The following is a 144,179-nucleotide window of genomic DNA, read 5'->3' as shown; positions in this document are numbered from 1 at the left end:
TGTGGTTCTGCTCTGAGTGAGCCTGAGTTTCTAAGCAGAAAGCAGCAACTGCAGGCTTGCCTCATGCCCAGTAGTTGGGAGGTTGATCCACCTCTGTGAGTACCACGTTCTGTGTTCCTGACTGCTAACATAAAACAGGCTTTGACTCACAGCAGGATGACAGCAGAGCTGCCACGGCAACAGGGCTAAATAAAGCCTCTGATCGAACAGCTTCCTCCTTTGTAGTTTTAATATAGCAGAGCTAGTGGAGGCGTTTCCCCCAGAAATCAGCAATCATACTGGCTCCATGCTGGCTTCCAAAGAGACACCCCATTAGAAGAAGTGGTCGAAAAGGATAAATGATTTGTATGGAATGGGAAGAAACCAAGGATAAGATTTAAAATATTACAAGATGGAAAAAAGTTGAGGTGGTTTGGCGGTTCCAAATATTAAATTGTACCACCAAATTAAGTCCACCAACATCAGCACTGACATCACCAATAGATGCCTATTATCATATTTTACAAGAAATAAAACTGATTATGTAAATTATAATTTATGATGGATAAGCAAGGAAAAATAAAAACATGACAGGAAAGTCAAGCTCAAGGGAAAAACATCTCATGGCTGATATATTATCAAGTGAATAATATCAAGTTGGATAGTACAACTATCCAAAGAAGGAGTGATTCTGCACACGTTGGATAATGCACTTCCAATCCTCTTTAGAGATCATTTGGAATGGATTTTTTTGTGTGCGGAGCAAAAAATCCACCTCAAACGATTGATAAAGTGCATTATCCAACGTGTGCGGAATCAGCCAAGGTGGCCAACTAAGAGAGAAAACAGTGTTTGAACAACTAATCAGTGAGATTCAAAACATTTATTCAGGAAAGTATATAAAATCCTATTGCAATATGCTACAGAATCAGAACAGGTCAAAAATTGTATGAAAAAATGGATGCAAAATTTTGAAGAAAACATTTCAATGAGAAGATTTATGAACTCAAGAAATTAAATTTACAAACTGTCAAAAGTTAAGAGAGAACTGGTACAAAATATTTTTTACATGGTATATTGCTCCTAAGGACATTGGAAAAACTAACAAGGATTACAGTGGAAGGTGTTGGAAACGTCAATGTACGGATGCAACATTCTGTTGTATGTGGTGGACATGTAAGAAGGTAAGAAGATATAGAATACATGATGAGATGCAAAAGGTATTAAAGTTTTGTTTTGTGTTGAATCCCAAAAATATGTTATTAAATATTCTTCCAAGTAATATAACAAAAGAGCACAGTGGTCTTTTTAAATATATGGCGGCAAGAGTAGTATATACAACAAAATGGAAGACAATTTTGTCCAAATAACACTGAATGGATGAATAAATTGTATGAATACACGTCAATGGATAAATTAACTTCTTATATGCATAATAGACCAATCCAAGAACTTCAGAAAAAATGGAAAGGTTTTTTTGGTTATATATCTGGATGTAAGAAAAACTAAGAATAACTATCACATAATGTTGATTATAAAATACTTAATACAAAATGTTTGATGTAAAGTAATGTGGGAGGGAAAGGAGATGTATGTAGTTAAAGTACTTTGTTATATAGTCTGTCTTGGTTACTTTATGTATTGTTTACTGTTTATTGCTATTTTTTCTTTTATTTCTATTTTTCTCTTTTAATAAAATATGTAAAATAAAACAAAAACAAAGAGACATCCCATTAGAAACAACCTGATTTTAAGCAGGAATGACTGTCCTGTAGTCTTCTTGCACACACATACACACACACACACACACCAAAAAATTAATGGGGAATTTTAAAAAAGGATCCCAATTATGGTTTTCTTATTTTACTGTAAATGAAAAAAAAGTTTGAAAAAAAAAGGATCCCAATTGTAGATGTTTTCCTCTTTAAACTTTAAGCGGAGTCGCAAGTTGTCATGGAGGAATTCAGTATTTCACATCCCATAGAAAGAATTCCCACTAAAAATAAACGCTAATATTCATTTGGCATAAGTATGTCTGGCCCTGGATGGGGTTTGGGAAGGATGTAGATTCTGAGCAAGAGATTGTTCAGCTGTGCAGTCAGAGAAGGAGTGACAGAGATTTGGGTTGATCTTCTGACTGGTTAAAAGGGATTTGGTCAATCAGCTAATCAAATGCTGGTCAAGAAATTTCAAAGCCTCAAATTTTATTAAAACAACAACAGAAAAATACATGTTAATTCCTAAAGCAAATCAGTGAACTGTTGTTATGAAACAATAAAATTACCTTCTAATAATTAACCCTTTAACTAAAAAAAAGTGTTAGCCATGTTAGATAAGGTTACAGTTCACTGTATTGTTTTCTTTGGCTTTTATCTTGGAGCCACCAATGTTGGCATACTACAGTTTCAGTGTTTTTTTAGTGAAATTAAAACAGTGACACCGTAAGAAGTAGAAAAAGTAACCTGTCTTCTGCTCGGTGGCATTCTTAGCTTCAGAGGATATATGACTGCTGTCAAAAAATAACTTTTTCATTGACAATATTGAAACATTATCTGTTCAAATGTTGAAGGTGTCTTGTGCTGTGCCTGGCTTTTGATCCATGTAGCTCAGTACTGTCTTTTGTAACTGGCAGTGGCAGAGTTCTACACAGTTCTCTTTGTCAGCCCCATTATTTTTTGACTGACGAATTGATCATCTTGTCCACCCTAATATGAATTGTGTTAATATTAAGTGACTTCTGGCCTCTGGGGCTTAGTTCTCACTGGGGTAGTAAACCGGTTTCTAATCTGCAATACTTCAGATTGTATATTGGGGGGGGGGGCTCATGTGAACAACTGCTCTCCCATACAAAATAACTATGCATTGAAAACCAGCTAGGCTAAAACTCTTCTCCTGGTTACTTTTCTGTGTGCAGCGATTTTTTTTTTAAATTTGCAAAAGTTTTGCATGCTGAGAGCTTCCACCTGCAAATACAACAGCCTCGTGGCAGGTTTGTCGTATCAATAAGAATAAGACCTGAGTTTCCCTTTGTGTCCTATATGTGACTTAGAATGTAACTTTTGGGGGGCAGAGGCCTGACTACATGGCTGCAAACCTAATTAAACAACACATTCTGGATTGGTATCAGAGTTTCTTCTGCTTCACAGATCTGGCCCATCTTCTCTTTCAACAAGTTTCTCTTTCAACAAGTTTCTTGCACATTGCCTTTGGTCTCCCATCCTAACAAGAGCTGTTGTGTCTTTGTTCCAGGTTCTGCCTGCTGCTGACCCTTCCTCTTGGTAAAGATGCCATCCCGAACAAATCTTGCTGCTTCAGTCCCTAGCAGCAAAGTGAAATATTCCAAGCTCGCCAGTACCGATGAAGGCTACATTGATCTGCAGGTAGAGGGGGAAGTTGGGGTATGCCTTTTAAAATATGCCTCTTAAGTTTTTATTCTGCTTTTAGTCCCCCTGTTATCCTATCTGGCATGGTTCTCTCTTCCTCTATTTTATTCTAGTCCAACCTTGTGGGGTAAGTTAGGCCAGAGAGGTTGAGTAGCTCAGGGTCTCCCAATGAGTTTCTGGGCTCGGTGGGGTTTTGAACCCAAATCTTCCCCTGTCTTAGCATGACAGTCTGAATGCTGTATCACACTGGACGTTCATCAGTTTGATGGCTTGCTTGTATGAATTGGCCATCAAGGGTATCATCTGATGTCCTTTTCTGAGGAGTTCAAGTGGTAAACATGCATGTGTCAACTCTGAACAGCCCTTTCATTTTTTAGAAAGCGTTTGTTATGGGATCATAACGAATTTTAGAAGGTGCTGTTTGGATGGGTCTGCAAATCAGTATTTGATGGTTAACTCCTCATCTGTAGTGGATGAAGAGTCAGACTAGGATCAGGGAGACCCAGGTTGGAATCCCCACACTGCCATGGAAGCTTGCTGGGTGATCTTGGACCAGTCACATACCTACTTTGCAGGGCTGTTGTGAAAATAAAATGGAGGGCAGAATTATATAAGCTGCTTTGGGTTCCCATCGGTGAAAAAGGTGGGATATAAATGTATAAATAAATAGGTTGTCCTCATACTGCCAAAGGTTAGCCCTATAAAATATGTCAGTGTACCAAGTTTGTTTCTTTCAAGCATGAACCATTTAAGGCAAACCATTTTTCTTTTTGATTCATACTGAGACATTAGAACCTTTTGGTTTGGACAGCTGTTACTCAAGGGTACAATTTACTGGGGAAATTCCCCTGTGTCAGCCCCAATGAAACAAAGGGGAGCTGTTCAAGAACACAGATTGTCGCCCAGGGGTAAGAACTTCCACTGTTCCAGACAAATGCTCTGCTGGTGTATCTATGTTACTGCTATTCTGGGTACATTCTGTTCTAAGCCACTTGCAATAACTTGAAAAATAACCCATTATCATTATATATCCCTTACTCTCCAGAATCTTTTGCTCTTTTGGTTGCTGCCTCCTAAAAATTGGGGATTGTTGAGAGTAAATACTTTAAAATGTTTGGACAAGTCTGCTTTTGTTCATGAAGGTAGCCGAACTAATATGGGCTCCCTCTCCTACAGATTTGCAGAGTAAATCTTAGGGATTTGATAGGCTGTTCTAGTTATGTTCTGGAATCTTTTGGTTGGGAAATAAGAACATGCTCAGATTCTGGATTAAAGTACCCTATTCCCATCCACCCCAATATTTAGATGGTAGTAGAAAATATTAATATCTGTTAATGAGACCTGGACATTGCCAATAACTAGGTATGGGATGAACAGAAAGCAGGTGGTGGCCTTGCTGTGCAGGCCTCTGATATCCTTGGTGGAATTAACATTTTTGCAGATCATGCGTCTTTGTTACAGGGCTGCTTCTTTCTTAGTTGTTAAAAATATTAAGCAAGATTGTGTATTAGACATGAGCTTAATGTTAATCTAACAAGGTTATTCAAACATTATATTATAATAAGTGAGGACCTGCAAGGACTTGCATGGGACATCTCATTTTCTCCTCTCCCACCATGGCCTCTTTCCCCTCCCTTCCCCTCCTTCCCCTCCCCCTGTAGCCTCTCCCCCTTTTCCTGCTTCCTTTTCTCCTTGCCATCCAACTTTGTTTGCACCCCCCCAGTCTTCATCTTTCCTCCTAGCTCCCTTATACCCTCTCCCCTATAGACAAGTTGCATGGTAGGAAACCTGCAAGGACTTGCTGGGGGTAGTTCCCTTTTCCCTGTATCCCCTTCCCCACACTATTTCCTTGTTCCCTCCTCCTGGCAGCCTTCATATGCTCACCCTTCTCTTCATCTTTCTCTCCTTCAAACCTACAGAACAACTTACCTTTTGTCTGTCCCGTATCTTTACCTATATTTCCTAATTTCATTCATATACTGCCTTTCTCTACAATGGGGACTCAAAACAGCTTACATCATCCTTCTTGAATCCATATTATCTTCACAACAAACCTGAGAGGTAGGTTAGGCTGAGTGTTTGACTGAATCAAAGTTACCAGATGAGCTTTCGTAGCAGAATGGTGATTTGAACCTTGGTCTCCCACATCCTACTCTGAAACTCTAACCACTTTAGTACACAGGGCTTTTGGGGTGGGGGGGGCGGGATGCTATTGAACAGTAGCAAGCAGCCAGTCATGCAAGTTCTGTGGTATTGAGTCAGCCAATGGTTTCTTCTGAAAAACGAACTGTATAACCGCACCCTACTAACTGCACTGTATCAATAAAGAACTATTCAAATTTTTAATCAAGAGATTTCATAAAGCAAATTGTGCCCAGTTGATACAAGTATATACATAATACAATTTCACATCACCTGAGGATAATCATCCATCACAAGAAATCTTCATAATATGTATAAGTATATACAATTGCTATCGTGCTACAAAAAACTTAAATACAATGAAAGTAACTGGTTTCTTCTGAGCCTGGCCCCAAGGAGACTTTCCTCAAAGGCTAAGATGGCCCTGGAAAAGGTCTTGTCTTTTACTGCCAGCAATCAAGCCTGGAATACTGGCTAAACTATTATGATTGCCTGACAACAGTGACTGAGGTCATACGGTTAAAGCTACAGGTACTCCTTTTATTATTTTGGGATTTTTTTAGCCCCCAACGTATTTTTTAGTTTTCACATTTTTCTGCAGACCTGAGGCATTTTTTCAAGTGTGTAAGAAGATCTGTCTTGTCCATTCATTGCTCCAATCTTCAGATTTAAATATCTGCCAATCCAGGCCTCTTGGCTATGATTATTAGTATATAAGATAATCCAATTAAGTAGTTGTAACAGATAGCTCCAGTTCTGCCTCTCCCAGAGGTAGCCAATGGGAGCTATTGGAATGTTGAGCATTGTGACAGTTGAAAAAATGCAGTTCAGTGAGAGAGACAGAGAAGAGAGCTGGTGGAGAGCTACATAGAACAGAGAGAAAGATTCTTGTCTGGGGAAGGAGGCACCCTGCCCCCATACTCACCTTCTACAGAAAGACAGAGGGGGTAGGAGCACCATTCCCACTAGTGTACGCTGGGGTTAAATACTTCACAGATTATTAACCCTCAGCATGCACCTTCTACTGTGAAGCACACAAGAGGTGGGGGGAGAGAGAGAGAGAAGAGAACGCGACTTGCCCATCCTAGGTGGGCATCTCCTCTTCCTCCTCCTCCTCCTCCTCCTTGCACAGAATGATGTCAGCGGGTATTTGGCAGCGGCTCCCTCCCTCTGTCTCTGTCTGGGCAGGCTGTGGGGCAGGCTGTGACTCAAACCACAGCACCTGGGAATGCTGTGTGAGTCAGCAGCGCAGGCTTACTGGACCAGCACTTTCATATGCGATGCCCAGAGTGAAGAGGCCACCCACCCGACGCTGCCTGGGAAGGGGCACCAGCTGGCTTCTGCCCAGGGAGCCCAGCCACAGGAACAGCCCCTGCCCTAAAGGGAAGTTCCCTTGTGTGCCGGGCTGCTCCAGAAGCAGCAGCGACCTGCCCATCCTAGGTGGCAGCAGCGACCTGCCCATCCTGCACGGGCATTGGGAAATCTCAGAGATGCTCAGCTGGGGCAGCCTCTTCCTCTTGCCCAGCCCAGGCCAAGGCCGTCCCTCAGTATATGTATAAAGAAAAATCAAGCATATACTGTACATATACTGTAACTTGACAATAAAGCTATAGTCTTCCTTTCAAGATCCTAAGAATAGTGGCATAATTATTTGGCCCCATTTGTGTGATACACAAATGCTAGTTGAAACAGGAGCCAAATAAGGTAGGAATTTACACTGAATTGAAAAATAAACTATGAACCTAAAGCTGGAGCCTATATTTCATTAAAGGCAGTGGAAGGCTGCCACTAGCAGAAAAACAGTTACATGATCCAATTCATAATTCTTATCAGTACCATATGGGCAAGGAGAGATATCATTAGAAGGAGAGATATTAAAGGATTTCTGATGGCTACATCACAGACCCAGAATGTACCAAATCCTGAGTGTCTTCTCTGTTCAGATTTAAGGTCTGATACACTGTTAAGCTTTTTTAAACACATAAAGAAAATGTATTATCTCATTACGTACTCCAAGGCATCAGGAAAGGCAAACTATTATTTCCAATAAAATACATATATTGTAATAAGCAACATGTTTCTAAACTAAAACAGTGTCCAGCTTTTACTATGAGGAGAGTAGACATCAGTTAATGTAGGGTGCAAAAATATTTCAGAGCTATTTTCAATACCATACAATATAGGGGCAGATGTATCTGATATTCCTTCATACCACATACAGTGCATTAGTTACCTTTTTCAACACAATTAAAACTCTGTAATCCATTAGAAACAGGGCTAGTATGTCCCATTGACAGCACGCTTAATTTAACTTGATTGTGCACAAGATGTAATTTAAAAACTCAGGATGCGTTTGTGTGGAAATGAGAATTAAACTGCACACATCTAATGGGAATAATATTAACATTGACAACATTTCCAGATTCTGGAAAACAGAGAAAGAAGACAGAAATTAAATTAAAACAAATTACCCAAGTAGTTTATATTTCATGTTTGTATGCTTATATGTTTTGTATGTTTGTTGACTGAAATATTTTTTTAAAAGAAGATGTGATCAGAACTTTAATGCAAGCTGCTGTTTCAGCTCATGAAGTTGATTTTCAGCTCACAACATTGCACAGCTTAGAGGGAACATTGGGTAGGAGTCACAGGAATGGAGGGTGGCAGGTCCCCACAGTAGCCACTGGCAGTCACCATTACCCCAAATGAAGGTGGAGACTGCAGTGCTGCCCAGCAGCCAGTGGCGTAGCATACATTGCTAGTACCCGGGGCAACTCCTGGCAGGAGGTTGTGCCCCTGGCACCACACGCGTGCATGCTCCTAGGACTGCATGATGATGTCACTTCCAGGAAGTGATGTCATCATGCAGGGCACAGCCGCCCACCGGGAGCGATTCAGGCCGCTTGCCTCCCCGTCCCTTACCTGGCAGTCCTCTGCTGCAGCCTCCTGCCCTGCTGCCGCCAGCAGCCGCTGCAGAAGGGCCAGCTTGGCGTGCAGCGAGCTGGCCACCTTGTCAGCGTGGCAGGTGGCCAGGGTGGTGCAAGCGGCCTCCTCGGCGCAGCACCTTGCCCTCTAATAATTATGCCCTGCCCCTGGGAGCGTTCCGGTGCAGCCACCCACGCCATCTCTGCCAGCTTGGTGCGCTCCTTGGTCAGCAGCCACTGCAGGAGGGCCAGCTCGGTGCCCAGCAAGCAGGCCACCCCGTTGGTGCAGTAGGCGGCCAGAGCGGCCTCCCGTTGACACAGCGCAAGATATCCTTGGTGCAGCACCCCCTAAAAATGGGCAGAGGAGGCCTCATTAGTAGCACAGCTGACCAGCTCCTCCCTGAGATCCACCACAACCCTTGAAGCTCATGAAGAGCCAGTGATGGCAATTGAACAGGCTCAGTGGAGGTGAGGCCTGGGCTGGTAAGAGGATGGAAGAGGCCTAGGGCCAGCCGAGAGAAAGGCTTCCCGCCCTATTCTGTAGGCTGGCCAACCTGGTGCTGAGGTGGGCCTTTAACTCATCTGAAGGAGGCGGATCCAAGGAGGGCCCTGGAGAGAGGGACAGAGCCCCTAGATCCATGAAATGCCCATTGGGAGGCTCGGGCTGCAGGGGAGTAGAGGGGGCTCAGTGCGGTCCCACCCCCAGCTTCCCCTTTATCAGACAGCCTGAAGGGAGTCAGGTTGGATTTTGACAGCCCCCACCCGGATGCTGCAGGTTGAGGCTGAGGCAGGAAAGAGAGGGAGGCAGAGTGTCTGACAACCCCCCTTCTCTACACATCTGGAGCTCCCAACAAGGCATAGCATGGAAAAGGGAAGACCCTGGAAGGTGGGCCGCCTCTGGACTCAAGAAAACAGAGACAGCAACCGAGCCTGTCTATAGGAGAAAATTATACTTAGTAACAAAAAGACCTCCAAAAGTGTGAATAAAATAGACGACAAGGTCAGAAGTTCAAGTATAAAGAAACAATATATATTTATGATCCATTCCTGTGTTGTTCAAACTTAAAAATTCACTTCTTGTTTCTGTGTGACTGAAAGTGGTCTGCATTAGAGAAAAGGAAAAAAAAACACTTACACACATCTATAAGGCCTTGCTTTCTCTACAAATACAGATCTGTGTTTATTGGTGGCAGTAGAAAAAGAAAAGTATTGTGGTGTTCCTTGTCCCCGCCAGCCCTGGACAATAGCTGGATGAGAGGTGGTTAATATAGAGAACTGGCTGAACTGTTTCTGGGAGAAGGAGAGAGGGGACCTTGTGCGTGTGAAAAGGTCAGGGTTCTCTATCTAGTAAAGAGAGAGAAGATAAGAGGCAAACTGCCTTGACCTGCCTGTTGCCCTGAAGTTGAGGAGAGATGTTCTGCTTGGGGAGGCAGCATGGAGTGGTCACAACGGTAGGATTAAAGACTTAAAAGATTCAAACCCCATAAAACCAGATTTCCTATGATACGTCAGAGTACACTTCCTGTTCACCTGGCGGTAAGTGCCCCGTCCCTTTGGCGAGCAGGACTCTTGCAGCATATAGGTCCCCCTCCCAGAGCTCCTCTCAGTTGTGCTGTGCTTCAGGGCAGGTATGGAGTGCTGGGAGGTAATTGCATCTGATCAGCAGGGGATGTTTATTCTGGTTTTTAGCTTCTCCAAAGTGTAGAGTGAATTGAGAGAGCACCCTGCCTCTCTCCCAAACCCATGGCATGTTTCACTGATAGCTACAGCAGAAAAGGCCCTTTTCGAAGCACCTTGAAGATGCATCTACCAGAAGCAGGTGCAGATGGAAAGATGATCTGCTGTACTTTAAGTCGGAGAATAAAAAAAAGAAACTATAAGTACCAACTTCAAGGGAGTGGAAGTTGGATGCAATTCTGAGGAAAGGCTCGTGGGACAGCCAGAATATTTTGTTTGCTCCCAAACCCATAGCAGAGATTTTGTGTCTCCTACACTGTGCTTTCGGAAACACAGCATAGAATGCCCACTAGGAGGCAGAGATGCCATATGGATGGGCCAGCAACCCTAAGGTAGCATCTCTTGCTTTTTATAGGTTCTGGGTTGGATGGATATATAAAGCTGCCTTATACTAAGTCTAGTCCAGTATAGTTGCTTCCAACTGGCAGTTGCTCTCTCAGGTCTCTCATCTAAAGACGCTTGTTCCCTGAGATTGTCTTGAAATTGGAGATGCCAGGGTTTGAACCTGGGACTTCCTGCAAGCAAAACAGCTAGTCTGCCACTGCGCCCTATCCAGAAATCAAGCTGACTAGAGAAAAAGATTTGCTGCTACTGGAAGAGGTTACCTCCTGTTGGTCTTTTTTTTACCCCAACAGCTGGAGTTGTCACTTGTGATTTTTGACCCACAATTGAACTGTCTCAGTGCTCAATGAAGAGTTGATCCGAGCAGCTCAGCTGAGGCTAGAAAGCCCCCCTCCCTCTTTGATTACTCCACCTCACTTCATTGGCTCTGAAGAGCTATTCTATATTTATCTAGGGGTGTGAGATTCCAGCTTCTGTGTTCAGGGAATCTTTTCTGCCTGCTTCCTCTCTAAGCTGCCTTCTTCCAATTAAAGCACACATCCCTGGGAGGTGGGTTTCATCCAGAAGGACAGCTCTTTCTAAGATGGGCAGTGGCCACCTAGTACTCTAATGCTGATCAACATGATTCTTCTGGAAACTCATAGCAAGGATGTGATGGTGCGAGAAACTCCCAATGTTTTGTCCTCAGTATCTCGTAATCAAAAAGGTAGACTGCTCTGTTCCTGGGAGGTTCCAATTCACCTAGTGTGACAAACGGCCATTGGATAGACCTGTCCTTAAGCTAGTGGCCATCACTGTTCCTGCAACCAATGCTCGACCTGTGGCTGTGTTGATTTCATAGTGGCTGAAAGTGGACAGTGAAGGCTTTTAATGCTGCCGTTTCTTCCCCTTCAGTTCAAGAAGAGCCCTCCAAAAGTCCCTTACAAGGCTATTGCGCTGGCTACTGTGCTCTTCTTGATTGGCACCCTTCTCATTATCATTGGAGCCCTCCTCCTCGCAGGATACATCAGCAAGGGAGTAAGTTGTTCAGCTCTTGTTGCAAGTGGTGACTCAGTCCCAGATTTCTGAGAGTGCATGCTTGCGTGCGCATGTGTATACAACCGACCTTGGTCAGAACAAAAGCATGTTCACAGGCTGCAGCAGAGAATTCGTTCTGGGTGCAGAAGCTGGCATAGCCTTTCGTATAAGCATTTGAGGTTTGTCCATGTCTCAGTGTTGACTTCTGCGGCCTCAGGGATGTTTTACTTATTTGATCTGCTTTTCCTCCAAACAGGCTCCCAAAAGCTCTTCCCTCTAAGTGTCTGACAAGGCCAGACCTGCTTAAGCAGTGTATCCTGTGCCTTTAGGCAGTTTTGTGGGCAACTTTGGATATTCTAAACAGGCAAGGTTGGGGGGGGGGGGAGATGAAGGCCAAGCAAGTTCCCAAGCTTGTTTCAGATGCCGCAAACTGAGTCTGCCAATCTCCCTCACATTTTCATGCTTCAGGCATTTAAGCTTCCTTCAATTTATTTAAAATGAATAAAATAAAATAAAAACCTAATTGGTTGATCTTGGCATTCTCCCCCTTTTCTGCTTGGGGGAAAATCAGGGTGTTGCATGATATAGATTTGTATCCAGTAAATTTCTATAGGAGGCTACTAAGTCAGATCATAGATGGCCATATATGGTACTTAGAAAGAATTCTCTTCTCCCTTCTTTTTGTTTGAACTAGTAGGGAAGAATTGTATTAACCTCTTGCTGGAAACATCTGGCGCTTCTGTTATGAAGCTGTCTTATGCAATGCACCATCTGCACACCTGCTTTGTAGTTGAGATTATGTGGGAGTTGATGGGAAGCAGGCCAATGTGTAGGATTCCATCTCTGAAAATTGGACTTGATGACCACCTAAGTTACTTAAGGGTGGTTTGAACAAGCATGTTTGTTACTTGTTGATTGCTTATTTTGCAGCCAGATAGTTTAATTCCTGTAATTAAGTATCTGATTGATATGATTGTGTGGATGCTGATCTTTCTTAAGAGGTTCTGTGCTTTTTAATGCAGCCCACACTCAGTTGCAGCGTGAAACAATCAAGACTTTGTTCACGCATGTATGTCCTGCAGCTGATGGTTGCAGCAGTCAGTGGTAATTTGCATTTGTGAATGGTTCATTCTAGTCCACAGATAGGATCAAATGCAACATTTTGTCAGTTCAGACATTCAGCTGCCAAGTGTAGCAAGATCAAGAAATGCACGTGCCTGTGTGAACTAGTCTTTATTCTTTTGTTTTCCAGGGAACAGACCGAGCTATCCCTGTTTTGATTATTGGGATCCTGGTTTTCCTTCCTGGCTTCTATCATTTGCGCATTGCATATTTCGCTTCCAAAGGCTATAGGGGTTATTCCTATGATGACATCCCAGATTTTGATGACTAAGAAGATTCTGCAGAATGAGGATATAAAGTTCTGTGCTGTGAGAACTTGACTGCAAGTTGGGTCCAAGGAGCAAAAAAGCTTGAGCATCTAAGTTAGCCAAGTAGGCCTGTTTTTGGGCAATGCAAGTATTGCAAGTATTGTAAACCAAAATTGGCACACATTTTTGGCAGTATTTTTCTTAACCAAAAGATAACTGAGAATGTTGCAACATCATGCAATGTAATCACGAGAGTAGCTGTCAGGAGAAACATTTCCTCTTTCTGAGGGGAAGTTCTTGATGTTTAGTTAATGCAGCTGTGCTCGTTGCCTCATGGGATGGGTGCACATGCGTGAATAAGAAAAAGAAATCAAGGTATTAAATTTGTAGGTATTTCTTAATAATTGATTTCTTTAAAAAGCATATTATCTTTTAGAGCAGGACACCTGCAAACACTGGAACAAGCATGCATCCCCTTTCTAACGATTACATCTCAGCAAAAAAATTTCAGATAAATCATCAAGAATCTAGAATTTAGACTTGTTGAGGAATTTAAAAGACACAAGGGTGGTTTTATAATACTATCTGCAGTATAAAACTTACCTCATGTATAGCCATTATTTTCTCCCTAATATTTCACTATCTTTGTCCATTCAAAAGCAGTGATGTTAAAATTTTTCTCAAACGAATATGAGGATGGAAGACAGCAAATCTGGAATGGTAGGGATGGGATCTAGCCATTGTTTCCAGGCTGCAAGCTAACACTTGGTGCATGATTTGGACCAGTAGAAGACAATAGGGTTATTTGTTTATTCCCTCCTGGCAACTAGATGAAGGCAGATTTCAAAGCAAATCCAAAGCAAGCAATACATAAAATTAGATTTGTGTGTTGAAGCAGAAAATCAGACCTTTTGCCCACAGGCATACATCCTGTCTTTCCCTTGCCTCTCATTAACAGACCAAATTGAGGTGGGAGGAACCCCTTTCCAGACCCCACCATCAGGAAAAAAGGCACAAGGATGAGATCTATGGCCAGCAAACTGTTTGGTGTCACCATTTAACCTTCTGATTGATGCAAAAAAGCACCAGAAATTCATGCGGGGGTATTTGGCAGCCCTTATTGAGCCTCTTGCTTCCCAGAGTGAGATTATAGGCTGGCTCAATAATGATACGACATCAAAAGTTTCTCAACTCTTTCTCCATGGACTTCAGTGTACATGGTCAGGTGGGACCCTGCTATTCCTCTGCTGTGGCCACTGCCTAAATGCTATGCAATGTTCCTGAGCTAGATTCCTGGAAAATTATCTCTGTCTATATACAAGTTATTCTTTGGACTTGGGTTTTTAAACTTGTGTTTCTCTCTGGATCATTAGCTAGATTTTCAGTTTATAGAGTGGAAGAGGGCATAAATATGCAGTTACAGAATATGTATTTAATACAAATAAAGAACAAGTTTCATTTGACCATGAGTTCATTTAATTTCTTAGTCCAAAGAGGTCTCATTACAGTCCCTGCTGGCCAATAACAAGGGAGAAAAGAGAGATTGGGGCCATGGAGCAGGGAATGAAGAAGACCTTGCTCCTGATCTTTAGAAGCTCCACTGGATTCTATTCTACTCTTGGTTGCTGATGAATCTAAAAGAGATGCTGGAATCCATGCAGAAAACCAATATCCAGCATTGTTCAAATTTGTCTTTGGGAAGGGAAGATGATCCTAGGATGCTTTAAGATATTTAAGAAAGTGTGATTGCCCTGAACTTTTGAGGATGGAATCCCTGCAGATGCAAAATGTTACTTTCATATGGCTGCCTTAGCTGCTGAAGCTAAATGAAGAAAGAAGATGTGCTACCACTATCCCTGTAACTTGGGAGCCTCAGACCTCTTTTAGGGAACAGCTCAATGTTGTATGTGTTAGAAAACACACACACAGCCTGGCTGATAAGGTGCCTCTGGCACAGCAAGCAAATCAGAAGTTTCTTACACGTGGAAAGCAAGAGTTCACATTTTGTAACCTGAATGAGGTACAGACTGTGCATATTGAGGTCCTATGTGCATCAAAATGGTGCAGCAAGAAAAATCTGCATTCTGTGACCTGTATCAGTCATGCAAGTGAGCATACTCAGGCAGAGGTCTTTCACATCACCTACTTCCTATCTTTTAAATTGGAGTCTGGGACCTTCTGCAAGCAAAGCAGATGCTGTTCCAATGAGTTACTTGGCAGTTTCCTATTTCTGCTTGTTGGAGAGGCAGGGAGAACCAACTGGTACTGAAGCCACATCTCCTGCCCATTGGTAGATCCTGAGCAGCACAGAGGGGAAACCCCCACGGAAACCAAACAAAACATCAATCAGTTAATAAACTTTGAAAGTTCTTAAAGTGCCAGTGCAATATACAGTGCAAACTCTTAACATGAAAAGTATCAAATTCATTCAAATTACATTCATGTACAGTAGCATAAACATTCAGATAAACTCTACAGTAGTAGTTGTAAACATTCAGATAAACTCTACAGTAGTAGTTATAGCAGCATAGACAGAAAGTGTCCAGAAGTATGCACAGACTACAGAGGTAAACCCCTCCTAATGACGATGTTCTTGCTGTCCTTTATTCCATATTCTTCCAACAGGGATATATAAGAAGCTAAGACCTTTTTCCTCCACGCTCAATCTGGGGCCGGCTGCAAATCACAGATTTCGTGCCCACTTCATCAGGAGCGTGATTTCTATCGTGAAAAAGATTATATCAATTTCTCCCCTCAATATATCAACCTAACCCAATTCTCACTGTTCCCAATTCATTTCCATACTCACATATCCCATCCATTATTCTTATTCACAATCAAGATTGCTAATTAGTCAACCTGGAGTCTGGCTGCTGCCTGTTCTTTAACGCGTACATAGTCCCCTCATTAGACCTTTTTATCTCTACTCTTTGATTGGAGACTCACAACTTAAAGGTACAGGCTTACAAAATACAAGTCAACTATGATGTGCAACTTACAGGTAACAGTTCAGTAACAGCTCATTATTCAAGCCCTTTGGTTTCACACAGTCAAATTTGAATATCCAGTAAGCCTCCCGTTGGAGAAGCCACGATTGTATTCCCTCTCGTTCGCCCTTGGCAGCCACTTCTAAAATAACAATCTTAAGGCTATTAGCTTGGTGCTTTTGCTCCTTAAAGTGCTGAGTCAGTGGTGCTTCTATGACATTGTTCCGAACTCGTGCCATGTGCTCCAATATCCTGACCCTGACAGGTCTGAGCGTGCAACCGATGTAAAACAAGTTGCAGGGGCATTCCAGAGCATAAACCACTCCTTTACTCTGGCAATTGGCAAAATGGCCAAAACTATGCTTAAATCCCCTGATGGAGATCTCTTTACCCTCCACAAACAGATCACAAATCTGGCAGTGCCCGCATTTGAAATTCCCCTTAGGGAGGCGGCATAAGTTGGTCTCACTGCAAACATCAGCCCTAACTAATACATCCTTGAGATTCTTAGTTTTACGGAAGCCTACCCTTGGTTTCAATTCACAGCCTTTGATGCTCTCTATAATATTCCAATGGTGGGAGATGATCTTCCTTATCTGATTAGCCCTGGGAGAGAAATCCAAAGCCCAGACTATCCTATCTTCCCGTGCTTTTCTTTCTGATTCAAACAGGGATCTTCTCTCTCTCACTCTTGCTCTCTGCCAAGCACGCTCCACCACTTTCTCTGGGTAATTCCTCCTCAAAAACTGCCTACAGAGGGATCTGCCATCTCTGTCAAAATCCACTGCACAGGACGAATTCCGTTTGATCCTGAGCAGCTGCCCAAAGGGGATGTTCTCCCTTAGGTGCCGGGGGTGAAAGGATTGGAAATCCAAATATGAATTTTTATCTGTCTCCTTAGTGTAGGTCTTAATTTTAACCAAATGGTCCCCACTCCTGTATGTAACCACATCCAAATAGTTAATTTGTTGTTCATTATGTTGCCACGTGAACTTGACATTGGGATCCTGACTATTCAGCCACTCACAAAATTCTTCCACTCCCTCCATATTCCTATAGATGAAATAGAGGTCATCTATGAAACGGAAATAATGGACAATATGTTCTCTATATGGGTTTGAAGGATGTAGAATAAACTGATTCTCCCAGCTGCCCATGAATAAGTTGGCTATACTGGGTGCCACAGAGCTGCCCATCGCTACCCCTCTCAATTGAAAATAGAAATCTTTCTCAAAGCGGAAATAGTTTTTCTCAAGTACCAAGTCCAGCAATTGTAACAGAAAAGCCCTAGAATGCCCATAGCCCTGCTCCCTAATCAGCGCATCCTCCACCACCATTCTAGCTGATTCATGCGGGATGATTGTGTACAAGGAGCACACATCCATGGTGAGGAATCCAGCCCCTTCTTCTAGATGCCTGCCTTCTATACGTTTAATGAAATCTCTAGTGTCCTGCAGAAGGGGACGTATATTAAGCACTGCTGGACGAAGTACAGAGTCAATCAATATTGCCAATGGCTCCAAAATGGATCCACAACCTGAAATAATTGGCCGACCAGGGGGAGGGTCCACTTTTTTGTGTATTTTGGGTAGAATGTAAAATAAAGGAGTCCGGGGATTCTTAATCCACAGAGATTTAAAAAGCATCTCATCTATTTCTCCCGACTCCCGTGCTTCATTAAGGACCACCTTAATGATGTTTCTAATGTGGTCTGTTGGATCTGATGGTATTCTCACATAGCTGGATGCATCTGCCAGTTGTCTCCTAGCTTCTCCTAGATACACTTCCCTATCCAAAACAACCACTCCTCCCCCTTTGTCGGCTTGTTTAATGACAATGGTATTATCCTCTTTCAATGTCCTAATTGCTCTGAACTCCGCCCCAGTGAGATTCTTCCAAGATCGTAAAGGTTCTTTCTCTAATCTAGCCACATCTCTCATTACCATAAATTCGAATGTATCAATTCTGCGGTCAGATACCGGGGGCATGAAAGTAGATTTCTGTATAAGTCGTTTGGGCACAGTGAGCTCCGAGTTGGACCTGTCATTTCCTACTTTGCTAAAAAACGCCTTAAGTTTGATTTGGCGAATCAGTTTAAACAGATCCAAACGCGTTTGGAAGGGATAGTAAGTAGGTGTAGGAACATATCCCAGACCCTTATTAAGGACAGATTCCTCTGCAGGGGAGAGCGGGCGTCCTGATAAATTGATAACTAAATTATTTATCTCGGTTTGTGGAAACCTCTCCTCTTGCCTTTGCCCAAAAAAGGCTGCCTGCTGTTGGAATATATAGTTCTACTCCGGAGATGACGTCCACTAGGACCCTCATCCCCTGAACTATCAGAGAGTCCCGATGTCTCTAAGTCCGAAAAGGATCTAATCGGTTCTGCCCAGGTCACCCTGCCTTGAGTATCTTTGTTAGTATTCGAGTTGTCCCACCAATAATATACCCTATTGTTGGCATAATCAAGGGTGTCCCTCTTATATTTCTTGATTTTAATTTCCCTGGTACGGGCTTCAAACGCTTTGACTTCCTGTTCTATTTCCTTAAGTCGTGCCTCAAATTCTGAGGAAGGTAAAGGCATCTGGATCGCCTCTGTCATCTTCTCTATATCTTTGGTAAGCTCTGCGCACTCCTTCTTACTCCTTCTAACTATAAGCAACATCAAATCCAAGCTGCACTTATTTAGAATAGCTGCCCAGTCTGATTTAAAACCTTCATCAAACCCAAACATGCCTGGGGGCTTTTGGATCCTCAAGCCTCGTGGTATTCGTAGAGCCTGTAAATAATCAAACAGGGTGGCCGCATGCAGTTCAAATTTAACCTTTTTGCATTTGAGAAATTTTAAAGAGTCCCAATCATCCTTAGGAGAACTCTCCGAATCTTTCATAACAGATGACATGCCTGCCAAAATTTCTTCCCTATCTTCTGTAGAGAAAGCCAAAACTTCTTTGAAAGAAGCCATAATCACAGTGAGGAGATAAAGAGAATAGCCGTTTCCGTAATGAAAGCTGAGCAGCACAGAGGGGAAACCCCCACGGAAACCAAACAAAACATCAATCAGTTAATAAACTTTGAAAGTTCTTAAAGTGCCAGTGCAATATACAGTGCAAACTCTTAACATGAAAAGTATCAAATTCATTCAAATTACATTCATGTACAGTAGCATAAACATTCAGATAAACTCTACAGTAGTAGTTGTAAACATTCAGATAAACTCTACAGTAGTAGTTATAGCAGCATAGACAGAAAGTGTCCAGAAGTATGCACAGACTACAGAGGTAAACCCCTCCTAATGACGATGTTCTTGCTGTCCTTTATTCCATATTCTTCCAACAGGGATATATAAGAAGCTAAGACCTTTTTCCTCCACGCTCAATCTGGGGCCGGCTGCAAATCACAGATTTTGTGCCCACTTCATCAGGAGCGAGATATTGAGGGGAGAAATTGATATAATCTTTTTCACGATAGAAATCACGCTCCTGATGAAGTGGGCACGAAATCTGTGATTTGCAGCCGGCCCCAGATTGAGCGTGGAGGAAAAAGGTCTTAGCTTCTTATATATCCCTGTTGGAAGAATATGGAATAAAGGACAGCAAGAACATCGTCATTAGGAGGGGTTTACCTCTGTAGTCTGTGCATACTTCTGGACACTTTCTGTCTATGCTGCTATAACTACTACTGTAGAGTTTATCTGAATGTTTACAACTACTACTGTAGAGTTTATCTGAATGTTTATGCTACTGTACATGAATGTAATTTGAATGAATTTGATACTTTTCATGTTAAGAGTTTGCACTGTATATTGCACTGGCACTTTAAGAACTTTCAAAGTTTATTAACTGATTGATGTTTTGTTTGGTTTCCGTGGGGGTTTCCCCTCTGTGCTGCTCAGCTTTCATTACGGAAACGGCCATTCTCTTTATCTCCTCACTGTGATTATGGCTTCTTTCAAAGAAGTTTTGGCTTTCTCTACAGAAGATAGGGAAGAAATTTTGGCAGGCATGTCCTCTGTTATGAAAGATTCGGAGAGTTCTCCTAAGGATGATTGGGACTCTTTAAAATTTCTCAAATACAAAAAGGTTAAATTTGAACTGCATGCGGCCACCCTGTTTGATTATTTACAGGCTCTACGAATACCACGAGGCTTGAGGATCCAAAAGCCCCCAGGCATGTTTGGGTTTGATGAAGGTTTTAAATCAGACTGGGCAGCTATTCTAAATAAGTGCAGCTTGGATTTGATGTTGCTTATAGTTAGAAGGAGTAAGAAGGAGTGCGCAGAGCTTACCAAAGATATAGAGAAGATGACAGAGGCGATCCAGATGCCTTTACCTTCCTCAGAATTTGAGGCACGACTTAAGGAAATAGAACAGGAAGTCAAAGCGTTTGAAGCCCGTACCAGGGAAATTAAAATCAAGAAATATAAGAGGGACACCCTTGATTATGCCAACAATAGGGTATATTATTGGTGGGACAACTCGAATACTAACAAAGATACTCAAGGCAGGGTGACCTGGGCAGAACCGATTAGATCCTTTTCGGACTTAGAGACATCGGGACTCTCTGATAGTTCAGGGGATGAGGGTCCTAGTGGACGTCATCTCCGGAGTAGAACTATATATTCCAACAGCAGGCAGCCTTTTTTGGGCAAAGGCAAGAGGAGAGGTTTCCACAAACCGAGATAAATAATTTAGTTATCAATTTATCAGGACGCCCGCTCTCCCCTGCAGAGGAATCTGTCCTTAATAAGGGTCTGGGATATGTTCCTACACCTACTTACTATCCCTTCCAAACGCGTTTGGATCTGTTTAAACTGATTCGCCAAATCAAACTTAAGGCATTTTTTAGCAAAGTAGGAAATGACAGGTCCAACTCGGAGCTCACTGTGCCCAAACGACTTATACAGAAATCTACTTTCATGCCCCCGGTATCTGACCGCAGAATTGATACATTCGAATTTATGGTAATGAGAGATGTGGCTAGATTAGAGAAAGAACCTTTACGATCTTGGAAGAATCTCACTGGGGCGGAGTTCAGAGCAATTAGGACATTGAAAGAGGATAATACCATTGTCATTAAACAAGCCGACAAAGGGGGAGGAGTGGTTGTTTTGGATAGGGAAGTGTATCTAGGAGAAGCTAGGAGACAACTGGCAGATGCATCCAGCTATGTGAGAATACCATCAGATCCAACAGACCACATTAGAAACATCATTAAGGTGGTCCTTAATGAAGCACGGGAGTCGGGAGAAATAGATGAGATGCTTTTTAAATCTCTGTGGATTAAGAATCCCCGGACTCCTTTATTTTACATTCTACCCAAAATACACAAAAAAGTGGACCCTCCCCCTGGTCGGCCAATTATTTCAGGTTGTGGATCCATTTTGGAGCCATTGGCAATATTGATTGACTCTGTACTTCGTCCAGCAGTGCTTAATATACGTCCCCTTCTGCAGGACACTAGAGATTTCATTAAACGTATAGAAGGCAGGCATCTAGAAGAAGGGGCTGGATTCCTCACCATGGATGTGTGCTCCTTGTACACAATCATCCCGCATGAATCAGCTAGAATGGTGGTGGAGGATGCGCTGATTAGGGAGCAGGGCTATGGGCATTCTAGGGCTTTTCTGTTACAATTGCTGGACTTGGTACTTGAGAAAAACTATTTCCGCTTTGAGAAAGATTTCTATTTTCAATTGAGAGGGGTAGCGATGGGCAGCTCTGTGGCACCCAGTATAGCCAACTTATTCATGGGCAGCTGGGAGAATCAGTTTATTCTACATCCTTCAAACCCATATAGAGAACATATTGTCCATTATTTCCGTTTCATAGATGACCTCTATTTCATCTATAGGAATATGGAGGGAGTGGAAGAATTTTGTGAGTGGCTGAATAGTCAGGATCCCAATGTCAAGTTCACGTGGCAACATAATGAACAACAAATTAACTATTTGGATGTGGTTACATACAGGAGTGGGGACCATTTGGTTAAAATTAAGACCTACACTAAGGAGACAGATAAAAATTCATATTTGGATTTCCAATCCTTTCACCCCCGGCACCTAAGGGAGAACATCCCCTTTGGGCAGCTGCTCAGGATCAAACGGAATTCGTCCTGTGCAGTGGATTTTGACAGAGATGGCAGATCCCTCTGTAGGCAGTTTTTGAGGAGGAATTACCCAGAGAAAGTGGTGGAGCGTGCTTGGCAGAGAGCAAGAGTGAGAGAGAGAAGATCCCTGTTTGAATCAGAAAGAAAAGCACGGGAAGATAGGATAGTCTGGGCTTTGGATTTCTCTCCCAGGGCTAATCAGATAAGGAAGATCATCTCCCACCATTGGAATATTATAGAGAGCATCAAAGGCTGTGAATTGAAACCAAGGGTAGGCTTCCGTAAAACTAAGAATCTCAAGGATGTATTAGTTAGGGCTGATGTTTGCAGTGAGACCAACTTATGCCGCCTCCCTAAGGGGAATTTCAAATGCGGGCACTGCCAGATTTGTGATCTGTTTGTGGAGGGTAAAGAGATCTCCATCAGGGGATTTAAGCATAGTTTTGGCCATTTTGCCAATTGCCAGAGTAAAGGAGTGGTTTATGCTCTGGAATGCCCCTGCAACTTGTTTTACATCGGTTGCACGCTCAGACCTGTCAGGGTCAGGATATTGGAGCACATGGCACGAGTTCGGAACAATGTCATAGAAGCACCACTGACTCAGCACTTTAAGGAGCAAAAGCACCAAGCTAATAGCCTTAAGATTGTTATTTTAGAAGTGGCTGCCAAGGGCGAACGAGAGGGAATACAATCGTGGCTTCTCCAACGGGAGGCTTACTGGATATTCAAATTTGACTGTGTGAAACCAAAGGGCTTGAATAATGAGCTGTTACTGAACTGTTACCTGTAAGTTGCACATCATAGTTGACTTGTATTTTGTAAGCCTGTACCTTTAAGTTGTGAGTCTCCAATCAAAGAGTAGAGATAAAAAGGTCTAATGAGGGGACTATGTACGCGTTAAAGAACAGGCAGCAGCCAGACTCCAGGTTGACTAATTAGCAATCTTGATTGTGAATAAGAATAATGGATGGGATATGTGAATATGGAAATGAATTGGGAACAGTGAGAATTGGGTTAGGTTGATATATTGAGGGGAGAAATTGATATAATCTTTTTCACGATAGAAATCACGCTCCTGATGAAGTGGGCACGAAATCTGTGATTTGCAGCCGGCCCCAGATTGAGCGTGGAGGAAAAAGGTCTTAGCTTCTTATATATCCCTGTTGGAAGAATATGGAATAAAGGACAGCAAGAACATCGTCATTAGGAGGGGTTTACCTCTGTAGTCTGTGCATACTTCTGGACACTTTCTGTCTATGCTGCTATAACTACTACTGTAGAGTTTATCTGAATGTTTACAACTACTACTGTAGAGTTTATCTGAATGTTTATGCTACTGTACATGAATGTAATTTGAATGAATTTGATACTTTTCATGTTAAGAGTTTGCACTGTATATTGCACTGGCACTTTAAGAACTTTCAAAGTTTATTAACTGATTGATGTTTTGTTTGGTTTCCGTGGGGGTTTCCCCTCTGTGCTGCTCAGCTTTCATTACGGAAACGGCCATTCTCTTTATCTCCTCATTGGTAGATCCTGGCAATGTGTTGTTTTTTTAATATGAAAAGTAGTCATATCTGCTGCTGAGAATGCTGAAGTCCTGGATTCTAGCAGAAGTACAATTATGGCTGGAGAGAATCAGGCTGGAGCTCCTGGCTCCTTTCTACATCTTTGTTTCCATCTCCTTTACCTATGCTTGGTTGGGGGAGGCACGCGGATAAGCAGAATAAAGAGAAGCGGACAGCAGCCCTTCCCTTCCACTTTCTCTGCTTGCCTTTGGGGGAATGTCAGAATGCTCAGTAGTCAAAGCCCAGTTTCAATACTGCTTCTGATTCCTGACGTCACAGAAACTTCCTCTTTACAGAGGAGTAAAGAGGAAGTAAAAACCCAGAAAGCTGAATTATTGCCACATTCTGTGTGTCGGGATTGTGCAGCAGAACACTGTGTATGTTTGTGCTCATCACCATCCCCAAAAAGCATGTTTAAGGCTACTGTTCGTGAATTATTTTTTTTTTGCAGCCCAAGTTTGATGGTTTTGTCCCAATGCATTTACACTCTAAGTAACAAAAAACATGTACTACAGAATAAAACAGGACTCCAGTGGCACCCTACCAAAATTTGTGCCAGCGTAAGCTTTAGTGAGTCAGGTCTCTTCATTACATGCATTGAAGAATACATCCATCATGCTGATTCACATACATGATGAAAGGGGTTACAGGAGAGGCCGATTCAAATCAGGATCTGATCCAAAGAACAGTCCGTTTCTTTAGCAGAGAGATGAGATACTCACAAATGTTTAGATGACAAACCTTGATTAGAGGAGGAAGGGTACAAACCCTCCCACACTGGCATTTCTTGCTGTCCCTAAAAACATGAATAATGCAGCCCTATTTAGTAGGCTGTGATAGTGGATAACTTATAGGAATTTGGGGGGGGGGGATTGGTTTGTTTTACTCATTTTATTGACATGTTTTGTTTTATTGACATTGTATTGGCATGATTGGTTTATATTGTCTTGGTTGATTTTATTTTATTCTTGTGAGCTGCCTGGAGAAGATGGAGGGGAGGTCATACATTTTCTAAATAAATGTTTACTGGTGTCTGCAAGCATAACACAGAACAACCAGGTTGCTGAGAGAGGAGTTTTATTTATTTGAAACACTTAAATCCCATTTTATCTCCTCGAGCTCAAGGTGACTAACAATACAACACCAAACTGCAATGACACAAAGTATAACAAGTCATCAATAAGGTTAAAAAGTGCATAATTTAAAAAGCAGAGAATTTGAAATGCAGCCACATCTGCCAAAATAGGTGTCTATCCACACACACACCCAAAAAATCACTGGAATAAAACATATTTTCCTAAATACAGTGAGTGAGGGCATCCTCTGCCTCTACTCAGGTAGGCCATTCTAAAGGACTAAACTTACCACAGAAAAAGGCTATGGCATAAATGTTGCTGTAAGGACAGCCCTAAGAGAGGGCACCATAAGATGAAGACTCTGAAGAATATAACTGGAGTGTGGGAGTTTACTGGGAAATAATGATTTGGCAAATATGAGGTCCCTAGACATGAAGGGTATTCAAAGGTAATAACCAGCACTTTGAATCGGTCTCTTAAATACAAACAGGGCTTTTTTTCAGCAGGAATGCGGTGGAATGGAGTTCCGGAACCACTTGAAAATGGTCACATGGGCTGGTGGCCCCGCCCCCTGATCTCCAGACAGAGGGGAGTTGAGATCGCCCTCCGTGCCATGCGGCGCGGAGGGCAATCTGAACTCCCCTCTGTCTGGAGATCAGGGGGCAGGGCCACCAGCCCATGTGACCATTTTCTCCGCGGGCAACCGATTGAGTTCCACCACCTCTTTCCCCAGAAAAAAAGCCCTGAATACAAATATATATAATGTCAACTTTCATAAAAGAGAGCAACTGAACATGATGAGAAGGGAAGTTCTTTGGGGGGGGGGTGCCTAGTATTAACCACTAGGCCAACAGTTACCTAGTCCTTGACTGGACAAATCCATGCAGATCAGTAACTAGGGTTGCCAGCTCCAAGCTGGAAAATTCCTGGAGATCTGGGGAGTGAAACCTAGAGAAAGTGGGGTTTGGGAAGGGAAAAGACCTTGACATGGCATAATTCCATAGAGTCCACCCTCCCAAAGTAGCCATTTTCTCCAGGTGAACTGATCTCTGTGGCCTGGAGACCAGTTGTAATTCTGGGAGCTCTCCAGCCACTACGTGGAGGCTGGCAACGCTATCAGTAACCACTGCTGGTCCAGACACTCCAAGCATCCATCCTAACCTGTAAGTTATCTCTGAATACCTTAAACTGCTGCATGATTGAGAAGAAGCTACATTCTGAATGAATGTAGTCTGTGAACTTCTTGACCCATCTGAGCCTGTTAGTGGATCAGTGCCTCAGTCTATGATTAGAGCCGTCTATGATTAGGAAGGAGAAATGGGATACAAGTTGCTGCATTGTGTTGACCTATTTTCCCATTCATGCGTCTTTCTCTTTTCCCATACCTGATCTCAGCGCCAGTTCCCAGACGCTTTTGCTTTATTGGCGTGATGACTACAATTCATTGAGTAAAAGTGCTTCTGGGAGTGGAGCTGGCAAGGGCAAGTAAGCAGCTGATTCAAACTGCTGAGTCAGAGTCCCATCAGCATTTTCAGCCAGGCTGTGCAACTTCCATTTCTTGAGAGGAATTACTTAAGGGGAAATATTCTTGAAGGTGAAAAATTGGAGAAAGGCAATGAAAAGGCTTACAGTGAAATCCTAAACAGAGTTACTCCAGTCTAAGCCTATTGAACTCAATGGGCTTAAACTGGAGTAACTCTGCTTAGGATTTCACTATTAATATTTAATCATGTTTATATATTAAATATTGCGTAAGGGGGGAGTGCTGCCTTAACATCACAAGTCTATACGAGCAAGGAGACACCAGGACCACACCCTATAAATGTACCTATTCAGAATGAGCTCCAGGTGCTGAAAGGAAGCATAGTCTTTGCACTGCATGTGTATATAAGACTGCTACATGTTTATGGGCCTTGCTGCTCTGTCTTCTGCAGCACCCTGACATTTGTACACATTTAACAGGCAAAGTTTCCCATGATATGAAGATGAAAAATGGAAAAGGCTTCATCAAATACATTGCTATATGTTGTCCTGCTTTTAATGCACAGAGGCAGCCGCTGTAGATAGCAGGCAACCCAATTGCCAGCTTTGTCTATTTACTTCATTTACACTCTGCCTTTCTCTGTAGTTGGTAGCCAAAGTGGCTTACATCATTCTCTTCACCTCCTTTTTTATCCTGACAGCAACCCTTTGAGGTAAATTAGCCTGAGAGCATGTGACTGGCTCAGGGTCACCCAACAAGATTCCATAATAACAACTGCACTTATATACCGGCTGCTTTTCTAGGCAGATTTGTGCCCCACTCAGAGCAGTAAACAAAGCCAGTGTTATTATTCCTATAATACAGCTGGGGAGCTGGGGCTGGGAGGAATGGCTTACCAAGACCCCTTGCTGAGCTAATGGCAGTAGTACAATTAGAACCAGCAGAGTGCTGATTCACAACCCGACCACTTAACCAGTATGCTGCCACAGCTCTCATAACAGAATAGGGTGTCAGTCCTGGGTCTCCTAAATCCTAGTCCAATACGCTAACCATTTTTGACAGTCAGATGAACACATGAAGCAGCCTTATATTCAGGGCTTTTTTTCTGGGAAAAGAGGTGGTGGAACTCAGTGGCTTGCCCTCAGAGAAAATGGTCACATGGCTGGTGGCCCCGCCCCCTGATCTCCAGACAGAGGGGAGTTTAGATTGTCACGGAGGGCAATCTAAACTCCCCTCTGTCTGGAGATCAGGGGGCGGGGCCACCAGCCATGTGACCATTTTCAAGAGGTTCCGGAACTCCGTTCCCCCGCGTTCCTGCTGAAAAAAAGCCCTGCTTATATTGATTCAGACCACTGGCCCAAAAGCGTCAATAACATCTATTCTGAGTGTCATTGGCTCTCTAGAGTCTGAAGTAGAGATCTTTCACATTGTCTGATCTACTTAACTGGAGCTGCCTGGGACTGAACTTTCTGTGTGCATGGCTGATGCTCTACCACTCAGCCATAGCCCCTCCCTAGTATTGCCTCAATGCTGTGAAACATATTCCCTGGCCATGTTCACCTGTCCCTGGGTTCTTTCCTCGAGTTGCTTAAGACTGAGCACTTCCATCATGTTTTCATAGCATACAGCTGTGAGAGTTAGAGTTTTTTGCTGCTTCTGCTATCTGTACTATTGATACTGCTTTGATTTTATTGTTTTAATGTCTGTTGTAAGCTGATATGAGAGTATAGTTTTATTGCAGTATATTAATCATTGTAAATAAAAGATAAGATGAGGTTAGGTGGCCACTTTTGAGGGGACTGGATGCTATTAAAGATAATTGTGAGTGAAAGATGTGTGAAGATTTGTTTCAGCTCTGATAGAAAATACAATCTTCAAATGAAGATTGGATTTGGAGGACAAGATGGGGCAGGCTCAACTGTGCTCTACTGGGGTCATTTTTTAGGGTCAAAATGGAGTAATCCCAGAGGTTCAGATCTCCTGTAACATCTCACCAGATGCTGAGGGGCTTTTCCCACATTGAGTGGTGCTGCCACTAGGTGGGGACAGCAACATTTCTTGACATAGCTTGCGGGGCGGGGGGGGGCAAAAGAGTCAAAATCTAATTTACAAAGTACATTTCTGGCACACAACTCTACAAAAGACTGATAGATGATATGATTAGTCATATCTATCTCCATTTGCCATCAAGGGCTGAGAGCCTGGCAGCTATTTTTAGAGCCAGCATGGATTTGGGTCTGCATAAATAAGGAGACAGAAACCTGGAGGACAGGAAAAGATGACCTGGCACTCCATCCTTGTCTCTTCTGGTTTCATTTCAAGCCACTGGACTGAACTCTTTTCCTGTAGTCCTGAGAACATCACATTAATAATTTTTCCTGTAGGTTTTGTGGTTGTTTGGGGAAAGGTACTTGGTAAAATAATAACATTAATGAAAGAAACAAATGTAGGATTTTCTTTTCTTTTAAATGTTCTGACATTACCCACAGTTTTAATTTCTATTAGCTATCAGGGGAAGACTTAGCATTGGCTGCACAAAGAAGACTGCAATATGCAGTGTTTTAAAAAATAAACATCAGGCAAAGCTTTTCCACTTGAACACACAAAACTGCTCTAGACTGAGTCAGTGTTGTCTATTCTGACTTGCAGTGGCTCTCCAAGTTCTTAAGAAGAGGTCTTTCACATCACTATTTCCTGATCCTTTAAGATGGAGGTGCTGAGGATTGAACCTGGGACCTTCCGCATGCAAAATAGATGCTCTGCCATTGAACCACAGCTCCACAAATGCTGTGTTATTGAGCCCCACTTGCTTCTCTGAGGTGGCAGAGACAAAAGGACTAGGGAGTTGCAGGCAGTTCCTGAGAGACAGGCATTCATCTCAAGAATGAATATGCAACAGTGTGAGCAGTTGTACAAATTTAGATAATCCAGGATATTTTCTTTCCATGAATACAGTAAGTAGGAGTTGCAGTTTTGAGGGGGTCACAACCATGCTGTGAACAACATTATAACAATTCAGTAAGAGCTAGTGTATCATACTGGTTAAGTGGTTGGGTTCGTCTGGTTTGAATCCCACTACTGCCATGGGCTCAGCAGGTGGCCTTGGGTAAGCCACTCTCACAGCCCCAGCTGTATTTCAGGGATAATAATGACATTGATTTTGTTCTCTGAGTGGGGCACTAATCTGTCTAGAAGAGTAGTATATAAGTGCAGTTATTATAGTTATTATTTATTATTAAGAACACAGGAATTGGCTTAACAGATCAGACTCAAAAGTCGAGCATGTTCTTTCCATCACATAGGCATGGTTAGAGAACCAGTTTGGTGTAGTGGTTAAGAGTGCAGGACTCTAATCTGGAGAACCAGGTTTGATTCCCCCCTCCTCCACTTGAAGCCAGCTGGTTGACCTCGGGTCAGCCACAGCTCTTTTACAGCTCTCTCAGCCCCACCCACCTCACAGGGTTTTTTGTTGTGGAGATAATAACAACATACTTTGTTAACCACTATGAGTGGGTGTTAAGTCATCTGAAGGGTGGTATATGAATTGAATGTTGTTGTTGTTGTTGTTGTTGTTGTTGTTATCATCCAGAAGCTCATAAGCACGAGATGGGGTGGTGGGTATTCCCTGTTGTTTGCAGACTTGGCACAAAATAACAATGTTGCTAGAACACTTTAAAGGGCAGTTGTACTCTCCCTTTGGAGAGTGGCATCACGGACATCCTTAGCCTGGACTTCTATAGCCTGTTTAGAAAAAATATGAATTTCAAAGCCAGCCTGACTTTCTTACAGATGTAGAGGTAATTGTAGAGAGGCCATGGCCTGCCTTGCCTGGCAAACTGGCATCTGTCTGCACACACACACGCAAGACACCTGCACAATGGGATTAAAATCAGGAGCAATCTGTAACCGTTTTAACCAATCTGTTGCTGGGGTGTGTGGAACTTTAGGGGGACACAAGGGTGAGGATGATGAGGGGTCCCCTCCTGCCAAAAGATTATTTATGATTCCTTCCTCCTGGCCCACAGATCTTCATATACTGTAGAGAGCTGCAAGCACACACAGTTGTTGATAGGATCTCATGAAACATGCATTGGGAAGGGTTGGAAAATACAATAAAAGCTTTGAAGGAGTGGAAGGATTAACTTCAAAAGTGTAAGCAGCTCTGGTTGTTTATCTTGCATGTTTGTTGAGTTGTTGGCACTGTTGACTCTCTCAGCACCTGAAGGCTTCCCCACAAGACATACAATAAGAGGTGACAATTCTGATATATTGCTTCATTTGGTTTGGCAGTCCATGCCACATCAGGTTGTGTTGCTTTAACTCAACCTGGCTGAGAAACCTTTTGGATCAAAAGGCAGTGTCACTCTCAAAGGTTTTGTTTGGTCCACATGAAACTGACCATGAGTTACCATACCCTAGAAAAGCTGCACTTGTATTTTCCCTTCCCAGAATGGGAGCAAGGAAACGGGAAAAAGAAGTCCAGGGATTTTACCCTCAAGTAGCTATAAATCTCCCTCCAGCATTTGCCCATTCATCAGAGATAGAGAACATGCCTTGTAGGTGTCGGGTTCCCAGTTCAGGTCCTTGAAATTGGAACCTTCTGATCTTGGTGTCTTTTCAGAGTTTTTCCCCATATTGCTTCACTTTGTTGCTTTCTCTCTGGTCTCCTCAGTTAATCAAACAGTAATTTTCTTACCAACCTTCCAGTCAGGGGACTGGAAGGTTGGTAAGAAAATTACTGTGCTATTTCTGGTTACCATACCTTCTCTTTGTCAAGGAGCCCTACCTCTAGATATTTGGCTGCTTCCTCTTTATACCATTTTAGGAAACCACTAAAAATGAATTTCTTCTCTCACTTTCTTCTAGTGGTTCTGTGTGCTTTCTTTGATTCGTTTCCTTCTTTTAGGCAAATTATTGTATTGGTTTTGCTTTAACACTTTCTGCCCTCTATTAGTCTTGTCCTTTCCCCACCCACCCCTCTTTTTGTCTCCCGCTTTTTAGACTATAAGCCTGCAGGCAAGAGCTTGTTCATTTTATTATATTGTAGGCACTTCTCAAAATAATAAATGATAAATGATATTTATGCAGAGGAGAGGGAAAGACTTCTTCCCTGAGTCCTTGGACAGCATCACCCATCCTACTAGATGGACCAACAGTCTAACCATATGGAACGGTGTAGCCTGTAACACATAGAACCCACTTGAAGCCATTTCTGAGAAAAAGGGGATCCTTTACACATCACTCTAATCCTGTGAGAGATACTTATCCAGAAATGGCTCCTTTGGGACCAAGAGACCTTGACTTATGGGCTGGGGCTGATCTAGAGCTATAGTACTATAGCTACTACTAGACTGTAACAAACTATATACAAACTAAGAATGAGTTAGTTTTTTCAGTTAAAATTACCCTGGCTTTTAAAATGTCCAGATTGGATTATTGTAATGCACTTTACATGGAACTGCCTTTAAGATGATTTGGAAGCCTTAGTTAGTGCAAAATGCCCATTAGGGGGCCAGAAGCCTTTGTTTCATCACCTGCCCTGGCTGCGAATTTGTTCCTGGGCTCAATTAGAGGTTGGATTTGACCTTTAATTCCCTACTTGGCTTGAGAACTGCAACCTTGAGACAGTGAGAATATGTCTCTTCCTATACCAGCCTTGCTGCTTTCTGGGTTAATCAAAACAGGTGCTGCTTTAGTTATTATCTATCTGTAAAATGCAAGCATTTGCTATTAGAAGCAAAGCCTTTACTACTATAGCCAGGGCCATATTAACCCATGGCCAGGCCCCTAGGCTTTCAAGTATTTCGGGCCCCCTCCGGCACTTTAGTCTTTCACCTCACTACAGCTGACAGCCTGACTCTGGTACAGTAGATACTAGACCACAGTACAGAGCACTATATCCATTTTGAGGGTCTCCTGAAGAATTCTATTCATATACACTTATGAGAGTATATATATATATATATGGATAAATATATATGTACACATATTGCTACAGTGCAGAGTGTAAAGTGCCTTTAACCACTGGAGCTCTAGGGTACAGGTAACAGTGCCTCAGCAAAAAAAAATTGACGGACTCCTATCAGCCTAGTTAGCCTTATGAATAATACAGCCCTGATTATGGCCCTGAAGCTGTAATGTTTGAAAAGCACCATCCTATGTGAGGTTCAGAGACTTGAAAGTTTTCAGCATATGGCAAAAAACATTTATTTTAAACTCTATGGAACAGTGTGAGATACAATTTTATCCAAATATGGTGACCAGAACTATACGTAGTATTCCAAATGCAGTTGCATCATAGCTATTTACCAGGGTAATACAATACAGGCCATTTTGTTTTCAGTCCTTTTTGTAATAAATCGTAGCACAGAATTTGCTTTTTTCATTGCTGACACACACTGAATCAACATTCCATGGATGACCACCTTCACAAGAACTTCTTTCTGATTAGTCATTGCCTGCTCAGATCCTGTCTTTTGTCGTCCACTGTTTGAAGAGATCATTTTGGAGTCACTCACAATCCACTCTGTTTTTCACCTTCCAGAATAACTGGGTGTCATCTGCAAACTTGACTCCACTGTTCACCCGCCCTCCTCCAGCTCCAGATCGTTTATAAACAAATTAAATATCACTGTTCCTAATGCAGATCTTTGGCAGACCCCACGGTTTACTTCTGTTCTGAGAACTTTCCATTTACTCCTACTATCTGCTTCCTGTAATTTAACCCAGGAGTCTCAAATCAATTGACTGTACACAATTTTATTGCTGCTTGCTTCATTGAATTTCTGTTTGTGATGCTTGGTCCACAAGGTCAAAGCAACGTCATCATAAAGGCGATCAGCTTCTGATGGAATTATCCAAGTGACTCAGTTTTTTTAATTCAAGCTGACTGCGTCAGCACGAAGCTTCAATTGGCAAAGCAGAGTGCTTTGTACAGTGGCCTTTTTTCTTTGTCCCCGAAAGTTACTAAACGGGTGGCTGTCTTGAGGAAGAAAAGCAGGGCAACCTCCTTGTGAGCCGCTCTGCCACCCACTGCACTGGTGAAGCCCTCCACTTTCTTGCCACGTGCGCTGGGAGTCCTCTCTAAGAAGAGGAGGCGGTTGTGCCACCCTGGTTCCTCCTCCTCCCCGCTGCACAGTGACCCATCACTCACTCCATCACACCAGCACTCTCCTCGGCCTCACTGAGAAACTTTCATTTATAGCACTCATCCATGTCCCTCTCCACAGAGGCAGCCAATCCCTCCTCAGAACCTTGCCTTGCCTTCCTTCACCACCCTTACCATGTTTACCTGGGTGAGGGTAGGAGTGACACGCTGTCGCTGCAACCCACCTGGCCCTCCCTCTGAGCCTCGTGGCCAATGGTTGACCTGTGTGGATGGTTGGGCCCATTCCACCTCCACCTCTTGGATCCCACCTGCCATGACGACCACGCCCAGTCTGACAGTGTCAGACACAGCTGCCCCTGACCCCACTCACCAGCCACTGGAGCCTGAGGCATCTGGGCCAAGAGAGGCCTTGTTGGCTTTGCCTGCGCAGGGCCTCTGGTGGCTCCCAGGCTGCTCTTTCTCACATCCTGCTTCACGGGCATGAGAAGCAGTGGTGGTGATGCTGGAGGCACCAATGATTGTTCTCTCAATGACCAGAGCAATGTTGCCTCGGGCGTTCTCTACAGCTGCTCGGTTTGGCTTGCTTTGGGCGGCAGTGAAGATTGTTGCTGCACTGCTGAAAGTCTCGGCTTGTAGCCTGCTCCCTCATGCGCTTCCCCACCCTCCAGCCCCCTGACAGATTCCTCAGTGTCCCAGAGCCAGGTGAGTGGGCCAGTGGGGGCCAATGTGGGCTGGGGAGAGTGCTGCGTGAAGTCTTCCCTAGGCTCCCTCCCAGTCAGTAGGATGGCACTGGGGTCAAGTCTGGGTGAGCGATCACTGCTCGGAACATCCCCCCTCCCTGGGGGCTGGCACTGTCAAGGGAGCAGGGCCTTTATGGATCCTTGACATGTAGTCCACATTCACATGGCACAACCCCAGGTGATGCTGGAGGGTGAAGCTGAAAGGAAGAAGAGGTACCACCCTAGGCGCATGGCGCGGGCAGCCTCCCAGCCGTGCCACGCAGCTGCCCGTGCTGCTACTGGATGGCCGGGAGCACGCGGCAAGCCAGCTACACCATTAACCCAGCAGGCGCATGGTGTGGCACGGGTGGCCTCCCGGCCCTCCTGTGCCGCCACCCGTGCTGCCACTAGAGGGCTGGGAGTGCACGCTCTCAGTCAGCAGCCACTCTAGCACCCTCTGTTCGGCAGTGCCTGGGGCAAGCAACCCCCCTGCCCCCCCTGCCCCCAGCCCTGCAATCTTTGCATGAACATTGTAAGTTAGGTAGTGTTGTGATCATGTCATATTGTAGATGAACTTGTTGTGACAGAGAGATGGCAGCTTACCTATGGCTACCCGTTGTGTTCAAGGCTGAGTTGAGATTTGAACTGGGGATTTCATAGTTCACAAACACCAGCTTTCATCACCTGGATCCTGCTCAACAAATGGCTAATAACTATACATACCCACTCCCCCCTACCCCCAGAACTTTATATATGGAACCTGAATTAGTATAAGTGGTATTTACAAATGTTTGTAGTTCTGTAGAGATTTCTTCCTTTAAAAACATAGATATGCTATATCAATGTAAAACATGCTAGTGTGATTACTGAAAAGTCCCACTGCATCACTGTGAATGCTTGTCATACCAACAGGAAGCTGCTTGGATTGGATGAGGCTGTTGATTGGTTGTTTTGCCATAATTACTGGCTGTTGTTAGTTCCAGTTCTTCTTGTTAAATTGTTTTTATGGCTGTTTGTTGTAAGTTTAAGTTTTATTGTGGAAATTTGCTGTCCAAATTTGTTAGCTGCCTGAAGTGAAGATGTGGGATAGAAATCTTTGAATACATGTCAATGAGTTTTGAGAAAGAACTGATGTGGTTTTGCATCCATTTAATAAAATTCTTCCCTAGTTATGCAATCCTCAGCAGATTTGCCTGAAGTAACTTCCACTTAAATTAATGGCACTTACTTCCAAGTGAATGAATGTAGATTAAGGAATAAATCTGAGCCTGTTTTATCCCAATAAATGTGGCCAAAGGTACCAGTTTGTAGGAGTTAATAAAGTATGGAAACATGACACTCTTCAAAACAACCCTATCATTAAGTTCATTTATCTAATCAATTTCTTTGCTTATATCTATTGAGTAGAGAAACATCTGTTTCTATCTATCTATAAATCCAGCTGCATTCTAATTTATCCTCAGCAATATGGTCTACTTCTTCCTCTATATGGTACAACTAACTGTTTTAAAGAGGCCTGTAAAAATAGGATAATTTTGACAACTGAATGATTACCAAAAATAAAAGACAAAATATCTGGTATACTATCTGAGTGCATTTTAAATATTATTTTACTGTACTTATTAAAGCATAACATTTTACTATAACTAATTATCAATAATATTATAAATAACAAGCACACAATCACCTTATTACCCCAAAAGAATTCACTGAATTCAAAACTAAGTACAAGAACAGAATAATCTGATTTTGGGGTGTGTGTGTTAATGAGAATGTGGATCCAAATAGATCTGCATTTCCAATTTTAACTGATGGTAAGTTTGATGGAATGCTAACTGGTGGTAAGATTTAGAGGTGATAGTTGAAATATTCACAGTGTACTTGATAATGAAAAGTAAAATTCTTTCCCTTAAACAGCCATGTGCTAATACATTCTCCTGTTGAGAAACACATGCAAAGAAAAGAGAACAAGCACTATAAAAGCAGACTACAGCAATAATAGTAAAGTTTAAATGAATCTGATTTGAACTGTCTAATATGTGATGATCAAGCCCAGAGTGAGTGGAAAGGTTCTCAGAATATTGTAGAGATGGTAAGCAGTTTTGTTTTTCTTCCTACCTAATAATCAAATCAGTTTTCAGTCCAAAAAAATTGCTTTTGCTTTGTCAGTATACAATCCCAACTGAATATTGCCAATGCAAGCTAGAATTTTAACTTTACCATATTCTGCATGGTGTGCAATGCATAGATACTTTCTGGGTGATAGTAATGAGTCCAGTAGCACCTTTAAGACTAACCAACTTTACTGTAGCATAAGCTTTTGAGAACCACAGTTCTCTTCATCAGCATCGGACGAAGAGAACTGTGGTTCTTGAAAGCTTATGCTACAGTAAAGTTGGTAAGTCTTAAAGGTGCTACTGGACTCTTTACTATTTTGCTTCTACAGACTAACACGGCTAACTCCTCTGGATTTCTAGGTGATGTTATTTGCTCAAATGTGTATGGAGATGGATTACTCTTGGTTTTGATTTACAAAATAGTGCCCCTCCCGCAGATGCCACTTGCCTGGTGTCCAAGTCCCTATGCAACAGGGATGTAGAGCATACTGCTTCTGATGGCCTTATAGTGTATGGTCCCATCTCTGACCAATGCCAATGAACACCCAACAACCCAACCTGACAGAAGGGGAAATTCCTTTTTATGTGCCTCAGTGTAGGTATTCTATGTGCTGCCAAGTAGCCTTAATGTCTGCCATTAAGGACTGTACTGCCCAGTAGCTGGTCACACTTGAGAGGAGAAGTGTCATCCCCATTTGGACATCACATGAAGGTTTTTTGAGCATGGTTCCTGCACCATGCCACTGCAGTAATTCCCTTTCTTTTGCGGGGGGGGGGGGGGCGAGTATAGCTAGGGAGCTGTGGCCATGCCTGGCTCTTGATCAGGACAGTGTTGGCCAGTCCTGGCCTGGCTGACTGGCCAGAACTACCCACTTAGTGCTATCCTCTCTTCCTCTGGCTGCTATAAAGATTTTTATTCTCTGTAAAGGTTGTGTTGTCTGTGTGCCAATCTTGATCACTTCTGGCATATCTAAGCAAATATTCAGTCAAGCTGGCCAAGGTGGACGATCAGTGAACATTCCATTGCACAGTGCTGTGCTGCTACCCAGCTGGAGTACAGTTTCACTGCAGCTGTTCAAACAGGGAGTTACATATATTGGGTGACTACAGGCATTTTCTGAAGTAAAATTGTATTGGGCAATATAAATCACTGGGCAAAATAAAAATATAATCAAATTAACAGCCTGAAGTATGGTGTTCCTTGACAGTATGGCCAATACTAATGGACCAGTTTTCCAAATAGCTGGAAGCTAAGGCATACTTCACTTGGCGCACTGTCAGTTGTTTCTCTTTGTCCTAGGAGATATAGGCTAGGCTCTAAAGAACTATGCTGCTACTTCTTTATGCACTAAAGGGTGCTGGACTTGTACATTTCTCAAATGACAGCTCTGACCTTCACCTTTATGGACCTATTATTCTGCATAGTGAACTGTTTTGAAACTCATGAATTTTAACAGCAGTTTATGATGTGAAGAAGAAAAGTAAAAACAAACAAACCCATTGCTTACTAGTTCTAAGGTGCATTTAAACTTGATCTCCTAACTAGGGTGTTAGCGAAAATCATTCCTCCTATATCCTCACCCTATGCTCATTGAATTCAAATACTGTATTTACTTGAATGCAAGACTTGGGTTTTTTTTATCCAAGTATGCCATAAAAAAATTGAAGAAGGGGCCGTCTTACAGTCACATACATGTTATAGTTAGGCCCAGTAATAATTTGTGTGTGTGCATATAATATTTTTATGGGGCATTATATTCAGGGTTGTCTTCCTTTCCAGTAAATCCGTAAGTCTGGAATATGTGAAACTGAAATTTTCTTGAATCTTCATCAACTTTGAATAGTCAGTTATATAATATTCCGTTCTTTTAGCAGGGTGGGGCACAGAAAAGCAGAACCAACAGCCTAGTCTAGCAGTCAGGACTGCTGTTATCATATACTCTTAATTTAGGAGTAACTCCAACTGACTTCAGTGAAACTTCCAAGCAAATAATCACACAGAAGAGCAGTGTTTTCTGCAAGTTAACAGGCTCATATCTGCTCCAGACAATGGAATCTGTAGTCCTTACCTATATTAACTTTATGAGTTGATGTAGCTGGCTCACATACACATAGAGGGGTGTTAAAGTACACTGCTATGGTATCTTCAAGCAGCTCTCAAGTGTCTCCTGACAGAGTTCAGTCTTTTTGACAAATTTCCACATAGGTGTATGTACATCTTTTAGTCTGATCCTCATGGCTGGTTCTTATTAACTTATAATAAGTAATATGGTAGAAGTAACAGAATTTTCAGCCAATAGCAAGTCATTAGCAGTGGCTGAAAGATCCAACTGTCAGAGTGGAACGATGTAATGGACTGAAGCTAGTGTCACTGCCCTGGAGAACTTTTTTTTTTTTTGCTGAAGGCCATTTCCAATATACAATTCCTTTGCAGAGACAATACATAAATATGAACATTAGCATTGGTTGAACTCTAGTGCTTACTGAGCAGCCAGTACAAATGGCTGCTCTGAAGCGCTGAATCCATGAATTTGCATGGGAAAGAACACTTGAACACTCTTTTCTGAATGCAGATTGAATTTGACTCTGATTCAACATGTGATGATAGTAAGGCACCCAGTAACTTCAGAATCGAGGGCACCATGAGCTTCATACTTTACAACAGCGAAAACAGAAGGCAAAAGAAGTGCTGATAGTAAGGCAACAGTGCTGAGAACTGAAGTCAATGGATTTAGAAGGATATAACTCTGCTTAGGATGGTACTGTTAGAGACAGCCCCAATCCTATGGATGTTTACTTGGAAGCAAGTCCCACTGCGTGGGATTTACTTCAAAACTAATGTGCTTAAGACGGCATCCTTCAAATTTCTGTGAAGAATATGGACCTCACATTCCATTGTGAGCCTCAACTCTTCAAGCTGCGGTTGTAGCTCACTCAGAAATTCCTCTTCTATTTTTACCATGGCTAAATTGGAAGAGAAAGCAACCATAGCTTCTCCAGACCATTTTCTGCCACCTCCACCTCGTATAATAATGAAAACTTTGGGTATGTTGCTCTAGGTTGATGGGGTGTGGATGATGGAATGGGGATCATGAGTGTGAGATGTCATGGCTGCCTTGCCTTTCAATTCAGCAGCAATGCTGGGGGAGGCTCTGGAATGGATTTCTCAGTAGGCCATAACCTACCGATGAAAAGAATGACTGAAGGACACTGAAACAAGGAATTCTCCAAACCTGTTCAGCTGGTCAGCCATATAGTAAGTCAAATTTATCTTGGAAATCAAGAACAATGCTGCAAGTGTGGCCTAAAGGAAAGTACTGAACTGGATTCCTAGATTGCACTGCCAAAGTGGGAAGGGCCAAATCTTAGGCTTTCCATTACCTTGAGCAACTTGAAAGCATACTTCCAGTATTTGGAAATGAACTGCCCTAAAAAGGACAATTTCTCATTTGCTCACTGTGGCATGCTACACTGAGAAGTTTTCTGTAACCACTTGGGATGTTTGGAAGTTGTAATAAAAACATAAGAATAGCCCTGCTGTATTAGACCAGTGCTCCATCTAGTTCAGCATCCTGTCTTACATAGCAGCCAACCAGTTACTGTGGAGGGCCAACAACAGGGTATAGAGGCTGAGGCCTTCCCCTGGTGTTGCCTCCTGGCATTAGTATGCAGAGGTTTACGGTCTCTGAATGTAGAGGTTCCCTTTAGTCACAATGGCTAGTAGCCCCTAATAGATCTATCCTCCTTGAATCTGTCTAATTCTCCTTTAAAGCGATCTATGCCTGTGGCACTATCAATCAGTATCCTTCTGTCTGTTCTAAATCTACCACCCATCAATTTCATTGGACGCCCTTGAGTTCTAGTATTTGGGGAGAAAAAGCTCTCTCTGTTCACTCTCTCTACCCCATGCATAATTTATAAACCTCTATCATGCTCCCCCACCTTAGTCATCTCTTTTCTAAACTGAAAAGTCCCAGACTCTTCTGCCTTTCCACCTAGGAGAGGTGCTCCAACCTTTAAATCATCTTGGTTGCCCTTGTCTGTACTTTTTCCAGCTTTGTAATATGCTGTAAATCACCTTGAGCACTAAAGATAGTAGAGAGGTGGTATATAAGTTAAATGAATAAATGAATAATAAATATCTTTTTCAAGATACAGGGACCAGAATTGCATACAGTATTCCAAACTAGGCCGCATCATAGAGCTATACAGGTGTATTATTTATTTATTTAATTGATTGATTGATTCTATTTCTAGCCCTCCCTCCCTGCAAACGGGCTCAGGGCGGGTTACAGTAAAATGCTCAATGAGCATTAAAACATAAAATACATAAAAACAAAAAACACCACAAATATATACAAAAACGGATGCCCCCACCTCCATTTCCCCAATCATGGTATAAAACGAAGCAGAACAGAAGGGGTGGAGTGGGGCCAGTTTATAATAAGTCTGGTGACTGCGTTTATAGGGAGGCACGTTGCCCCCCTGGCCGGAGACCAGTAGGGAGGCTCCTAAAATGATCAAAGACTGGCCTCAGCTGAACGCCTGGTGGAACATCTCTGTCTTACAGGCTCACCAAAAGGATATAAGATCCTGGTGGGCTTGGGTGTCTTCCGACAGAGTTTCACCAGGTTGGGGCCAAGACTGAAAATGGTTGAGGCCAGCTGGGCCTCCCTGGGGCCAGGGACCAGCAATAAGTTCTTATTTGCTGATCTTAATGCTCTCCAGGGTACATACGGGGAGAGACGGTACCACAGGTATGCTGGTCCCAGTCCGTTTAGGGCTTTAAAGGTTAAAACCAAAACCTTGAACCTAATCTGGAATTCAACGGGGAGCCAGTGCAGCTGCTGCAGGATGGGAGTAATATGTGCCCTGTATGGTGTGCCCATCAGGACACATGCAGCAGCATTCTGGACCTGCTGTAATTTCTGGGTTAGACCCAAGGGAAGCCCTGCATAGAGTGAGTTGCAGTAGTCTATTCTGGAGTGACCGTTGCATAGCTCACTGTAATTAGGTTGTGGATCAACAGATAGGGCGCAAGCTGCCTGGCCTGTCGAAGATGGGAAAATGCAGACTGGGCAGCTGTCATGACCTGGCCCTCCATCAATAAGAAGGAATCTAGTATCACGCCGAGAGTCTGGACCGATGAGACAGGTGCTAATGGCGCCCTATCAAAGGTCGGGAGTCAGATTCCCAAATCTGGCAATCCCCAGCCCAAGTACAGGACCTCCGTCTTTACCGGGTTCAACTTCAGCTGGCTCTGCTTTACCTATCCAGCTACAGCCTCCAAAGCTTTTACTAGGACATCAGGGGCAGAGTTAGGCTGGTCACCCATCAGAAGATACAATTGGGTGTCATCCGCATATTGATGACAACCAGTCTGAACTTCGCACCAACCGGGCAAGGGGGCACATATACAGGTTGAATAACAAAGGGGAAAGTATCGCTCCTTGCGGAATGCCACACTCAAAGCTGGCGTGTGGATAAGCTCTCCCCAAGCACCATCCTCTGTCCCTTACCGTATGAGACAAGCCACTGCAAGGCAGTCCCTCGAATCACCACCTCAGTGAGGCGGTGAGTCAACAGTTCATAGTCGACCATGTCAGATGCTGCTGATTCAACAGAATCAGCAGTGCCGACCTGCCTTGATCCAGGTGTCTGTGAAGCTCGTCTGTGAGGGCAACCAGCACTGTCTCCGTCCCGTGCCCTGGGTGGAAACCAGACTGGAATGGGTCCAGGATGGAAGAATCCTTCAGAAAAACTTGCAGGAAAACCTGCAGCTGTTCTGCCACTGCCCACTCAATCTCCTTCCCCAGAAATGGGAGGTTCGAGACTGGTCGGTAATTGGATGGATCAGTGGGATCCAAAGATGTTTTTTTCAGGCGAGACCTCACCACAGCTTCCTTCAGCACTCCAGAAAAATCCCCCGAGTTCAGTGATTGATTAATAATAGCCTCCAATTGGGCCCCCAACCCATCCATGCGGGCTTTCATCAGCCATGAAGGGCAGGGGTCTAGGGAGCATGTGGTGGGCCTCACCCGCTGCAGGGTGAGGCAGCTGTTTTATTTCAATCTCTTCCAGCACAGTTTGCCTTTTTCACTGCTGCAGCACTGGGTTCATACTTTCATTGAGCTATCCACTATAACCCCAAGGTCTCTTTCCCTCTCAATCTCAGTAAGTTCAGACCTAAATATATTTGAAACTGGAATTTTTTTGTTCCAATGTGCATCACCTTCCACTTATTTACACTGAACTTCATTTGCCACATCGCTGCCCACTAATCCAATTTGTGAAGATTTTCCTGGAGATCTTCAGTCGGTCTTGGTTTTCACCATCCTGAATAATTTTGTGTCATCTGCAATTTGGCCACTACAATAGTCCCTCCTGATTCCAGATAATTTATGAACAAACTAAATAGGGCTGCCCCCAACACTGATTCTTGTGGGACCCTATATTTACAAACTTTTATTGCAAGAACTGTCCCTTTATTCCTACTCTTTGCTTCCTTTTAACCATTTTTGGGTTGTTGGTTTCTTCCAGCTGTCTCCTAGCTATTATTTCTAATTATATCAGTGTTATAAAATCATGGAGTTGCCTGTTGTAATTTGCCTATTTACTTTGTGAGAAAATTTTTGTAAAGGGGAGAAAACATATTATTATATTGTCTAAGGCTTTCATGGCCGGAGAACGATGGTTGTTGTGGATTTTCTGGGCTGTATCGCCGTGGTCTTGGCATTGTAGTTCCTGACATTTCGCCAGCAGCTGTGACTGGCATCTTCAGAGGTGTAGCACCGAAAGACAGAGATCTCTCAGTGTTAAACTGTGGAGAAGATGTTAGCAGGTAATTTATATCTACTCAGGAAGGTGGGTTTGGGTTGCGTCATCCTGTAAGAGTTTCCCAGGGTGTGGAATGCTAATGCTTCACTGTATCCTGAGGAGGTTCTTTTGCATATGGATTGATGCTTGATATGCTAATCTTATCTACATGGTTATTGTAAGATGTAGAGTATTTTGTTAGCCTGGTGTTTTTCAGGACTGGAAACCATGCTCTATTCATTCTTAAAGTCTCTTCTTTCCTGTTGAAGTTGTGCTTATGCTTATGAATTTCAATGGCTTCCCTGTGCAATCTGACAAAGTAGTTGGAAGTGTTATCCAGTATTTTAGTGTCCTGGAATAAGATACTGTGTCCTGTTTGAGTTAGGCTATGTTCAGCCATTGCTGATTTTTCAAGTTGGCCAAGTCTGCAGTGACTTTCATGTTCTTCTACGCTGTGTGGTCCCGATGTAAACTTGTCCACAGCTGCAGGGTACGCGGTATACTCCTGCAGAGGTGAAGGGGTCTCTACTGTCTTTTGCTGATTGTAGCATCTGTTGTATTTTTCTGGTGGATCTGAATATTGTTTGTAGGTTGTGCTTTTTCATAAGCTTTCCCATCTGATCAGTGATTCCTTTGATATATGGCAAAAACACTTTTCCTGTGGGGGAGTGTTTTTCCTTAGATGTTTGATTTATCCTTGGTTTAATCGCTCTTCTGATTTCATTTCTTGAGTAGCCATTTGCTTGAAGTGCATGGTTTAGATGATTAATTTCCTCGTTGAGAAAGCGCGGTTCACATACCTGTCTTGCATGGTCTACTAATGTTTTTATTATGCCTCTTTTCTGTCGAGGGTGGTGATTGGAGTTTTTGTGTAAGTATCGATCTGTGTGAGTTGGTTTCCTGTAGACCTTGTGACTTAACTGAAAGTTTGCTTTGCGGATGACCAAGGTATCTAGAAATGGGAGTTTACCCACGGTCTACTAATAAAAATGAATGAATAGAGCATGGTTTACAGTCCTGAAAACCACCACTCTAACAAAATACATCTTACAATAGCCCTGCAGATAAGATTAGCATATCAAGCACCAATCCATATGCAAAAGAACTTCCTCAGGATACAGTGAAGCATTAGCATTCCATTAGCATTCCACACCCTGGGAAACTCTTACAGGATGACGCAACCCAGACCCACCTTCCTGAGTAGATATAAATTACCTGCTAACATCTTCTCCACAGTTTGACACTGAGAGAGCTCTGTCTTTTGGTGCTACACCTCTGAAGATGCCAGTCACAGCTGCTGGCAAAACATCGGAAACTACAATGCCAAGACCACGGCAATACAGCCTGGAAAATCCACAACAACCATCAAACATATTATTATTTGTGCAGCCCATACATCTTGAACAAATGTAACAAAGGCTGGGGGTCCCGTAGGTTGTGTAGAAGAGGGAATTGTGTGTGATGTAGCTTGCAGACAGAGAATTTTGGCAGGTGCTTCTTCATGCAAACAGTGCAGTATCATAGCACAGAAACATGCCTTTTGAGCCATTAATAAGTGAACTCAACCTTGTACATTGCCCCTTAGCTATTCTAGCTACAGGCATATTTTCTGAGAGGAATGGCTATGGCAGATGAGCTGCTATTTTTAAAAACCCATGAACAAAAAACCCCTTATAATATGACTTTCTGTTCCTTTCATTAATGCACCATATTTAGATACATGTGAAAGTACTTTGTCTCACACAAAGAGGCGGGGTTTTTTTTCCTGCCGAAGCGCCCATTCCCTCCGCCGTTTGCCGCCTCTTGGCAGGCAGAAATACAAACGGCGAAGCTTCCCACAGCCCCCGCTTCTTGATGGGGTCGTGTGTCTGCTTCTTCGCCTGTTGAATTTTTGGCTGTCACGACTGTTCAGCCATATTTTCAGCGGTTCAGAGAAATAAAAACAGTTAACGGAGGCAAAGTTTAAACCACCATCACCTCACCTGACCTAGGAATTTAACCCAACCGAGAGTACAAAGCAAGGAGGGAAAGAAAGCACCTCAGGCACACAAGTCGAGCGCCGGGTATTCCCCTTTCGAGAGCGCCAGTGCCTGAGGCGAGGGAGGAAACGGGGCTAGAGAACCGCGTAGCAGCCAACGCCATCACGACGCGGAGCCCCGGCCGACAGCTTTCCCCCTCGGGCACAGGGCCCGTGGCGGGCGCCATCTTGCGAGGGGCGGTGCTTGGCCGGCTCCCTCCTCCCCTCAGCCTCGCCGCCGTCTCCCAGTCCCCTCCACACCGCGGCCGCTGGTGATCCTCCGCTGCGCTATCTCCCGCGCCGCCTCAGTCTCCGTCGCCGTCTGAAGGAGCGCAGCATAAGCCCGACCACGGGCCTCCCTCCGCCGCCATTTCTAGTCGCTTCCAGCCATGGCAGGTGAGAAAGAGGGAGGGAGAGTCGCTGTGGGAGGAAAAGGACAAGTGGTGGAGACCCCCCCTCTCTCCTATTAACACCCATTACTCACCTGCACCGGGAAGGGAGGCATCCCTGACTGTGCGTGGTCCTTCACAAGCCTCCCTTCCCTGCCCCTCGAGCATCCCCCTGGCCGTAAGTGCCCGCGCTTCCCCGAATACTGGAAATCCCGCACGACCTTTTCTAGATCAGGGTGCCTTCCTTGCTCTCCCGCCACCCCTGTTTCAATCCCTTTTAGACATTAGCCATCCTTTGATCATCGCTTTGTCTTAGTATAACGCCCATGACCTTTAATGTTGAGCTACCCCTCCCGCTATTTATATCTGCCCTGTGAATGCTCCTTCCCCCGCCCCTTTTAGTTTTATCCCTTCCTGCTCTTGGAAATATCCCTTTCCTCACCATCAGAATGTGCATCTTCTGTTCCTCACCTGAGTCAACAGTATTAGTCTTATGGACAATAGTAGGCAATCATGGCTTCCTTAAGAAAAAAAGCCCCCCTCCCCATCTCCTAGTGTGATGCTAAACTTCATGCACAGGCGAGGCATGCAGAGCTGTCTCACCCCCTTGGAAATACCGGTTTACAATGTACCTTGGGATGATTATTCTCTCTCCCCCCACCCCGCCCCCAGTCTCTTTCCTCCGAGTAATTTCTATGGGCTATCATGGCATCCTTTCTCTTCTCCCCAGGCTTTGAAAATGCCAGTTGAGAGAGACTCATTCCAAAATTAATTTATGGCTGTACCCACACTGCCCCATCATGTTTTCCCTGTGAGATGAGCAGGCTCTGATTCTTTTCCCAGCCTCCCCCACTGATTATAATTCTTGTTTTCTACTTTTACCAACCTGCCTCCTCTGTTTAGGGTCATTGGAGAATGCTTTGTTTTATATTAACCCAAAATGTTAGCCTCAAACCGCATCTAATCAATAAACCTTTTGTCCTTGATTTTTCTTCTTTACTCTTTTCCCTTTCCCAGCAAATATTTTGGTGTATTTGTTATATTGATTTTTAGTATTCTAGCAGATATGAGGCTCATTTTGCTCTCTTGTTGTTTCTATATTTAATAATAACATTCTAGCCTTTCACTGTGTGATAGAAGAGCAAGCATCTAGCTAATTACTGCGGGGATGTTGCTTTCAAATTAACTGTTGGAAAGGATAAAGGGATTGAAATAGGTTAGTCCTAATGAGAACCCTGTCTCTGATTAAAAAGAGAACCTTTTTTAACACATTGGTTGATGTAACTTCTCTCTCTTACTTGATTTACGTATTTTTCTTTGGAACAAAATGGGTGACAGATGTGCAAGGCTTGTAAATTTAGATTAATTCAGCTGTGGTCATGAAGAGGTGGACTGCTTTCTCTGTCTAATTCCTTTCCCGTGATATAGCTTGACCTGATTTGCGATAAATGTGAGTTTCTGTGTCTTTTTCTTAGAAATACTATTATTTCTCCTAACAAAATGTATTCAATTATATTCATTAAATATAATTTATGCTTTAAGAACAAGGAATTAAGAATGTAGATCTCTTCCTGATGAGAGTATGAATATGATAGATCTACCTTGTAGATCAACATATTCTGTAAAAGGTGAATGATATGGCTGATAACTATCAGTACTATTTTATTAATACCCTCAATCTTGAAAAATAGTGAGTTCACATATTTGTTCACTTTTTATTCCTTCATTTTGAAACTGATATTGCAATCCTTTTCATCTCTAAAGATAAGCCCTTAATACAACCTTGATCTGTTACCAAGGCTGCTTTTTCATGGACAGCATGGTACATAACTTCTGAGGCCAGTAGCCTAGTATAGAAGTTATAATTAGACTGTGTGGAAGATTCTCAGATATAGACAACATTTTCAGATTAAAGCAAAATAGAGCAGATTTTGGAGATTAACACTTTAATGTGTGTGGTGCCTTCATGTCATAGCTGATTTATGGCAACCCTTGGAGGTGTTCCATGGCATGAGACTAACAGAGGTGGTTTGCCATTGCCTACCTCTGCAACCCTGGTCTACTGTAGTAAAGGATATTAAAACAATTTTAATAAAAAAGATTGGGGTTTTATGTGTGCAATCACACATGTCTTAATGTAGGACTAATTAGTGTGCTCAAGTTTCATAGTTTTTCAGTTGTTTTATTCAGAGGCTGCAGTTATTGCACAAATGATTCATTTTTCATTGAGCACGCAATCCCATCTCAAAAAGTAAGGATAAGATAAAGTGTATTGCTTTAGCACAGCCATAGCAGAAAAGTAAGGAACTGAGTAACATATCCACAGATTTGCCTTGAATGACTGAAACGATTAGTTCTCTCTATCCAAACCAATTGCACTAGCTTCCAGGGGCATTTGGATCATTGGGTGCTGGATCTTCTGTAGTTAATGCTTTTAGTCCTCATTTAGAACCAGAAATTCTGGGATTCCCAAGGCCTAGGAACATTGTGATCAAAACTAGAAGTTCAGTAGGAACACCTATCCTCTGTATATGTAGTATGAATTACTCAGATTTGCATGTCTGGAGGTGGTAGTGCAAATCGCTGCACAGCCTTTATTTAGCTGAAAGATTTTTACCCTACTCTCCAACCATGTTTGGCCTTCAAGAAAGCTTACGAAATCTGTTAAACAGTACAATAGATAAGCAAAACACAAAACAGAATTTCTTTGGAAGCCCATGTCTGCTTCCAATGTGATGACTCCCTTTAGTAGTTCACTACTGACTGGAAATGTATGAGACTAGATTAGGAATTGATAGGTAAAATCCTATCCTACCCTGAAACACGGGTAACTTGCTTATTTTACGGTATTGCCTTCAATGGATAATTCTTCCAGTCTGGCAATGGTGGAGGATTATTAGAGAAATAATAATCTATGAATTATGGGTTGGAATCCATTGGAAAAGATCAGACAGAGCACCTTAAAATGCTTTTCAGTATTAGCTTTTTAAAAAGTAGCCAAGTCTTCTAGACTTGTTAAAAAGTTATTTGCGTAGCCTGCAGCGGCACTTCTTAAAAGCTTAGTCTGTGAAACAATAAAATGATATTCCAAGGACAAGAGTAAAACCTATCCTTGAATCAAAGGATTTTATTTGGTTAACAATGAGGCCTTCCAAGAAACTAAACTTGAGGGAAAAAGTAGATAATGCATGGATTTGTTTGGAAGATTTTTACTTGCAATTTCTTAGTACCTGGTTGAATTTTTAAAAAACAGAAGTGTTACAATTTTTCATTTATTTATGTAAGACTAAGTTTATGGCAGGGGATCAGCAGCAGTAGTTAAGACTGTACTGGAAAATGGTAGAATTTATAACACTTCTTTCTTCCAACTGATTGGCCTCAGTTTACTAATACTCACTTTCCTCAGTGCCATTAAATCTTGGAAATAGGTCCAGGTGATTTCAGTGAAACTGGTTTCTAGGTAATCATGTGTGGAAGTTATGGAAGAAGCTTCACTTTCTCAGACAGTTAAGCTGCTCCCATTCAACTATAAAAATCGAGTTGTCTTTCATCAGTTGTTCAAGAAACCACACTTAGCCTTCAAAATTCAGCAATTCGAAGCCTCATATGCATGATCAAATAACACCAGATTAAGTGATACCCCAAGACAGTGAATGGTTGGGCAATTAACTGCAGTGCTGCTATACTATTGGTAATTCTGGATAGGTAGGCATATTAGTCTGTTGCAGCAAACCGAAGACCAACATAATTCTAGTTAGTATAAGCTTTTGAGAGTCAGAGCTCACTTCATCAGATGCACTGAAGTAAAGGTCTCCATCAGGTAGTTCCTGAGTTACTAGTAGCTTTTTTGCTCCTGGAGAGTAGCTTGTACATCCTTTAGAAGATACCTGAAAAGATCTTTTCTAGAATTTTTAAAAAATATTTTGTTTCATGTGGTTATTGCTGTAGAAAAGAGCAAGAGTCCAGTAACAAAATTCTCATGAAATGGCTCGTGAAAACTCATACCCCACTACACGAAAACTCATACCCCACCACAAATTTTGTTATTCTTATAGGTACTACTGGACTATTGTTCTTTTCAACTGCTACAGACAGACTAACATGGCTGGCTACCCATCTTGATCTATCTCCATGGTTATAGCTATGATGGTTAGTTGATAACTTTATTGGTGCTCTTCTAAGTGGTTGGTGTCTAGGACAGAACAAAATTAATAACATGGTGGGAGAAGGGGGAAGTAGTTTGGGGTAGTTTTCATTATTGAGAAACCGCTGTTGGTGGCCCCTGTCCATACAATACATTTCTGTTTAGTGGGTTTTGTGTGATGAAATTGTAGAGCTTGAAACACTTTATAGGCTTCAGATTAAAACATATTTTTGTTTTCCTAGGCCTTTTGTTAATTAGTCATTTTTTTCTTTCCTGCCCTGCTTTTAATAGAATATTTTTCCTTAGGCATTGATTATTACTACTTCTAATTTAATTGCTGACTTGAAAGGTTTTTAAATCAGTTTTATTGTTGGTTTTAATACTACTGCTGTGCTGTAGTAGGTTTTTTAAAAAATTAGTTTGTTCTTTAAGCTGCCTCAGGAGTAAAGTTTATTAAGAACATGGAATAGACAGGTTTGAAACAAATAGTTATTGGCTCCTGTTATTCAGAAGATGGCTAAATGCTAGATATTCACAAATTACTCTGTGACCATATTCAGGTGTTACAGTGACAATGACGGACACAAACTCTGCTTGTTTTCCCCAACTGTGTGCTTTGTTCTTCCTCCCCTCAGATTTTGAAACCTTCAGCCAAACTCCAGTTTGCTGTGACACCTGAATGCAAGTGGCTGGGCAAACTGGAACTTGTTTCCTCTGTACAAACATGGGACTCTAAACCACACTGATTTGTGAGGAAGCCTTGAGATTTGCACAGTCAGCTGGTGGCGATCTAGTAGGCAGCAGCAGGGAAGGCTTTACCTTTGTGCTATTTCTGGGGCTAACGTGAGAAAACAATGGACAAGTTGGATCATTTACATGATCCAGCAGAGCTCTTGTTACAGATTGTCAGGTTAAAATTTCCTTGTGGGTGTATCAGGTATACCTTGTCTCTTCAGATGGAATTCATACATTCAGATAGTTCCTATGCATGGGTTCCTACATTTATGACTCCAGCTTCTTCCTGTTTAATAACATCATGGTAGAAGTCATGCCCTGATGCTATTAAAATGTCAAATATTATTAGTAAAGGTCTGTGTTGCCTAGTATAAGTACTCAACTTTCCATAGAACGCAGTATCGTTTTCCTGGAGTTTATGTAGTCTTATGTAAGATGGGGTTAGAGAAATTCTTGAACTGTTGCTAGTTTCAGAGTGAATTGTGCATCCTACCCGGAAAATAGTCAGTATTATTTTTGCCACTTGGGTCTGCTCAAGTTGGAGCCCAAGCTACCTCAATATAGTAAATACATGGTAACTAAAACATTTGTGTGGTCATAAAGGATATGGATTGATTATAATAGTACCCAACACTCCTTGCATTTCTACATGTGGTGCTCATACTGTACAGGAGGGCTCTTGAGTCCATCCACCATGACAAGACAAGTTATAATTTAAAAACTGCTGCTGATATGAAATGCCTTCCTGAACTGATAGTGTTTCAAATCTAACCATTTTTAAGTACTTAATATAAATTAGCTGTGGTATAACTAATGCTGTGCATCATGCCTCAGAAATGGATCGTAAAATGGGGTTGCATCCAGAAGTAGGGAATACTATCTAGAAATATTTTTCTTTAAAAATCTGTTTCTGTATCAAGAGAGAGCTTTTAAATGTTTGGTATAGGTAGTACCTATACCAAATCAGATTTATAAATCTACCTCTGCTTGTTAGAGGGGCTGGGGGTTAAAATACAATGCATTTCCATATGTGATAGAGCTGTCACATGATTAATGCCTTCTGGAATCAAGTGTTTTCAAAAATTAATAAAATTCTCAAACTTAGAAGTAGACCCTTAAATTAGAATTACTAAATTGGTTTGGAGATAATCAAAATGTGGCATACAAATCACTAACTGTATATATATTATTCTCCTTTTGTCTTTCCACACTCTTATACCAACGCTGGCAACAGTTACTAGGCGTACAACAGTTTGTGACAATGCACATGTTTGCATGTATGAAGTTCTAACTTTAATTGCTGTCACCTTTAGCAGGGCTAGCTGGAGATGTACAATACAATTGTTATTAGGTGGCATGAATTGACATGGAAAAAAGCTCTTTTACAAAAATCATTCTACTAGATTAAATTAAAAAGAGGTCTAATAAGTCCAGAAACTTTTTGGAAATGCAGAATCCATTCACACTGAATATATTAATTCAGGCTTTTCATACTTAATTACTAGGGGTCTAAAATTTTTGGAGTGATATGATGGCATGATAGTCTATGTGTAGAATGGAATCCATGTATATTTGTAGCATTGTGTTGTAACATATTAATATCCTACTTGTGTTTGTGCCTCCCTTATCCCTGCTGGTATATTACGTCCTTTTGTAATTGTGGCTTTCTCTTTGTAATCTGTTAATTGGTTAAATATGAATAATGTTGTCTTAAAAAATATAAAGACTAAGATATTGCAACTCTTCAGAAAGGTAAAATCAAAAAGAGTCCAGTAGCACCTTTAAGACTAACCAATTTTATTGTAGCATAAGCTTTCGAGAATCAAGTTCTCTTCATCAGATGCATGATGCATCTGATGAAGAGAACTTGATTCTCGAAAGCTTATGCTACAATAAAATTGGTTAGTCTTAAAGGTGCTACTGGACTCTTTTTGATTTTGCTACTACAGACTAACATGGCTAACTCCTCTGGATCAGAAAGGTTTAAAAGTCTGTTAACTGAGATTTGTACATCATAGGCTTGACTAGACATTACAGTTTTTATGGCCTTGTCCATGTTTTGGAGTTTAGGTTAGTGATAATATCAAGGCAAATGTTGCATCGCAGCACAGGAGTTCCCTGTATTTTCTTTGCTTATTGAAACCTAAATACTATCAGAAATGTGACTGTTCTTCTCCTCCTCACAAACTTATTGGTGCATTTTGTTGACATGGCCATGCCAACAAGTACATTGTGTTAGGTGTGGGATGTGAAGATTACTTGCCTTTCCAGGATGGCATACGGGTATTATCTGTGGGAATGCCTCATAGGTTAGTGACAGAGCACATGGGTGTTTGCGTGAAGCTCAGTGCCTGACATCTTCAGCAGGGCTAGCTGGAGTGCTGTTGTCCATCAGTGTAGAGTATATTGTGTCATGTGGACCAATGATCTGACAGTGTAAAGCAGTTTCATTTGTCTATATTTTTATTATTAGAATTATGTTTGTGTGGAATAGGATATGATACATTTATTCATGACAGAAAGGAAATACAGTATAGAAATTTCAAATGAAACCTGTGTATTGTTTCTGAGATCCAGCATGGTATAGTGCTTAGAATGTCAGACTAGGCTCCGGAGACCCAGGTTCAAACTCCCGAGTACAGTGTCGCTGTTTGCTCCAGCAGCTAAGATAATACAAGCTCTGTCTGAAGGGGGAAACATTTTAACCTGATGAGTATCTTTAGATTTGATTGTTTTAGTGATGTCATTCACATTTTATGTCTTGTGTTTTGTGTGTGTGATTGTAATGGTCTGTAATGGTCTTAATAATAGCATACTTTGTAAACCACTCTGAGTGGGCATTAAGTTGTCCTGAAGGGCGGTATATAAATCGAATGTTATGTTGTTATTATTATTCTTTGGCTCTATGCAATAAAAGTTTTTGTACCTCTTGTCAAACTCCCACTCTGCCATGAAAGTTGGCTGGGTGACCTTGCCCAGTCTCCCACTCTCAGCCTAACCTACCTCACAGGGCTGAAGATAAAATGGAAGAGGGGAGAATGGTGTAAGCCACTTTGGGTCCCTACTGGGGAGAAAGTGGGATAAAAATGAAGTACATAAATGTAATAAATTTCAGCTGTCAGATGAACTCTTATACAGGTTATTTTTAATATTACTTTTTTCAAAGGTCACACTTCCCAGAGATATCTATAAGGTCGGTATTTTCAGACTGGATATCTTAGAATACATATACAGAAGACATTCTGTTGTAGCTGCTATATTTGCACTGAATATGTAGATTTTATGATCTTTAGCATGTTAGCTAAAAATCTGATTTGCAATATCTAAGTTCTTTCCGGTGTTTAGGTAGAACATGCTTACCATATGCTTAGCTGGCTTAGGACTCTGTTACATGGTTGCTTCCACATGGTGATGATTCTGCAGTGTAGCTCTCCTTGCTGCTGTGAATGTAGAGGCATTTGCAGCAACAAATGAGTGACCACATAGCATATTCCCCACACTTTCATTGCCTTAACCCACACACAAGGCTGCTGTTTCTTCACATACCACTGGAGGAATTTTGGTTTTTTTGGTTTTTTTTTTCAAAATCAGTAATCGCTTTAGCGATTTAGCAATCACCATTTTTTTTAAAAGTCTGAAAAAGCATGTTGATGGTAATTGTGGCAGCAGGATGCTGAGTCAAGGAAAAAAGTGCCAGTGTGGGCAGGAGCTTAAGAAACGTGCATCTTCTGTTCACACAGCAAGTGTGCTTGGATTATGATCTTTTTCAAAAAGATTACATCAAGCCAGGTTTTAGAAAGATCGGAGCGTAGCAGGAGAAAAAGTGGTCCATTAGAGGACAACATTGTGTGGATGCTACAAAACTTCTCCAGTTTTAATGCCAGTCTGGAGCAAAACCTTCGTGTTGAACCCACGAAATGTTAAATATTATGAAATTAGCATCTGCCTCCTGAAACCAGTATGCAAATATTAACAAAAATATTTGACCTTAAATTTTGGAGTTTAAATTTCCAGTGTCAAATTTCAGTTCCTGCATCTTGAATGTTTCATTCTCTATTATCATGTGTTTTCACACTTTTGTTTCTAAAGGTTAAATTTAGAAATATGTTCAGTTCCTTTGTCTGAAATCTGGATTGTGATTGATTTTTTTAAAGTTAAATTGCCCAGTAAATTGTTTCAAACCTAGTTGGAACAGCTTCAGTTTTAGCTTTGTGCCAGCCACTCCCAACAACATAACTATTCTAGTGCCCCAAAGTGATCTTGCTAATGTGGGGTTTATTTATAATGGATTAAAAATAATGCAGATTAAAATTTCACAGGCAAGTTACTGCTAGTTCTATAATAAGATGGGCCTTGGCTAAGAGTTGGCATGGTGCGCCTGAGGATTAAATTTATTTTCATGCTAAATCAGAGGAAACTTTTTTATTTCTTTGACAAATCCATTTTTCAGTTTATAAATTCTCAAAGCTGAGAACAGCAAGGTCAACTATAAATAAATAAAATATAAGTAAATACAATATAAACATAAAATTATTCCTTAGCCTTTCTTGAACCTTGTTGCTCATGTTTTGTGGTGTCACATGCATATTTAGCCTTTTCTGCTTATTTATGTTTAAGGATACATATGAATAATGGCTTGAGCTCTGTACTTACAATAATTTTGTTGGTTATTATAATACTAATGGTACCTACGTTAGTTGTAGCAACTATGTTGGAGGCTGTGTGGCTGCATTGTTAGTCCTGCTTCTATGGGATATTTGAGAGCATTGCCATAATCCCCAGGTGCTACAGGAACAGCAGTTTGTATGTAAGTCATTATCTTGATTATCATTACTGATAATTCTGGCAGGGCTTTGTCTCTTTTTTTCCGTGAAGTGATGCTTTGATTGCCATACTAGATCAAGTACTACTTGTTTCAGCAAAAGGTGGGAGAACTCTGTAGAAGGGAGAAATTGCAAGATTCCAGGTGAAAAATAGTTTTAGGACTTGAGACCAAAAGGTTTTTGGTACTTTCAGAAATGTGAGCCATTTTTACTGTAAAAATTAAAAGTACTTGAAGCTACAGAATGGGGCACAGCCAGCGCCAGGGATTGAGTTTTATTGTCTGTTTATTTTACTTGAAGTTAAGGTCATCTACTTGTCGTATAATTTGTGGTGACGAATATAGTTCCAAGTACAAATTCACTGTGCAGTTTCTGTGTAGTTGCATTGTCATTCTGGCATTAAACTCAAGAGACCTCAGTTATTTGCATTATATTGAAAATTAATATCTGTATCATGTTAAAATCTAAGTTATTTTAGAAATCATGTTACTAGAATGATGGACTAGTTGCTTAGATAGAGACTTTGGGTTCAACTCCTCACTCATCATGAAGGTGACTAATTTCAGGGTTACTCACTTTTCTCAATTTAACTAATCCATGAAGTGGCTTTGAAAATAAAAGGGTTAGGGAGAAACAACATATGTCACTCTGAGCTTCTCAGGGAAGATGATATATAAAAATGCAGGCATCTTCAACAATTCCTGATCCTGGTTGCCCTAATGCAAATTATTGGAGCCTGGTAATGAATGTTTCTACCTAATGCACTGGTGGTTGTAGAAAGTGCTGTCAAGTCATAACCAAGTTATGGCACCCTTGCAGGGGTTTTCAAGGCAAGAGACTAACAGAGGTAGTTTGACATTGCCTGCCTCTGCAACCTTGATCTTCTTTGGAGGTCTTCCATCCTATTCTAACCAAGGAGAGCCAGTTTGGTTAAGAGCGCGGGGCTCTAATCTGGAGAGCCGGGTTTGGTTCCCCACTCCTCCACTTGAAGCCAGCTGGGTGACCTTGGGCTAGTCACGGCTCTCTGGAGCTCTTTCAGCCCCACCTACCTCACAGGGTGTTTTGTTGTGGGGATAATAATGACATACTTTGTAAACCGCTCTGAGTGGGCATTAAGGTGTCCTGAAGGGCAGTGTATAAATCGAATGTTATTATATTATTATTATTATAAGGCCAACCGTGCTTAGCCTCCAAGTTCTGACAAGATTGGGCTTGTTGCTTTTAGTCTTTTATTTGACCAGTGTTAAATATTATATTAATTTACTTTCGTTTGATAGTCCTCTTTTCTCACTGAAAAGGTAGATTATAATTACGTAGAACCATTTAGTTAGTAAATAAGCTGATTACAGAAGATAACATTTGAATCTAACAACCTAATAGCCTCGGGCAGACCATTCCATAATGTATGAGCCACTACAAAGAATGTCTGTGAATGGACAGTTGTTTGTTTGCAGGGTGGCACCTTCAGAAGGTAAAGCTGCCACAGCAGAATGTAGCAGAGCAGGTGGTCCTACAGGTACATGGGTCCAGAGCCATTAAGAGCTTTGTAGGTGATAGCTAGCACCTTGAATTGAACCCAGTAATTAGACACTGTAAAGTGTCTAAAGATTGGGAGTGATATGCAGATTGCACTTGGCACCCAAGAGTAGTCGGGCTGCAGAGTGTTTTATCAATTAGAATTTCCAAGTTGTCTTTAAGGGCAGACCCATATGGAATGCATTACAGTGGTCTAGCCTTGAAGTAAGTGTAGCATGGATTCACGTGGCCAGATCAGCTGGATCAAGCGAGGATGGCATCTTCCAAGCTAAGTGAAGTTGGTAGAATTCTGGATCCAGAATCACTGCGTGGCTCTTAAATGAGTCAGCAAGTGAGAATTGGGTTTCAGCCAAAGTAAGGAGTCCCATACCCTTCAGGGCTTTGGCCTTCCTACTCAACATTACTTCTGTCTTTGCAAGATTCAGTTTCAGCTTGTTTTCCCTTAACCATTCAATTACAGCAAACATTGGTTTAGAGACTATAACACCACCAGGCAATTTAGGTAAAGAAATGTAGAGTAGGATGTCATCAGCATATTGATGGCACCCTTTTCCAAAACCCCAAATGATTTCTTTTAAGGGCTTCACATAGAGATTGAATAGTATGGAAGACAAAACTGAACCTTGTGGAGTCCCTGCCCATAAGGAATGATTGAAACCAATCCAAAATGCATCCCTTAATCCCTACTTCTACATCCAAATGTCATAACAGGCTGGCATCCTGTATCAGAGGTTGCCAATAAGTCTCGTAGAAGCAGCAGAGAGGCATAGCCTTTGTCTGCATTTAGATGGAGGCCATCTACTAGGGCCATCAATGCTGTTGAAAGGGGTCTTGGGCTGGTTTTTTTTCCTGGGAAGTTGGTCCACCTTCCTGACTACTCTATGGTTATTGTATAGCAATACATAGCCTTCTGAATCATGGGAAACCAGTTACTTCCTCTGGCTCAGTAATCAACTACTGACCTACCAATTACACAAATCCTTTACTTAATAAAAGACAGGATATTCTGATTTTAAGCAATCCTGTTGGTCACTTGTTTTAAGATACATGCAGAATGTGTATAAGGAGGGTTAACTAAATATACATGTTTACTTTCTCAGCAAACACGTATATTTAGAAAAATGTAATAATGCAGGGAATAGATGACCGTTACTTGAAAGGTAGTCCGTTTCAGCCCAAATATGTTAGTGTAAGTGGTTTGTAGATAGTTGCTTTTCAACTGATGGTATGGTGCTTGTTGTTGCTGTTCTGATGTACGATACTTAATGTTAGAATTTGTGGAAGAAAGAGTATATGTGCCTCTTTAGGAGATCTAATTCAGCAACAGTGTTGGAGTCTGTGTCGTGCTTGAGAGATGTTCCTAATGGTAGGGAGTTACATTGTCACTAAAATAATCTTTACTCCAAGCTTCTTAATAGCATTGAAGTGGGACTAGTTTTAGCAGTGGGAGACCATTTTCTTAGAAAGCAGCTTGGTTAACGTAGGGCTAGCTGTAAGATCCACTTGCTGAGAAACACAGTCCACTGGAAAGCATTGTGTTCAGGCATCCCAACACCCAGCAGATTTCCAGAACATTTTTTGGCTTTAATTATTGCCACAGCAAACATTTCCACACATACCAGAGGCAGCAGCTTTCCTGCTAATGTGAAGATAAGCAAAAGAATATGTTTTAATTCCATATCTGTGGAAAAAATGGTAAGTCATAGCATCTTATTGGGTAAAGTACAGGTACAACAATAATTTCATGCACTGAATCCATCATTTCCCACTCTGCTACCTTTAGTAGGAACCAAAATAGGTTGCATGTGGCAACCACTTCACCTTGCCTCCATGGTGGGACTATCTGTGTCAGTATCTGTTCTTATTAGAGTTGAGCAAATGAAGAAAGATCTCCTATGTGAGAGATTTCACAACTGGCATATCTTACCCACAAGATGCTGTGTCTCAGTCTGACTTATCTAATAAAAACATAAACAAGGTTGGTTGCAATTACGAGTTAGTTCTCATTTTTGGGAAGCCAGTTGTGTATCCTTCATTCAAGGACTGGCTTGCGCAATCATTCTTTATTAGGTCATTGCCTCTGACCTGGATTTGAAAAGATCTCATATTTTCCTTGTAATACTGCTATGCTGTAAAATGGGGGCTGAAGGAAATACTTTGTATATAATGTATCCTGTTTTTAGGACTTCTAGAAAGAAACTAAAGCAGAAAGCCAGCTGTGTATGAATGTCTCTCTTCAAATATATCTGAAATGAAAGAAATGTGTACAGTGTCACACTCAACTATTGCAATTTCTCCAAGCATTGATTGTCTTGGCTCTGAATAATTTATTGTAGCTAGACGACACTTTTGACACATTTCTACTTTGCTTGGCATAGATGGTTGTTGCTGTTTCTGCGTGGTGCTTGATAGGTGAGGTGATACTTCAGGTGAGGTGAAGAAATTCAGTAGCACAGCACTCTTTCTGTCTTGGGAAGAGCTTAATATAACTTTGAACACTGCGTGCAATTTCACCACAAGAATTTGGTTTTAAAAAGATAGCACCTTACCTACTTACTTTTGTTTTTGTTTGTTCTTTTGGATTGGTTCACACTTGCTTTCATAAATCATTCAGTAACTTTCTCAGTCTTGGAACAAAGCATCTGTTGTACTAAATATAATCAAAATAGCTTTCTTCAGAAAACTGTTGTGACAACTAGTGATTTGTTTGTAGAATGTCTGGAAAATTGCTGTGGGAGGCAGCACAGCATATGGGTCTCTTCAAAGAAGGGTATATCTAATTTCCCTGTGTATTTGAAGACTATTTGGAGAAAATGTACAGGCAGAGGGTACAGGTTTTACTGGGACAGATTAATGTCACAGAGTTCTGGAGGCCTGGGGGGTGGGGGGAGTCAAAAAAAGAAACTGTGCTTTTCCTCTTGAGTAACTTTTTCAGTTTTTCTAACAGAGGAATTGGAAATTTGGGGCAGTACTGAATGCCAAGGTTTACTGAATGCCAACTGTTCAATTGGCAGCAAATGTGAGAGTCCTGATCCTGTGTTTGCTTCCCATGTGTGCTTCATCCTTCCCCTGCTTTTCCTTTGCTACTCCCCCTCCCATAGTTCTCCGCTGGAAGAGAAGGTGATGGAAATCTGTGAATCCCACTTACCTCTTCCTCATTTTCCATTTTGCATGCAACAGGCAGTCATTTTAAGATTAGGAGTCTTTTTTCCGGATACCTAGTTCAGGCTTGAAGGCTGATTTGGGCATTTTTCTTTTCAGGTGTATGCATACAGAGATAATGTTCACAAATACAACTATCACATAGGTGTATTCATGGTTGTCCCAGTTCCTATTCAGGGAGTTGCCTTGCCACTACTAAATGTAAGCAGCAGCCCCAATACAGGGGTGGTCTTAGTGATTCTGGGGTCCTGGGCAACAGTGAAGGGTGAGGTTCCCACACCCTCTGTATTCCCACCCACTTCACTAGAACAAGAATACTTATATACCAAGCTTGCAAATGGGTTGCATTAGAGAAGTTTCAGGTATTTGAAACTCAGAATGCATTTTCCCATAGAGATACATGTAATAGATGGAGGTTAGCTGCCCCAGTTGCTCCATAGCTTTCATTACCCCAATAGATCCAGAGGAGTTAGCCGTGTTAGTCTGCAGTAGCAAAATAGAAAAGAGTCCAGTAGCACCTTTAAGACTGACCAACTTTACTGTAGCATAAGCTTTCGAGAACCACAGTTCTCTTTGCATCTGATGAAGTTCTCATGCATCTGATGAAGAGAACTCTGGTTCTCGAAAACTTATGCTACAGTAAAGTTGGTTAGTCTTAAAGGTGCTACTGGACTGTTTTCTATATTGCCCCAATAGCAATTTTATACTTGTCTCTTGAAGCCTGTCCACAACTGGTAGGCAAATCTCTTCCCAGCCTCCAGGAAATTTTGAAGGGCTTTTCTTATCTGTAACCCTAGTCTAGTTATCATACAGTTTTTGTTTTTTTAAAAAAAGTTATTAACAGCCATATTGGTCTACACAAAACCCCAAACCAAGAATAAAATCCATGTACTAGATTTTATTAGGAGGACAAACTAAATTGACCTAAAACATTGTGCAAGCTTTCAAGCTTACCAGGCTGAAGAAGTGTTCTGGTAAGCTCAAAAGCTTGCACTATGCTTTGTGTCAATTTAGTTGGTCTTAATAAAAGTTATTACATGGATTTCTGTTCTTGTTTTTGGAGACATCTTTGTAACCTTGTGTTCCACTCAAACCACATGTTATCCAAGTTGCTCTTCAAGCAGGTCAAGGCTTTTAGCACAAGCAAACTAGCAACAAGACAGGTAGGCAAGCTCTAGTGGAGCTCTTGAGCCCAGGTTTCAGGCAGGAACATAAGAACTGCCCTGCTGGATCAGACCAGTGGTCTATCTAGTCTAGCATCCTATCTCACACAGAGGACAACCAGTTGCCATGGAGGGCCAGCAACAGAGCACAGAGGCCGGGGTCTTCCACTGAAGTTGCCTCCTGACACTGGTATTCAGATATTCACTGTTTGTGAATGTAGAGGTTCCCTTTTGTCACCATGGCTTGTAACCACAGATAGACCTATCCTCCATGATTATCTAAATCCCTTTTAAAGATGCTTGTGCCTATGGCCTGTGGCCATCACTACCCAGATGCCAGCTCTGCCCTTATATCTACCCAGGGAATACAATTACAGGACCCAATGGCATCAACTACACTGTCTCTGGCTCTTACAGCTGCTCTTCCTCCAATGTGATATATGCCCTCATGTGCCAACAATGTCCTTCTGCTCTGTACATTGGACAAACCAGCCAACCTCTACGCAAAAGAATAAATGGACACAAATCTGACATTAGAAATGGAAACGTCCAGAAACCAGTGGGAGAACACTTCAATCTACCAGGACATTCCATCAAAGACTTAAAGGTCACTGTAGTTCAACAGAAACCTTTCAAAAATAAAATCCAATGGGAAGCTGCTGAATTAGAATTCATATGTAAATTTGACTCTGTCAAGCTGGGACTGAATAGGGACTATGAATGGTTATCTCATTATCACAGGTAACTGATTTCCTTTACAGAAGCAGGATCAAGGGGAGTCCAGTGGCACCTGGCGTGGGCTTTCGAGGATCACAGTTCTCTTCGTAAGAAGCATCTAGCGGGGAGAGCTGTGATTCTCAAAGGCTTGTGCTGCAGTGGAATTGGTTGGTCTTGGAGGTGCTACTGGACTCTTTTTGATTTTGCTACTACAGACTAACACGGCTAACTCCTCTGAACCTTTACAGAAGCAAACTGATCTCCATATCAGAAGGAGCTGTTTGCATCTCCATATCAGAAGGAGTTGTTTGCATCTTATCCGCCCTCCCATCTCCTCCTCTATATCTGACCAGTTTCTTTTGGCCCTCCATGCATCTGACGAAGAGAACTGTGGTTCTTGAAAGCTTATGCTACAATAAAATTGGTTAGTCTTAAAGGTGCTACTGGACTCCTTTTGATTTTGCTACTACAGACTAACACGGCTAACTCCTCTGGAACTACATTCTTTGGCATTGAATTCCACATCTTAATCACTTGTGTAAAGAATTATTTCCTTTTGTCTGTCTTGAATCTACTGCCGATAAGCTTCATTGGATGCCTTTGAGTTCTAGTATTATGGGAAAGGGAGAAAATGTTCTCTCTGTCCATCCTCTCTACCCCATGCATATTTTATAAACCTCTATCATGTCTCCCTTTAGTCATCTGTCTTCTAATCTGACAAGTCCCAGACTCTTCAACCTTTCTTCAGAAGAAAGGTGTTCCAGGATTGAGGCTTTTTATGAAGGTAAGTGGGTACAGCTGTCACCAGAGCCAGAATCCTGCGACTACTTACAGCTATCTGGCATCCTGCAAACCCGCATGACAGATCTTGATTGTCACAAGCCTCATGAACAGAGGAGAGGTCCCAAGCAGCTAACCAGGCAATCCACAGCCAGAGCTGAGCCTCTGCCCTGGCTCTCCATCTCCTCTGCTCCAGGGTATCTAGGTGTGCTCATGTGATCTCTGGTGAAGGGCAGGTTTCACTGATGGGCTCTTCTGTGGCCCCCATGTCCAGCTCCTGTCCATGAACTTTTTGGCTTTCTGATCCCATGGTCTTGACAGATATCCTGAGTTCTGGGTTCACTGCCATGATCTCCTTGACTTCTGAAGAGGACTCTTCAGGGCCAACCCTGGCCTGTATTTCTATTCTGTGACCTTTTACTTACAACTGAGCCTCTGAACACAGAAATAGCAAGGAGCAGGTTGCTGTACTCTTTTCCTTTGTATTATAAAGGACATGGTAGGGTAAATAACATCATTGCAGATTCTTTCTTTCTTAGTAATGTTTCCAAGCTTGAAAGCAATCTCATGAATCTTTATAGTCTGTTCAGTGTGAATAATAGCTTTGACAGTATGGGTGAACCTAAGTATAGGGGTGCCCTGACCTGGATAGCCCAGGTGAGCTTGATCTTGTCAGAAACTAAGCAGGAGTGGCCTTGGTTAGTAATTGGATGGGAGACCTCCAACAAAGACCAGGGTTGCAGAGGCAGGCAATGGCAAACCACCTCTGTTAGTCTCTTGCCATGAAAACCTCTCCAGGGGTTCAGCTATGACTTGAGGGCACTGTCCACCAAGTATAGGGGTAATAATATTAACCTGATTTATAGGGTTGTTAGCCTTACAGTGTTAGTATCATTGTGTAGTTAGTGTTGGAGTCAGACTCAGGGTCAAATATTCCATAATGGCTAAGGGACAAACTAGACATTCTGGTGTCCACAGGTCTGACCAATGGATGTTGCCATTTTAGATCTGAACTCAGGCAATTTAACAATAAGATCAGGAGCTCTTGCCCACTGTCTTTGTCAAGTGTCAAAACAATCAGGGACTGTTTCAGTGCTTGAATAGGTGGTGTCTGATATTGGGAATTCTGTGAATAGGTGTATAGAAACCTGATTTGGATTGGACCTTGGCACAAGGGAAGCAGAGCTTTAAACTTTATCCTTCTGCCATTTTCCAGCCATAATCAACCTTGAGGAATTACAACATACCCCATTGGGGAGAATGCAGGTACTGGTACGGGTGCAGGACTGAATTGAGCCCCTCTGTGTCTGATTTTTAGAGGAGGAAACTGCTGAGAGCTCTGTTCATAGAACTTCCACTATTGCATCCCTGGGCCTTTAATTGGTTTTCGTGAACAATAATTCTCTTGGAGCCTGTTCTGATGTTACAAAAATGGAGTAATGAAATAGATCAAATCACTTTGGATTTGTGTTGCTATTTAGCATAGCACCTGTGTAAATAGCATGCAGAGTTCAAGGACGTGTAAACAGGACGTAACCTTTCCTTTGAAAGAGTTTCAACGGAAGAATGGACTGTTTCTTAGAACCATGCACAGCCTCTGGCTTGTATGTATTGCCTCCACTGATTCCAGCAATATTTACAGCATCTTATGGCACATTTTATATTCATAATAACCACATAGTAGAGTGGATCTGGATATATTCTAATTGGCTTAAACCTTATTGAAAGAGTTCTAGAATACAGAAAGATTTTACATGCTTTGTACCTTGCCAAGTGGCAGATTAAAAGCCAAACAATAATTAGTGTGGGTCAGTGTAACAAAGGTAATTTCTTTGAGTTCTGGATGTATTTCTGCATACTGATGGTTGTGTAAGATGTTTCAGGTGCTTTTGAAGTTCTGTTTTATAATAGTTAATAGTACGTTTGATGTAATATAATATACGATTTGCAGTATTTTTTTCTGGACTTTGTTAACTGCTTCTATATATTCTGTCTTTGATTCCACGTGCACATGCCATTTTATTTATATAAATGTTTTTGACTTAATGGGAAACCAATAAAAATCTGGATAACGTAGCTCAAGCATATATCTGCCAAAATCCTCCCCGTCTCCCCGCTCTTTCCCAGTTTGGTAAAACAGTCGCATGAATAACTTGAGGGCAGGAATTGAACATTTGAGGGTGGCAGTTAACAATCAGCCTGTTTTAATTTACCTTCAGCCGCAGCTGTATTTAGCTGCTATATTGTCAGAACTGCCACACAGTTTATAGAAATCTCTCCATTCATGGAATTGCTTTGGCACCTGAAATGATGTTGTACTGCTCTTGTGTAAAAAATTGACACATAAGCTTAGGGACAGAAAGGGCTATGACCTATCAGTGGTGAGGAGTGGCTAGGGATGAGGAGGATGGTATTTAATTGGTATGTCCTCTGCTTCTTCAGTGTGTTTGCATAAACTCCTGAGTGGCTTTGTATTTTTGCCTTTCTCAGAGGTTCACAATCTATATTGGAGAGAGGTTATAATAAAGAAACAAATGAGTCTAAATAAACTGAAAGCAGAAAATCCTTACATTGATTTCTCCTATCTGCTTCCACATCCTTTTTGTATACAAACTGAGATCTGTCTCTTTCTGTACAATTCAGATTTTCATGGTGTGTTTTCTTCATTTATCCATTCATCTAGAAACTGATGTTTTAAAGTTCATCAAATTAATCAAGTCTAAAGGTTCATAGAGGTGATATTAACTTAAGTTGAATAATCTTGGTGTGTATAAAGCCGGTTACCAAGCTATTAGGGCATTATTTCTTCTCTCTTCTAGAGATGGAAAGTGTCAGGAGAGCTTGTGCTTGTTCTAGAAAGTGTCAGTATATATTGGAAAATCCCATGCTTGACAATTGGGAAAATTTGTATGACAAACTTGCAAAAGACCTAACAGAGTGGTATTGTTTGGATGATTTTTTCATCCCAGTGTTATTTTATTTGCCAAGTGAGTTTGCTTAACATTCCACAGTATGGCCACTGTTTTTTAGGAAGGGTGTTAGAAGTAGGGTTGCCAGGTGTCCGGTTTTCACCTGAGAGGTCCGATATTTTGGGAGACTATCCAGGGGAAATGTTTCCAAAATAGTGGACACCTGGCCCAGCCCCTCCCCCATCACCCAGCCCGATTTCCCAACCTCCAGCCGCTGTGCTACGCCACCACTAGTCCAGTGAAGTGGCCAGCCCACCCACCCTGGTGCCCTGCAGCTTCGTGGAGCTGCCTGGAGTGAACAGTCCATCCAGGTGCCCTCCCTTGGCTGTCCGGGGCTGCCTGGAGTGGCCAGCCAGCCGAGGTGTTGTACAGGGCTGCCTGGTGCGGCCTGTCAGTCCCGGCTCCTGGAAGTGGGTGATCATGATGATGTCATGTCTTGTAGTGACGTCCCTGTGCTGACTGGGGGAGTGCGCACAATTTTTAAGAAAAAAAAAGGTTATTCCACCCTCCCAGGGTCCAGTATTATTCCAGACCCCATCTGGCGACCCTAGTTAGAAGAACTGAGTCAACTAAAGTTGATTAAACAAGGACAGATCGGCCATTTAACTAACAGGGAATGTTCCCAATTGTCCACTATCTTTGAGAGGGAAAGCCAAAAAAATAAAGTTGAGAAACAAATAGTCCTACTAAGATACTAAGACTGTGATCTATTAATCAATACCAAAATAAAGATAAAGAATATAAATACAAAATCAAGATAACGTAAACCTATAGGTCAAATATACAGACCAACAGGAACAAGATCAAAGTAACCCAACATACAGACCAACAGACCAAATGCTTTTTCAACTATAATAGTCTTCTTCAGTTGCCTCTAAAATATGAAAATAGTGTTTTACCTTAAAAGTTACAAAATAGTTAACAATATAAAATGTAATGCCAAAAGAGTGTAAGACAAACCCCCTTCAATGAATTATTTTCAGACGTTTTTCTAGAAAATGGGTTTCATTGCAAAATAAACCTTCAGACCCCTTAAAAGATCATATAATATCAATACTGGGTGAAGTTTGTAGCTAAAAAGCTAATTACAAGCTCCTTCTAAAAAGCTAATTACGAGCTCCATCTAAAACAGAGCAGTGGGGGAAAATGGTCCATGGGTGCATAGCATCTTTCAGCATCCCAAGCCATCGCTTGAATTTCCCTTTGATTTCCAGAATCTTGTGGAACAGATCTCTTGTTCTTCCTTTTTTTTGGTTCTCTCCTATTTCTTTGCACTGGTTATTATAATAGATTTCTTTGTCTCTGCGTGTAGATCGCTGAAAAGCTGCATTTAGAATTCTGACTCTATTTCTGTCACCATTTGCTTTTGCTTCCCATCTGCTTTAGCAATTTTAAAAGTTTCCTCAGTCATCCATTTAGGCTTCTCCTTTCTTTTGGCTACAGGAATAATCTTTGCACATTCTTCCTTGATAATAACTCTGGTTTCATACCATAGTTCTTCTGGTTCATGATGAATTAAACTTAGTATTGCAAATCTATTCGTTACCTGGACTTTGAATTCTTCAGGAATATCATTTAGATTGTATTTTGGCACCATGATTCTTTTAGTGTTTCTCTTCAGCTTTATTCTAATTTTTGATATTAGCAACTCATGATCTGTATCACACTCAGCTCCTGGTCTTGTTTTAACAGACAGAATAGAACTTCTCCATCTTCTGCTTCCAATTATGTAATCTATTTGGTTCCTGTATTGATTACCCAGTGATTTCCACGTGTACAATTGTCTTTTCGGTTGCCTGAAGCATGTGATAGCAATGAGCAGGTTGTTGGCTTCACAGAATTCTGTGAGTTGCTCTCCTGCTTCATTTTGTGATCATAGTCCAAATTTTCCCACAATGTTTGATTCTGCTTTGTCTCCTAGTTCTGCATTCCAGTCACCTATGATGATCAGCATATCGTGTGATCAATTTCATCTTGGACACTTGCATAAAAGGTTTTCAATCTCTTCCTCCTTGGCATCTGTAGTTGGGGCATAAAATTGAATGATGGATATGTTAACAGGCCTTCCTTGAAGTCTGATTGATATTACTCGGTCAGACTTTGCGTTGTAGATCTTGACTGCTTGTGCTATGTCTCACCTCAGTATTAGGGCAACACCATTTCTTTTGAGTTTGTCATTTCCACAGTAAACCACTTTGTGATTTTCTGACTGAAAATGTCCTGAGTCGGTCCACGTTAGTTCACTCACACCCAGGACTGCAATGTTTAAATGTTCCATTTCTTGTTCTACAATTTCTAGCTTACCTGTTTTCATACTTCTCACATTCCATGTTCCTATTATGTGTGTTGTACAGTGGTGGACGTTCCTTTTGCATCTATTTATGTCCGCAACTGGATGTCCTTTTGGCTTTAATCCAGTCCCATCATTAAGAACAGTGCTATTCGTACTTGTCTTCGGCTCTTCCCCAGTAGCCAGTTGAGTGCCATCCAACCTGGGAGTCCTGTCTTCCAGCACTATATCTTTTTCATTCTGGATTGTCTCATCATGGGTTTTTCAAGGTAAGAGATTAGCAGAAGTGGTTTACTATTGCCTTCTTCTGCTTCGCAGTATTAACCAGGGGTAGTTGAAGTGACACTTCTGTTGTCTAGGAAAGATCCTCTGCCAGTGTCACCTTCCACTACTGCTGTTGCCCAGTAGCTAACCTTCAAGAATTCCTCCACTCCCATCACCACTAGAACATTCAATTCTCTTCTGCTGATGTGATCATTGATTCCTGAAGGGAGTGGATACATCTTAGTCTGGTGTCTCAGCTTTGACCATTCCGCCTTGAGTGACTCTTCCAGGAGTTTAGACTCTTGACCAAGCCTGTGCTCCTGACGGTGTTCTCTCAGCTTCACTGACATACTCAAATCCCCTCACTGCGTTAAGATGTGTATCCAGGAGGGGGAATAAACCCTTATTAACTGCCATCAAATATCATGATAAACTGTGGTTTGTGAGCATGGTTTGATAAAACCATTTGTAGTTACAACACCTAACAGACGTAAACCATCTGTTAGATTCCCAGTTTGTTGTGATATCTGTATGTAGTCAATAAGGCTTTCAGCTTGCAAAACTGGCATTAGCTTGTACTTGGGCTAATGCCCAGTCAGGAGGTTGCAAGTAGAGGTGGGCATGAACAGCAATATGAAAAAAAAAGCCACGAACAGCCCAGTCTGCTGTTCGCGAGCAAGCTGTTCGTGAGGCCCCGTTTCCCAGCGAACATGCCCTCTTCGTGGCATTCGTCAGCCGTTCGTCAAGCCAGACAGTCTGGTGCCTTTCAATCAGTTCCCCTGGCAACATAGGCATGGACTGTCTGAACTCTGTCTGAACTCCTTCTGGCTTTCCTTCGGGCTTGTAACCCCTCAAAGTAGCTTCCAGCAGACAGTCCAGTTTTTGCCACTGTGAAAAGAAAATGACAGGAAAGGAAGGGACCCATGGATCATGGCTTTCCCAGGGTGAAATCTCTCTGAAACTTGGAGGGTCTTCAGAGGACAGTGAGGACTATGTCCCCTGCAAATTTGGTGGGTATTGGACATTGGGAAGGTCAGTTTGTAATCCGTCAAAGTAACTTCCAGCAGACAGTCCAGTTTTTGCCACTGTGAAGAGAAAGTGACATGAAAGGGGGAGACCCATGGACTCTCCTTTCGCCAGCTCAAGTTCAGCTAAGTCCCAAGGGGGGCATTCTGGCTCCCACGAACCTCCAACTACGAACATGTTCATGAACATGTCATGTTCATCGATGTTAGTGAATCTCTGTTCGTGGATGGCAATGAACAACGAACATGGTGTTCATTTTTTTTTCATGTTTGTGCCCATCTCTAGTCGCACGCTTTTAATCCAGTATATATGGTAGGAGATAAATAGCGCAGTGCTTCACAGGAATATTTCTTTTTAGAATACATATCTTTAGCATCTCGGGCCAGTTTTTTCATAATCTTAGAACTTTTTTTGGTTAGAAACTACTTGAGCCATAGACAGGATAATGGTAGAAAACAATTCAAGTGTTAGCAAATCAGTCTCTGTACTTTTCTAACATTTTTAATATCTCAGATGTATCCAATAAATCTTGCAAAGAAACAAACGACAAGATAGGATTAATTGCGTCTAAGTTCTGTTGGGCCCAGTGAGACATAAGTTAGTTATGGCTCAGCTGCCCTTAATAAGGCTTACGCATGCTCAACTTTGGATTTGGAGCTACAATGAGAGATGGAATTTTTAGTACTAGAAAGCAAATAGAGCACAAAACAAATTCAGACATTTACAGCATCACTTTTCATATTATGAATGGAAGTTGTAGCATGATGCTGATTAGCACAGAATGCAAGTTTGTCGATTATGCCTTTGAAGAGTTGGTACAGTTATTCTTACCAAATCAATTTGTTGAGTTGTCCTATAGAATTGCCTTGCAAGGGAGTTGTCAAAAGTAATTTACCTTTGAGAAAGTATACTAACTCACTTGCCTACATCTATTGGGGGGTTCCAGGCAAAGAGCTGCTCCAGATGGAGCAAGGCTCCTTAGGCTAGAAAGGCCTTTATACTTTGCTGAGTAGAGTGGAAGGATGTAGGTCTATACTGGTAATTGGCCAAAAACATAACAAGCTTGAGTAGTTTCCCCACCTGGTTTTCTAGATGCCATTCTTTCTTACCTGAAGGGAGTGGCTATTTACAAACTTGCTATACAAGGCTGAGAGGGAGAACACTGAGAACGTTGGTCAGTTTGATGGCTTTTTCTCTTGAGTTACAGCAGCTGCGTGAAGCATGGAAATGGGATTGCTTAAATGTTAAAGAAAATTTGATTCAAGTATTTGGCAGTTATAAGTTTACGGGGCATCCTTTTGTTTGCATATTTTGAGTAATTAGATGCTAAGACAGCCATATCTGTATAGGTTGTCATGCTGTTTAGTCAAAGAATGAAAGAAATATTGCCAGTTCTTCAACGCTATAAATAATGATGCAATAACTTTGCAAAGTCGGTGGCTCTGTTTCCTGACCTGTACAGTGAAAGAATTGCACAACTAAGGCTAGTTCTCAGATGTTACACATACCATGTAAAGTTTTCTATTTTCATGTGGCATATTCCTTTTCAAAATAGAAAAGAGTCCAGTAGCACCTTTATGACTAACCAACTTTACTGTAGCATAAGCTTTCGAGAATCACAGTTCTCTTTGTCAGATGCACGAACTGCTGGACTCTTTTCTACTTTGCTACTGGACTCTTTTCTATTTTGCTGCTACAGACTAACACGGCTAACTCCTCTGGATCTATTCCTTTCCAAAAAGCATTTGGCATGTTAGCCTGTCACCTGAGGAATCTACCTGAACAATTCCATGATACTTTGATGCACTCTTCTTCAGGTCCATGGCATTTTGAATATTTGCATCATGCTTATAGGAGTTGAAGCTTTCAGTGATGTCATCTGGGCATGATGTTCTGATTCCACACTGCCTGACAAAATGGAGTACTTTCTTCAAAGTACTCTCTTTGGATATAGTTTCTATGATTTCAGTTAGAAAGGTAGCAGTGATTTATGGGGGTTTGGAACTTCCAGAAGCATTACAATGGAAAAAGATTTTTAAAAAATTCTTTACACTTCACACTGCATGCTGTCATCTGCAGCGATCAATCATGTGGCAAGCACTTGCACTACATATCTTATCATCGACCATGAAAGTAGTAAGCATAATATTTAGACCAGGCCTTGATGTATTATGTGATGTATTATGTTCAGGTTAGTGAGAGAGGTTCTTTGGAGCCTGTGTGATTATCAGATATCTATATGAGCAGGTAGCTGGCTCAAGGTTGACTCAGCCTTCCATCCTTCCAAGGTCGGTAAAATGAGTACCCAGGTTCTTGGGGGTAAAGTGTAGATGATTGGGGAAGGCAATGGCAAACCTCCCCGTAAAAAATCTGCCAAGAAAATGTCGTGATGCGACGTCCCCCCATGGGTCAGTAATGACTCGGTGCTTGCACAGGGGACTGCTTTTACCTGCCTATATGAGCATTAGATTCCTTTATGACCATGAGAATTTAAGGCCAACAAGATTTTCTGAAGATGGGAGATTTGACTCTCAAAAGCTTATACCCTGAAAATCTTGTTGGTCTCTAAGGTGCCACTGGACTCAAATCCTGCTTTCTACTGCACACCAACACAGCTACCTATCTGAAACTATATGAGCATTGTGATAGGTCTTGCTTTCATTATCAAAGAAATGGAAAGCAAATTCTATTGATTGCTAATAGATCTGTCTGTCCAGACTGCTTTGCAAGATTCTCTGTGGTGCATTATATGCCAGTGAGCTGTCTGGTGAGAGTTTTTGAGGGCTGATGTTATAATTTCAACATTGTACTGAAGCATGTTGCTTATAAAACTTTTGTATGGAGGTGTGGAGGTAGCAAACTCTCAAGAACTGATGCTTTAAATATGTGCTTTTTCACACAACAAAATGAGAGTCTTTTACCATGATGCTATTCTTCTGAAATAGGCAATTATATCTGTGTGGTTTATAATTTACATTAATTATGTTGAGAGTCCTGAATAATTGCACATTTTTAAGAAGTGTAGAATCCATAATAAAATAAACTTCTTCTGCAATATTGAAACTTGAGTATAAATTGTAATGACTTTTGGACACTGTACTGGTACAATACTAAGCATATATGCAGGCTACAGTTCTTAAGTGGCTTACTTGTTGATGTAGAAATAAACAATTTGAGGGTTACATTCTTAAACCTGTTTCTTGAGGTCCTTGGTATGTCATGTAGTGTTCTTCTGAGATCCTAGACTAGATTATTTTAAAGTGATTGAATTGTCTAAATTCTCAGCATGCTTGTTGTTTAAAAGAGCTACCCTAAAAAAGCAACATGCTAGGTATTTATTTTATGAATTATCTTAATCTTGAGTTTATCTGGATTTTTTTAAGGTGGTCAGCCTTGTTTGGTTGGAGCATGTGTTTGTGTGCCTAATGGTCTTGCACCAGTGTTTTACTTGGCACCAAAAGCTGAAGAAGGGTAATATCTGGTAAAGTGTGCGTACTTTTCACAGCTGTTTTGTTCTTATTGTGTATAGGCTTATGGGCACCGTAAATGGAAGCTAGGTGGCACTGTTGGCTTCTATGTTCTTTGCCATCAAGTCCCTTTCAACTTCTGGTGAACTTCTGAATTAATTAAATAGTCCGCTTTCCCTGCAAGCAGGCTCAGAGCAGATCGCATCATTGAAAGACACAAAATAAAACAGATAAAACAGGTAGCATAAAAAGCAGATACAATTCTCAAATCCACCCTCAGCAGTGCACATTGCACAGTCCTGCATACAGTCATTTTGGGCCCATGAGGGCTACTAGCAGGGAGCGAGTGCCCCCCGTCCGGTAGGTGGCCATATTTGAGGCTCGCTTGCCTCAACCACCAAAGGCTTGGAGGAACATCTCTGTTTTACAGGCCTGGCGGAATGATAATAAATCCCACTGGACCCAAGTCATCACAGACAGAGAGTTCCACCAGGCTGCTGTCAGAGTCGAAAAGGCCCAGGCCCCGGTTGAGGCAAGACAGACCTCCTTGGGGCCAGGGACCACCAGTAGATGTTTATCTGCTCAACAGCGCATCCTCCAAGGAGTATAGGATGAAAGATGGTTTCTTTAATTGTTATGATCACAAGCAATGATATGAGCTGTTGTTGTGTGGATGCTGCTTTATTGAATTTTATTATTGTAACTTTCTTTTTTTGTCCTGATCAATGGCTTCAGTAATAACCTTGATGGATCAAACTCTGTTCAGTGTAAATGACAATAGAAATGGTAAAGCAGATGGTCTTGCTGGCATGATTGTGGTTCTTCAGCACCTACATATTTAAGGATCCAGCTTCTTCCATGGTTTTCTACCGCACATATTCAGGATGATACATACAGCACTTGTTCAGTTTTATATTTAGGCATCAACTGTATTTTTGCTACTGAATGTTTACTTTTACTGTAACTTTTCTAGTTATGTCAGAGGCATGTATTAACACCTTGTGACCATGTGGTGTGTCTTGGTATTTTTAGCAGTTGTGTAATGTAAAACAGTTATTCTGATTGGATAAAGTACTGTTATACAATATCTAGTATATAAAAACCCTTTCTCAGCATGACTGTTGCCACAGAATGATAATCCTGTCAACTAACAGTGGATGGCAGAAAAGAAATGAAACTGTTTTATACTAGCTCTGATACAGTGCTGGTGCGTAGAGGTAAGGTAAATGAACTAAATGAAAGATTTAACAAATGTAAAAGAGTTCCGCTAGGAAGTTACAGCCTCTAATCTTTCTGTAGGTTATATGGCTGAGTTGAGATTTGATTTTTGAAGTTACCACTCTGTACATCTGAATTTTCATAATTTGAAATAATTTTTTAACTTGTTTAGAAATTTGACTGCATTGGACTGTTTCTGTGTTCAAAGTACAATTTGTACTAACATTAAAACTATTTTGTGAATCTGGTTTAATAAAATGGGTATAGCATAGTGACTGATTTATAGACTGGGAAGAGCATGGTTTAAATCATGCTTCTGCCATGAACTCGCTTGCCTTAGGCAATTTTTCTTTCTCAGCCAATTATCTACAATATGGGAATAATAATACTAGTCGTTACATAGTAACATGGTAAGCCATGAGAAGTATTTGAGCTCTTTGGGTAAAGCACAGTAAAATAAGAAATGTTGATGATTTATAGGTACCCTTTGGGCTTGCTTGAAGGTTCTTTTTAATTTTAAATAATTGTGTTTGTGGTTATAGAAACAAATTGGTGTGCCCTTTTATTTAGAAAATATATTTATTTAAATTGGTGGTTGAGGAACTAGGGATATTTTCTCACTTCCAGCCATGCATGCAGTTCTGATTGCGACCTCTGCATGCGGAATTTTCCAGTTGATTGGACTAGAGTTGAGCAAGTGGGCCCCTTGTGTCTAATCACAGCTTAGGTCCCATGAAACTCAGCTGGATCTGTCTTTAAACTTTAAAGAAAAGTACTGATTTGGTGTGGCTGGTTTGACAGTTGCTGAGAAGTCAGTCAAAAGCTGCCAGCCTGTAATGACCTGGGAACTGTACGCATAGTTGATGTTCTGGCAAGTGTTGGCTATGCTGCCTAAACTATCTTGGCTAATTAGAATATCACTAAAGGGCTATAATTATCCACATTACTTGTTCATAGTGGTAAAAAGCATTCTTGTTTTGCACAGAACTGTTCAGTGTCTGCTTTCCAAATGTTCCTGGTCCAATACGTTGGTTTGAACTTCCTTTTGATATTTATGCCACTCTCCTCCTTCCTTTCTCTTCTTGCAAGTACCTACCAGTTTGATTTTGGTTCTTATTTTAGTCTATTCTTGCCAAGAATCTGTTGTAGGGTAATAACAATATTAATAATTCTTTAGAGCTTAGAGTTATAAATATGAAGCACCAGTGACTGCGTAGATATTTACATGGTTTAGATCTTCAGCGACTATGAAAATGAGAAGGAAAAGCTAGAAGCAATAATCTTATATGCACAGACTTATATTAGAATATGCAGTAAAACAAGCAGTCTTGAAGGGAACTCCTTGGATGACAATTTTGAAAAAGACTTGTTCCTTCTTTCTCCTTGCCTAGTCTTAACCTGTAAGTCCCTAATTTTTAACCAACTATGGTTGCTTTGTAAGGTTTTAGAGAACAAGGAAACAGTCCTTATTTTGTTAATACTTTTTGTGAGATTATAAAGGGATTCTCAGTGACCATTCGTCATCTTGCACCTTAAGAATTCAGCTGAAAATGCTACAGGCAGGCTTTCGAGCTAATGCCAGTGAGGTTTAGACTTTTGTATGCGCATGTTTTGCAATAACATCTTTATTGTGTCTTTTAAGTAAAAGCACCTGCTCTTACTGGCTAACGTACTCATTTTCCTGGAGACTTGCCTTGCTTTTGTTAACTGCAAGTTTCTCCAGGATAATAAGGGTTTTGGAGCAGACAGCAGAGGCTGGTTACTACTGGTCATGAGTTGTTCCTCATTGCAAGGGATGGCAAAAATCTGAAGGCAAAATTGCCATAACACACAAGAATAAAAAAAGGGGATTGAAGGGAGGATACTTGGGGCCCCAGGAGTCCGATCCAACCTTTAGGCGATTCTCTTTACTGTCTCCCTGTTTTGTTCCACAACTGGTCACTCCTGTTGCCTGCATCTTGGCTCATACTGGACAAGAAGACATTGCCTGTGTCTCAAATTGTGTGCAAGTAATCCAGTGAACGAATTCAGTAGTATTGGCCTTTCAGCTATAGGTCAGTTCAAAATTTCCCTATTGTTAAAGATTAGTTGCAAGCCAGAAGCTTAGAATGGTGATACTATGACCTTCCACTTCCTTTCCATTTCTGCCTTGTTTTCTGTTAATTCCCTAGTCCTGTGCTTTCAAACATCTTTTTTGATGCTGTGTAAAGTCATTTTTCCCAGCTGTCCCATGGGAGACTTTTTGTTGAATCAGTCCCCTTACTTCTGAAAACCTTGTTATAGAATAAGTATTCTTTAATGCCTTCAGCAATTGCTGAATTAATAGACAGCCTATCCCTCTCAACATTTTAGAGGAATAAATCTTTAGTGTCTTCCTAGCAAACTGTGGGCTTCAGTATTAACCTCACATTAAGTTTAGTGAGAGATTGGCAGGCCTCGCATTAGTGCTCTAACCTCAGTGAATATAAAATGGAGCTTTTATTGGATAGACCCCTATTCAGCAGTTTACCTGGTCATGCAAGAATAAGACAAAAGAGGCAATATAAATGGGCGTTAGTAACAGAGGGAGATGCATTTGTACATAGTTGTGGAAGGAGTGCACTTTATGGGGCATTTAATTGTAAGAGGTCTTGGGGTAGTTGAAAAAGAAAATGTGTGAACTTAAAAGTATGTAGACCAGGTACAGCAGTTGAATAGAATGCAGACTATGAAATGCTACTTAGCCACTGGAACAACTTTGAATATTTTGATTGTTTAAATTAGCTTTTTTTTTTACTGATGATACTTCATATGGGCTTTGTATTGTTATACAAAGACTGTATTAATGCATAATGTGTCAGATCTTGTTGGGTTTTTGTCTCATGTGAGCTTCTTCTGGTTTGGTGAGGTATTCTGTTTCATTAGTCTGAAATTGTGGCATTTTTCATCAGATCAAAGCTTAGTTTCTTTCTCTTAATATTTGACTGCTTCAAAATTATATTATATATTCAAAATATATTAAGAATATTCAGGGAAGCACACAATGAACTTTGCCATATTGTTCTGTATGCCGATATTGTAAGAAATGATTTGTTTCCATCTTCTGTTTTTGCATGGGAATTGGGTAATCTCTTTTCTCGGGCCACATATGCACAGTTGTAATTTAAATTATCCCAGAGTTGGACTAACTGCTTATCTGCATCCAGTTTACTACTCTTGATTAGCCCTGTCGTATTACTACGACTGGTTATGGGCTTGGTATGGTTTAGTTCCTTAGGTTGCTGACTTAGATGAGCGAGGTTGGTGTTATCAGATTTGAAATTGACTTGAACTCTTTTAAAGTTCTTTCTTTGATAGACACCCCTTCACAGGTTAGGTGCTCCAATTTATGCACATGCACACAGCACTCCTTCTCTTTTACTGCAGACCTCAGGGTACTCCACTGAGTCAAAACCCTTTTCAGATACTGGGCAAGAGCTTATATCAAAGCTATAACCCGGTTCCTTTGGCCGAAGGAGAGACTCCTTTCTACCCACTTTCTTGGTGCAGTACAAGTTCCCAGAACTCTTGTGTCTCAATAAAATTTAGTGCTGCCTGTCCCACTTTAATACAAGGACTGAAAGTGCTTCATAAACTTGATGCTTTTACTGTAAGGATACAGTTTTCCCAGTTTGGAGTAGTGGTTAAGAGCGGTGGTACTCTAATATGGAGAACTGGATTTGATTCCCCACCTCTGCTTGAAGCCAGCTGGGTGACCTTGGGTCAGTCACAGCTCTCCAGAGCTCTCTCAGCCCCATCCACCTCACAGGGTGATTGTTTTGGGTATAACATAATTTGTAAACCATGTCCTGAAGGGCGGTATATAAATCAAATGTTATTATTTCTTTCTCACACAGAGGGTTCTCTAGCTGACCCGCTCTGGTTTTGGGTTTTTTGAGCTCTGTTGTGAGGGGATTAGACAACAATCAGCAGTTTTCTGTGGGTGATGGTATTAATTGGGAGAAGTTTTTAATATAATTGGCTTACCATAACCTTGACTTACACTGAGGTTAATAACTAAGTATTGCATCTGTCTCTTGTAGAGTTGCATGGCAAAAACTCTTTATTGGTTTCTTTTCTTCTTTTCTAGGAACTGTGGAAGCTACAATTACTTACAGGACCTAATGCTCCCTTGTGAATGTCCATGATGCTCTTCTGACTGTTGAAGGTGCACTGCTATCCTTTTACGTGAAAACTCTGTCTCTTGTACCAGCATCTTTAGTAACTGTGTAAGCATCCTCAGCATTTCAGAAATAATGGGGATTGGCAAGAACACCACTTCCAAATCTGTAGAAACGGGAAGCCCAGCAGAGGGCAAGTATGAAGATGAACCAAAACACCCTGCATTCTTCACACTACCAGTAAGTTAAATGTTCAAAGTTGCTCTCTTATAGTATTGGCAGTGCAATTTGGATGGCACAGTATAAGTATGGTTAAGCAAAATGTCTATTTCATCTTTAATGGTTGGACCTAAAAGGGGTATTGTATTATTGGAGACTTTCCCAGATAGAAATTAAGCAGCTTTAAAATTACTCGCTGACCTGTAGCAAGATTGATCTTACAGCAACTAGTCCCACTCTATTTTTCTGAGGGGTGTAGTGACATCTCTGTAGATGGCTAGTATTTGCATGATGAAGCAGAGCCTTCCGTATGAAAGACCTTCAGTGCTGTCCTATTTGGGGAGATCAAGCACACTCACTCCATGGCCTGTTTGTTTCCTCTGAAAGCTATCAAGATACTTGACTTGTTCATTTAAAAGTTGCTATACTAAATTGAATCTGTCAAAACAGAGTATAGTAGATGAAGATAAAATAGTTCTGTGATTGAGAAATGCAACTGAGGACTCTTGATGAATTACTTCGCTTGTTGAAAAAAAATGATTTGTTTAGTGACTGAATTGCTCAAGTGAACCTGCTTTTTTCTGAGAGCTAAACTACACGAGGCACCCAACAAGACACCTGCTGCTGCTGCTAGCTGCCTGTCAGCTTTGGGTTCAGCTCTCTTTGGGCTCCCCTCCCCGACTCTTTCCCTCCCATCCTTCTGCCCTGCTACTGCTCTGACATGCCTCCTGCCCCTAAGCTCCCAGAGGAAAACCTGAGCTCAGCGGATTTTTGCAAGAAACACTCTTGCAAAAATCTGGTCCACTCGGGTTTTCCTCCAGGAGCTTGGGGGCAGGCCCAACTACACTTCCCAGGTAAACTTACAGGACCCGATACATGTCGGCCGTCTTGTGCAGTTTAGCTCTTAGTGAGTGCAGTTGATAAGATAAGGGAGAGTGGCTGTTGCATTGTTTATTGGAGGTGTTTGTTCATACAAATTGATTTTTTTTGTAATCCAACTTGAGTTTCAGTGAGAAAGGTGGACTATAATTGAAGTGAATAATAATTTCGACCTTTAATGTCACAGGTACAATAACACTTAGAAAATTTTGCAACACACTTAAGGTAATTTTGCTTGACATTGACCTTTCTTAATTTAGAAACAATTTTGTTAGCTACAGACATGCTAGCCTCATTTTACATGCAAGGGTTTGGCCAGCAGAGTAAGTAACAGGCTGTTTCATGTAAAGGTGTCATTTACTCTAAAATAATCACCATACATCTTCTTGAAACTTAGTGAATTACAATGGGATTGTTATATGAAATACCAGCTCTAGTTTATGTAGTAGAGATAGGACTGTAGACCTGACTTCCGTATTTAAGTATCTCTTCCAGTGAATCCCTGTGTTCAGAATTAAGAGTTTCACTGTAAATGATTTTGTGAACCATCCTCTACAGTTAATATATACATATTAACAGTAGAGTTCTATGCATAGCCATACCCTAATATATATATTAGGGTATATATATATATAGGGTCCTGTGCATAGCCACACCCTTGAATTCACTGGGCTTAGAAGGGCATAACTCTTGTTTAGGATTCCTATTATGCAATCTGCAGATACAAAAATATGAGACAATCTTCGGAAAACTTCCATGTACAGACATGAGAATCATTTTGGATTTGCTTCTGAGTCTTTTCATTTTTGCCTACTTCTAAACCTCTGTGTCCTGACCTAGATGGTTCAATGCTAGCCTGATCTTGTCATATCTCAGAAGCTAAACAGGGTCAACCCTGGTTAACACTTGAGTGGAAGACCACCAAAGAAGTCCAGGTTTACTACACAAAGGCAAGCAATAGCAAACCACCTCTCTTAGACTCTTGCCTTGAAAACCTTATGGGAGCACCATAAGTTGGCTGCTACTTGACTGTACCTTACACACACATGTTTACAAGGAATGTTAGCATTACAGCTGATACCAAGACAGATTTCAAAGTTGTAACAAGAGCCTGCTGATTCTACAAACATGCTCCTCCTGAGGCCATATGTTCACTGTACCAAGTTTAGCAAGCTGAATGTTAAGACAGTAGTTGAGTAGTTTACAGTGCCAAGATACTTTTCAGGATTCTAGGAGGCCAACCACATACACTCTTTGAATAGATTTACTAATCAGACCAGTTTATTAAACACAATAGCGTAAGATTCTAGCAAAAGCAAATAATGTATATATATGCTTTTATTTTATTATGCTACCTCACCCATAGGCACCAGTTGTTCATCGGCGGTCTTCCTGTGCAGTCCCACATGGGACTGCGCACGCGCAGGCCTGCCGATTCCGGAGATTTTTATAGCTCTGAGCCACTAGGGGGCGCCCCAGCCTCCAAACGCGCATGCGCAGCCGTCTTTTCCCGCCGAAAAACGGCTCCTAAGAGGCGGGGCACCCCCGAAGTCCCCTCAGTTCCTCTTTTGCCGCCGACTGAAGAGGTTCTTGCTAGCTCTGCTGTTTGATAATTCCTTACGAATTGTTGGACTATGTCGGATACAGCACTATTCAAAAGATGTTCCACCTGCGACCGAAAGATGACCAAATCGGATGGTCATTCGGAATGTCTCTACTGCCTTGGGGAGACTCATAACCCGCAGGTTTGTAAATTCTGCCGCACCTTCACCCCGAAGGCCAGAGCAGAACGTTCGGGTAGATTGCAAGCTTATCTGTGGCGGCGCGCGATGGCTGCGACCGACCCTCCTGCTTCGGGCAAGTCACCTGCACCCGATAGAACTTCTACCCCGACCTCTAAATCTTCTGAGAAATCTCGCTCTCGACACTCCCCGACATCCAGCGTCTCGAGATTCCCGAGCCCCAAACAGGTGGTTCGGAGCTCCTCGACACCGACAGTTCCGGCTTCATCGGATCCGACCTCGGAGTCGAGGCCAGCGTCGGAACCTCCGGGCTCCAAAGCGAGTGCCTTGCTGGAAAGAGAGGGCTCAGTACCCCCTTCGGAACCGAGAACGCCGCTCTCGGATCCGACACCCAGTAAAAAGAGGAAGAAGAAGAAGCACCTGTCTTCCAAATCAGATAAGCAAGTCTTGGAAAGTGTAATCACCCCCCAGCGGGTGCAACAACAACCACTCGACTCCGATCTTCCGAGAGATGACCGTGGTTCCGGGACTGCATCCCCCCCGAAGAGAACACCGGGGTCTACCAGGTCTAGAGAGTCTGATGTCATCATGGTGGAGAGACCTCCAACCCCTTCGGGTATACCTCGCTCCCCTTCTCGTGGATCCTGGTCGTCAAGATCTTCACGGTCTGAAAGGGGGCGCCCGTCCAAACGATCGGACCGATACAGTCCGTACTCGAAGCATCGTTATTTCAGAGAGGGTTCCTTCAGTCCCCGACGAGAACCGAGACGGCGCTCACGTTCTCCTTCTCTGCTAAATGCATCCATAGGGGGTTCCGGACGGACCCCGGCTCATTCTGACGCCGAGTATGAGGATTATCTGGCCTTTGGCAAGCATTATGATTCACCACCTTCGGAGTCTCCGGACGGAACCATTGGCCCATCGGAGGAAGCTTCTCCTACGGAGGACTTCCGTGCTTACAACGAGCTGCTGCTAAGAATGGCGAGAGCTCTGGAGATAGAGGTGGTCTCTTCGGAACCACGTTCCAAAGACAAGATTCTGAAGCACATGTACTCGGGATCGACTCCGACTATCGCCTTTCCTATGATCGAAGGCTTTGTGGAGTTACTGTCTGGTCTTAATTTGAAGCCTGCTTCGACCCCTGCAACTAATAAGAAAGTTGAAAATCTTTACCGGGTCAAGGACGAACAGTGTCCTTTCCTGTCGGTACACCCTCCTCCTTCCTCTCTCGTAACGGAGGACATGCAAGCGAAACCCAAACAAGGGTCTCTATCCGTCCCGTCTGATAAGGACAGTAGAAAGATTGACTCCTTAGCCAGGAAGGTCTACACTTCGTCAGCTTTTGGCATTAAGGTGGCTAACTATGCCGCTATGATGGCGGCTTATCAACTCCTTCTGTGGACAAAGGTGGCTACGTTTGTCCCTCAACTTCCTGAGGATCAACGAATCTTCCTCCGTGTCATTCAGGAGGAAGCTGTCCGCCTGTCAAGACATCAGATCACAGTTAGTCGGAATATGGCTGATTCTTCTGCCAGAGCACTATTGTCATCCCTGGTGCTGAGAAGGTTCGCCTGGCTGAGGAACACGGCTTTACCCAATGAGACGCGTGCCAAGGTAGAGGACCTACCGTTTGAGGGGCAAAACCTGTTCTCGGACAAGACGGACGACTATTTGTCAAAGAAGCGTAAAGACAGGCTTACGGCGCGCTCGTATGGCGTTACACAGCAACAGCATCAATCTGGTCGCCCACAGTACAAGCCCTATTCCAGGTATCGTCCGCATCGATATCAACCTTATTATGGCTACGGCTCACAACGCCAACACCATTATAGTCCGCAACCCTCCTTCCAGAGGAAGAGACAAGGGCCCAAGACCCGACAGAACACCCCTCAGCATCAAGCCAAGGAGTCGGGACACCCTCAGAAGCAATTCTGACAATTACAGACCCCTGAACCCTTTTTTGGGGACAGGCTGTTTACCTTTTTTGATGAGTGGTGTGAAATCACATCGGATGTTTGGGTTTTGAACATAGTTAAATTCGGTTATAAAGTTGAGTTTGTTCGTTACCCTTGTCTCTCGCTCCCTGTTTTCTCTTCACGATCACCCCAACCTGGGGTGGTCTCAGAGTTATCTGCTTTACTTTTAAAAGGGGCTATAGAAGAAATCCCCTCTACTCCCCCCTCCCTGGGTTTCCATTCCAACCTTTTTGTGGTGGACAAAAAAGATGGGGGTCTCCGCCCCATTCTTGATTTGCGTAAATTGAATAAGTCAATCAAGGTTCGAAAATTTAAGATGACTACACTGCAAATGGTGTTGTCCTTATTGCCCCCAAATTCTTGGTTTGGAGTATTGGATCTAAAGGACGCGTATTTTCATATTTCTATATTCCCTGATCATAGAAAATTTCTTCGTTTTACTTATGGTTCCCATGTGTTCCAGTACCGTGTCCTCCCGTTTGGGTTATCTACGGCCCCTAGAGTGTTCACTAAATGTGTGGCGGTGGTTATCGCCTACCTTAGGACACAAGGTTGTTGTATTTTTCCGTACCTCGATGACTGGCTCATCGTGGGGCGCTCTATAGAAGATGTTTCCCGCCAAATCTCTACCACGTTGGCTGTCTGTTTAAAATTGGGATTGTTTGTGAATTTTAAGAAATCAACACTCACCCCCACTAAGGTTATTCAATTTATTGGAGCCATCCTGGATGGGTGTCGGAATGCTGGTTTCCTTCCTCCTGATAGAGCAGATAAGTTGAAAGCCCTTATTAGGAAGTTCAAGGGTTGTAGGTTTCAGTCGGCCAGACTGATCCAAGTCCTTTTGGGTTATATGGCTGCTACTACGGCGGTAATACCGTTGGCCCGACTACGTATGAGACCGCTCCAAGGGTGGTTCTCTAGGATCTTTAGCCCAGAAAGAGATTCTCAACGCATGAAGTTGAGTATTCCTCGCACAGTCCTGGTTTCCCTGGACTGGTGGTTGCAAGACTCTAACCTTTTTGAGGGTGTAGGTTTTGGGTATAGACAGCCTGACCTATCCGTTACTACGGATGCCTCGAATCTTGGCTGGGGTGCTCACTGCCAAGGGTTTTTTGCCCACGGGTTGTGGGATGAATCAGAGTGTACGGAACACATTAACCTCCTTGAGCTACGGGCGGTTTATTATGCCCTGATTTCTTTTTCTGAAATGGTGTGCAATAAGACTGTTCAAATCTTAACGGATAATACCACAACCATGTTTTATTTAAATAAACAAGGGGGTACATTGTCTAGGCCTTTGTGTGAGGAGGCCGTCAAAATTTGGGAATGGGCGATTGAACATTCCATTTGGCTGATAGCTATCCATATTCCGGGGGAAGAGAATGTTACTGCTGATCATCTTAGTAGAATGGAGATGGACACACATGAGTGGTCCCTGCACGATAAATATTTACATCCTATTTTTACAGACTGGGGGACCCCAGAATTAGACCTCTTCGCCTCGGAAGAGAACTGCAAGATTCCCCAGTATTGCTCCAGAGGAGGTGTCGGCCTCGAGTCTCTTGGGGACGCTTTTCAGTTGAGTTGGTCAGGTCCCCTCCTCTATATGTTTCCCCCGGTTCCCCTGCTGGCCAGAGTAGTATCCAAGATCCAGATGGACAGAGCGTCAGCAATTCTGATTGCCCCGTATTGGCCGAGACAGCCGTGGTTCCATGCCCTTATGAGACTGCACTGTCAGATGCGTCATCTCCCGGACTGTCCAGATCTCCTGTCGTTTCGAGGAGTGCTTCATCACAAAGTACATTCACTCAGACTGACGGCATGGTTGATCCTCCAGGATTAGGGTTTTCGGCGGAAGTTCTGAACGTCCTCCAGAATGCCCGTCGGCTGTCTACGAGGCAGTCATATACCCTGAAATGGAACAAGTTTTCAGTTTGGTGCAGAGATAGAGGGATTGACCCCTTAGCTTCCTCCCTCGCTGAGGTCCTAGATTTTTTATGGGGTCTTAAGCGAACAGGTTTAGCTAATTCTTCCGTCAAGGTGTATTTGGCCGCTATATCGGCTTTCCACCCGCCGATTGATCGGAAGACGGTGTTTTCCCATTACACCTCTAAGTTGTTTTTGAAGGGGCTTAATAATTTATTTCCCCCAATTAGGGTGCTGGTTCCCCAGTGGTCTCTGCCGTTAGTGTTAACTCGACTCCTTTCAAAACCTTTTGAACCGTTGGCGTCTTGCCCTTTAAGTTTATTATCCTTTAAGGTTGCTTTTTTGGTAGCCGTAACTTCTGCCAGAAGGATGGGTGAATTAGCTGCCCTATCCTGTGACCCCCCTTATCTGAGCATTCACCAAGATAAGGTGGTCCTTCGTACTAAAATTGAATTTTTACCTAAAGTGGTATCAAAATTTCATTTAGCACAAGAAATCTCGTTACCTGTCTTCTTTAAAGATTTTACCTCTGAAGCAGAGAGATCTCTTCATACCTTAGATGTCCGTAGAGCTCTCCTTTTTTATTTAGATAGAGTTAGATCTTTCCGGAAGGATTCTCACCTTTTTGTTTGTTTTGCGGGCCCTAAGAAGGGAAAAGGGGCTAACTCTCAAACTCTAGCTCGTTGGGTGGTACAGGCTATTTTGTTAAGTTACAAGGGTGCTAACCTGCCTTGTCCCTTGGAGGTTCATGCTCACTCCACTAGGTCTCAAGCATCCTCGGCAGCTCTCCTGAGAGGTGTTCCATTACATGATATCTGCAAAGCAGCGACTTGGGCGTCTGCAAACACATTTGTGAAGCATTATGCTTTGGACGTCTTGGACAGGAAAGAGACTGCAGTGGGTACCGCGGTCCTACAATCAATATTCCTGTCATGATGCCTCTATGCCTTCCACCCAGGTATTTATGCTATGTAATCTCCCATGTGGGACTGCACAGGAAGACCGCCGATGAAAAACAGTGTTTCATACCTGTAACTGTTGTTCATCTAGGTCTTCCGTGCAGTAACACATACCCTCCCTCCTTCCCCGCTAATTCTCTTGGTACTTACCTTGCAGTCGGCGGCGAAAGAGGAGCTGAGGGGACTTCGGGGGTGCCCCGCCTCTTAGGAGCCGTTTTTCGGCGGGAAAAGACGGCTGCGCATGCGCGTTTGGAGGCTGGGGCGCCCCCTAGTGGCTCAGAGCTATAAAAATCTCCGGAATCGGCAGGCCTGCGCGTGCGCAGTCCCATGTGTTACTGCACGGAAGACCTAGATGAACAACAGTTACAGGTATGAAACACTGTTTTTCCTGCTGAAAACAGTAAGGTGTCCAGCCATTCTCTTCAGTGGCAGATAACATAATTTCATTAGGTTTTTGCAGGGATGTCATTCAGACACCTACTTTTACGTATACCTTTGCTCCTGCTGTATTGGAGAGCACAGGAACAAACTTGGTTTCTTGGGATGATCTCTTTCTCTTTCTTCTGCTATGTGGTGCTCTGATCTCCTCTTGGCCAGCTGGCCCAAATTTAAATAACACTTCTGTTACTGTCTGTGAGCTTTCCCAAAAGGTCAATTAGAGGAAGAGCCACTTAAGCTGGAGGAAAATATCAACCTTTGCTAAGCAGAGTGGCTGGATACAGTCCAATATTTTCCTGCAGCGGTCTCTTCTGCACATGCTCAGGTCTTCTGTTCAAGACAAGCCTACTTTTATGTGTTTGTGTGAAGAAAGGACTTAAGCAAGATACAGCAATTCTTAACTAATTCTTGCCTTCTTCCTCCTATGTTTCCATGCTACCTAGCTAGCACTTACTGAGTTGATTAATCAATTAATAAATCACCAAATTTTCAGACATTCATAGAACAACAGATCCCACTGACCAGAATGCTTATCTCTTCCTTCCAGATAGTTACTGGAATGAATTGATTTTCTATATTTTAACTACAGTTTGGAAAATCTTCTTCAGTGTATTAAAATGTTGCTTATTTTTTATTATAAAGTTTATTCTCATTCTAAAAGACACATGTCCATATGTATAAAATATATTCCTCCTCCTTTCTTAGGTTGTAATAAATGGTGGTGCAACATCTAGTGGTGATCAAGACACAGAAGATACAGAGCTTATGGCAATATATACTACAGAAAATGGAATTGCTGAAAAGGTATCTTAGCTATTTAAAGTAGAATTGGAGATGCTGTAACCAAATTAACTCTTCTGGTTCATCTCAGAATTTAACTGCGACTCTGAAATATTCTTCAGCTAGTCACTCGTTTTATGTCGGAGGGGTCACTGAAGGACATGTGAAAGAAACACATGAGAGTATGAGTATGTGAAAATGATGGGGAAGGGCTTAGAATAGTGATACTCAGTGATTTAGGAGGCACATGTGACTTTGACATGCCACTTATGGCTCCTCTGAGCACTGTTCCCCAATGTTCCACCTGCCCCATGTTCTAGGACAGTGGACGAAGCTATTGCCCAGTAAGGCTTGTAACTGGTAGGCAGTTCCACTTTGAAACATGGAAGGGATTTGAGGATAATTAAGTTGCAAACTTTCCTTAGCTTTGGGCCTTGTACTAGGGATGGAAGCAAAGAATCCATGCTTTCCTATAATCCCCCCTTCTCTGCAGCCTTCACATTCTCATTCCAGCACCTGAACAGCTGTTGGAAGGTGAAGAAGTTGGTTATAGAGAAAAGAGAGTAAATCCACCACTGTGGAAAATGAGAAAACTGGCTACAGTGAGATAGTGGTGATTTTACTTCTATTTGGTAGTCACGCTCTCTCACCTGAGCTACTGTGTCTCATGCTGAGGAGAGAGCAGGAAGGCCAATAGGGAAGCCTTTGCATTCACTCCAGATACAGAAGGGCTGGCTAAAGCTCAACAGAGGTGGAGGGAGACAATTCTACATGCTCAGAGGTACTCTGGTAATATAAAAGGTTATAGTTGTATATTTATTATTAATAGCTGTCTCTTATATTATGTGTGTGCGCTTGGGGTGATGGACTATGCATATAGTAGTCATGTGGCTCTTTTGGTTGATGGTAATTGCGAATGTGGCTTTCCGTGAGCAGCAGAGTGAGTACCACTGGCTTACAGGCATGAGGTGGAGAAACAGCTGAATAGCAGAGCATTTGCAGTTCCAAAGATAAATCTATTGATTTCATACCCTGGCCTGTCTCAGTGATTCAGGTTGAGTAGTATAGGGGTTTGGAGGATGGGTGTGTGTGTGTGTGTGTTACTGGATGCTAGACTAAAAAGAAAAAGGGATTCCCACTAATGAGGAGCAGCATTGTTGAAGGGTTTTGTTTGGTAAAGCTGTTTTACATGACCATGTTTGTCCTATGATAATTAATAGTATGAAATTGCCATGAAAACCTGCTGTCAGGAATAGTGTTTTTTTGCTTATATGAACTGTGTCATCAACAGAAGACAAGATTTATGGAATAACAACTGAGGTGGAATAGCCCCACTGACCCATGAGTACTGCCCCTCCTTGCCCTCTGGAGTTCACTGCTGGCAGCCCAAATCTCCTTCTAGCACGTGCCACCCATGTGGGAGCCCCCAAACTGTCTGAGGGCTGCTTCTTATATCTTGCACTCTCTGCCACCACTTGACCTTTGCGGGAATTGCCTATGGGAAGGGCCAAGACTCTCCCCACTTCCAGGACAGGCTTGCCAATCTGATCCCTGCCTTTTGCCCAGTTTCCTGCTATTCAGCAGCTGGCTACTGCAGGGACTGTTTACTGCACTTGTGCACCGCTGGGGGATCAGCCAGTTACCAAAAAACCATCCCCTTCCCACCTGGTTTAGATAGCATGGTTGAGCAGTATAAGTCTGTGTGGTACAGAGAACAGATACCAGCATTTAAGAATTTAATGCTCACACACTTTTAAGCACAGCTCTGAAGCAAGCAAGGGAACTCGAAAAGTAGAGGGTAGCAATGCAGTTCCTCTATCCTTCCATCTTTTCATGCCTAACTTAGATCTTCTGTTTAGTCAGGCTCTCTAGCTTAGAAAGTTCCAGTTTATAGAGATGTTCTTATATCTTTCATGGTTCATGCTTCCAGCCTCCACATGGTAAATGGCCATGACCTGCAAGGAGCCAGCTCTTAGCCCCTTCACCTTCCAGATGAAGTTAGCTAAAGAGGCCCTCCTTTCTGTGCCAGGAGGTTTTATTCTCTTCCTTTGCTCACCCCCTGGGAAAGTCAAAGGTGCAGGTTAGAGAGCATTTTCCTGGAGGTTCCAGGAAGAAACCTTTCTGGCATTTTAATCTTTTGAGTCTCTGGTCCCTCCCCCCCACACACCTGGAAGGGAAAGCTTTTAGCAGACAGCCTTCTGGCCACATCTACATGACCAAAGACCAAGGCTGGATACAGCTTAGAAAGCATCTGGCTTTTCCTCCCTCCTCGTACTTGTTCTCAGCTAAGAGACTGTTTTTAAATTGGGGGTGGTTTTGACACAGTCCAAATCTACACGCAAAAGCATTTCTCCAGAATAATCTTAGAAGTTGGTTATACCACCTTGACACAATATGTGTTTGCATGTATCTCCCTCTGCTCTGTCCACAAGCAAGCGTTAAAGGCAGTTAACAGTAAAAAATATGAAGCACAATAAGCATGAAAGAGAAAATTCATTAAAATCATTTAAAAAAGAAAATATGGTCTTAACTTTTAATCAAAATTAAGAAAAGGGCTGAAGAGTAAGTTTTAAAAGAAGTAGGAACTGTGTGGAGCCGGGAGCGTTTGTCTCATGGGCCATTCTGGGCATGCCCACCCTGCCCAACGATCTCCATTGCTGCTCATGCTTGGAAGCTGCCACATGCCCACTCCATAAGTCTTCTTCTTTCTCCTCATGAGGCAGGGGGAAAGGTTGCCTTGTATTTAAACTCACCAACTCCTATGCTTTACCTGCTTTACCCATGGAGGTGTTTAACACTATCTAAGATCTTGGCTTTCATTGCCCTTTCTTTCCTGAGATTTGGCATTTCTACTTCCTAGCTTGTTTTCCTTGTGATTCCTGACACCATCCATGCCTTTTGTTAATGCTCCAATGCCAAGTCTCTAGATATGATAAAACCTAGAAAAATACTCCTCTAAATTGTACTAGCAGAATGAATTATGCTGCTCATGTAGTTTTCTATGAACATGCTGAATTTGCATGTTCGTTCCATATTTGTTTTTCTGCAGAGTTGAAATTTTTTCAGCAAGAACAGGGAATATAAAATGCAAGGAAGCAAAAAGTCCCCAGCTCATTTTTTTGAACTTCTTCACAGCTTTTCGTTACCGTATTTTCAAACCTCTCTCTGTAGCAAAGAATCATGCATGAATAATCTTTAAACAGAGTTGAGATGATCAGGATTCCAGCAAGAAATGCAGGCTGTATAAAAGCACCTTGAGCATTACAAGTTAACCCCAATCTAGATGATTTGAAAAACTACCTTGTAGTTAATCTAATTTCAATGCTCTGTCCTTCCCCAATTGAGATGATGATTATTACGTGCAAAGAGAGCCAGGATTGTTTGACTTGAATACAGATCATGCTTAGACTAAAAATGCAAATTGGAAGGACTGAACGGGGTATTTTCATGCTATTAACCATAATAATAGTGGATTTGGGGGATTATATAATATTTTACACGATTGCATATGCTGAGATAAACAAACTGATATTCAGCCTTACAATATCAGCAATTTTCCATACTCCAGCTGTGAACACTAAGCTTATTCAGGAAGGCAAAATGCCTGAACACTTCTGTTCCTAATGCCACTTTTCTTTCGGAGATTAATTTTGGCAGGCAAGGGAGCTGCAATGGAAACTAAGACAGCATTGGACCACCTAGATTATTTCTGAGATTGCTGCCTTCTGCAATCAAGGAGGGATTAAGTAATGGCAGCATGTGTAACTAACAGGATAAAGTTATACAACTGGGATACTGGGCTCCAGATTCCAAAGCATATATTTTGTCTGCCTAAAGTAATATTTTACTTGTTCTCCAGTCCTTAATTCATAGAATAGAACAGCCAAAGACATCCTCTGACAACGTTGGCTGTGTGGTAGTGGAAAAATGATTTCTGACCCCCTTTCTAAGGGATTATAGTGAGTATACAGTATCATTCTTATTTTGTCCCAGGGTCTCTGGCATCTTGACCCCTACACCATGCTTACTTTCCTTAAAGGAGGCTCTTTCATGCCTCTGCTCTGTAGAGTTCCTGACAGCTACATGGTTTTTCAGTTAAGTTCCAAACTAATTCTGTGTGTCCTGATTAGGGCAGAAAGTACAGATTCAGGGGCTTGTAACTCTGTCACATTGAGGTAGTTAATAGTGCTGGAATCCATCATTGCTCCTTTTCTCATGTAATTTTTGTTACTTGAGTTCCTCCCTCATTGACTCAGGTTACGGGCCATGTGTAATCCTATTCCCTCTATGTTGATCTTTTGATACCCATATTTGAGTTTTTTAAGTACTGAAGTTTTTGAGGCTGCTCTAGGATGCCAGAGACTTGCAAATATCTCCTGAAAGTGTTGTAAGAAGGTTTATTTAGGTTGGCTTTTACCAACTAAGTAATATGGGGTGGGGGTAGTTCTTGATGGGATTGTTTTATTATTATTTTTTATGTCCTAAAGTGAAGAGAGCTAGAAATCCAGATAAAGAATCCCTGCTGGTATGATGCCTGGCTTGCTTCGGTCTTTTCCCTCTGCCTAAAGACTGTAACTTTGAAACCTGCTTAGCATGCTCAGGAGTTAGCAGCTGAGCCCTTTCCAGAATAAACCAATTCAAATGAAAATTCCCGTGTAACATGTCCACATAGTCTTGGCCTTTCTGACTTCACTCAGCGCTGTACTCTGCCCAGTGTGCTTAATCCTTTCCAAGTTGGAACAGCTTCCAGCAGAGCTGTGGCCTCCTACAAAAGAAGTCTGCATTCAAACCACTCTTGTGTCACTCCATTGTGCAAAAGGAGAGCCTCTGAGAGGGCAGCAGGTAGTTGAGAGAGAGAGAGTCCAGAGAGCCTGTTCCTGCATCCCTTTCTCCCAGCATCAGCCTTGCTTTCAGTGTCTGTCTTCCAGGGCAAGAAAGAAGAGATGTCTTCCACACCAACAAAGCTGTGTGAAATGAGTGGTGGGCCTCTTGCAGTACAGAGACAGAGAGGAGCTGTTGCTTTCCCCCCCGGGCCCCCAAGATCGCCTACATCCCTCCTTATTAGTGCATTAGTGCAGTCAGACACAGTCCTACATGACTTGTCATTTGAATGAAGAAATTCCCCATGTACTTCTGGCAGTGTCAAATATGCTTTTGCAAAAGCTTGCCTTGACCGAAATAGCTACAACCACACAAAAAATCTCTCTTTGTTGCTTTTTTCATAATTGGAATTCTTGTAGTGTCTCTGCAGTATACTCTGGTGCATTAGAAAGTGGGTTTAGCACTGGTAGAAAATGCACCATACATAGCTTTGGGTCTCAAGTAGTCATGAGGTTCTTGTCAAAAGTATGGATTAGGTCACTCACCACCTAATCTCTCATAAACCTTTCTTCTTGCAAGATTTGAGATGGGCAAATCAAATATATCCTCGTTTCTGAGTGTTGTTGCCAATAAAAATAGTTAAGTGGATTTTTGTTTTCCTAAGGCTTTCCTACTTTTCAAATGGTTTTTTAAGTTGGCTGTTTATTACTAAATGTTTAAAACTGCTTCTGTGGCAAGGCATTGTGGCACTTTTCAAAGACTTTTGTTCAGATCTGTGCTGAACTACTGCTGTAGCCTACAGATCCAAGGAAAGCCCATCTTTAACCCCAATCTGCAATAGGGAACCCACTTTTTCTTTTTCTTTACACATTATTTTTGCTTTTATTGTATGCCTTTGTTTAAATCTGCCCTTTCTAAAACTCTGTTTTCCTCTCCCCAGCTCACTCAGTCATTTCTTCCTACTCCAATAGATGGTTGTTGCAGATCTTTTATAAAATTGCAAATTGTTCCTGTGAATTTCTAAACTGCTGAGTTCATCTTCGTTCTTCTGTGCCTCCACACATGGGTACTGCGCACGCGCAGGCCAGCCGCCGGAAGATTTTTTTATCGCTTTCCCAGCTCCGAAGGGGCCGTTTGCCGCGCGCCTCAGCGACCGTTTCCCGCCCAAACGGTCACATGCTCCTCAGCGGCCAACGGCCCCTTCCCTCAGTTCTCTTCTTGCCGCCGCTTGAGGAGAACGTTCGCTTGTAGCTCCGTGCTTTTTTCTTGTGCTTTGGATTGCTTTGGATTGCTTTCTCGTGACTGACTTGGACTGGATTTGACTTCTCTCTGTTTACTGATTTGGACGGACTGATCTCGGTGAGGTATTTGACCCGGACTGTGTGACTTCGCTTTTGGTTTGCCCCCTGGAATGGCTTCTACAGCCCTGTTTAAGCACTGTGCCCAGTGCCGTGCAAAAATGGCCCAAACGGATGGACATAGCCTTTGCCTGCTTTGTCTGGGGGAGGAACATGTAGTCCCCACTTGCAAGATCTGCCAGGGCTTTACGCATAAAGCCAGGCAGGAGCGGTCCACCCGCCTCAAGGCTTCACTGTGGCAGCGGGTCTTGGACGCCCCTGGGCCCTCCGAGGCGGAGAAACCTGGGGCCGTGGAGAAGGCTGGTCGAACCTCCACCCATGTCGGGAGCCGGTCGCGAGCGGGCTCTGTAGCCTCTTCAAAATCGGTGGCTACATCCCGCCCGGCGGACAAGCCTGCATCGAGGGCAAGCTCGGTGGCGAGGTCTGCGAAGTCCCCGCACAAGTCGGCGTCGGTGAGGTCGGAACCGGGGAGGTCGACTCCGAGGCCGGAACCGGGCGAGTCGGATCCGATACGATCAGCCCCGGCGTCGATCGAAAGGCCTGCGTCAGTCCCGGGACCGGAGGCTGCGCGAAAGGCGTCGACCAAGAGGACATCGGTTCCGAAAGCTTCGGTGCCGAAGAAGAAGGCTAAGAAGACCAAACATCGTTCTCGGTCCCCTCGGCGCCGGCCTGCAGAGGAGGTGGTCCTGGTGTCTCCACCTACGCCGTCGCCTCACCTAGATTCCCCTGACCGTCCCCTCCTTGAAGAAGAGGTGCCGGATCCCGGGGCCTATGTGGTCCTGTCGAGTGGGCGGCGTTCGCCAACACCGGAATCGATCCCGGCTCCGCGTCGTCGGATCCGAGAGGCGACCAGGGATCCTTCGCCTGCACAGTCTGCCCGTAGTCAGCGGTACTGGTCGGAGGGGAGTGTCGGATCCGAGCGAGTCGGATCCGAACGGTCTGTGGCTGCGCGTCATCAACAGGCTACAGATCTACCTGAGGCCTTTCGGTGCCAGTGGAAAGGGGCTCCGCCTGGCTTCAGATCATCGGATCCGGGGCCGTCGTCGTCTAGCCGTCGTGAGTGGTTGCCCCCACCCTTCCCAGGAGACGAAGTATCAGCTCTTCCGTCTGATGAGGATGACGAGGATGTGGGGTCCGGCTACCGCTCTGAGTCGTTCTCTGAACCATCCCCAGACGACAATGTTGGCCCATCCACCAGCTCTCCCTTCGAGGACCTGCGGATTTATGCAGACCAAATGGCCCGCATGTCCAAGGCCTTGGAGATTGACGTATCTTCCGTGGTCCCGAAGACGAAAGACAAGCTGCTGTGCAGAATCTATGGAGAGAACCCGGCTACAGTAGGTTTTCCTATGTTGGAGGGCTTGGAGGAGATCATCGACAAGGTCTGGAAGTCACCATCTGACCTGCCTGCCACGTCCAAACGCATCGAACAGATGTATAAGATCAAACAAGGGACGTGGCAGTCTCTCATCAAGCACCCTCCACCATCATCCTTGATAGCCGAGGAGATTCAGCACAAGAGGTCGGGGTCCTCCTCCGTACCACCGGATAAGGAGGGAAAGAAAATGGACGCACTGGGTAGGCGTCAGTACTCAGTCGCTGCTTTAGCCCTCCGGATAGCCAACTATCAAACAATTATGGCGGGCTATCAGCTCTACCTATGGGAGAAGCTAGCCAACTATGTCACTGACCTCCCTGCTGACAAGAAGGCGGTGGTGTCGTTGCTGCAGACGGAGGCAGTACGATTATCAAAACAACAGATGAATGCTGGAAGTCATGCAGCTGACACGGCGGCTCGGGGTATGGCGTCAGCGGTGCTTCTGAGGAGACACTCGTGGTTGCGGTCAACTGCCCTCCCGCAGGAGGTGAGGGCCAAGATTGAACGTCTGCCCTTCGAGGGTGACTCCCTCTTCTCTACCACCACCGACGAGGCGCTTAAGAAGAAGAAGGAGGACCGGCAAACAGCTCGCTCCCTGGGGGTCACTCCGACGGACAGGTCCACGTTCAAGTCTCGGTACTCGTCGAGGTATAATCCCTACCAGTACCGCAGCAGATACCAACCCCGTCCGTACTATCCGCAGTACCCTACTTCGCAGCGCCAGTATACCCCAGCTCAACACCAGGGCAGGAGGCGTAGGCCGTTCAAGCCCCGCTCGTCTCAACCTCCACCCCAGCAGAAAGATCCGCAAGGGGCTGGAAGGCAGTTCTGAAGACCCGGCCCTGCGGCAGCCCTGAACTTTTCGGACAGACTCAGTCCTTTTTTGTCTGAATGGGAGTCAATAACATCTGACTCATGGGTCTTAACAATTGTTGATAAGGGGTACGGGCTGGAATTCACTGAACTGCCGATGTGTACTTCACCGCTGAGTGCGGTGAATAATACCTTGGTTGAGCTGGAGGATGAAATTCGGTCCCTCTTGGCTAAGGGTGCTGTGGAAGAGGTGCCCTTTGTGGAGTCTGTGAGGGGTTTCTTTTCCCGGTTCTTCCTAGTCCCTAAGAAGGATGGGGGTCTACGTCCGATTTTGGATCTTAGGGGCCTAAATGCCTTTCTAAGGGTCACCAAGTTTAGAATGATCACACTGCCTGCTATAATTGCCCTTTTGAGGAAGGGGGATTGGTTCGCTGTCCTGGATTTAAAGGACGCGTATTTCCACGTGGGGATCTTGGAGGAGCACAGGAGATTTCTGTGCTTCGTTTACAAGCAGCGGGTATTCCGTTACAAGGTTCTCCCCTTCGGCCTTTCCACAGCCCCACGTGTGTTTACTAAGTGCGTGGCTCCTGTGGTTTCCTTTCTTCGAGAGCAGGGCTGTACCATCTATCCCTATCTCGACGATTGGCTCATAACGGCGAGCTCGGAGGCTAAGCTTCTGCAAGATGTGGCATTGGTGCTAGACACTTGCGAACGCTTGGGCCTCCTGGTTAACTTTGAAAAATCTAAGCTGACACCTAGCCGTGTTGTGCCTTATATTGGGGCAGTGTTCGACTCAGGGGAGGCCAAGGCTTTATTGCCTCCAGAGCGGGCACGTTCTTTGAAGAGACTGGTAACCCTGTTTAAACGGAATCGCTATCAGCCAGTGCGCATGATTCAATGCTTGTTAGGGCATATGGCTGCTGCGACTCCGGTGGTCCCTTTTGCGAGGCTGCGGATGCGCCCGCTTCAGAATTGGTTTGTGAGGAGATACAATGCTTTACAGCATCCTCCGACTGCTAAATTCTCTGTTCCCAGAGCCGTTATATCCTCTCTGAACTGGTGGTTGTCGGATGTTAATTTGTTTAAAGGGACCCCATTTGGTTTCCATCATCCCGAGTTCTCCGTAACCACGGACGCCTCTCTGCAGGGGTGGGGGGCTTTCTGTGGGGAGCTATGTGTTCAGGATGTGTGGTCTGAGAGAGAAAAGGGTCTCCATATTAATGTGCTTGAACTGAGGGCTGTTCGTTTTGCACTTATGTCGTTCACAGCAATCTTGCAGAACCATCAGGTGCTGGTGCAGACGGACAACACTACCGCTATGTATTACCTGAACCAACAGGGCGGCACGGTGTCCATGATCCTCTGCAGGGAGGCCACGCTCATTTGGGAATGGGCAATCAGGAATGGGGTGACGCTTCGCGCCATTCATGTAGCTGGGTCGGACAATGTGCAGGCGGACACTCTCAGCAGGGTGCACATGCTGAATCACGAATGGGGGCTCAACGCAAAGTACGCTGGGCCGATCTTTCGGAAGTGGGGTCGCCCAAGCATAGACGTGTTTGCGACGTCGTCAAACACCAAGGCCGAGGTCTTTTGCTCTCGGGCAGGGAGCGATCCCCTCTCTATTGGGGATGCCTTCCAATTTACTTGGGCCCGGGGACTACATTACATGTTTCCGCCCGTCCCTCTCATACCCAGAGTGCTGTGCAAGGTGGAGAGGGACAACACGGACTGCATCTTAGTGGCTCCGTTCTGGCCACGGCAGCTCTGGTTCCCGAAGCTGCTGGAGATGTCCGGCCGAACTTACGTGGCCCTTCCGCCCCGGAGGGATCTCCTCCTACACGGGGAGCTCTTTCACCACGAGCCCAGGAAACTACACCTGACCGCTTGGCGGATTCGGCCCCGTCCCTAGGTTTCTCTGAGCCCGTCAGGAAGGTCCTACTGAACGCTAGGAAGCCCTCCACACGCCGTGCCTACAAGGCGAAGTGGAGTAGGTTTGAGGCTTGGGCTGCCTCTAGGAAGGTGGCGCCTCTCGATAGCCCCTTGGGGATGGTCTTGGATTATCTTTGCGAGCTGAAAGACCAGGGCCTTAGTGTAGCATCTCTGAAGGTGCACCTTGCGGCCATCTCTGCGTTCCATGATCGGGTGGATGGCTGCACGGTTTTCTCTCACCATAAGTCTCGCCAGTTTTTGAAGGGGATGCTTAATCTTTACCCGCCTGTGTCACCCCCTGTGCCCCAGTGGTCTCTCTCCCTGGTCCTGGCCAGGTTGATGTTGCCCCCTTTTGAGCCTTTGGCTACGTGCCCTCTGGACTTGCTCTCCTACAAGGTGGCATTCCTCGTGGCGATCACTTCTGCCAGACGGGTCAGCGAGCTGGCTGCTCTTAGGGCAGACCCCCCGTTCCTTCGCTTTCATGCGAATAAGGTGGTCTTGCGACCGTGTCTTTCGTTCCTGCCCAAGGTGGTGTCAACCTTCCACCTTTCACAAGAGATTTCTCTGCCTGTATTTTTCCCTGAAGCTTCAACTAAAGGGGAAAAGGCCCTCCACAGTTTGGATCTGCGGAGGGCTTTGGCTTTCTATTTGGAGAGGACAAGGGTGTTCAGGAACAGTCCCTACCTTTTTGTGTGTTTCGGGGCGAAGGACAAGGGCCGCAGGGCGTCTGCACAGACGGTGTCCCGTTGGATTGTGACAGCCATTGTGAAGGCCTATGCCACGGCTAAGGTGGACTGTCCTTTGGGTGTCAGGGCTCACTCCACACGGTCCCAGGCGACGTCTTCGGCACTGCTCAAGGGTATACCTTTAGCTAATATTTGCAGGGCTGCAACTTGGTCGTCCGCCGATACCTTTGTACGGCATTACGCTGTGGATGTAAATGCCAATGAGGATGTAGCTGTTGCAAGGGCTGTCCTCCATTCCTTGTTTCCCTAGGAGTATGCTGGTTAATATACTCCAATGGGGAGGTGAAGTCGCTGTATATGGTGTATATATATATATATTGATATGTATTTATACTTGCTGGATGTTGTGGGGTTGATATATTTTCTGTGGTAATATATGGGTACGTGTATATATGTTGTTTTGTTCCTTTCTTGTTGTATAATAAAATTGAGTTGGATTTCACCCCACCTTCCTTATTGTGTGAAGCTTGGTACTCTCCCATGTGTGGAGGCACAGAAGAACGAAGATGAAAACAGGGTTAACATACCTGTAACTTATGTTCATCGAGTTCTTCTGTGCCGACACACAACCCTCCCTCCTACCCCGCTGTGAACTCCAACACAGATCGCTGTACTATGGCTGGGCTATGGCTCTAGTCTTATCGGGGCTATGGCTCTGTGTGTTGGTTGAGCGGCGGCAAGGGAGAACTGAGGGAAGGGGCCGTTGGCCGCTGAGGAGCATGTGACCGTTTGGGCGGGAAACGGTCGCTGAGGCGCGCGGCAAACGGCCCCTTCGGAGCTGGGAAAGCGATAAAAAAATCTTCCGGCGGCTGGCCTGCGCGTGCGCAGTACCCATGTGTGTCGGCACAGAAGAACTCGATGAACATAAGTTACAGGTATGTTAACCCTGTTTTACAATTGGCATCTCTTGGGTTACAGATTAGAGTGCAGATTAGTGTGTATGGAAGCTGGGACATAGGATTTTTCTCGCGCTGCAGATGCTAATTTTCTGTACTTTGCACTCCTGTTCTATCAAGCTAATTATAGCTTGTACTATAGCTAGCTTCCAACACTCTAGTTTGCAAAACCTTCCCACCCTCTGCCTGGATTATAAAGACTCTAACCATTTCCCATTCACATCTGACCACGGGAGCTATGACTCTCGAAAGCTTGTACCCTGGAAATCTAGTTGGTTTCTAGGTGTGATTGGACTTGAATCTTGCTCTTCTACTGCAGACCAACATGGCTACCCACTTGAAACTATCTCCTGCCATAGTTTATGGCTAGATTCCACATCCTGCTGTCTCTAAAGGAACCCTAATTTATGCCTGATTGATCATCAATTGGTTGTTTTGAAAGAGCCATATTGGTAAGAAGCAGCACTATTCTATATTGTGAAATCTGGGTCTCTTATACAATTTTAGCTGTTTGTCCCTTATTGACTTATGTGGCTTGGTGATCCTTGCCATCTCCTCCTCCTTTGTGTAATCCAATAGGTCATCGTAATCTTTTTTTGGCATAATCTTCCACGGTTATATCACAAGCATGGAATAAAGACCTGTTTATATGAAAAGGCAAGAGGTGGTTATATGAAAGAGGGGGAGAGAGAATTGCATGTTCAGTGCAGCTGATCATTTTGAAAGGTAAAAGCATTTCTTTTTTAGATATGTATATAGGCACTGCTCTGGAAAGAAGAGACCTAATCAAAGCACCTGGAAACTAAGTTGCATAGCACGCTGAATCTTAGTACGTTCTTCTTCAATATTAAATGGTTATTGATTTATTTTCACCCAACAGAGTTCCCTGTCAGATACATTGGACAGCAGTGGAAGCTTAGACGCACAAAGAACGGACATGATATACACAATTGAGGATGTTCCTCCCTGGTACCTCTGCATATTCTTGGGATTACAGGTACATTTAAAAATCTATTATGACAAATATATGGCAGTCACAGTTCTTTTAAATGTTATTCAGCAGTGAAAAAGGTCTGAAACAGGCACTTTGCACAGAAATGAAAGATTGCAATACAGATGTTGGACTGCAAATACCACTTATCTTCAGTTCTAGTTCGCTGATTTTAATTACCAGAATGTGTTGGGAAGATGAGAAGTCAGCTCTCCTTTCATGCTGTTGATTGCAGCAATGAAGTACAGGTACACTTTCCCCCTGTTCTGCTCCTCTAGCCTTGGAAAGTGAAGCTTTTGTGCCTGCTACTTAAATAGGAAGTTTCTTCACATTCTGTGAAAGGACTTCTCTTCTACCAATAACTGATGTTACACATTCCAAAGCCACAGGCTTTGTCTGAGAAGTAGTGGTGACCCTTCCATGAGCTAAAATAAGATTTTAGGCATCAGTAAAGCTGGCAGAATGAGAGACAGATTTAACCCATCAGTTGCGCTTACACAGGAGAGCTTCCTTCATAAGACCCATTGAAACAAATGAAACTTTGCAAACGTTTGTTTCAGTAGAACTTGTGCAGGATAACCTCCTGGTTCTCCCTTGCTCTGGGAATTGGAGGAAGTGGGGTGCTATTTGGATTTTCTGCCTTGGGATCTGAAAGTATCTTGCTCTGATGAAAAGAACCTCGTGTGTGTACTGTGTAGATGAGATCCTAAGCTTCAAAGAGGTTCACGGTGTGAAATATCTTAGAGCTATGGGTTACTCAGTAATTGTGCCTTTGGTTTTTATAACACCTTTCCAAAATGGTTGTGCAGTTCCAGTGAGGCTGCTGTAAGACATTTATGAATGCATATATGAGCATGTAAAACTGCCTAACATAGAGTCAGACCATTGGTCTTTCTAGCCCACATCTGAAAGCCTTTCAAGGCTGCCCAAGATCCTTTTATCTGGAAATAGCAGAGGTTGATGACTGGGATGTGGCTCCTCCCCATTGTTCATGATACTCACTTTTTTGGGGGTTCACTATAGCTATTTATTGCACAGTGGTTAATTGCCTTTTTGTTTTCTTGGCCTTGAGTACCAGAATTCTATTTGACTTGTATACACAATTTAAAAACTGCTTTATATTACAATAACCATAAGTAGTAATTTTTCCTCAAAGAATTTTAAGACTTGGATGCAAAAATACAGTAATAATTAACTTCTTATGGGTGATAAATCAATAACTAAATGCAGTTTAAACATGATCAGAATGTACAAATATTTAGAAAACCTCTGCTCTGGAAAGCATGCTCTTGGGCTGAGTGAACAATTATAACAACACAAATTGGAGAGAATAATATTGGCTGTAAACACGATTGCTCCTTTTTATATTTGCAGCACTACCTGACCTGTTTCAGCGGTACAATAGCAGTGCCCTTCTTACTAGCAGATGCCATGTGTGTGGGATTTGACCAGTGGGCTACCAGCCAGCTGATTGGGACCATATTCTTCTGTGTGGGAATCACAACTTTGTTACAAACAACATTTGGGTGCCGGTGAGTCTGAAGAGAATGTTAGACTTGCCAAATTGTTCAAGAGTTAGTACACCCTTTACAAAAACATTCACAAAAATAACTAGCCTATCAGAACATTCTTATGACCCTGCTTCTTAGTGGCCTATTAACCATCTGAAAGAGGTCAGGGTGGGATGGATAGGATGTGCTCCAGTTTCAAAACTGCTTCTTTGCCTGGCTGCAAGTCTGTTAAATATTAGCTCAAAAATAATTGAAATTTCTCCTTAGTTTGTATTGCTCTGTACTTGAGAATAAATGTTAAGGGATTTTAAAATCAAAATAGGTTTTGCATTACTGTACAATGGTCAGACGTAGTGAATACACATATTATGTTCGTCCTACATGAAACCAGTTAAACAAAACATAGAATTCTCTTTATTAAACTTTTGTTATCTTTTTCCATGGTTCACATTCTTCCAAATGATATTGAATCTTGGGGTCTTCCCTTCAAAAATAATAAGCTATTCAGTGCATTTCTTTATAAAAATGTTTATGGAGGATAGTTGCTCAATAGGATAAGGCAGGCAGATCACTTTAAACAAATCAGTGAAGACTTTTGGAAGAAAATTCTCCTAAAGAGCCCCCCAACCCTATGCTACACCATTTCAATATTTTGCTTCAAAGGATGTGCTTTCTGAAAGAAACTGATTATTTCTGTGTGTCTAATATTTGAATGAAAATGCTTTGTCCTTTACTTTGTCTTCACATGCCAAAAATGGTGTTCTTTTATCAAAGGTCAAGGTATAATGTAATCGCTAACTGGAATTCTTGGAAAAGAGAAAGGACTTGTTACTTCTTGCAAATTTGCTAAGGCATCTTTTTTCCCAATGTTCTTCCCATGAATTGCCCTGCATTACCCTGTAATGTAAAATGAACCAAGTCATAAGAACTCCTTGGATTAGATTTAAACCAAACAGTGCTCAAACAGTGAAGAGGAAGGTAGGAAGCCCTTAATGAGATCCATAAGTTCTGTCTCTAACTCCTCTCAATTTTAGTCCTCCCCGCTGGTCCACATAAGCCATACCTCTAACCGTGTAACTGTAGTGTGCCATTCAAATTATTCATATAGAATACATTTTTTTATGGGAAAAGATAGTGACGCAACTCAGGAGCAATAATGACAGGATAAACATCTTCAGCATAATTTACTGTAGTTGCAGTTGTATTGGATATGGAAGCAGCTGCTTCTGGAGGGTCTTTCCTGGTCTTGGCAATGCATATACATTAGAAGCGTCACTTTTAGAACAAGTGGATGCATGGCGTTGGATCCTACTCCCCTCCTTATTGCATCTCCCAATACACTTGACTTTTGTACACGTAGACCCCATGATCCTCAGTATAGTCTTTTTCAGGATCAAAATGGATCCCCTCCTCCCTTTTTCATCAGTGGAAAAGCTGGTTGGATCCAGCCCATTGTTAGTACATTTATAGTTCAATCTTAAGAACACTTTCCTGGAAGGTAGGCTTCATTAAATAAACTTGAATAGGATTCTGAGTAGACTTGCTGTATCAGAAGCTGTCCCCAAAGAGATTAAACTCTGCTTGAATTATTTTTCCAGTGGTAGAGCTGCATCACCCTTTCTACAAGGGTTGCAAATATGGAAGAAAACTAATGGGAAAAGCAACATAGATAGTGGTGTCATCGTGAGCCATACTCTCATGGCAATCAAGGATGAGTCCACAAGTCTTATGTCCTGTTCAGTTCAGACTACATGGTATCAAGACCAACAACTTCCTACTCATCATTTACAACAGTGAAACAAGTGAACTAAATTTGTGTTAACATAAGCATTAATTTATTTTTATTCCTGTGAAACCAACCCAAAGCTGGAGCAGTAACTCTCTTTCCTTCTGTTCTAATTGTGCTTGTGAGAACTGAGGTCTAAAAAGGGACCCACCCACCCACCAGGGGTATTTACTGAGAGAGCGTTGTAGACAGTGACAGTGATACACTATATTCATTTCACTAATCAGGCTCCTCTTGGTCTGGGTTCTCTGCTTCTGCAATAGTTTGTCTCCTCTCCACAATGTGATAAAATAACATTCATGTAGGCCTTCCCTTTAGAACCTCTCCTATCGTTACTTCCTTAATTCCTGTGTCAACAACATGCTCATACAAAGCTCCTTTATTTTCTCCTTTTTCTCTCAAAATCAAATGGATAGGTGCTTGAGAGATCAAATTCCACTGGGACAAAAACAGTTTGATCCTGGATTCAGTCAGTTTTTTGGAGTAGTTTTGGCAATCTAGTATCCATTCTCATTCTAACAGTTTATTGATCTAGTCTTCAAAAATCCAGAAGAAGAACTCACAAGGATTGGAAAGCCTCAGTGCATACTTGAAATTAGTCTATGTTATAGAACTGTGGTGAAAGTTACACCAAGAATCTGAAAATATCAGGCTGTAATGGAATGGGAGATCTGTGTAAACTATCTGTATTTCAGTTGGCACAAATAAACTTAAATTATTGCTCTTAATCAACTCAATGCATGAAACTGGAAAATACCACGATGCTTAAACTTGATTTTTTTTCTTTCAGATTTTTCTTCTAAAATTCATAGTGCATCCAATTTTGGAATGCCTTACATGAAATCTTACTTGATAGTATGCAGCACTGAATTTTATTCAGTTCCATTTGTGAAGTTATACAGATCTGTAGTGTGATAAGTAACAAAATAAACAAATTGAGGTGGGGGGTTGCATGGGCAGATTTATGCAGGTGGTGACTGGAGTATTATGGCTGTTAAGGATTTCTGAGATAGGATTTTGAACTCTTTGGGTGGATCTAATGATCCACTTATACAAGGATAATGGATCTTCTTTGCTTTGCCCTCCCCCTCAGCAGTTCCTTCTAGCCCTAGGAAGGGGGCAGAATCATTCCCTTCACAATAAGTGATTAAAATGTAGAATTCGCTGCCAGAGGATGCAGTGATGACCACAGACCTAGACAGCTTTAAAAAGATTAGACAGATTGGAGGATAGGTCTGCGAATGTCTACTAGCCATGGTGACTAAAGAGAGCCTTCATATACAGAGGCAGAAAATCTCTGAATACCAGTGCCATGGGGTAACATCAGGGGTACACTTTGGCCTCTGTCTTGTTGTTGGTCCTCTAGAGTAACTTAATGGCCACTATGTAAGACAGGATGCTTCACTAGATGGACCACTGGTTTGATCCAGCAGAGCTCTTCTTATGTTCTGTCAGCAAAGCTGAACTGAAGGAAGAGACAGCAGGGGCAATTTCACTTCCCTCCCCCTTCTCTCTGCAGCCCACTGGTCTGTGTGACATTTGTTCCACACAGGTCACATGACTGTTGGAATCAACTTTCCCCTAGGATTGAAGGGATTTTATTTTGTTATTTATTGAAGGGATTTTATTTTGTTACTTATCACACTACAGAAGGAGTCTTCTGCTGATGAATTGCTGGATCCAATCTTTTAGAAAAGGAAGAAATACAATTGTTAAGCTTACTTTTTCTAACATATCCTAAAAGAATTTGCAGCAGTAGAAACAGGTGCACGATGCTATAGGATGCCTCTGGATATCAGCCTTGATCATTTCAATAAATGAGCTCATATCTTAAATGGTTTAGCTTAAGTGGTAGTTAAAAATGAAAGAAACATTTTTTCCCCATACATGGAAGCAATAATAGTCTGGAAATCTTTTTCTCAATACTCAGATGTAGTTTCATTTGTCAAGAATGTTTTTAATTGCTTCAGTTTAATTAGGGGACTTTTGGAAAGGTAGAGTAATGCGTACGTGAGGGAGAGGAGCAGCAGCTTACCACTAACTTTGCCAGGGGCGCAACATGCTGGCTGATAAAACACCTATGAGATAGAATCATATACTCAGTGTTTTGTTTTTATCGAGGATAAAGTTCAGTTTTGTACCTGTGTTAGACACTTGGATTATTCATAACTGTTCCCCTTTATTGAGGGGGCAAAAAGAAATTATAATAATGACTTGTCCATCAAGTTAGTTCACAGATTAGCTGGATCTTGAATCCCTTCCCCATTCTGTTTTGTGGCACTGAAACAAATTTTCAATAGTTCATCGTTGTGTCTTGTGCGCAATTCTCATGCATGTTTGCACAGAACAACACTCGATGAACAACAGTTACAGGTAAGAGCAACCATGTTTTATGTGAAATAAGTATGGGATGGCTCTTATCTCTATCCTACCACTCCACTGAGCAAAGTGTTCATTAAATAGTTATACCTCACTTTTCTTATTATTCAATTTTGAAGTCTTCATCTAGTCTAAATGCCTGTTCCATTGGAGTAAAGGTCCTTAAACTGGAGGTAGGCTTCTTGGAAGATGGTTGGGTCCACCCCATTGTATGATCCTTTTCCTCATGCCCACAAAAAGATTGATATAAAATTAGAACATTGTCAGAAAAATTATCTGCTATTGGTTTTCTTGTTGCTTCCCTTAGGTTACCTTTATTTCAAGCCAGTGCTTTTGCATTCTTGGCTCCAGCCAGAGCGATTCTCTCCTTGGACAAGTGGAAATGCAATAACACAGGTAGGCAGATTCCAGAAGGGTAATCATGTTAATCTGTTGTTTTTTTTCTTTTGCTGTATCTTGTGACACTTTAAAAGTGAACTGATTCTTTATGGCGTAAGCTGTGGTGTACTAGAGCCTTTTAGTCCACAAAAGCTTATGTAATAATAAATGTTAATCTTTAAAATGCTACAAGATTTTGTTTTGTTTTACAGGTAAACCAATTCCTGTATTTAATTCAAAGTTAGAATTGAAATGGATGACGTGTCCATTTTGAAATCAATGGATTTAGACAAGAATAGCTCTGCATTGGATTACATTGCTAGTCTGATCAATTTATTAGGGATTAGTGGTGAGTTGGATTTCAGAAGTATTTGACATTCTTGGGGACTTACTTCTGGGCCAGAAAGACTCCCACTCTGGGCCTCATCACAACCCGCCAGAGCAGCCTAAGCTTGACCCTGGTAGGGAAGGGGCAGCCCTGCTCCTGAGCATTGTTTGTTTGTTAGAAAAGCAAACTGGACAACCAATTTGTAGGTACCAGTTATTTCTGTTCTGCAAGAGGTGTATATGCTCATTAACATACAGTGGCTAAATTCTTTTTGGTCATTTGAAGGCACAATTACACCTGTGAAAACTCGTCTTAGAGCCAAGCTACAAGAGACGAATTACATGAGGAGAAACGCGTAAAGGGAGTCACAATGTTAGCCAGGAAGCTGAGTTTTAAAGAGATCAGAAGGCTTTGTCAATTTCCCCTCTCTACAAAGTCAGGGGAATCTACTCAGAGAGTTTAATTCCCTTTTTGCCTCCTGAAGGCTCTGTCAGTTTTACCTCCCCTTCTAAGAGGTGAAGAAGAAACAAACAAACCTTCTGAGCAGGGATTTCCCTGGCTCCATAGAGAGGGGAAATTGACAAAACCTGATCTCTTTTAAACCTCAGCTTCCCAGCTAACATTGTGACTCCCTTCACGTGCTCCTCCTCGTGTAATTCGTCTCTTGTAGCTTGGCTCTTAGAATAGAGGCATCTAGTGTCTCTTGCAAGCTGCAGTAGCCTGAATGCATTCGGGCAAGTTTAGACAGTAAGAACCTGATCATTTTGGCAGTATACACTGTTGTGTATGTTGATTTTTTTTTCTGGCACCCATTCATGTTAGCTGTATTGATTTAACAAAGTAAACAGGTTAAATAGTGCAAAGTACTTCTGGGAGAAAAAATGGCATGTGGTTGATTAGTGGATGGGAACAAATCTGTTGCTTTAGAGGGGTTGTATTGCAGTCAATTTTAAGTCTGACTGCACTTTTACAATCAGAGCTATTCTGCTGGGAGCTTGAATCACAAACATTTTTGATTTTTCTTGACTTTTTTGGAAAATGGTGCCATCTGGAAAAAAAAAGAAAAAGAACAGTTTTTCCCTACAAGTAAGGTGGGACGGAAATTATGGAATAGCTTTAAAGAACCTGGGCAGGGGGTTGGACTAGATGGTCTGTATGGCCCCTTCCAACTCTATGATTCTATGAACCTGAAGTGGAAAAGGGCCATGTGATTGCTTGGGTTTTCCTTTTTTTCATTTCTGCATGTAGCAAAGGCTTGGTAAGGTACAGAGTAGCAAAATGTTTTACTGCATAATTAGCAAGCTTTGATGACTTGCGTTGTCTTGGTATTGGTGGGTTTGAAGATCTCCTGGCATCCAATCTGAGGTTCTCAAGAAATCAAAAAGGGATAGTAAAATCAGTGGTATGTATACTACTGAACAGATGGTGGGTCATTTTTATGTGCAAAAGCGTGTTAATGTTCTTCCTTTGTTTTCTGTACAACAGCCCCATGAGCAAAGTTGTTGCTCCAGTTTTACAGCAGGCAATTGAGGCTATAATAAATGGCTTGTCCAAAGCCAATTCAGCAAATTCATTAAAGAGCTATGGCTCAAGTCCAGCATTAACACACTGGGTCATTCTGGCTCTGAGTGGCTCAACAACGTCATAGCAGGCATCATCATATGAGAAGAGGTTTCCTCTCTGACAGCAGCTAAACATTTTGTGAAAAAGTTTTCAATCCTTTTTTTTTTTTTTTACAATTTTGTAATATATATATTTTTAAAAACCTTGTAATCTTTATTTAATAACTGGCTTTTTTTGTTACACAGGAAATGCTCCCCCCTTTAAATTGAGCATTTCCCAAGAAGTCTCGTTCACGTCTGTTGTTCTAAGAGATACTTGTGTCTGAAGCCCTAAGCTATGGAACTCCCTCCCACAGGAGGTCAGATTGCTGTCATTGTTACAGACCTTCCAGCACCATTCACAAACTAACTTGTTTCAGAAGGCTTTTGAAGAACTTTAATGGTTTGCCTTGAGTATTAATTGTTTTCATTTTTAAAATGCTGTTAGGTGGTCCATTTATCTGCAAGCTGCCTTGAGCATTCTGTGAATAGAAAGGTGGCTTTTAAAAGTCTCAATTAATACACAAGACATTTTAAATGTTGGGTGGGGGGTGGGAATCAGTTGACTGACTAGCTACTAATCTATAACTCTGTGTATGGTCAGGAGACACAAGATGGTCAGGATAGGTCCCAGTCACTCTACAATGATCTAGGAGTAAAAACTCTGCTTCTTAAATAGTTAATAATACAAGGATGAAAAAATAAGTGTCCAGCATGTTAAGATACATTTCTCTATTTTTGCTGTATAATTAGAATTGCATTCTTTGGTTGCAAACCCTGTTTTTGCTCCTTTTTATGAAAAACTCCTGATTTTTCTAGGCATAGATCAGACTTGAGTACACATTATTGTGTCTTTAATTGCTATACAATAGGTCAAATAGCCAGACTTGATAGAACATCATGATTACATTCCTGCATGTCTTGGGGAAGAGCTACTATGTCTAGATATGTGGAGATTAAGCAGTTATAAATATAGAACTTTTTGTTTATGAAAAGAACCGTTGTTCTGTCTCCTCTGACCATTTCTAACCTTCATGAGGCAATCAGATGGGGACTGCTGTTGTAGTCTAGCTAGCCAAATTAATTAGTGGCAAATGTGGAGACAGACGATACAAAAGTCAACTTATCTGTGCAAGGAAACCATCCCAGTGCAGCTCTTCAGTAGAGTTGAGCTTCTGTGCTGATTAGGGTTACCCATGCAAGTTGAATGCCTCAAGGACTAACCACAAATTATATTTTATGTTTGGCATTCATGGTTAGTCTTTGAAGAATGAAACTTTAGCAAGGAAATAGCCAATTGTGAGTTTCCTTACAGATATTGCAAGGAATGATGAGGACTGTATGATTAACCTGCTGAGAATGGTATTAGAGAGGATGTCCAAAAGAAGAGGGGAAGTAACATTCACCCTGTCTACTTGGAACAGGACAACCAAGCATCTGGGTTAAAACTGCTGGAAAGCAGATGGAATCAGCTGCAGAAGCAGTTAAGGTGAATGTAAGAATTACCTGTGCCAGCGTTCCATTCCCAACAGCTAGCTTCTAGGTAGTTGCTTAGAAGCAAGGTATGAAGATGATGACTGGAGTTCTTTTTTTGTACCCAGCATCTGGTATTCAGAAGGCAGGTTTGTTTTAGTGTTTAGTTTGCTCTGTTGCTGAAGTTCTGCAAGCGCTCCTTCTTTAGAAGAGTTGCTTTAGGAAGAATGGCCCCTCTAATAATGCTTTGGGACTTGAGGCGCCATTGAGTCTCTTTCCTGTTCTGTGATTTTTAATGCAGAAATCAGCAGGTGGGGAGGGAAAGAGACTTTCAATTATTAGATGAGTTTAGACAGTCTCAGAGTGTTTAATTTTATGTTGCCATAATGAAAAGTATTTGCTTTTTACCTTTCCAAGCTGTAATGGTTACAAATGGAACGACAGAGCTGCTGCACACAGAACATATCTGGTATCCCAGGATACGAGAGGTAACTTGCGGAGTATATTTATTATGCTGTCCTCCCTTCAGTGAGCAGTTCTCATTTAGACATCCGGCTATTCCAGAATTGCTAAAACTGTCATACTCTTTCCTTGCTGCCCTGTGCATGTGGCTTTTTCTGCAGTTTCATTGTGCAGATTTTAAACCTTTTTCTATGTATTCATGAGTGGCTACAAAGCCTCAGAGTCCCAGTGAATTGAACAACAATGTTGGTTAGATCATGCTGTCATGTTGGGGACTTGGCATTCTGCATCTTGCAACATATGCAGCTGGTACCGGCCAGTAGTAGTTAAACTCAACAATGCGGTGCTATCAAATCTCTGGATGTTCGTGCTTCACAACGCAGTCAGCTGGTTTGAGAAAAATAATCTGTATTTAGTCTTCATGTATTTTTGTTTCTGAAAGCCAGGTACAATCGGAAAGAGCAGCTAGCTTTTCCAAAACATTTTAACCTACCTGCTCAGTTTCTCCTTCCTCTCTAATGTCCAGTCTTTAGAAACAAATGCCAATTGTCTTTGAGAACCCACAACAGTTGTCTCATTACAGGGGGAAAAATAGCATAGACCCCAATTCACACGTGTGTCATGGAACTTTTCTCCCATCCCATTGCTTTGGGCTGCCAGTTGTTCCTAAACTTAAAACATCCCCTCTCTCTTCCCCATCTTCAAACCATAGCTCCATCCTGCCAAGAGGCCTGCAGCCAAGGGGGGGCTGGCAGTCTCCTGAGACCACTGCGCTGCTCTATGCCAGCTTCTAAGGAGCACTTGTGACCAAATGCATCATACACTCTGCCCCTAGGAGCTAAGAGCATCACCTCCGTGGCGCCGCCAGCCCTTGCCGGTTCGATCTGAGAGCTTTAAAGGTTAGCTTGGAACCCAGGTCTTCCTGTATGACAGTGTGATGTGCTGTAGACACAACTGCCAGAGTGGCCTAATGACCCTGATGGGTTTTAAAGCTAAGCAATGTGCTTAAGCAGTAAGAGGGATCAAGTTTGTAACGTTTTCTATTGAACCCGGAATGTAACTCTGAACGTCACACATATTCTTTAGCTTGGAAGACTTGCTGCTTAAGCACGGCATTGAATGACACATGCTATTGTTCTGCTTAGTCACTGAATTTTTTTGAATTGCAGTTTATGACCCACTTGAAAATCCCCTCAGAAATCTAAACATCATGATTTCTAAAAAAAATCTAATTAAGCTATTTCTTTTTCTCTGTGTGTTCAGATCCAAGGTGCTATTATCATGTCATCTTTGATAGAAGTGGTGATTGGGTTTTTGGGCCTACCAGGGGCGCTCCTGAGATACATTGGGCCCCTGACCATCACACCTACAGTGGCTCTCATTGGGCTGTCCGGTTTCCAGGCTGCAGGGGAAAGAGCAGGCAAACACTGGGGCATAGCCATGCTGTAAGTATCCTTGGCATTTCAGAGACTGATAGCCAAGCTGTATGTGCCTTTAATCTGCTTCACTGGAGCTGACTGCATGTCCTGTGTTCTTCTTGCAACTGCATTTATCACTTGATAGAAAACTGCCAGCATCTGTCACCTCCCATCATTAATTTCTTGCCCTTTTAGGGCTGTTAGCCTGAAATGGGAGAAACTCCAAAATGGAGGCGAGCTTTATGGCTCCTCTTGGATTATTCTTTTACAACATGGGCTTTGTGCACTGCTCTGAGTGGGACACTAATCTGTCCAGAAGGGAGGTGTGTAAGTTTGTTGTCGTCGTCATTATCATGTTAAAAGTTGAGAGAGAGAGAGAGAGAGAGAGAGAGAGAGAGAGAGAGAGAGAGAGAGAGAGAGAGAACAAATGAAACAGATTTGTTCTGTTAAACTAATCTTGGAGCAACCATTGTGAAGACCCTGTTTTGTTCTCTGATCAAGCACCATCAGAAGGAGCCAGTAGTGGTTAGATGAGAACACGAAAGACCTGTATTCAGATTGTTTACTTGGCTGTGAACCTGACTGGGTGTCCCTGGGCCTGTTACTGTATCTCAGCCTAATCTGGGAAGAGGATCTAGACAACCTGCCTTAACCTCAATGGAAGGGTGGGATAAAAATTAATAAAGCATAGAGTTGAACAGATCGTCACATCCTGTGCTGCTTTTGGAATAAAAATCTGTGTTGAGCATGTAGCAGTTGCCTAAATTAAAACAAGTGAGTTGCTACTTTGTCACAGGACATTAGTAGGATTATCACTGTTATTGGAGGTAACTCTGGGGAATCCTTTGCCTTGCAAGAGTTAGTTCCAGAGCTGGCTGTGACTGGATCAGAGATGACTGTGACTGCATCAGTGGTGCATTGAACTCTCTGTTCATTTGTACTTGCTCCTACTCATGATAGCAACTAGCTACAGCTGCTAACTTCAAATACTTGGTCCTGCATATAGTCCTGGCAACGGTTGCAGTGCTGTACTGCCATTACTGTACTTACTGGACGAATGATTACATATGCAAAGCCTGGTATGGCAGTTTGCTTACAAGAATGGTGGCATATTCATAGATTCAGAAGTATGGTGATGTATTTCATAAATCCTCCCCCCGATCTTTGTAAGCATTCCCTGTCACTAGTCAGTTCATGGTTTAATAGAAGGCAGAGGCAGATCTACTGTGAAACTAATGAAGCTTAAGCTTCAGGGCCCCTAATGCTAGAGGGCCCCTGAAGTAATTTTTTTTAAGAGTGAATTTTTCAACAAAAATTAATGGAGTTTTTAAAAAGTGTTTGTTCTTAAAATAAGGCTATTTTACTGATAGAATCATAAGCCAATGGTTGAAATACTTAATATTGCCTTAGAATGGAGCATGCTCAGTGTTGCAGCTACCCCTAAAGTGCGTTGGTTGTTCCCAGCAGTTTAGCAGTTCAGCCTGGCCCAGGAAGAAGCAACAGCACTGTAAGGGTGGGGAAAGGCCTGCACAGATCTTGTTGTGTCAAGGTCTGCTTTGGATTATTGCAGGGAAATGTCGGTAACCTGTGCAATTATAAGAGATCTTTTAAAACAAAGGTGAAATAACTTCCTGGGAAGTTATTAAATATTGGTTTGGAATTATTAAGACTTTTAATGGGAAATTCATATGATTGTGAAAAATGTAATTTTATAGTTATTAATCCTTTTAGAACTGTTGCAATGCATCTTACTTAGTATTCTATCTGTTAATGCTACTGAGGAGTTCAACCTGGCTACAGCACCATAAGGGCGGGGAAAGGCCTGCCCAGATCTTGTTGTTTCAAGGCCTGCTTTGGATTATTGCAGGCAAATGTTGGTAACCTGTGCAGTTATTAGAGATTAGCAACAGAACTCTAGCAGCGGGCCCAAGGCCCCACTGCCAGCAGGAAGGCTGTGGGGGGGGGCCTCCTCCATGCCGCAGTTCCCCGCCGGCTCCACAGGCAGACCTCTGAGGGGCTGTGGAGGTGGCGGAGAAGTGCAGTACATCCCCACAGCTGCTGAAGAGGCAGCAGGAAGGCCGCCTGGGGGGGCCTCCCCTGCACTGTGCCTTCCTGCCGCCTCTGCAGGCAGGCCTATGAGGGGCCGCAGAGCCGGAGGGGAGGCCGTGCAGGAGGGGCTCCCCCACGCTTCACTTCCCTGCTGTCTCTGTGGCCCCTCAGAGGTCTGCCACCACTGACTCGCTTTTTATCCTGGTGCACTGCAGGGCCCTCAGTGCGCCTGCGGCAGGATAAAAAGTTAGTCGTTGGGAACATGGCTCGGCTTTTATGTTTAAGGATTCTATGATGCATCATGCATGTATACAACGTTTCCCTACGTATACAACGTTTCCCTAATTTTCATCCCCCATAATTTGGAAACTATAAGGCATAGCCTAGGAAATTTTTATTCATATTTGATGTGTGAGATAACCCAGTACAGCAATTTTAAACAAAATTTGAGATGCAGTGGTTAAACTTTTTAAAATTTGTGGTGATCCGCTATGGAACAACCCCTTTGAAGAAGATAACAGTGGTTACCTAGACCTTGTTGTTGGTGGTATGGCCCATTTTCAAGGGCCCCACCCCACCAACCCGTTCTCTGCCATTTGGGCCTTGAGGTCCTTGCAAAGGCAGCAAGGTCTTTAGGACCTACTTGGATGTTGCCCTATTGTTGCTGGTTGTGAAGGGGCCCCCATAACAGTTCAAGCTTCAGGTTCCCAAAAATATAGATAGGCCCCTGATGGAAGGAATTTTGATTTGGGGCATGTTTGGGTGAATTAGAAGTGTTTATGATAACCAGAATAACACTGTGTCAAAAGGGTTTTGTTTTTGTTTTACTATCTAAGGCTCAGGTTGCCCTGTCCTCCTTTTTTGACCAGTCTTGTGCTTAGGCTGATTCTTTGGAAAAAAACGACTTCTTTTTATTTGGTAACACTTCATGGAGGATCGGACCTTGCTTCTGGCTTAGACCTGTGCTTGGAGAAGCTTTTCTCAGACATGCTGCTTTCAAGAAAAGCCATGTTGTGTGTGTATTTGGGAGGGGGGAGGATGTTTTTTGGCTGAACAACACTGATTGGGATTCTACCAATCCTTGGAGGGGGGAACCCTTTTAGCTCATCCGTACCAGGACCGCTTCAGGAGAGGTCTGGCAAGCTGTTTCTCTAGAAAGAATTTCTTGCCTAAGGCAAGTTGAGCCATTAAATGGGGGTGAGGGAGAGGGACAAGAGCGTTCCTGTCTACATACGCATAATAGATGACTGTGAAACTTGTCTTTGATTTGATCAGGGTCTCTTTGGACAAATTTTGGAAATGAGCATTGGTATGAAAAGAGCTAAACAGAACACCCTACATGCATCAAGGCCAAGCCTGCTGTTCAATTTGGCATCTGGTAGATAAAATGGCTTTACACCTGGCTGTATTTAATAGGAAAGCAAAATAACCTGTAAGAAAAGAGTTTCCCCCAAAAAACATTTGACCAACAGTATATTTTTTCAGACAAGCATTGTTGTCTCACTAGATAGTGGGTGTGCACACATTCTCTGTCCAAGAGTGAAATCATTTTATCTTTAAAATCCATCCCCAGAGTCGAAAAATCAAAACCAAAATACTATCATATCCTAAGTAAGCAGAATAAATGTGTACATTTTACAAAATGTGTTCATTTGAAGGAGATCAGTTGTACACAAAAGTTACTTTACAAGGAACCTGTGTGTTCTGATACTACTAGAAGCAGATCTACATAATTTCTGACTTTTTATAGTTTCAAAGATCTGTGTACCATTTGATCATTTTGCACCAAGCAAAATCTGTCTGCACCATCAAAGGTAGTCTTAGTGTTTCTGCAGCCCAGGGCAGAAGTCAAGGATGCGCCTTGCCCACAACCCTTAGATTTCCACCCAACCTCTCATCTGCCTGGATGAGGTTGTCTTGGCTTGACAGGTGGGCAAAAGCCAAGCAACGTCCTGTCTCAGAGTTGGAACTCTGAGTTGAGCTGACTCAATGTTGAGACACTTCAGGTAGCGTGGATGTACTGTTTGCATCTGCAAGCGGCAGGAGAAGGTGCAGCCTTTGCATAAGGGTGAGGTTTGCAGGGACTCAGGGAGGACGTAGTGAGGCAGGGTGGGAGATTGCCACAGAGCTCTGGGGTTGAGCGGCAGAGTTGGTTTCTGCAGTCAGAGAGATGGGGTGCTGGTTAACACATATAGGAGAATGAGGTGTAGGGCAAAATGAACTGCGCCATGTGTTATAAACAGGTTTATTTTGACATCTAAAGTAAGAAGATAGAATGTGTTCTAGTGACCAAGACAATTAATTCAATGCTTCCTTGCCATGGTCCACTTGCTTTGGCAGATGCTCATCCATCTTCATGTAAGGGTTGCAGTGTGTCAGCTTTGACTAAAGTGGGGTCAGGGAGTATCAACCTATTTGCCTTAGCAGTGAGGATGCATCACCACCTACCCACAAGGGCAATGTGAGGGATTGGTTTGCCCTCAGGCATGACATTGTGAAGTCAAATCTCATCGGAATGCCCGGCACTGTGAGGCCCTCATGCCCAAGTTTTAATCTTTGATTGGCTGTAATAATATTGTGAAGAAACCCTTTCAAGTAAAGCAGCAAAATAATGGCTATGACCCATCAATCAGTTGAGGAAACAATGGCTGCACACTGGCATTAAGGAGGAGACGGTACAATTTTGGCAAGCTTCGTCTTCTCTCTCCGACTGCCACCCCTGTCCAGCATGGTAGTTTTTATATTGAAAACTGAACACTGAATTTGGCACAGCACTAGGTCAGATGTTCTCAAATAGAAACCGTATATTAAAACTACCGTACATTTATGAAAGAGAGCTAGATTCCCTTTTAGTGCAAATAAGGGGTGTGTGTGCGTTTTCCCCCTTTTATTCATTCATACTGAACACAAAGTTCACGTCGTCAAACGATATGTCTGTGGTGAACAAATCTTTATGCTTGAAGACTGAATGGGAACAAAAGTCCTGACTTATTTTCTTTGGATTAAAGGTGATCTTGGACAGGAAAGAGTTTTGCTTTCTCATCTATGAGGCTATAACCTAATCTCCTAGAATTTCAGGATATTTTATTTAGGACATCATGGCTGTGTTCTTGATGGATTAGTTTTTCTTAGAGTTGTCCTTACGATGAATGCCAAAGATATCCTCTTGTTCCTGTATTGAAAGTCTGTGTGTAATGGCACACAGATGCTTGGTTTGTGTGCTCCAGTGATTTGATTACATGATCTAAAATCCTGGGCTTATTTGTAGAAGTTGTTAATTTAGGATTTCTTGCTTATTTATTGAACTGTTTTATTACAGTTCTTTTTCTCCCATTTTTTTCAAACAATGAATTTTCTTATTATCAAACTTAACTCATCTTAAGTTTGCTTATTGAGGTCCCTGCCTTGGGTAGCAAACTAGGAATTCTAGATATCAGGCTGGTGCAGAGAGAGAATCCACTTTAATTTCTGTTAGTAAAGACAGAATGGGGCTTCGCCCACCCCGCTCATACCCTTTTATTCAGGTACTGACCATGGTATTCTTTACCTGCCTGATGTGACAGCAGAAGCAAATATACCTTGGTATTTAGGGGATCCCTTCAATTTCACCTTGATCTGTAAGCAAATCCAAGTTTTAAAAGAGTTGGAGACGGTGGTTGTTTCATTTATGTTAATGATAGCTTTAGCCATTAAATCTATAGTGCAATCCTAAATAGAGCTACACCATTCTAAGGCTGTTGACTTCATTGGGCTGAGAATGGTGTAGCTCTGGCTTAGGATGGCACTCCTATTGTCTCTTCTTGAGTAATACATTTACTTATAATATATGCTAGATTGGCCTCACCATGCCCAGGTTTTGGAGTATGTCCTGCATTTTGAAACAGAAGGTGAAATACTGTTCCATTCAGATGGTTGACGTTTTCTTTGGTTCTAAGGCTATTTTTTGTTGTGCTACAATGATTTGGCTGGAGTTGTTTATATGCAGTTAAAATTTCAAGTATACCTAAGTATAGACGTTGCAAATACTTGTTAGTGATTAATCAATTTGTGTTCTCTCCTTAGGACTATTTTCCTAGTACTGTTGTTTTCTCAGTATGCCCGAAATGTCAAATTCCCTTTACCAATTTACAAATCCAAGAAAGGGTGGACTGCATATCGGTTGCAACTTTTTAAAATGTTTCCTGTAAGTAATCAACTGAGTTTTCCTACTTAGCTTTAGCTGGTGCTCTTATACTTTTCTTTATTGGTGTTATTTTTATTTATTTTTATGTTATTTATATTCTGCCTTTCTCACTGAGATTCATGGTGGATTACATAGTGTGAGATTAGTACAATTAGTGGCAAGGACAAGGGCAGGCATTTCCATGCAGTGTCAAGAACATTTCCATAAACAATGTCATGGGGTAAAAGAATATAAGTTTACAAAGATATAGTATTAGCAAGGATCCAGTATGGGGTTGAGGAATTGCTGAAACAGAACATAATCAATTCTAGGACTTACATTGAACAACATAAAGCACAGGTAGGATATAGGAATACATATTTAAAGCAACAGATAATATGTAAGGCAACATAATGGTGAAATCTCTGGTTTCTAACTCATTAGCGAAACATCTGGGATCCCTTTCCTTACAATACCATGCTCTTAGCTGAGAAAAAAGGCCTTTTTGAATAATTCAGTTTTGCATTGTTTGTGGAAAGCCAGGAGGGTGGGGGCTGTCCTGACCTTCTTAGGCAGGCTGTTCCATAGGGTAGGGGCCACCACAGAGAAAGCCCGTGTATGGGCTGCTGTTGATTTCACCCATGCAAGAGACCCTGCACCTGCAAGAGACCCTGTTCAGATGAGTGAAGCTGCCATGGAGGGACATAGGGAGGGAGGCGGTCCCGTAGTTATCCTGGACCAAGGCTGTGAAGGGCTTTGTATGTAATAACCATTACCTTGAACTGAGCATGGTAACTGATAGGTAGCCAATGGAGTGACTGTAGGATGGGAGTGATGTTCAAGCTCCTGTTCACTCCTGATAATAGTTGAGCTGCAGCATTTTGCACCAATTGGAGCCTCCTAGTTAACTTAGATGGGAGACCAATGTATAATGCATTACAATAGTCAAGTTTTGATGTTACCATCGCATGGATTCAAGTGGCCAGGTCAGCCGTGTCGAGATAAGAAGCCATTTTCCAGGCTAGAGTGAGATTGTAGTAAGTGTTTTTTGCAGCTGCCTTAACTTGTTTTTCTAGTAGTAGCGCTCGATCCAGTATAACCCCTAGGCTCTTGACTGAGTTTGCAAGGGTCAGACGAACTCCATCAAAAGTGGGAAGTACAATGTCTTTCAAGATCTCTGCCTTCCCAACAAGCATCACTTCAGTCTTGTCTGGGTTCAACTTCAATTTGTTATTTTTCAGCCATTTCACCATGGCTGTCAAGAAGCGATCTAAGACCTGGATAGCGAGATATAGAGTTGGGTATCATCTGCATATTAATGACATTCCACTCCATAGCTGCAAATGAGTTCTCCCAAAGGTTTTACGTAGAGGTTGAATAACATGGGGGATAAGATTGCGCCCTGCAGGACCCCACAAAATAATTCCCTGGCAACCCTTTGAGTCTGTTCCATGAGAAACAGTTTAAACCAGTCCAAGGCACATCCTTTGGTGCCCACATCTGTTTCTAAACGCCTCAACAGAATGGCATGGTCTACTGGGTCAAAGACTGCAGACAGATCCAGGAGGAGCAATAAGGAGGTGTGGCCTTTGTCTGTATTTAGATGGCGATCATCCAGTAATGCTACTAGTGCTGTCTCTGTCCCATGCCCTAGTCTGAATCCAGATTGGAAAGGGTCTAGAGCGCTAGTTTTCCAAGATCTGGAGTTGGTCAGCTATTGCTCTGTCAGTCGCTTTGACCAGAAAGGGCAGATTAGAGACTGGATGATAATTGGCCACATCAGCTTTGTCTAGAGATGGCTTTTTAATTAGCGGACGGATAACTGCCTGTTTGAGCAGCCGGGGGAAGGTGCCCTGAGAGCCAAGCTACAAGTGGTGCCTTACACAGGTTGGACACTTGTCAGCTTACCTCAAGTTTTGATGGGAAATGTAGGTGTCCTGGTTTTACAGCTTGGCAGTCCAAATATTGGTCAGATGGCGTATTAAGCATTTCTTCTATCTCGTTTGTATTGTAGCTAGCATCTAGATTAGAGCATATTTGTGCTATTTTATCAGCAAAAAACTTAGCAAAGGCCTCACAGCTAATTGTCTGTTCTTGGGTGTGTAAAGGTTCAGATTTAGGGGTTAGGAAGTGTCTGAATACTCTGAACAATTGGGACGGTCGTGAACTAGCTGATGCAATGGTTGCCAAGAAGTAACGTTTCTTTGCTGCTTTCATTTCCACTTCATAGATCCTCCAATGTGTTCTGTAGCAAGTTCTCTCAGTTTCTCTGCATCTTTCTAGACGTCCTCCAGCCCTCTTCAGGTCAGCCAGCTCCGTGGTAAACCATGGTGCGGGCTTCCGCCCCGAGGGCTGGAGGGGTTGACAAGGAGCAATGGTGTCGATAGTTTCACGGAGCTTTGTGTTCCGTGCTTCTACAGTAGCTTCTGTGGAGCATGTGTCTAGAATTCTAAAATCCCCCAAGGCATTTTGGAATCTGGAAGGGTCTATGAGCCTTTGTGGGTGAATCATTTTAATTGGACCCCCTATTTTGTGGGGTGTTGGGGCCATATTAACTTTTGTCTTCAGCAGATGATGGTCTGACCATGGTTGAGGCCGAACCTCCAATGTTGAAATAAAATTTTCTCTTAAAGGCTCAGTGCAAAATATTAAGTCTAGTGTGTGGCCTCTTTCATGTGTAGGGCCTGACACTATTTGAGAGAGACCCAAGGTTGCTAGGGAAACTATAAATTCCAGAGGTGGGTCTGACTTTGAACACTCAGCTTGTTTTACAAATTCAAAGGATGGAATTGATTTTCTAATATAAAGTATGGCTGAGCCGTGGGAATAAGTGGTAACTTCCACTTCCTGCCTGTGTTTCTGTTTGTGTTTTAACACAAGGAATTTCAGCCACTTGAATCTTTTTTAGGGTGTGTATGTCTTAGCAAACAATTGGAGACAAAGTTGGTGAGCTTTGTGCTGGTTGGCTGTGAAAAATCCATTTTTATGTTAATAATTGTTGGGGAATAGGATCAAACCCTTTTAGAAATCATTTACTTCATTTACACCCTAGCTGTATTCCCAATGGGGATCCAAAATGGTTTACTTCATCCTTCTCCATTTTATGTTCTCCACAACCCTATGAAGTAAGTTCAGCTGATAGTGTGTGACTGGGCCAAGTTTGCTAGAAAGCTTCTTTGGCAAAGTAGGGATTTGAACTTGGGTCTTCCAGACCTTGGGCAGTCCAGGCCAGCCTGATGTCAGATCTTGGAAGCTAAGCATGGTTAGCCCTTGGTTAGTACTTGGATGGGAGACCACCAGGGAAGTTCAGGGTTGCTACACCGAGGCAAGCAATTGCCTGCCCATCTCTTGCCTGAGGGATTACCATAAGTTGGCTGAGAATTGTCAGCACTTCACACATACATTCCCAGATCCTAGTCTGACACTCTAAATCACTACACTACACTGTCTTACAGTAAATAAAGCTAGAATGTTATCTGTATTTGGAATACAGTAGGATATTGTAAAGCACAAAAAGCTTCTGAAAGGAGCTGCAAAAATTGACACTTCCGTGAGACAATCTCCTCATGGCTGAAGGCATTTCAGGTGATTTAGAGAAAAGGCTTCTGTGGGGGCCTATGGTATAGGTTTATAAAATGCATTAATGTTCAAACACAAACTTGGGATCATTTTAAAAAGGTAGTAAATTTTCTCATTGTATAATTTAAAGTTTGGGAATTCCTTGCTGTGAGATACAGTGATGACTTGTTAAGTGGATTAACTGGGACCTGCTACCTTAGAGGTTTGCAGCCTCCTCCAAGAATCAATCCTTTTATTTTATTTCCTGCATCCTGAGATCCATTGAGGTTTTTTTCTTTTTGAGTTGATCAGTATGTGTAATGCATAGATTTTATATTAAAAAGGATCAATGGCAATCCCTTAAGTGCATATTTGGAGAAGTTCCCTGCTTTTGAAATTGTATAAAATATCCCCTTTTAGATTGGAAAGCCTTTTTTAAAAAAAAAACTGTCCCATTTATTAGGGAGAGGGGAGAATTTGATAAAATTCTCACTCCAGTTGAAAACTCTGATGAAATCTTGATAACGTGTTCCTTGAGATGATGAATGTTCAATATTTCTTGCAATTGTGTTTGTTATGCTTTTCTTTCCCGAACCACAGATCATCCTTGCTATCCTAGTGTCATGGTTGCTGTGCTTCATCTTCACTGTGACTGACGTCTTTCCTCCTGATAACACAAAGTATGGATTTTACGCTCGCACTGATGCCAGGCAAGGAGTGCTCTTGGTAGCACCATGGTTCAAGGTTCCTTACCCATGTAAGCATGCTTAGTGAACTTTTCACCCCAACAGAGAGTATAGCAGATGCTGTCTTTTCATAACCATTTTGCTTTACTGTTGTGCTTACTCTAGCTTTACTTGTTGGGAAAGTTTTTTTAAAAAAACTAAAACCTTAGAGAGCCACTGCCAAGCTGATTTCATATATCATTGGATATTGTCCTATAGTAGTCATTTATAACTAGATTTCCTTGTGTAAACAAACCAATGTAGTTGTGAATGATTGCCATAATTCAGTGTCCAGTGATGTGTGGATGCAACGAGAGTTAAGAGTAGACAGTACTGGGCTGGATTGGCCAATTGTGTAGATTAAGCTGATAGTGCAAGGGGGACCAGAGCACAATCCCTCCTTCTCGGTGATACTGTGTTTTCCTCATGAGTATTGAAGGTTCCTGGTAGCCTAGAAATATCTGTATGGCCTAAGATTGGGTACAAATAACTTTAACTTTAATTGAATTTTTATACCGCCCATCTCCCAAAGGACTCAGGGCGGTGTACAGCCAAAATAAAACATACAAATATAAAACAGTAAGGATATAAAATATAAACATATTGGATAATTTAACTCAGAACAGGACAACTCAGTTAAAACACATTTAGGCCAGCCCCGCTTGTTGGAATAATAACGTCTTAAGGGCACGGCGAAAGGTGTGTAGGTCAGGGACCATACGTATCTCCGGGGGCAATTCATTCCAGAGGGCAGGTGCCCCGACAGAGAAGGCTCTCCCCCTGGGGGTCACCAGCCGACATTGTTTGACCGACGGCACCCTGAGGAGGCCCTCTCTGTGGGAGCGTACCGGCCTGTGGGAGGCTATCGGTAGCAGCAGGCGGTCTCGTAAATACCTAGGCCCTAAGCCATGGAACGCTCTGAAGATGGTAACCAGCACCTTGAAGCGCACCCAGAAGACCACCGGAAGCCAGTGTAGCTCGCGCAGGAGAGGTGTTACATGGGCGCGCCGTGTCGCTCCCATAATCGCCTGCGCGGCCGCATTCTGCCCTAATTGTAGCCTCCGGGTGGTCCTCAAGGGAAGCCCCATGTAGAGAGCGTTACAGTAGTCCAGATGGGAGGAAACGAGGGCATGAGTGACTGTGCGCAAGGCGTCCCGATCCAGAAAGGGACGCAACTGGTGAACCAGGCGAACCTGATAAAAAGCCCCCCTGGCCACGGCTGACACATGATCTTCTAACGACAGCCGCGCATCCAGGAGGACACCCAAGTTGCGAGCCCTCTCTGTGGGGGCCAAAATCTCACCCCCAGTAGTCAGCGATGGAACCAGCTGCCTATAACGAGGCGCCGGAAACCACAGCCACTCGGTCTTGGAAGGGTTGAGTCTGAGCCTGCTTCTCCCCATCCAGATCCGTACGGCCTCCAGGCACCAGGACATCACGTTAAGGGCATCATTGGGGTGATCCAGGGTAGAGATGTACAATTGAGTATCATCAGCATACTGATGGTACTTTACCCCAAAACCACGGATGATCTCACCCAGCGGCTTCACATAGATGTTAAACAGAAGGGGCAAGAGGACCGACCCCTGCGGCACCCCACAAGTGAGGTGCCTCCGGGTTGACCTCTGCCCCCTGTCAGCACAAACTGCGAGCGGTCAGAGAGGAAGGAGGAGAACCATTGCAACACAGTGCCCCCCACTCCCAACCCCTCCAACCGCCGCAGCATGATACCATGGTCAATGGTGTCAAAAGCCGCTGAGAGGTCTAACAGGACCAGGACAGAGGAGCAACCCCTGTCCCGAGCCCTTTAGAGATTATCAACCAATGCGACCAATGCCGTTTCCGTACTGTGCCCAGGCCTGAAGCCCGACTGATACGGATCCAGATAGACATCTTCCTCCAGGTGCTGGGGAGGTTGTTGCGCCACCACACTCTCAACAACCTTTGCCACAAAACAAAGGTTGGAGACTGGACGATAGTTCACTAATACAGCCGGATCCAGGGAAGGCTTCTTGAGGAGGGGCCTCACCAACGCCTCTTTTAGGGCCGCTGGAAAGAAACCCTCTCGCAAAGAAGCATTAATAATTCCCTGGAGCCAGCCTCGTGTGACCTCCCGGGAGGCCACCACCAGCCAGGAGGGACACGGGTCCAATAAACAAGTAGCAGTGCTAAGCCTACCCAGTATCCTGTCCATGTCCTTTGGAGTCACTGGGTCAAACTCTTCCCAGATGACATTCACAAGACCCGCCTCTGTCCCCCCATCTATACCCACCCAGTCAGAGTCCAGACCCTCCTGAATCTGAGCGATCTTGTCGTGCAGATATTGGACAAAATCCTCAGCCCTGCCCTGCCCTGCCCTGGCAAGTCCAGTCCACAAGGTTATCTTACCTGATCCCTTGTGAACCTACCAAATAGAAATCAAGGTATGTGAAAAGTTTTTACTATAGTTTCATAAGGAAAAGGGAAAATACTGCATCTTCCAAGAAATTGATTCAATGCACATGTCTACATATTTTTTAACTATATATATAATATGTAGAGTTATAGTAATATGTAATAAGTAAATTTACATGTCTAAATGTGATGTCTAAGTGCATGTGCTCAACTTATAGGAAGCCCTTTCTGTTAGATGGCACTCACTTGATGGTGGAGCCAGAGCACTTTGGCAGAGGTCAGTTTTCGTGTGTCTAGAGAGTAGAGTGGTCTCCTAGAATACATGCTGGCCGTCCCTGATCTTAAGAGATTCTTGATATCTTAAGAGAGAGAGTTTAAATATACCAAGAGAGATTTCATGGTTTTTGCTTTCACAGTTCAGTGGGGATTGCCAACGATTTCAGCTGCGGGAGTCATTGGGATGCTTAGTGCGGTGGTTGCTAGCATCATTGAATCAATTGGTGATTACTATGCCTGTGCAAGGTTATCTTGTGCTCCTCCACCGCCAATCCATGCAATAAACAGGTAAGTTCCTGAGAGACTGTTCTGTCACAACAAAGTGGATACTGGTGTTTCTGTCTTTTTGTGAAAGGATTACACAGGAGTCTGTGGAAATAGATCAAGATGGGTAGCCATGTTAGTCTGTCTGTAGCAGCAGAAAAGAGCAAAAGTCCAGTAGCACCTCATGAAAGCTTATACTCGACCATCAAATTTTGTTTGTCTTATAGGTGCTACTGGGCTCTTGCTCTTTTCTACTGCTACAAAATTCTGTTACCATTTTTTTTTTACGACTGCAGGTGTTTATAACTTAATGTTGCAGCATCATAAATCAGATACCACAAACAGCTTTTAGTTTACTTTGCATCACCTCAAGCATCTTTCTTTTACTGGAAGTGGTTCAAAATTGTATCTGCTATCCACAACAATGATCAGGAAGCTGGTATATATACGTAACTCAGCTCAGAGAAGCCTTACACATCTGCTGTTTAGGGCAGGGCTTCCAGGGCAGGTGGTGGAGTTTCTCCTCAGGCTTGAACTCTAGTTCTACTTTAGAAATCAGTTACTAACAATTAGAGAGCTACTTTTTTTTTTTTACTTCTACACATTCCAACTAACTTTCTACACATTCCAACTAACTTCCAACTAACTTTACTTTTACACATTCCAACTAACTCTGGAACATCTTGCAAAATACATTTCCATGTCCAGCTGTTGCAATGTTGGAAGTAGTGTTCAGCTAACTTGCTTTTTTTAAAAAAAGTGGATGTCCCAGTTAAGATGCTCTGCTGACAAATCAGGTTATGTCAGTTGGTTGCATATTCCCAAATCTCTAGTTTTCTGTTGAGACAGAGAGAGAATCCATAATACAGAGGAAGCATACAAATGTACCATTTCTCAAGTGCAGTCTGAGTTGGTATAACCCAGGCAGGACTTTTTTCCTGGGCATTTGACTCCACTGTGTGCCTTCTGATTTTCAAGTCCAGGGCTTGAATGGTGGTTAGTTCTTGTGACAGCAAGTCCCTCTGGACCGGGACCCAGCTCCTACTCCAAAAGGGTGGGGCGTGCCTCCTATTGCCTATGGAATATTTGACAGGGGCCACTTAGGCTCAACAGGTGTAGGGCTGGGAAGGGGGTAGCCAGTTTAAAGTTTGAAGGGGCAGAGGGTTTTGAGGGGGGGTGATGAAGGTTGAGTCTGAACAGGGTAAGTCGACCCCCCCCCCCCACTCGCTCATTGTTTAAATTTCCTTAGATTGTGCTACGCTGGAGTAAAAGGTAAGAAATCTAGAAAGTTAGAGTGGGTTGGATTATCTGTAGGCATGAAGACCAAGAAGGGGGAGGGGGGCATGGTTGTCTTTTCAATATAAAGGAAACAATTTTTCTTGGTTGTTTGATTTGATCTTTTTACTGCAAGTGGATGGAAGTGGTGGCTTTTTGCTTTTGTTTGTGCAGCATAACATTTAAAAAGAGCCCTTTGCTTTATTTGTTTTATTCTGAATTATGGGAGTATTTGATACCCCTCCCCCCTTTATTTCAGCAGCTGAACCCTCAGCCCATATTACAGTTGCTTCCCAGTTCTGCGTGAGTGCCTAGCTGAAGTTTCCCGCTTTTCAACTTACTACATATCTTCATCTCAACTTTTTTTTTTCAATTGCAGAGGCATTTTCATAGAAGGTCTTTCCTGTGTGGTGGATGGAATATTTGGTACGGGGAATGGATCTACTTCTTCTAGTCCTAATATTGGAGTCTTGGGGATTACAAAGGTACTGGATGTATTCCTCTTAGCATTTTTCTTTGTCTTTCAGATTAATCATATTAGATAGATACTCAATGAAGACAGAGGGACTTGTTCAAGAATTAGAGTTGTACAGAAAAAGGGTAGCTCTGTTTTCAATTTTTAGACATGTGTTCAAATTCCAGTTCTAGTTTAGTCTCTAGGTTGCACTCTTAAAGCTCCCCTAAAGCAAACAAGTTACCCATTGTTCTTCCTATCAGGACATTTAAAGATAAGCAAAAGGATAAATGGTTTCACCCATTCAGTTAATAGTTGTAGATGGAATAGGAATTCTGCTTGCCATGGTCAATTCTGAATATAGATGAGAACAACAGTATGTTATATCCAATGACGGGGAAACTGTCTAAATTCTTGAGATGTTGGCAGTGCAGTTTTAAGCAAAACTACACCCTCAGTTGAAGCAAGTAGGCTTAGAAGGATGTAACTGCTTAGAATTGCATTGTAAAACTACATTCCTATTCATTTTATTCAAAGAGCCCTCTTGAATAATTCAGTTTTACTGAATTCCTGTTAATAAAGCAGAGTCCAAAATTGTGATCCTATCTTTCTGGCATCAGTTGTCAAAACCTGTGTAAGAGGCAGCTCTTTCTTTTGGGTGTGGAATATCTCTGAATATCTTGGGGCTAAACTGTCTATGATGATGGAAGACCATGCCTAATTTGGGCCTGCCCCAGTTGTGTGTTGAGAGTACAGGTGTGTGTACAGTTCTAAAGCACAATGGTGTGAAGGGGGTGGTGGGAAGAACTAACTCCCTCCTCTTCCTTTCTTCCGCCCCCCGCCCCCGGCCAGGCTCACATCCAGAATTGGAGCGTTGGAAAGGGATTACAAGGGGAAACAATGGGCTTGGCTAGGCGTGTTCAGTATTTCCCACCTGCACACTTTGTTTTGCGTCTTCACCCAGCTCTGTATGTTGTTGGGGCAGGCCTTTATTAAAAGGCATGGGTCTGCTGCCATCATGTGTTCTTTGGCCCTTAGCCACTTTTTATCCTCAATGCATCATCTTAGTGTTAGAAAGTATAAATATTGCCATCTGCTGGATGCATTTCTTTTGATCAGTTTATGAAAGAATGCTCAAAAAATGAAAGTGGAACTTCTAATTGATTAACCAAGTTGCAGCCTTCTATAAAAGATGCCTGTACCTAAACCATAACTTAGTTCAACTGTCTAATTTTACAGTGAGTGAATGGGTCTTTAAATATACACACACATTTGGATTTCCCTCATGTTACCCATGGCTGGATATACATCTATAGTGAGAGAGAGAATTTTTTAAAAAATTCTAAATGCCACAGAATGGAAATCCCACTTCTATCTTAGCATAATATTGGCCATTAAAAGTAGATTCAAATAGAAAGATGTTGACATACTTCCTGTTTTTACTGTACATAATAAGAATGAAAGAGAGAAAAGGAAGTGGTGTCAAATAGTTTTATTAATCTTTCACAGTTTGCAAGACCTGAGCAAGACTGTTAATGACATTAATTCATAGGGTCGACATAGGTCAGAAGCAACTTGCCAGCACATAAGATGCACAAACATTGATCTTCTATCTTTTAAGATGCCTTTTGGGGATGCTGAAGAAGCACAGGTGTCTAATGTTAGGAAATACATTTGATTGTTCTTACATGAGATTGTTCTACTTTTTTGATTGGTTGAAATTTTAAAAACCAAGTTAAAAAACAACAACAATAATAATATTTCTAAGTCAAAGTTCTGCCAGAAGCATCTCATCTAGTGCATTTATGCTACATGTAAGACAAGCTCAAAGTGAAAGGTTCCAGATTTTTCAGTCTGGTTGCCTTTGGCCCAGACTATACATTTCAACTACGACATGATTGCCATGGTTACCTGCAGCCATGCAATAGCTGTGAATTCCCCATGGGATCTCAATTTGGAAGTGCCAGAGGGCCCCAATTTGGATCAGGTCCACGATTCTGATCCAATTCAGGCCCCTACAGTGCTTCTAAATTGAGTTCCGACATAGAACTCACAGCTGGTGTTCTGCTGCAGTTCCTGTGAAAGTTACATGGTTGATGCAACATGTAGTTTGGCCCTTTCTTGCTAATGTGCAGTGAACCGATTAATGTGCTTGTTGGTTGTTTTCAATTTGCATTGGATGTACTTGCAAATTCTAGGCACACCTGTGAGGCCTGATTTACACACCTGAATCCTAGGACTTCCATTAGTAAATGAAATAATGTAAGAGAAAGGCTAATAGTTTGTAATTGACTGGCTGTCTTAAGTGATTTTCCTCACAAAGCCAAATGCAATATGGACATCTATAGACTTTGTTAGAACAGAATGTCCAGTTATGGAATTGTAGCAATATAGAAATAAAAGCTGTTTTAGAAAATACCTTCTTGAAAACCATCCGCAGTGCTGTGTGTGCACCATTCCATTCTCTCTTCGTAATTGATCTTTCCCAGCCAAAGAAACAAAAGTAGAAACAATTAAGCGGTGAAAGAGACCTTTCCCCACAAGAAGCGTGTGACTCCTCAAATGAAACATGATTGTCACGTGCGCTCTCATGCTCATGTGAGAAATGCTGCACAAAAGCTTTCTGAAGAACAGATGTGTCCTCTTGAGACTGCTTGTTTCGAGTGAAGCATCCTGTTACTGAGTTATGCTCTTCAGAAAGTGTAGCCTCAAGCTATGGAAATGTTTGTGCTTCATTTGCATTCTTTTTCATAACTCTACCAGTATAATATTTTGAACTGAAATGCTAGTTGAGATGGTATTATGAAGTGGATGCACTATAATCCCTCTGTCACCTTGTACACCATTCAGGAGTAGTGGGACTACATGATAAAACAATTTGGAGATAGTTGATCTGCAGTTTCACCCACTCACTCAATCACGTGACAATTATGACAATTAAGAATTGTGACAATTCTTTAAACTTAAAAAAATCAGTTACAGCACCAGGCTCTCCCATGCGGACAGAGAAAGTGCTACCAAATTTTCTTATGGCTAGTGCCCCTCTAAATACTCCTTCCTTTCTTCTTCCATGTTGATTGATTACTTCCTGTACATCTGGCTTTTTCTCCCTTATGAATTATTCATAAAACAATTGTAAACTATCAACCCTTGTTGTTGGCAGGAAAGTTAAGTACTATTTTTCATTTTGAAAGCAGCCAAAGCCACTGCTACTTCTCATTTTTTTTGTAATCACCATTACGATAATAATAAAATTGCAAAAAGATCATGAACAGTGACTGGCTACAAAGAGACAAGCCATATCCAAGCATCCTCTCCCCAGCCTCCCTGGGGAAGTGTGTCACACAGAATTTAGGAGCATACTGGGGGCTTTACATCCTTGCTTCTGCATGGGTTCAGGAGACTAATTTGCATCTTGAAATGTTTGTATCATCAAGCATCTCTCCCTGCTGAAGGGTGTGCTGCTTGAAAAAGGTAGCTATTGTTGAATTTTTCAGTGTGAAAACAAGAGAATAAAAAATGCAGTGATTTAAATCCAGCAGAATTTTTCCTCAGTGTTTCAAAAATCCTGTAACTTCCAAGCAAGGTTTTAAAATTATGTATTGGTCTTTTAAATTTTCAGCAGCAACAAAACTCCCCTTGAAACCTCTCTGGAATGTTTTACTTTTCTCACTTTGTAGGTGGGAAGCAGGCGTGTTATTCAATATGGAGCAGCCTTCATGCTGCTGCTTGGAATGGTTGGCAAATTCAGTGCTCTGTTTGCATCTCTCCCTGATCCTGTGCTTGGAGCTCTCTTCTGCACTCTCTTTGGTAAGGGATTCTCTCCATGTTCTTTTATCTGTTAGCAATAAAACTCTGAAGGCGGCCATATCAGTCAGCCTGTGCCCGGCCTTTCCTTGGAACAGGGTTTGTCCTCATGGGACTTCTCCAGTGATAAAACATTGACTTGAGTATGGCAGCAGCCTTTGAGGTGTTTCATCCGCACTCCCATCCTAGTCTGTAGGAATGCTATTCAGACATTGCCTGTTATTGCTGAGATCCTGTGTCTTAAGATCCGTGTCAGTATCATTTTTGAAGGGCGTGTCATGTTTCATATCTGTTCTGGCAGAATTTTATCTTTTTTAAGTGAAAGGCATGTGACCAAAAGTAACAGATTTTTTTTTAAATATAAATTTTTATTTCAATTAATAAACTTAAATACATAAAACATAAGCTGCAATCATACCATCATTTAAATCATACCTCTACAACCATCTACTCCTACCATCATATTTCATTAAACCTAAATACGTCATCTAAATCATATAAAAAACCAAAATGAATAAACTATCATTTAAATCATATTGTCATAAATTAAATCATTTATCCATATAGAACTTGCTTTTATATGTGTTTAATTTTAAATATCTTTCCATCTGTGTTCATATCTAATAATAATTGTTCTTGATTATTCTTAATTAATTGAAAATTTGATGGAATGGAAGAATAATATGAATATGCCCCACTGGTAAAATTAACATCCTATATACACAACAGGCCAATTTCAGAATGTCAAGAAAAATGGAAAGTATTTTTTCATTACATAGTAATGGAACATTGATACCCATCAGACCCCTCAAAAGCAGGAATGGGCCAGATAGAATAAATTGTATATTTGTTCTAACTCCAAGGTATTGCATGGAGTTTAGAGTCTAGTTTAGAAAGGAGAAAAGGCAGAATGTGGTGGTGGTTCTTGTTTTTGCATGGGTTCGTCAAAATCTTTATACAGTATTCCTTGACATGCAGAGAGCTGTCATAATCTGGCATCACCACAGCTATGTTACATTCAGCAGCTAGTTCTGCTAGAACATAAATCTGTTAGAACACAATGGAAGATTAGGGAAACAATTGCTATAATATACCATATGGAAAGTGATTTGTGTTGGAACACCCAGTGGCACATGTGCTTTGTGTGCATGTTCTAGTGTGCCACAAGAAATTCTGCTGCAAACAAATTCAGCAATGGTGATATAGTGTGGTACAAGAAATGAGAGTGCTTGAGTAACCTCAACCCTCCCCTCCCATTTTTGCAACATTGCCCCTCCTCTGCCAGTCAAAGCAAGCAGTCTTCCTTCCATTTCAGTTGTTCTCCCTTTTTTTTCTCCCCTGTTGATGTCAGTTTCATGTGCTGTAGGTAATTTAATTTTAATTTTATTGATTTCATTACTGTGATTACCATTGGCACACTTTGGTGTGCTAAGCACAGACAACATTAATCTAGCATCTGGAATAAAAATATCTCAACCAGGTTGGGGTCTGCAGCCTACTCCTACTCCATTACTTCTTTTGGGATAATTACATAGCTATAGTATGACTTTCTATAACATGGTAGTCTTTAGGAATGCAAGTACTGTATTATAGCAGAATTAGCTGTAGGTCCTTATTATTCCCGTATCACAAATGGAGCAACAGAGATCATGAAAGCTTTCTTAAGACTTTGCATCTCACATGTGTAAAGGGCAAAACCCTTAGACTTCCATTTTCTCTTTTTTTAGTAGTATGATTCAGTTGGACAGTTGTCTTTTGACACAGTCTTCACAGAACCTTACTTTTTAACTTCTACAAAATATTTTACATTAGAGAGTGTAATAACCAAAAGCAGCTTTTCTTTGAGTGAAACACCATCAAAGATCTTCAGCTTGAGTGTGACTGGATAAAACATTTTTTGTAAGCTGTGGACTTTTCAGATTAATTGCTTTAGTAGACCTTCATATTTTGCATTAAATGTATTGATTTGGAAGAAGTCATAGCTGAAAATTTAACTTGCATCTCCTTGTTTAGGGATGATTACTGCAGTAGGGCTGTCTAACCTCCAATTCATAGATTTGAATTCTTCCCGAAACCTCTTTGTGCTTGGCTTTTCTATCTTTTTTGGATTGGTCCTTCCAAGTTATCTCCGTCAAAACCCGTTAGTCACAGGTACAAAGTTTTTTCTTTTTCTTTTTTTCTCTGCTGTATATATTAAAGACTTCCACTCAAACTGCTGATAGAATTTTAAAAAATCATGAAGTATGTGTTTACACAAAGCCTGAGTCATAATGTATTGAAGATACCAGTTTGTGTTCTGCCAATTTCCACTGCTTTTATTAATCAGCAGAAGCTTTAACTGCATATTAAAGAGTGGCTTCTAGTTCTTGGAGCCTACATAAGTGCAGACCAGGGGAAGATCCCAACTCGCTCTCTTTGCCTTTTAAAACCCCAAATTACCTCTTCCACAATACTGATGAGGCTTGAGCTTTTATTAATTTTCAAGCCTGTCTTGGATCTGGTGAAAATTTACAGTATTAATAGCAAAAGCACTCTTTCCCAAAAGAAAAATAGCCTGCATCTTTACAGTCCTTTATCATGTTTTTACAAACTGTAATTTTAAAAAGTGAACAATTAGTTGGCTAAAATTAGATAGTTAATGGATTACAAAAATCAATTGAATTGGCAGTACAGCTGATTGTATGTCTGGATTAGGATATGCATGAGTTTTAGAGCCAATTTGGTGTAGTGGTTAAGAGCGCGTGACTCTAATCTGGAGAACTGGGTTTGATTGCTCACTCATCCACTGGAAGTCAGCTGGGTGACCTTGGGTCATTCACAGCTTCTAGCTCTCTCAGGCCCACCCACCCACCTCACAAGGTGTTTTGTTGTGGGGATAATAATAACATACTTTGTAAACCGCTCTGAGTGGGTGTTAAGTCATCCTGAAGGGCAATATATAAATCGATTGTCATCATCATCATCATCATCATCATTATTATTAGATCCTCTACAGTTTGGTGTAGTGGTTAAGAGCAGCAGGACTTTAATCTGGAGAACTGGGTTTGATTCCCCACTCCTCCGCTTGAAACCAGGTGGGTGACTTTGGGTCAGTCACAGCTCTTTTAGGGCTTTCTCAGCCCCACCCACCTCACAGAGTAATTTGTAAGCCGCTCGGAGTGGGCATTAAGTTGTCCTGAAGGGCGGTATATAAGTCAGATGTTGTTGTTGTTATGTTATTAAGATGGCTTTTGCCTTAGGTTGTGTCCTGTTGCAATCCTGTTGTGTGAGGAGGAAAGCACTTTTCATGAAACTGGTTAAGTGCTCAGTGTTCAAGGACAGTTTAGACTTGATAAGATGGAAAACTGTCCAGGGGTCTCTCATTCTAGCCCAGCTGACTTTCCCAACTGTTCAGATGAGGAAATCAAAATCCCTTGCCCTCCTGTGCACTGTGTCCATAGGTCTCAGATTTCAGATTGGGGGCACAAAAAGGTGACACAAATATTTGTGTGGGCTAGCAAAGAGGCTTATGCATGGGTTAAATGAACCACTGGTCTGATATCTATACTAGGGATGTGCACGGAATCTGACCTGGATTTCAGGGGTACTGTAAAAATTTAGTATCCCTGAAATCCAGGTCAGATTCTCTTACCCAGTTTGGCAAGATTAGGGACTCCCAAGTTTATCCAGCCATTTTTCCCTAGGGGGGGAAACTATCTGTGGGGGCCAAGGAAGAATTTTTCAAGCAGAGTTTACCAAATTTGCAGGGAACCCACCCCTTCCTGTCCAATAAAGATGCACTCCTCAGTTTTAGGAAGATTGGATCCAGGGGTCCAGTTCTATGGGTCCCTGAAAAGGGTGCCCTCAGCCACTCTCCATTGTTTACTGTGGGAATAATTTCCAAGGCTTTCTAGTCAGAGAATCGTTAAGCAAATGCAACCTCTGGCCAAAAGCTACTCCCAGTGCAAGCTGAACCAAAAAAGTCCAACAGAGCCAAAATTCAGCAAGGGAACCAATGTCAAACCAGAGAACCCCAAACTGAAGCAAAGAGTTTAAAAGCAAGCCACAGAGTTGAAAAGTTGGCCAGTGATGGCAGCTTGAAGGGTTCTTTTGGACCTTGGGGGTGGAGGTGGAAAAAAGCAGGCAGCGGTGAGAGGACAGTGGTGCAAACTGGCTCAGAGCCAAGGCAAGCTCCACAGCTGGCAAGGGACAAAAGACAGCAAGCTGAGAGGCTGGGAGAGCGGCCGGCTGAGGACATGGGGAGCCATGAGGGTATGGGCCCAGGGAGATAATCGTTCCTCCCCCCATCCCCATGTTTTTTTTGGGGGGGGGAGCTTGGAGAAGCCACTTCAAACCAGCCTGCAACATTTGCCAGCTTAAACTGAATTAACCTGGTTCAATCTGGCCCATCACGATCGGGCTTTCTGAATCCAAATCTAGCATGGCTACATTTATGCCGAATCGGCATAAATCTGACTATGTAGCCTGATCACCAGAGTAGGATCATGCACCCCTAATGCTGTCTATTTTTCTATCTGATGTTTGTTCCTCAAATAGCACGTATAAATGTCATAGTTCCTAGGATTCTGTTCTGACTTCTCTTTGTTTTTTATAGGTATAGCCAGCATTGATCAAGTACTAAATGTTCTTCTTACTACAGCCATGTTTGTTGGAGGTTGTGTAGCATTTATTTTGGATAATACGATTCCAGGTTAGTCATGCAACATGCCTAACCCTCCATGCTCTTGCCTCAAAGACATTTTTGTGCTTTGCAGAAAATCCAAATACCTCCTCACTATCACCACCCCCAAGGAAGCTGTTTTATACAACTTTACTGAAATCAATGGGAATAGGGTACTCTTGTGCAGCTCCTGTCCATTTCAGTGGGATGGCATACTAAAACCTCTCTGTAGAGTGTGCTCTGTGAGACTGTCTCCCCTTCTGCTGTCTTGAATGGAGCCCAACAAACTCTCTGGTTTGGGTGCTTGCCCTTCTAGAAGAGCTGCTTTTGTTTAAAAATGAAGCAGATATGCTTGAAACCTACTTCCTACTTCCCTCAAAAAATAAAAATACAAGTGTTACATACTTTTCATAAAGAATACAAATGTCCCATACAGGCCTTTCTCCCCTATGTATCTTCAAGATTGCAGCTCTAGAAAGCAGCCTGTGGAAGAGCTATTTCCTAAGCTAAATCCAGTGTTTCACTATTCCTTCTTTTTCCTTTCTGGACAAAGCACAGCAAGTCAGTGCTTTGGTGGCATGAAGCCACCAAATCAGGGAGAGCTCTCAGCAGCTTATTCAGATGTTCTGGTAGACACATGCTTGATAGTAAGCATCAAATTAGTTGCTTTCCTTGTACAGAGAAGTTCACTTTTTATGTCTTTAAAGTATACCTCTCAAAGCCATTTCCCCCCTCCTTTCTTCTAAAATGCAGGAAGTCCTGAGGAAAGAGGAATCCGGAAGTGGAAGAAAGGAGTGGGCAAAGGCAGCAAATCCATTGATGGCATGGAAACCTACGACTTGCCTTTTGGCATGGAAGTGATCAAGAAGTACAGATGTTTCCATTTCTTGCCCATCAGTCCCACCTTTATGGGCTACACATGGAAAGGATTCAGGAAAGGATCCCAGGAGGAGGACTCGGAGGCTACCGTATAGCCCCTGCTGAAAACACCTCCCTTCCCTTCTTGCTGTAGTAACAGACAGATCTGCAGTTACTTGCTGACTTCTATTTTGTATATCTGCATTTTAAATTCTGGAACCAGAGCTGGGACAAATTCTAAAAGTAGCTTTCCTATTGTGGGCGGTGATAGCTATTTATAATGTCTCTCTTTACTTAACATGGTGTTTTGTTCTGTTTTAAAAACTTTGTTAAAATGGCTTATCCTAAATTTTAGCACAGCTGCTGTTGAATTGAAAAATTTAAATCCAGCTCCAAATTAGTAAATAGTATTTCCATAAATGCAGCACTCAAATGTTGCTGTGTCTTTCCCAATTTCAGCAGACACATTCCATTTCTTTATCCCTCCCGATCCTGCAGTCAGTTGTTTATATTCTGGCAAAATTATAACCAAATATTTCATAGTGGTCAGCAGCACTTTCAAAGTTCATCCAGCAATAGGCAGGAACTGCTATCTTGACAACTGGTGCCCTTTAGCACATGGTTTTGTTGCATAATAGCAATAGTTGGATTGTGATTTTTAAAAAAATGACCTTGATCCTAGAGCTCTTTGTCAGCCTGAATTTTTCCTAGCGGTTGCTTGGTGTGGCTCCATGTCTTCAGCTGTCACACAGTTGTGCATTCCTGACCTGACAGTAAGAATGCCTAAGCAAGCACTTCATGTATACTCACAACCCAAGCCTTATATAATAGAATTGCTATTAAGCACCTCAAGTTAGTAGTCCTCAATAGAATAATTCAAATAGAAGGTTCTTATTGTCTCCAGATTTTTGCTACTTTGTTTTTAGACTGTTGAATGCGAAACAATTCTGCCAGTTTCAAATGTGCCCTATGATTGACATTGCCTTTAAAAAAAAGTTTCTTCTTTTCTGAGCTGAACAGAACACAGGACCCTTTTTAATAACAGATGAGACATTATGTATGACATCACTGTCCACAGGGTGGTTTAACGGGTATTGGGGGCCCACTGTGGGTGCCATTTGACTTTATTTTCCTGTACTAGTCTTGGCTCTGATGTAATGTGGCTGTTAATGCTCATCATGCATTCATAATTACAAAAAAGTTATTCCAGTTTAATGTTCTTACTATTGCAAGTTAGTTTTTAGACATCAATGCTTTGTGTGTTTGTGTGGCTTCCCCTCACCCCCTTAATTGTGGCCCAAAACATTTTTTTAAAGCTGTGGAAAGATTTGTCAGGAGGGTATTAGGGAAAGTGTTCTCTCAAGGCCAGTATGCTCTAAGGTGCTTGCTTTGTTGTATGTTTTGTTTTTGAAGCAGATACTGTAAATCGTTGGTCAGTTTCTCAAACTTGGCTACTAAAGAAGAGCAACCACAGCCTTTGTTTTATCTCTGAAGCTCTTAGACTTGGGGAAAGGCAGTAAAGAGCCTTGATGTATCAGTATTGAAATGAAGCTGTTGACCAGCATATTCCCTGCCATTTCTGCAGCATTCTCTTTGTACAATTTTTGTTTTGTTTGAATCCAGATTAGGTCCACGTTTTGATCTCCCCTGACTTACTTTCAATAGTTTGCTGTCTTGGAATCAAATAGATAAGCCCTCGAAAATGTTAAACTTGGGCTGGCAATACAGTCCTTTGGAGGTCTTCCTGTGACCTTGGGAACTACTTGTGAGTTTTGGTTAATAACGCTACAGCAATGATTCTGTGCGCATTTACATAGAAGTAAGTTCTATTGAGGGTACTGGGGAGTAGTAACAATATAGAGGGTAAGGCTACATGCTTCCCTTTTCCACCTTGTATATTATGTGTAACCAAAGAAATGGGGGAGGACCAGCCACCTTGGCTGAGTAGTGGTTAATAACAGGTGCCAAAGCCCATCTTTTTTCTTTTTCTCTCTTGCTCTCTCCCCCCTCCCCTCCTGTAGGGCATAAACTAACTTAAGCTTGGTTTGGTCATAGTTGGTCTCTCTTCTCTCCCTCGACACCTCCGCTCTTTCTTGGCTAAAGAACCAGTTGTTTGTTAATGCAGAGTTGAAATGTTGCTGCATGTGTCTTGCTGCAGGGTAAGTTCAGGAGAAAGTCCCCAGGAACTTGGGAAAGAACCAGTCTTCAGTGGATAGTGTCCAGCATTGTTAAATGAGATATGCGGAGGCCTAGGCAGGATCAGCATGTTTCAAGCACCTTAATATTGTGTTAATGCCTATCTCCTTGCTGGACAGTATTTATTGCAAAAACTTCTTTGGGTGGAATGCAACCAACAGCGGGTTCATATATTGCACAGAAGTAACATGTGTTTCTTGTCTTGCTTCAGCTGCGGTGTGTGCTCAGGTATAAATTCATCTTTTTAGAGGGTTCTCTGCCCATCCTAGATGAAAGTTTGAAAATTGCAAATGATGTAAAAATGGTTTCATAGTCAGACATCATTTTTCTGAGAATCTTAGCTATCTTGAAAGGCTTGCAATGACTGTATTAGCTGCACCAAACAAAGGCAAACCGATTTGCCAAAGGTTTGCATTTCTTGCAAATAGAGCCTGGTTTTACAAAATGATTCTGCATCAAAAATCCCAAAGTCTGAGGAGGATTAATTTGCTTTGATTTAAAGGCAAAGTGATGAAAGCAAACTCCCCTGTTCTTGTAAAAGCAACCACAAGAGGGTGCCATAAACACTGCTGCTTCAGAAAGGTTTTACTGGCTTGGATGTTTGATCATACACTGCTATGATAAGAGCACTCAGAATGTTAGTTATTTCTAAAGCAGAGATAAGAATAGAGAGAAATTAATGCATACACTTCTTTTGTCTTGAGGGAAAATGATTTTTTTTTCCTAAAAGGGAGTTTCTAATCAAAGATTACTAACTATGTGATGGTTATAGCTAGCTGTAGCTTGCAGCAGAGTCCCCAGCAAGAGAGCAGCTTTCGGGTGGCCTAATAGCAGATGAGAGAGCTCATGGGGCTCAAACTACCAGGAAAGTTTTCCCGCACAAACACTGAAATGAAAGAGGTTCCGTTCATTTCAACATGGTATTCACAGGAGAACGTTGTCCCATTATCCTATACCTGTGTTAGGAAGGGGGAGTTGTCATTTGGCATGTCTGTATCAGGCACCGGAATATTTTTCTGCTGCTTGTATTTGTACAGAGAAAAATATGGATCCTCCTTTCTCTGTAAAGGCCCATTCTGGCGTTTGGAGGCCAGAGTGTGGTGTACCTCTGGCTGGTCATTCATGGGCTTTAAATGGTTTATCAGTTTAGTTCTGAATTGAACTAACATAATAGCTGGATGCTTATGTGTATCCTATTGTTATATATAGCTGGAACAGAGTAAAAACAAGGTTGTGACTGCTTTAAATTATGTCTTTGCAAGTAGCTGCCTGTCTTTTTCTATCAGCTAAATTAAACTAGAGTGTCTAGAGATGATGCCTAATGGAAGGGCTGGGATAAAGCACTGACAAATTTCCATTAAAAGAAGCAAATATCCATGACAAAAATAACTGCTGTGTCATGTCAAAGATGTATAAAACAGTATATTCAAACTGAAACCAATTTGGAAGCTTTTGTATGTAAACTGTAAACTTATGTTAATATTTTGGTTAAATTAAGTACTCTGATGAAGATCTTTGAATGTGTCTTATAAAATGATGCCTCTTGAATTTATATTTAATTGCTAATTTTATCAGTGGTTGACAAAATGTATTATTCAAATTGGACTAAGCTGCATCAGGGATGGCATTTTTAAATTTACACAGTCAATTTGTTTTACACCGTTTAATACTAACTTTCAATATGGCAACTTTGTACATGAATATTTCAGTATTTTATTTCCATAGACTTAAAAAAACAACAACAGCCAACCAACCAGTAACATTTCCACCAAGGATAATTACCACAGAATTCCTGGGTGGGAGTGATATGATTGTCATGACAATGTCATGTGATGATAGAATTTCTTCATTGACGAATTCGTAGCAATTGTGTATACTTTATTTACCCATGCTTACCTTAGTAACTGAAATTAAAGAAGCTCTTGATCACAAAAAACATTGGTACTGGCAGTGGAGCTTTCAGTTGTTGCAAAATAAAAAGTTGAGAATGGAGCTAACTCAACTTACGAAACAAGGTGTGCAGCCTCCTCAGTTGGTGGATTTGGCTTCCGGCTGTCAGAGGTGGCAGCACAGGAGACAGATTCTTCCCAAGGGGTTCAGTCTGTGATAAATTCTCCGACACAAGCCTCATGGACATTAACTGCAGTACTCTTGTGCAGCCCCCCATGACATCTGTTTCAACTGAGGATTATGTAGGAGAACTGCCCTGTGGATTGTATCCCAAGTTAATTGGGTGTGTGTGTGTGTGTGGAGGGGGAATATTTTGGGGGATTTTTGCTTTTAGCACTGCAACACCATGGGCCAGCTCTGATTGAGAACCAGTTATGCTGCAAGAGATGTTAATCAGATGTGATATTCAGCAGTCAGACTAAAACATACCAACTACTTATTGATGGCATAAACTAGACTGTGAACTTCTGCTATCTTTAAGTGCCAACTTCCAATGATGTAATTTTGGGCTGCTTCCCACATTACACTGAACGATGAAGAATCTCAGATTTTCTACCCCCCCCCCCCACCTCATTCTTCAGCTCTATACCAATCATGTCTTCTGCATGAGCATCACAGATACAGGTCAGGTTACCAAGAAGCATGCATAGGGCTTGATTGGGTATGCGTAAGCGAAAGCACAGTAGTAAAGGCATGGCATTAAAAGGTGTAAGATTAGACCTTTTGTCTGAGGCAAAGCTACATTACCTGCTGCACTGTGTGCGTGTTTATAGCAGTTTTGCCTGCATGAGGAGGAATAACACAGCCTGCTTGTAGGCATGTGTCAAAATGCATGGGAGACTCAGATTGGCCAGTTTAAAATCTGGCTCTCATCCCTAAAGGACCCATCCACCTTTGCTTTAGTTGTAATGCCAGACCCCCTTCACAAGTAACTCTCATCTCCACTGGAGCTGTGCATCCAACTTGATGAGCTGAGACTCAGCAGGCGGGACGCTTTGTGATAAAGTCTAATGTGGGAAAGCAGCCCTTTGCCACTGGATGTTCACTTGCATTCCAAAGCATCTCAATATGAACAACAGACCAGCACAAAAAATAAAGCTTTTTCTTCTTTTTTCAGTGGCCTTCTTGAACTAAAACATTCAGCCATTAATCACCAAGAGGAGGCATGGGGGAGCTAGTCCCTGCAGAAAATTATATACTCACAGTTTTTGTCTTCGCATGGTGCATGTTGCATATAGAACTTCTCACTCAGACTTTTCTTAACATGCCTGGACAGAGATGGCAAATGTGCTGGGGCTTCACCTTTTGCAGCATTTAGAACTTTTTGTCATTTGTGCTCCGAGGAGGCCACATATTAGCCAGTATTTAGCTTCTTTCCATTGGTCTCTCTGTCTCTCTACTGTAATAGTGCTGGGCTGCTTTAAGTATTGAGAATTCATCTTTGGCAACATCCAAAACATTCCTGTCTGGCTATGATTTTATTGTGGCTGTGATTAGTCATCAGTACATATTTGATAGCAAAGAATTGCCTTGTATTATTGTTTGGCATCTTTCCAAATAAACCATTTTGCCAATCCAGACTACCATACTACTTGTTTTGGTCTCTTCACAACATCTTTTGATGTAACAAACTTGACTGTTTTTTAGACAGTGGAGATAATTTTTTCCCCATGAGTTTTGTGAATGACCTTGACTACACAGTCTCATGTTTCATACCAAGTTGGGTTTTTTCTTTGAGATGTGTAATTCTTTTATTGAAATTTTTATGAATTTTTTGGGTTTTTTCTAACATTGCTTTATTAAATGTTGAAATATTTAAAAATATGTAATATTTGGACCAGATGTTGTGAATAATAGTAGATAAAAGCTATTTTATTCTGTATTTTTAAAAGCTGTTCAGTATAAATAAAAGCTGACATAGATGCAACTTTGCAACTGGATTACAGCGCTCATTTTTTTTCAAAAGCTGTGATGGTGGTAATTGGAAATGTACATAAGCGGTCTTTGATGCTCTATATCACTGGCATTTTGTAGTATCTCAAAAACTAGAAAACCTGTTTTCATTTCTTTCAGTTGATGGCAAGACCCACAAGGTGGCTTACAGCATAATAATACATGTTGATACTAAAATCACCAATAAAACATGGTAATGTTGACACATTACACTTTACACTACACTTGACACAAGCATAAAATTTGTAAGAATCATCATTAAAACTTTGCTAGCCTAGGCCCTTTGCTAGCCTAGGCCCTTCTGGGAGCTAAGTTGTCTTCTGTAGGATAAAATAAAACCCCATGTGAAATTTCCTTTAGATGCCACAGTAGAGATTCGTGCTCCTTGTTACTACTCATTGAACTTCAGGTGTCTTTCGCATTTGGAGTAGTGTCTTGCAAAGTAATTGATGTGTGCAAGATTAGGGAGTGGAAGGGGCTCCATAAGAAATCCTGGGTCTATGACTGAAATGGGGATTTAAAAAAAAACACCTAAAAATAGCAAATGTATTATTTTCTTCTAAAGATCTCATTTGGGGTGTGGCCGTGGCTCAAAGGTAAAGTACCTGTTTTAAAAGAAGATGGTGCCAGATTCAACTCCTGGCATCTCCAAGTTGGGGTGGTAGGTGAAGTAAAAGTTTCTGTAGCTCCCCTTATGACTACTTCCGTCTAACATAGTACCAGCAAAATCCAATATGTATCTAAGCTGCAGGTGAAAACTCACATAACGGAATGCTGCATACAAAAATAAAATCCTTCACATAAAAACCATCAGGAAGAATAGCTTTCTCTCTGACATGCTCATTTTCAGTGTGAAGGAAAGTGAGTAATAGAGCCCACTTATCCCTGCGTGCTAGGTCTGAGGCTGTGGCTAAACACAGGTCCATGCATCATCTGCATTACTCTTACAGCAGCTATTTTGGTAGTTTGAGGATTTAGGAAGTCTGTACCCTGAAACCTGAATAATAAAACTTTGTGCTTCCTTTTAAATTTGTAAATTTAATTTGTAAAATATATCACTTCCATTGTCTATGGATAATCCTTTAAAAATCTAAATGGTTTTGGATACATTCTACACAAAAAGTGGATTGGAAGTTTCCACTGCCAAGATGTTTTGGCCTTGTTCTGAAAGGAGAGCAGACGAGCTTTGCCAAGTGTGTGCATTTTTTAAAAATCCATGACACTTTTGTGCTTAACTTTTGCTTCTGTTTCTGTGCTGCTCCCACCTCTAAAAATCTTCTCTCTCTTTTGATACAAGGACTCAAAATAGATTCCTCTATGTATTTAAAGCACTCACTTCTTGATCAGTCCTTACAAGCAGACTGCGTAGTAGGTTAGTATTATCCACATACTATAAAGCTTATTACTTGCCTTAGGCCTCCTAGTGTGTTCATGACCAAAGCAAGATTTGAGCTGCACGTTTTGTAGTTGGTAATGACTTCCACCATAGAGGATAGATCTACCCTCTTTATAAATACCTGCCAAATTCAGTACCTTGGACAGCTACATGAGAAGAAGCCAAAAACTAGGGCTGATTTTTTTTGTTAACTTCTTCAGTGACTGTAAGAACCAAATCGTGTTCAATTGCGGATTTGTGCTGCAAGAAGTTTTGCTCAAAAACCTGATCTTGATTTCAACCTTTCAAACTTCAGTTCTCCCTAACAAAATCTTTTAGGGCCATGTCCCCATAGCTCATCGCTTCGAGACTGAACACAGCCACACAATACATCTGATCCTCTCAGTTCGCAGGCTTAGGATTTCAAGCAGTGTCTTCCTACTTCATACACACAAGGCAAGCAAGTGACAAATCTTAAGAAAATGCAGCAGCCACATTGCACAAATATCAGGTGGGCCATAACAAGCAGCTGATCCTGATTTTTAGTAGCTTTGTTTTCTAATAGATGCCTGAAGCTTTAAAACCTAATCTAAAAAAGGAGATGCCTAGGATTAGTAGCAGTCAGCTAGGCCTGCCTCATCACAGCACAAATCGGTTTCTAATCAGTATGCACATTTTCTTTCCAGTTTATCTTCCTTTGCTGGTGTTCACCACTTACCAGCCTGTTTTCAAGGTGTTCGTAGTGAGCCATGCATGCCCAACAGAGGCCTCTGTCTCATTCTCAGAGAGACCCTTATCTACGCTTTAAAAGTGCATTGAAGAAAAATGCTTGTATTTTCTGTTCATGACCTATCAGGTCAGATCGGGCGGTTGCTGGTTTTGTATGGCCACAACTCAAAAAGCCCCGACCAAAGCTCTAGTCAACCTCTGCTCTTCATGGGGACTTTGCACGGGAAACTGCTGGAAACTTCCTAATCAATAACTTCAAGCTGGAGAGCAGCTGAACAGGGATGGGAAAGAGCTTGGTCTCAGTGGTAGAGCATCTGCTTGGTATGCAGGAGGTCCCAGGTTCAGTTTCTGACATCTCCAGCTTAAAAGGATTAGGTGTAGGTGATGTGAAAGATCTTGGAGAGCTGCTACCAATCTGAGTAGACAATACTGACCCTGATGGACCCATGATCTGATTGGTCTAAGGCTTCATATGTTTATATAGTATTGGGCGGCTTCATATGTTCATGTGTTTAAATTTCAGAACTGCTTAGAAGAAAAGACTAGTATTACACAATTTTCAGTATTCAGGCAGATTGATTTAGGAGAC

General features: G+C 42.3%; 2 protein-coding genes across 3 annotated transcripts in view; both read left to right on the top strand.

The window, feature by feature from the left end:
- TMEM230 (transmembrane protein 230) overlaps positions 1-14,357 on the top strand; it is an 18,466-nt gene extending 4,109 nt beyond the window's left edge. Inside the window, exons 2-5 of one of the 2 annotated variants that reach the window (XM_054998609.1) lie at positions 1,068-1,163; positions 3,229-3,359; positions 11,402-11,524; positions 12,777-14,357. In XM_054998609.1, coding sequence (XP_054854584.1) covers positions 3,264-3,359; positions 11,402-11,524; positions 12,777-12,917 — 360 coding nt within the window. In that variant the 5' untranslated portion in view covers positions 1,068-1,163; positions 3,229-3,263 and the 3' untranslated portion in view covers positions 12,918-14,357. The remainder of the gene's footprint in view (positions 1-1,067; positions 1,164-3,228; positions 3,360-11,401; positions 11,525-12,776) is intronic. The other variant, XM_054998610.1, reaches the window with a different exon arrangement.
- Positions 14,358-45,153: 30,796 nt separating this feature from the next.
- Positions 45,154-141,121, top strand: SLC23A2 (solute carrier family 23 member 2). Its single transcript, XM_054997364.1, has 16 exons — positions 45,154-45,289; positions 77,685-77,955; positions 86,560-86,658; positions 99,459-99,575; positions 100,944-101,101; positions 105,553-105,641; positions 109,443-109,513; positions 110,751-110,932; positions 117,017-117,137; positions 121,275-121,431; positions 124,210-124,357; positions 125,988-126,093; positions 129,743-129,872; positions 131,883-132,020; positions 134,464-134,559; positions 135,283-141,121. Exons 2-16 carry the CDS (start codon positions 77,851-77,853, stop codon positions 135,501-135,503), a joined length of 1,938 nt encoding a protein of 645 aa, XP_054853339.1. The 5' UTR covers positions 45,154-45,289; positions 77,685-77,850; the 3' UTR covers positions 135,504-141,121.
- The last annotated feature ends 3,058 nt before the right edge of the window (positions 141,122-144,179 follow it).

The sequence above is a fragment of the Eublepharis macularius genome, chromosome 14, assembly GCF_028583425.1.
Source record: "Eublepharis macularius isolate TG4126 chromosome 14, MPM_Emac_v1.0, whole genome shotgun sequence".
Taxonomy (NCBI): Eukaryota; Metazoa; Chordata; class Lepidosauria; order Squamata; family Eublepharidae; genus Eublepharis; species Eublepharis macularius.
Note: the sequence above shows the minus strand (reverse complement) of the source record. Positions and strands in the feature narration are given on the sequence as shown.

Excerpts from the sequence above, each read along its gene's own strand:
- SLC23A2 (XM_054997364.1), top strand. The coding sequence starts at position 77,851 with ATGGGGATTGGCAAGAACACCACTTCCAAATCTGTAGAAACGGGAAGC. Across the intron at positions 110,933-117,016 it reads CACTGGGGCATAGCCATGCT|GACTATTTTCCTAGTACTGT; the intron begins GTAAGTATCCTT and ends TTCTCTCCTTAG. Across the intron at positions 132,021-134,463 it reads TCAAAACCCGTTAGTCACAG|GTATAGCCAGCATTGATCAA; the intron begins GTACAAAGTTTT and ends TGTTTTTTATAG.